The sequence below is a fragment of the Lactuca virosa genome, chromosome 2 (genome assembly GCF_052849685.1).
Source record: "Lactuca virosa cultivar CGN04683 chromosome 2, Lactuca_virosa_CGN04683_v6, whole genome shotgun sequence".
NCBI lineage: Eukaryota > Viridiplantae > Streptophyta > Magnoliopsida > Asterales > Asteraceae > Lactuca > Lactuca virosa.
In genome coordinates, this window is record NC_136427.1 from 112,935,245 (window position 1) to 113,079,423 (window position 144,179).

At 39.2% G+C, this 144,179-nt stretch overlaps 1 protein-coding gene across 1 annotated transcript; it reads left to right on the forward strand.

Annotated features, from left to right (window-relative positions):
• The first annotated feature begins 100,506 nt into the window (after positions 1-100,506).
• LOC145157684 (uncharacterized) lies at positions 100,507-100,978 on the forward strand. The gene is made up of 2 exons (XM_079076689.1): positions 100,507-100,615; positions 100,686-100,978. Exons 1-2 carry the CDS (start codon positions 100,507-100,509, stop codon positions 100,976-100,978), a joined length of 402 nt encoding a protein of 133 aa, XP_078932815.1.
• The last annotated feature ends 43,201 nt before the right edge of the window (positions 100,979-144,179 follow it).

A 144,179-nucleotide genomic window follows, 5' to 3' on the forward strand; every position in this document is an offset into this window, starting at 1 on the left:
CATTGAATCGGGTGGTGTAGGTTTCAAGGTCAGAGCCCGTCATCCTGAGGTTCCAAAGTTCTTGTTCCAGCTTTTGAATTTCACCTCTCGGGCAGTACTCCTTCATCATCAACGCTTTTAGTTCTGCCCAGGTTATGGAGCTAGCCACTTCGAGAGTAAGTGACTTAATCCGACAGTTCCACCAAGTAAGGGCCCGGCCGGTGAAGGTGAAGGCTGCGAACTTAACTTTGCTCGCTTCGGGGCAAGAGCACACCTGAAAGACTACTTCGGTCTTTTCAAACCATTGCATCAAAGCGATGACTCCCCCGCTTCCATTGAAGTTGTCGGGTTTGCCATTTGTGAAGTCTTTGTATGAACACTCTTTTGCACGCCACGTACTGTCTCCGTGGTTAGAGTGTGTAGCTCCCGATCCCGAACCACCAGCTCCGTTGGTCCCTATCTGCGACATTGCGGCCGCTACGGCTGCTGTTACTGCAGCCTGGAACATCGCGGGATCAAACTGTGGAGGCGGCGGCGGAGGAGGTGTTGCTGTGTTGCTGGAAGGTCTTGGTCTTCTCCTTGGCGGCATGATTCTGGCATAAGTCGTAAACCAATGTACTTTTAGTAAAAGTGTATTTATAGGGAGAGAAATCTTTTATACATAAAGTATATTATTACGTTGTTTTCCGGTATGTTTACGATACATACGATTTTATACTTTTTATTGACCCAATACATTGGGTTATGAGGTAAAATGAAAGTATAAAATATTTTTATTATAGTAACACAAAATACTCCTATAGTATTTGTAAATGTTTAGTTTTGAGTTCTTAAAGTATCCTTTGTAGTATGTTATTAGGTTTGTTAGATTTGTTGTCCATCCTGACCATCCCCCGGTATATGCAAGTCAATTCCCGGACAGATATAGTTGATCAGGCTATATCATTCCCAGACTTGATTTACATATACCAAGGCATACCCATAATGTACAACTCCTCTTCTTTTATTTTATGTTTTTGTAGTTATGACACTATGTGAGCATGTATGCATGTATTTATACTTTTAATAAAAAAAAAATCATTTATTTTCTAAAAGTATATTTATTTGAAAAATGCACAAATCAGAGACTATTAGTCCCAATTGTGTTTATAGTTTGTATATATCTTATGTGGTTTGATATACTTAATTCACTATAAACTGCGCTCTGATACCAATCTGTCACACCCCCAAACCAAGGATGGCGGAAACGTCCGGGGGTGGAGGACTTCATGTATAGTATCATAACAGCAATTGTAATAGTAATTCAAGCAAACACAACCAACATATATATAATTAAAAAAATTTACATCATTGTATGAATTACATGTTTACGAATCAATTACAATATGTTGATAAAATATGAAATAGTAGACGCCTTAGCGTCCCATCCTCAAAAGCACTTGATTACCTGTTTAATGATTTCCTGAGAATACAAGTTGTTTGAAAAAGTGTCAACACAAAGGTTGGTGAGTTCATAAGCTTTTGTTTGGTATTATTAAAAGCCTTTCATTTGTAAAAGTAGTATTTGTGTTAGAAAAATCCAATATTTTCCTTAATGTGTAAATGTAGTCTTAAAACCCAAAGACCGAAATGTACAAGTAATTTGTCATATTTATAGTAAAACAATGCAAGTTTAAATCGACATAAACTCGTTAAATTTTAATGAAGTTCCCGTAAATTCCAATGTTTGTTAATACTTTATGTGAGTTTATTATAACCATACTATGACCAAGGTTGCCTAAAACGACGTTCTTCAGGCGTCGGAAATGTTATGACATTTGTCACCCCAGACCTATCGGTCTAACTGTTGCATGCAGTTTAGGTGTGGGTTTGTCAAACCCAATATAGATCTATACACAAGTATCACGCTCTCCCTCAAGGAGACTCTGGTTACAATACAGGACTTAATGGTAATTTGAAGTAAATGTCTCACAAAGTCATTAACGGAATTACGTGTTATGAAAATTTGGTACCGTATGGCCGTACCTTTCTTAATGAAAATATCCTTTGTATAAATGTACCCTTTTTAAATGTATGTGTTATGTAATGTATCATAAACTATACCTATTATAGTTTATCAACCAAGGGTAGTACGTGGTAATGTATGCAAACTATATTCAAAATAGTTTATTTAATGTTTGAATGTATCTATTGTACTTTGATTATAATCACTTGTTATTCTTTGTATTTTATATGACCAAATCCATTTGTAAACTGATGTGTGTCTAAATATTAAGACAAAATGTCATATATTGCAGTAACATATAATCACATAAAGATATACACCTTGCTCAACATGTTACAAGGTGATATGAAATTAACAGCAACTTTTCGTTAAAAAACAGTTTCTGTTACCGTTCTTAGAAAATTTATAGAAAAATCATCAAAGCTCTAAATCCAAATCCGCAAATTTTGAGAGTTTGGAATATGAGTCTAGTTTGTTCGTAAATTTTATCATGATTTTTAGTGATCTCTAACAGAGGTGAAAATGTTCATAATCACAGACTGGTCCGGGTTTGCCTCTGAAATGACAGGCAGTTTTGTAAAAATCACCATAAATTGTAAAAAAATCATATGGAGATGTGCAAGTAGCCATTTTAAAGCTAAGAGTTTGAACTACTTGCACCTGAAACAGTTTTGAAAACTAAAATATTTAAGTTGACCAAAACAGTCCGTGATTAACGTCCATCTTTTCTGATGTAATCTGTTAGAAAAAGTTTAATTGTGTTCTTGATGATTTTACTTGTATTCCCCCCTTAAAACTTAAGAAAAACATGTAAGTGTACGGGTATGAACTCACCTTATGTGGTTTCAGTAGATGAAAGTGAGAGAGAGGAAGTGTTCAACTCAAGAACACTAAGAAGATGTCTTGATGATTCGAGAATCTAACACCGAATAAGATGGAACTTGTGTAAGATATCAATGATTTGAGTAGAATGGAGTTTAATAATTATGTGAATGATGAAGATACTTACTAATTGAAGAAAGAAATCCCTGAAGAAAGCCTTGAAGTTCTTGAAGTTAAGAGAAAAGATGAGAGAATTTTGGAGAGTGTTCTTGGTTGCTAAGTGTAGAATGAAAGAGTTTTATGGAGAATGAGGAGAGAGGATCAATCCTCCAGCTCTTAGAACGTGGGAAGAGCTGGAGATTGGCTGTAAATGTCCACTAAGGAGACAAGGGGTAGTGGGAAAGAGTGGCTAATCATAGAGTGAGGTGGTAGTGGTTTGCTTTTGCCATAAATTAAGGAAAAGCAAATATTCCCTCAATAATTAGTTCAATCACCAATTCTTTTAATATATTTTATAAAAACCCTGGAGATTTATATATTTTGGGGCCTTAGTTTATAAAATAAAGTTTTGGGTGAAAATCCCACGTTAAAATAATGAAAAACGGAGTTAAAACGAAGTCGTAGTCGAAAAACCGGTAAATCGCTTCGGACTTCGGACCCTCGGACCTTCGCTTCGGACCTTCGGACCCTCGCTTCGGACCTTCGGACCTTCGGACCTTCGGACCCTCGCTTCGGATCAGAGGCCTCGGATGCGAGGCTTCGGATGCGAGGCTTCGGTCCAGAAGCTTCGGTTTCGGATCCTTAAAGCTATTTTACTCGTTTTTACCCCGTTTCAAGCGATTTTTGACCCGGTCAAGGGTCGAGATGACCCAAATGATTACAAAAAGTTAAAGTAACTTTTGAGAGAGATTTGGGAGAGATTTGGGAGAGATTTCAAATAGAAAGAGATAGAGTGAAAACGATTTAGAGAGGTTTCGTTTGTGATTAATTTGAGTGTCCGGCTTCACAACGCAAGGTTCGTAAACCCCATTAAACCGTGTTTTAGTGTCTTACACAATCCCGATGATTGTGTAATAGTGTTTTATCGCTTTGGTTCGTTGTTTAGCACTTGTTAAGGCTAAGGAAAATCAAACACATGAACTTTCCAAATGATGATTTCTCATTAAAATAGCGAATTGTATAGTGATTACATAACGTAAACCCTAGCATACAAGGGTTATTGGAGTTGAGCGGTTTGACTTGTTGACTTTGAATTGACCGAAATTTGACGGTTGTCACAAAATTATGACAATTATCTTAGAAATTGGATTAGCATGAACATTACCACATCAAAAACAAGTTTATAAGTCCAAAAACATCTTAGGGTAATGTTCCTAGTCCAATTCCAGCCAAAACAATCGAATATATGCATCCAACTCGATTTTTCAGCTACTTTTGCAAGTATAACAAGAAAACAAGCCTAGGCTCTGATACCACTGTTGGGTTATGAGCATTCTAACACTCCTAAGTGTACATGCAACCCTAAATACCTTGGATCTATGTTTTCTCTATTATACATACAATTATGAAAATCCAAGGTATTATCCTAATCTAGCATACAAAATAATAAATATAACAAGATAGAATACATACCTCTTTGATGTAGAATGTCTTCATGAAGCTTGAGTGCCTAGTGCCCCAAGTGTGACACCTCAAATGGTTCACACAACACCAAATACACTTGGAATAACTTGAGAGAAACTTGAACACTCCTTAAAATCGTCTAGCCCTCACACTCACATATTAGTGCACGATTTCTTGAGCCATGGGATTCTTTTATATGGTGGCTATTAGGGTTACACCATGTAACTCATAACTTTACCCATTCCTTATGCTCCATGGATTTTAACCTCCATGGAGTATCCATGGGTCACCCCATGGACTTAGTCCAACATAAGGAATCTTGGATCACAAGCCCACATATATAAGAATGAATGATTTACACAATCAACCCATATATTTAATTAGTCTCCTTTTGATCACTTAATTAATTCCAAATTAATTCTTGATCAATACTAATTAAATAACGTTATTAATATATTAGAACTTATAATATATTAACCAACCTTAAGTGTTATTTCTCTCATTATAGTCTATCAAAATGCATGATGCCATGCAACCCACATGGACCATGCCGGGTCGGGTCAAGTCTTACCAATTATAGTTATGGACTTAGACATTAATCCAACAGTTACTACATGAGGTTTATTCGAGACTTCTCCAAAATTGTAGTTCCTCTTACCAGGTTGACTAGGAAGGATGTCACTTTCTGCTGGGGGTTTGAGCAGCAGGCGACTTTTGTGACCTTACGATAGAGGTTATGTGAGGCGTCGGTTCTGGCACTCCCTGGGGGAGTTGATGACTTTTTGGTATATTGTGATGTGTCGATTCTAGGCATGGGTGTCGTTTTGATGCAAAGAGGGTATGTGATAACTTACATTTCGAAGCAACTGAAGCCTCATTAGGCGAATTATCCTACTCACGGTCTTGAGTTGGGGGCAGTGGTTTTTGCCCTTAAGATTTGGTGCTATGGATCAGCTGAATCTAAATATGAGGCAGCGTGGGTGGCTTAATGTAGTTAAGGATTATGACTGTGAGATCTTATATCACCCGGGGAATGCCAATGTGGTGATCGATGCTTTGAGCCACAAGACGGATGGTATTCCTATTCGATACCTATGCTTGAGGATGACCGTCATTTCACCACTTTTGGATATGATCAAAGAGGCTCGGGATAAGGGAATCAATAACGAGAACTGGAAAAAGGAGAAGATCATGGGTCAGATTGCTAATTTTTTTGCTGATTGGCGTGGTCTGTTGACTCAGTGTGGAAGAGTTTAGGTTCCAGTTTCTGTTGTAATTTGCTAGAAAGTGTTGGAGGAAGCTCAAATGTCTAAGTTCTCGGTTCATCCTGACACGGAAAAAATGTATCAAGACTTGAGACTCAGTTATTGGTGGCCCTGCAAGAAGAGGGAGATAACATGGTACATCAAGAGGTGCCTGACATGTCGAAAGGTCAAGGGCAAGCATCAGAGACCACATGGTAAGTTGCAGCTTTTAGAGTTGCCCATATGGAAATGGGAGCATATCACCATTGATTTTATTACGAAGTTACCAAGGACGCCCAATGGGCTTGATGTTATTTGGGTTATTATGGATCATATGACCAAGAGTTCTCATTTCCTTGCAATTCAGGAGAGATACTTGGCCAAGAAATTGTCCGACATTTATATTCGAGAGGTTATGGCTCGTTAAGGGGTGCCTATTTCTATAGTATTGGATCGAGACGTTCGGTTTACTTCTAGGTTTTAGAAGAGGTTCCATGATAAGTTGGGTACCATGCTGCATTTCAGTACTGTACATCATCTGCAGACATATGGTCAGAGTGATCAGACTATTCAGACTCTTGAGGATATGTTGAGAGCTTGCATCATTGAATTCGGTGGGAGCTAACACTCCTACCTTCCTTTGGTTGAGTTTTCCTACAAAAACAACCATCACGCTAGCATTGGTATGCCTCCTAATGAGCTTCTCTATGGGAGAAAGTGTCGGACCCTGGTTTGCTATGGAGAAGTTGGGCAGAGAGTCATGGGGAGCATGGAGGTGGTGCTCAAGACGACAAACCTTATTCAGCAAGTCAAACAGAGATTGTTGACGACTTAGATGTCACACCCCCAAACCAGAACGGCGGAAACATTCGGGGGTGGAGGACTTCATGCATAGTATCACAACAATGCATATTAGTAATCAAAGTACAACAACAACCATTGTATTTACAAAGTTATAAGTTTTACTACTGTGATCAAAACATACTGAATATGAACTCAAAAGTACAAGTTTAAAAGACATGAGTTTATAGATCTCCGTCTTCTCAAAAGTTGTGGTTGTACCTATATTACTGTTTCCCTGAGAATACAAGTAGATTTTGAAAAGGTGTCAACAATTAAGTTGGTGAGTTCATAAGTATGTTTGCAACTGAAATCTATTTTCTTGTTCATTGATAAGGTAAACATGTTTTTCCCAGAAAATCCTATATTTTATGCTATGTTATTCTGTAAACAAAATGTGTGATACTTTCTGTACTATGAGTTTGTAAAATGTAGTTTAGTTCTCATAAAATCATGAAAAGTATGTTTTCTCTATATTGAAATAGTAATCTGTGTTTATACTAGTAAACAATGTTGTAAAACTCGCCGAGTTGGCCGATTACTCCTCCGAGTACTCGCTACTCGGCCCCTTACCGAGGCGAGTTACAGAATCCCGAGTACTCACTGATCAACCCCTTACTGAACTGAGTAGTGTTGTAAAACACAGTCAACTCGGTGATTAATATGTATAATATACTTAATGATTTATTATTTAACACACACATGTGATTATTACTACATATATATATCTTAAATTTTCAGTAATTATTCACGAAGTGAGACCATTATGTGTTTTTTAGCTTTTGTGTATTCAGATGTATCTAATTTTGTTATATATTTGAACCAGCTTATGATTTTAACTTATAATTTTGACATATATAATTTCCCTAAAAATATTTCTACTTGAATTACCGAATCCGAGTACTCCCCGAGTACTCCCGGGTACTCGCTACTCGGTAGTCGGCCGAACAGGTACCGAGTAACGAGTTCTACAACCTTGCTTGTAAAATACTGTATTATAGTTTTATAATTAAATTAAACTATGTGAAGTGTTACTTATTCATACACTAATCATTTTATTCAATAACAAATTGTTAGTTATTATAACCATACTAGACGACCTAGGATCGCCTGAACACGACGTTCTTCAGGCGTCGTAATAGGTAAGACATTTGTCACCCCAGGCATGCCTGCCTAATTGTAGCTAGCAGTTTAGGTGTGGGATTGTCAATCCCATATAGATCTATATACAAGTGTCGCGCTCTCCCTCCAGGAGACTCTGGTTATAGTTTCAGGACTTGGTTGGTACATAGAAAAGTACATGAAGTTAGTCTCACAAGTGCTATATTGATGATTACGCGTAGAACATTGAAAGGTTACTTTGTAATAAATACACTGTATAGAATATACTTCATAAGTTTGTTTTCAGTAAAGTAATCTATTTGTTTTCTAATAGTTATCCTCTGTTCGTTTTCCGTTATGTACTATGTTTGTTTTCCTGTTATGTACTTTGAAACTTGAAACTAATGAATGAGTCCTCTAAACTATACCTATTATAGTTTAGCTGTTTGTTTTACTGTAAGAATCTATAATACTGTTATTCCATGAAATTCTCTGTTTGTACCCATGTAGTATCAAACAGTTTGAAAACCATTTTATATTTATATAAATGTAATATTTATATAATTGTGATTAATTAGATCTTCGATTAAATAACTTTACCCCAAGCCCACAACCAAACAAGGAACAGGAAATGGGGTCAAATTACATATTCTAAATCTTCTGAATCCAAATTATATAATTTACACATATATAAATATGTAATTTTTAACAATTATAACAATTTAAAATATACTTAAAACATTTAAAAATCTTTTGATATATTAACACAATTTTATTGTGTTTCACTTGTATTCCCCCCTAAAATAGCTAAAAATCATAAAAATGTAGGGATATGAACTCACATTTTGTGAGTGATTCGATTGGAGACTCTATTTAGGATGTTATTTCCACGAGTTAGATTTCGAGTCCTATAAGTATTTAATATATATACATATTTTTAGTGAATATGATCACAAATATGATAAGAAACGGACTAATTTGTAAGCTTAACTTACAAATAAGAGTGTTAAAAGCAAAGTTTGAAAGCTAGAAGCTGTTCACGGCCAGAAGAGGGGTTCATGGCCCAAGAACACTTGGTGTTCTTGAGTTCACGGCCCAAACAGTGAGGATGTTCTTGGGTTTTCGGCTGATACTCTTGATGAATTGAAGAACACTTGAAGATTCAAGTGTTTTTGGCCCAAGTATATGAATATTGGAAGGTGATTGTTTGATAAAGATGAAGAATAACTGATGTTCTTGAGGAGAGAGGAGGATTTCGGCCCTTGCTACTTGAGAGAGAATGAGAGTGTTTGCGGTTGGAGTGTGTGGAATGAGAGAAAAATCAGTCACATTTATATTTATACCTAAGAGTCTTCGGCAGTAAACACATCCCGAGGAGATAAGATCTTCGGTTCACGGCCGAGAAGGGTTCACGGCTGCGAAGGGAGTTCACAGTTGTGAACCGTTTGCGGCCCGAAGTGTGTATGCGGTCCAAGGTGGTTTGCGGTCCGAAGGAAAGAAAAAAGAAAAAGATGCGAGGGTTCTCGGTTATAAAAGTTTTCCTTCTTAAACACACAACTCTTTTGAATTAAAGGTTTTTAAGCCAAATCTACTTAATATGAGATAGATTAAAATGAGAAGTTTGACTTTTTTTTGACTAATATTGACTTTTACTATAATGAAAATAACAGGATGTTACATTATTCCCCCGTTAGAAGGAATTTTGTCCCGAAATTTAAGATTATACAGATACATTAAGACTAGGGAAAGAGATGTGGATACTTCTGTTTTATTTGATCTTCTCGCTCCCAAGTGAATTCAGACCCTCGTTTTGCATTCCAACGAACCTTCACTATCGGGGTACGGTTTTGTTTAGTTCTCTTGACTTCCCTATCTAGGATTTCTACAGGTTGTTCTACGAAGTTGAGACTCTCATTTAATTCGATTTCGTCGAGTGGGATAATAAGAGTCTCGTCGGACAAGCACTTCTTGAGATTTGAGACATGAAATATGGGATGAATGTTACTGAGTTCATGCGGTAGATTGAGTTTGTAAGCAACATGACCAATTCTAGCAATAATCTGGAATGGTCCAATGTACCTTGGATTTATCTTGCCACATTTACCAAAACGTATCAATCCTTTCCAGGGTGAGACCTTCAATAGAACACGGTCTCCAACCTGAAATTCTAAGGGTTTTCGTCGTTTATCTGCATAACTCTTCTGTCTATCTTGAGAAATTTTCAACCGTTCCCAAATTTGGACTATCTTTTCTGTGGTTTCACGAATGATCTCGGGACCAGTTAGAGTACTATCAGGTATTTGGTTCTTTGCTAGTTGCGTATCACCCACTTTAGCCCAGCACAAAGGGGATATGCACTTACGGCCATAGAGAACTTCAAAGGGTGCAACTTTAATGCTAGTGTGATAGCTGTTGTTGTAGGAGAATTCAACAAGTGGTAAATGGGTGTCCCAAGCTTTACCGAAATAAATCACACAGGCCCTTAACATGTCTTACAGTGTTTGAATTGTTCTCTTACTTTGCCCATCGGTCTGAGGATGGTACGCTGTACTCATGTCAAGATTTGTTCCCAAGGATTTTCGCAATGATTGCCAAAACCGCTAGGTAAATCTACTATATCGGTCATAGATAATAGATATTGGCACACCATGCAACCGTACTATTTCTTTTATGTACGTCCTTGTTAACTTCTCCATTTTATCTGTATCTTTTATGTGCAGGAAGTGGACGGATTTGGTTAATCAATCGACAATAACCCAAATGGTATCATGACCACCCGTTGTTCTGGGTAACTTGGTTATGAAATCCATTGTAATTCGCTCCCACTTCCGCTCAGGTATTTCTGGTTGTTGAAGTAAACCTGAGGGCTTTTGTTTTTCTACTTTGACTTTAGCACAAGTTAGACACTTGCCCATAAAAGTAGCTATTTCAGCTTTCATGTTTGGCCACCAATAGAGTTTCTTTAGGTCCAGATACATCTTGTCTGAACCCGGGTGAACATAGTATCGAGTTTTATGGGCTTCATTCACGACAACATCTCTGTAGCCACCGAACTTCGGTGTCCAGATTCAATTCATGAAATAACGAACTCCATCACCCTTGATTTCCAAATTCTTTTCCATTCCCCTCAAAGCTTCACTTGTCATATTCTCAGGTTTCAAGGCTTCCAACTGAGCCTCCTTGATCTGTGCGGATAAGTGGGAATGGATAGTCATAGTCAGAGACTTTACTCTGCGGCCCGAGTACTCTTTCCGACTAAGGGCATCTGCTACCACATTAGCCTTGCCAAGATGATAACAAATCTCACATTCGTAATCATTTAGAGCTCTACCCATCGTCGTTGCCTCATGTTGAGTTCTTTCTGATCAAAGATGTGCTGAAGGCTTTTATGATCAGTAAAGACTGTGCACTTTGTACCATATAGATAATGTCCCCAGATCTTCAAGGCAAAAACCACTGCTCCCAGTTCGAGATCGTGCGTAGTATAATTGACTTCGTGGTTCTTAAGCTGTCTTGAGGCATATGATATAACCTTTCCTCGTTGCATAAGAACACAACCTAACCCTTGATTAGACGCGTCGCAGTAGACTACAAAATCTTCCGTCCCTTCTGGGAGGGACAAGATCGGTGCACTGCAGAGGGCTTGTTTTAAGGTCTGGAAAGCAGTTTCTTGTTTCTCCTCCCATTCAAATGACACACCTTTTTGAGTAAAGGTGGTGAGTGGTTTCGCAATCTTCGAAAAGTTCTGAATGAATCTCATGTAGTAGCCAGCGAGACCTAAAAATTGTCGAATTTCTGTTATGGTTCGTGGGCTCGCCCAACTTTTGATAGCCTTGATCTTGGAGGGATCAACATGTATTCCATCCTTGCTGACTACATGACCTAGGAACTCCACCTTTCGAATCTAAAATTCACATTTGGAGAACTTCGCATACAATTTCTCTGCCCTCAAAGTTTCCAAAACTTGTCTCAATTGTTGGCTGTGTTCTTCCTTACTCTGAGAATAGACTAGTATATCGTCAATGAAGACTATGACGAACTTGTCCAAGTAAGGTCGACACACTCGATTCATAAGGTCCATGAATACTGTAGGTGCATTTGTTAGACCAAAGGGCATCACTACGAATTTGTAGTGACCGTAGCGAGTTCTGAAAGCAGTCTTTGGAATCTCTGACTCCTGGACTCGCAGTTGGTGGTATCCTGATCTCAGGTCAATCTTGGAGAAGAAACTAGCTCCTTGGAGTTGATCAAAGAGGTCATCTATCAGTGGCAAAGGGTATCGATTTTTAATGGTAAGTTTGTTTAATTCCCGGTAGTCTATGCACATACGAAATGATCCGTCCTTCTTTTTCACGAACAAGACCGACGCTCCCCAGGGTGAGAAGCTTAGTATAATGAAGCCTTTGCTGAGTAGTTCGTTCAACTGGCTGGACATTTCTTGCATTTCTGAAGGTGCAAGACGATACATGGCTTTAGCTATAGGGGTAGCTCCGGGAATCAAGTCGATTCGGAATTCGACTTGGTGTTCAGGAGGGACTCCTGAGATATCTTCAGGGAACACATCAGGGAAGTCACAGACTTCAGGGATATCCTTGATGCTTTTCACTTCTTGTGTCTTATCAACAACGGGAGCTAAGAAGGCGCGGTAATCTTTACGAAGATACTTCTGAGCTTTGACGCAAGAAATGATTTGAAGATTTGCACTAGATTTGTCGCCATAGATAGCAAGAGATTCGTTACTTGGCAGATTAAGACGGATGGCTTTCTCGTAACACAGGATATCAGCACGGTGAAGACTTAACCAATCCATGCCGATTATGATGTCAAAACTTTTAATTGAGACCGACATAAGGTCAATTCGAAATGAATGGTTATTTAGAGTAAGTGTGCATCCTATGTAAATGTCATTGGTACTTTCGGTTTTTCCATTGGCCATCTCAACGGTGAATGTATCGTTTAGTGCTTTGGGATTTTGTTTTAGAAGATGTTTGAACTTATGGTTTACGAAACTTTTCTCTGCACCGGTATCAAAAAGAATGCATGCGTAAGAATCGTTGAGAAGGAGCGTACCGGTCACCACATTAGGATCCGCTACTGATTCTTCATAACCAATCGCCAAGACTATTCCAGTACCACCAGCGTTCTTTAACTTGGGACAATTTATCTTGAAATGCCCTGCTTCCCCACATTCATAGCATTCTAGGCTCACTCCTGTAGCAGGGACTTGAGAAATAGGCTACACTGGTGCCCTACAGAAACGGGAAGTATGCCCCTTTCTTTGCAGTGCATTTCTTTGCAAGCTCCAGTATGATGGAAGTTGCATTTATTGCACTCTGGCAAAGTTCTAGCGTATTTACTTGGGGTTGCTGGAGTGATAGACAAAGTGGTAGGAACAGGAGTTGGAACAGCAGCAGGAACAATAGCAGCGTGTGCTGCCACTGTTTGTTGCTTTTTCGAGGGCTCTTGAGACGATTTCCCTTTTCGCTTGTTCCACAATTTCTTCCTCTTACCACTCCCTTCCTTGAGTTTCTCCAGGATAGGTACCATAGAGCCATGATGAACTCCGTGGTCTACTAGTGTCTGTGCCAAACGCTTGGTGTTAGGCGTGTCAAACCCAACAAATAATAGGGGTACGATATACTCCAAAATAACACTACTATATTGCACTAACAGGTAGTACAAGGCAAGTAGGGTCGATCCACAGAGACACGGGAAAATTGGTCTATACCTCTTTGCACAAGGTACTATGGTCACCAATAGTAAAGAGAGGGGGGGGGGGGTTTAGAATGCAATGATTAAACAAACAATTAAAAACACAAGTAATCAACTAAAAGAGTGAATTAAATTCAGAGATGGTAAGGACTCCAACCTCATGTATGACAACTTAGCAATGTGATTCCAAGATAACATGATATTTGCTCAATTCTATCTAAGTTGTTACTTGAAAGTGTTAACAAGCTCTAACACTTCCCATTCACCACATTAATTAACCAAAACAAGCTCTTTGATTAACCCTAACCTTACTAACCTAATCTAAACACGCTCTTAGAATTAGATTGAAAGATTGCATTAAACTTTATGTGAATGTTCCCAACAACATTCAATACTCCTCACAAGCTCGGGAGCGTAAGAGTGTGTGAATAAGATTTACACTAAATTCATTCAATGGAAATCAGTTTAGTGCTTGTTACTTGTTCAATTTCACAAAACAATTATGGATTTTATAAAAGAGATAACTTGAATGACCTAACCCTAATTCAAATGGCCAATAAGAATCACAATTAGAATCAAACATTCAATTAAAGCTAAAGCAAATTCACTAGATAGAAATTAAGAACAAACATCAAGTCATATGATTGAAGTCACTACCAAAAAGTCAAAACATGAAATTGGAGAAACTAGGGTTCTAGCCACACATGGCTAGAACAAGATCACAAGAATAAAAGATGGAAATAATGTGCAATTACAACTTACAAATAAGAGAAATAATGTTTCCAAATGATAAATGATTAAATCCTTGCAAAAACCTTCGAAATCCCCTCTCAAAATGTGCTCTGATATGTTGTGTGTGTCTCAAAATGGCCCTTAACCCGTAATATGAAAGATAGGAAAAACTGCCAAAAGTTGGTTTTTGGGTCGAACACGGCCCGTGTTAAAATAGGCTAAACTGACACGGCCCGTGTTCAGCAGCCAACACGGCCCGTGTTGATTTGCACTAAACTGACACGGCCCGTGTTCAGCATGGTCAACAGCTCCCATTTTGGTCAACATGGCCCATGTTGATTTTACAGTGTAAATCCAACACGGCCCGTGTACCCCTCTGACTCCGAATGCAAACTTGATTTTCCAACTTTTTTGTTCTTCGCCCGATCATCCCGAAATCTTCACCAATGCTTCCCGGCACCTCCCAAAGCGCATTCCAAGCTCCGGTTTACCTGAAAAAGACATGAAAGTGTGCAAATAAGGTTGTTCTAGAGACTAACATGAATATGATGAAATGCAAGAAAAAGGAAGAACAATTATGCTAAATAGATGCATGAAATGAGACTAAAAGGTGTGCAAAAAGGTGCACAAAATGCACCTAACACTTGGCACTGTAAAAAATGAGAGGGTTAGCAGCTATAACATTTCCTTGTATCTGAGGAGAGAGTCCCCAGATATACCTCTCAACTTTCTTGCTCTCGGTCGGAACCATCCCTGGACACAGAATAGCCAGATCACTGAACCTGACAGTATATGCAATTATATCGGAGTCTTTCATCGTCAGACTCCAAAGTTCTTCCTCTAGCTTTTGAATTTTGACGTGCGGACAATATTCTGCTAGCATCAGGGTTTTTAGATCATCCCAGCCCATAGAATTGGCGACTGGAAGGGATAAGGATTTGATATAGCCATTCCACCAGGAAAGGGCTCTATCCAGGAAGGTGCATGCTGCAAACTTAACTTTGCTTGATTTGGGGCATGCACATATTTCAAACACTAATTCTATTTTCTCGAACCAGCGCGTCAGAGTAATGACACCTCCAGTGCCATCAAAAGTTATGGGCTTTGCATTAGTAAAGTCTTTATATGAACACTCACGAGGGTGTCCAAGTGTCACACCCCCGAACCAGACGGCGGAAACGTCCGGGGGCTTAGTGTGACTTTCAACATTTCAGTATCATCACAGAGTATATAATTGAAACATAACATCATCATCATCACACATGTAATATAACAACTGTTAGAACAAAGTTCTTTTAGGATCGTTAGATTCTATGCAAGCAAACAATTAAGAACATAATCAAGAACACAAGAATGGCTTTGAATATGTCGAATGATTAAAACTTCAACACCTCAGAAGAGCTCGATTAAGAACTTCGACTGTAGAGGTGTTTAGGGTTACAAAACAATAAACGTAATTATCAACTCTCTCTAACGCATACATGCATGCATATTTATAGTATAACCCTATTAGATAATCACGGATGGACAGGCCCAATCTGGATACAAAACATAAAGCCCATGACGCAACACAGTGAGATGTTTTGAATCTATTTGGCCCATCTTCATCTTATTCACATCTCCTGGTTTCGGTGTTGGCTTGATGGTCGGTTTCTTGTTCATTACTTTCGTTATCTCTTGATCCATAGCTGCAACCTCATGGATGTAAGAAGCCAACATCCTCTTCAAGTGCTCCAAAATCGGTTCATATTCCCTCGGATTTGTGAGCAGAATATTGAATAATAAAATCCAATCATGAGGATTTAGATTTGGAAGGTCTGCTAGGGAAATAATCGACACCGAGTTTGCAGAGCCTCGTGTGATTTTAAAATTGACATTTATAAACCTCCCAGCAGACGTAGGTTTCAGTACCTTGACAGTGATTATCTTCTGTGCGCTCCATGTCAAGTACTGCGGTTGTCCATACTTCAGATAGAAATCAATAAGCTCTCGATCAACCTTTGGATGAGGAAAAGGAACCTCAGCAGTCGAATCGAAACAGTGAAACATGAACGCCTTTCTTGTTATCGGCATATCGAACTGCGAGTCCTTAGAGTTATCACAGTCAAACGAAGCAACAGGTTCCAACCAATAAACACTTGGAAACTCTATAGCTTGATTGATAAGTGCCTCTTTAGTCCATAGGGGAAACAAGGCCTTCTTGCAGTTCAAGGCTTCTTCTTCTTCCTTGTTTCTCCTCTCCCTCTCCTCTGCTTCCCTTGCAATCTTCAAGGTTTCATCAAGCTCTTTATCTCTCTTCTTTCGCTTAAGAGCCTCAACAATAGTTTCACCATATTCGTTACTGCTATCATCATCAATCTCCTTTTGCTTTTCTTGTCGACCAGAACCTGAAGCTACATTATCCTTCAGTTCAGTTGTAACTTTGACCTTCGGTTGAGCAGTTTCGGTTTCAGTCTTAACCTTCGGTTGATGAGCACCCTCTCCCCCTTGTTTTGGAGCAACGAATTTCTCCGAAACACCCTTCATCTCGTGTAACAATGCAAGGGCAGGAAGAAGTTTTGTTGTAAGATGATTCCGAATGGTCAAAGAGAGCTGCGAAAAATAGCTCTCTCTGTCTTCAACAAACCAATTTCTTTATCAGCTTGAGCTAGCTGAACCTTCTGAACTTCGATCGTGGATGCTTGTCGAGCAAGTTCTTCCTTCAGAGCACTTTCTTTCGCCAAATCAGCGTGAAGAGTTTCAAGGCGAGAATTCACCAAACTGATAAGAGAAGTGTTGTCGGCTTGGATAGAGGAACGCACAGCCTCAAACTTAGTTTGTTCTTCTTGAAGAGACTTGGAGAAAGAATCCACAGAAGCATTCACCTTTGCTGCATTCGTATCAGCATGCCCTTTAAGTGACTCAAGAAAGATCTGAGTACTATGAACAATTTCATTAATATCAGTGGTGGCCTTTTGGCAAGAGGAGGTAGACTCATTAACAGCTTTGGTGGATTTTTCAATTGACTCCGTATATTGTTCAAGAGCAGTGTCCAAAAAGGCTTTAAGCACAACACCACTATAGGACTTGCTGTCTTCAATCAATTTATCTAACTTCTCATGAATGCTCTGCAAGTGTTGGCTGGTGATAGGAGCATCATCATCCTCATCAGTAGGAAGCCGATAGGGACTGAAGTATATAGAATCATACTCATCATTATCACCACCGAGAGTGGCACCGGAGTCGGTTGAAGGTGAGGGTGAAAGGGGTGTAGAAGTAACTGGGGGTTCTGTTTCAGTAGTCGCCCCCGTATCAGATACGTTGACTCCTACTGTCGGTTCAGGAATAGTGGTTGTAGTGGATTGGGAAAAATAGGAGTTGAGATGGGAGTTGTAGAAATAGGAATAGACGAAACTGGTGGTGGTGGTAAGGAAGTTGTTGTTGGAGATGTGGTAGGTGGGGGAATAGGAGGAACCGAAATTGGAACTGTCTGTTTCGGTGATGATGGTGGGATTGGAAGCTTGTTGTGAGGAGATTCGGTTGGAGTAGGAGATCGGGGAGGGGTATTACCTCTCGGTGATGCATGACGAATTTCCTCTTCTTCACCTTCCTCGTCATTTTCTGAGCTAGGAGGAATAGGACTCTTGGACCTTTTTGCCATCTTTTTAATCTTCTTCGGTTTAGAAGAATCCCCTGTATCAGACTTTCGCTTCTTAGACTTGGAAGTCTTAGACTTATCATCCTCTTTTGGCTCTTTCTTGGTAGAAATCCGTTTACCTCGGTTACTCGGCTTGTCAACAGCATCTAGGGCAGCCTGCTGTTCAGGAGATAGGACTCTCGGTTCCTTGGGAGGAAGTTTTCGATAATCAGCCATGAGTTTACTTTCGGCTATAACACATCTATACATTGTCTCAGGGATAGAGCCAATGTGAGGGAACTTCTTAGGATCAGAAGTTATGATTTTCTTCGTGTGAAACGTAGCAATAGACGCAAGGAGAGCATCCTTCATCACCGGAATGCCCAAAGAATTTATCGCCCTTCTGGTAATGAGAGTCCAGAATCGTGCACATGAGATTTTAGAATGCCTCGCTGTAGTGTTGAGGCTTTGCACCACTTGAGACCAGATGATCGTCCCATAATCAAGATTGAGACCATTGTAAAGGCCGTAGAGAAGGGTTAGGAAAGCCTTGCTGGTGCCATCAGATCCAACACTTCTCTCCGCCAAACTCTTGATAAGAAGAGTAAGCAGTCCATTCCATGGGGATGGTAGGCAGGACTTCTTAACCTTCGTTATTGTTGTAAGCACGTCAGTGTATCCCATTTCGTACATCATCGAGAAAAGCTGAGTAGTGGTGATGAAATCGGGTGAAATCACAGATGAATCCACAGCGAGGTGCAACAAGGAACAAAATCTCCCTTTTGAAATATAAGCCTTTTTAGAATGGATTAGAAAGTAGATTCTTTCCTTGCTCTTGTCATATGAGGCAGTAGAATAAACTTGTGATAGAAGGGACATCGGAATGGCTTGCACCTGTGTTAGGGCTAGAACTAGTGGAGAATACTTCAAACACTCAACCACCTGCAGCATATACGAGTCGTACAGAAACGGATCGAGTTCAATAATCATGTTCTGATTGGGATTGATCGAAAGCAATGTGGACGAAGCAGTCTGATCGTGAACGAATGAAGAAGTCGCCATTGTTGATCGAAGAAAGAAGATGAACAGTTTGAAACTTGCCTTGTAATTTTGAGAGAATTTGTTGCTGGTAAAAGACAAATAAAAGTAGAAACCCTTTATATACCGTTGCTAGGAGAGAGAAAAATCATCATGATAATGACGCAGTTACTAAAACGTCGCCTGAAAAAGCGCGATGTGACAGGTTGGTTACTCCCAAGTATACGTCAGCACGCATCGGTATTGAGACCGTTCAAATTCACGCGCCCAAATTCTTATCCTCAATCGTCGTTTGAAATTCAGTTTCGCTCCAAGATGTAGAATTACCCCTGTTTCGCCAAAAGATAAACACAAATCGAACCAACAACAACCAGAATGTTGGAAAATTAAAATTTTTGTGCAATAGAGTGACAAAAGATAAAGAAATAAAGCAAATGTGTATTGGATGTGAGTGATGTCTCATTATAAGACAGAAAGCAGGGGATTCCGGGCAAGAATCGCTTCCTTCAAAGTCAAGAGAGACTTGAAGTGCTTGTGTGGGTTCCCGTGAAATAACGATCAAATGTTTGTAGAGAAACATTGAAAGGCTTCTTTTTAAGTCATATGCTTAAGGTGGCTTATCTTCAATCGAACGTCGATGCTTAACATAAGACCGAACATTGGAAGAAGTACTTGTGAGACCGATGTGGTCTGTTGAACAAGTAGGTGGGATATATTTTATAGTGACTAAAGAAGATATAGAAATCTCAAAAACAAAAAGAAACTGGATATTTATGGGAAGAAAAAGCCTTGGTGTTAGACAAATTCATAAAAGATCACTCAAAAATAAAAATGAGATTTCATTCGGTAACCAGTAACATCTTGAATATGACAATTCACCGTCAATTCGTTGTTGGTGTTGGATTGTGGGTTTCACTCAGTACGTGGTATACATATCTAAGATCATAAACACAGATTTTGTGCAACCATAAACCTCAGTGGTAAAGACTGAGAGTCTCAAGGGTTACAGTGATGAACCGAAAGTTGATGGAGAAAGTAAGGAGGGTGGTTAAGGAACCGAAAGTACCTTCTGCTATAAAGACGTGACTAAGCAGAAAAACTCTTAACTCATATGAGAAGAGTAAGGTAGCTCTAGACTGAGTTGATCTGAACAGCCTGATTGGGAAGAAACGATAGGTAGAGATCGAATCATTAAGGCCTTACTCTAAGTCGTAGAGGCTTTGGTCAACATGCAGCAGCATGCTTCTAGGGACCCTTAACTAGTTCTTATGCAAATGATTATACCTGTCTTAGCTCCAAATTCTGTTGCACTGATACACGTGTGACCTAATGAAAGGAACAAACAAACAAACACACCACACAAAAAAAATATTTTTGAAGTTTTGAAATTTTCTGAAAAACAATAAAAATAGAAAAAGAAAATAATTTTGGATTTTTGAAGTTTTCTGAAAAATAATAAAAACAGAAAAAGAAAATATTTTTGGATTTTTGAAGTTTTCTGAAAAATAATAAAAACAGAAAAAGAAAATATTTTTGGATTTTTGAAGTTTTTTGAAAAATAATAAAAACAGAAAAAGAAAATAAAGTTGCATAAAACACTCTTTGAACAAAATGTACAACCGAAACCTTATCTTAAAGGAATGAAGCGAAATAGACCGAGCGGTCGGTTCATTTCGGTTCCTTAAAATTCTAGAGCCGAAATAGAGCGAGCGGTCGGTTCATTTCGGTTCTCGAAAATTATGGAGCCGAAATAGACCGAGCGGTCGGTTCATTTCGGTTCCTCAAAATTCCAGAGCCGAAATAGACCGAGCGGTCGGTTCATTTCGGTTCCCGAAAATTATGGAGCCGAAATAGACCGAGCGTTCGCTCCATTTCGCTTGTCTAATTTTTAGGTGTTGAATTAAGGATTCGGTACCGACTCTGCTTCCATCATTCCCAAGCCTTGCAGAATTTTATTGAAACTCGCTTCAGGTAAGGCTTTAGTGAATATGTCAGCCAATTGATCAGAGGATCGAACAAAATATACTTCCACGTTCCCATCATCTACGTGATCCTTGATGAAATGATATCTAAGTGCAATGTGCTTAGTCTTTGAGTGTTGTACTGGATTGTGACATATCCTTATTGCACTTTCTGAGTCACAATAGAGAGGAATCTTCTTCATACTTAGCCCGTAATCTCTTAGTTGACTTTGAATCCATATGACTTGAGAAGTACAAGATGCTGCAGCTATATACTCAGCTTCGGCTGTTGAAAGTGACACGCAGGTTTGCTTCTTGGACTGCCAGCTAACCAGTTTTCCGTCAAGAAATTGGCATCCACCTGTAGTGCTCTTTCGGTCCAGACCACATCCTCCAAGATCAGCATCAGAAAAGGCTTGAATGAAGAATCCAGATCTAGCAGGATACTAGAGACCGAGAGATGAGGTTCGCTTCAGGTAACGAAAAATATTTTTCACCGCCACCATGTGAGGTTCTCTTGGATTAGCTTGAAACCTAGCACAATAACAAATAGAAAACATAATATCCGGTCTACTAGCTGTTAGATACAGAAGGGACCCTATCATTTGTCGATATAGTGTTTTGTCAACAGCAGGTTTTTCCAGAGAAGGTGTTAACTTGGTGCCAAATGCCATAGGAACCTTCACTTTTGAGTCTCCTGTCATGCCAAATTTTGTTAGCAAGGTCTTTGTATACGCCTCCTGGTTAATAAAAATACCTTCTGGTCCCTGTCTAATATTCAAACCAAGGAAAAAATTAATCGGACCCATTGCGCTCATTTCAAATTTAGTCTCCATCAACTTCCTGAATTCAGCTGTTAAGCTAGGATTCGTGGAGCCGAAGATGATGTCATCGACATAAATTTGAACTATCATTAGATGTTTGCCTTCTTTCTTTCGGAAGAAGGTTGGGTCAACCGAACCTTGCTTAAATTTCGACATTTTCAGAAAGCGAGTTAAAGTTTCATACCAGGCTCTCGGTGCTTGCTTCAAACTATATACCGCTTTATCCAGCACATAGCAATGATCAGGGAATTTCTCATTCACGAACCCGGGAGGTTGCTCAACATACAGTGTTTCTTCTAGTTCCCCATTCAAGAAAGCGCATTTGACATCCATTTGGAAAACTTCGAAGTTTTTATGAGCAGCATATGCCAGGAAGATTCTAACTGACTCTAACCTAGCTACTGGAGCGAAGGTGTCCTCATAATCTATCCCTTCCTCTTGGAAATAACCTTTCACCACCAACCGAGCCTTGTTGCGAATGACATTCCCCTCTTTATCTAACTTATTTCTGAAGACCCATTTTAAGCCGACCACTGAAGCATCCTTTGGTGTAGGAATCAGCCTCCAAACTCAGTTGCGTTCAAACTCATGGAGCTCATCTTGCATTGCTTGAACCCAATCAGAATGATCAAGTGCAACATTAACTGTTTTCGGCTCGATCTTGGATATGAACGAATTAAACATACAAAATTCAACTTTAGAGAATAATGCAGTTTGTTTCGCTTTTAACTGTGAGCGAGTGAGTACTTTTTCAGATGATTCTCCAATAATTTTAGCTTTGGGATGGTCCTTGGTCCATTTGACTAACGGAGGATAATTTGGGTCATATGTTGGATCCAATTCAGCATTCACTTCCTCTTCAAGTTCTGATTGATCACCTTCGCCTTCGTCAGTTGCATTCTCTTTCTCCCCCTCGACTGGCGAAGTGTAACCTGTGGCAGCATCAGAATATGCATCCTTTGTGGGAGTTGGATTCTCTCCCTCGATTGGACTACTATTGGGTGGGTTTGGAGCAGTATGTTCACCCTCGCTTGGACCTTTAGGAGTTGGGGATAGAATAAGACTCCCCCCCTCAAAGACATTTCGGTTGTCTTTGGTGCTGAAGAACTCTCCCCCTTGAATATTGAGCCGTTGATGGGAGAGTCAGTTGAGGATTGAACACCTATAGTTTTAGGAGGTTCACTTTCCATTTCTTTGGCAGCTTCATCTATGATCTTTTTGAGATTATCAATTTTGTTATCTGCTGCTTTCGCCTCTGAGTGTGCCGCTTTCTCTGGTTCATCGAATAACCGAATGTACTCTTCAAACAAGTTGGATATTGGAACCGAGACCTGTCCAGATTCCGAAAATATTTCATCTAAGTCACTTTCACTCCTTTGCACTTTCTTCATGTAGTTATCGTCAAAGGTGACATAATATGTTTCTTCAATTCGTTTGGAGCGTTTGTTCAACGCTCTACAGGCTTTTGAAGTGAGTGAATAACCAAGAAAAATTCCTTCATCTGCTTTGACGTCAAACTTGTTTCGGTTCTCCTTTGAATTAAAGATGAAGCACCTTGAACCGAACACATGGCAAAATTTGACGTTGGGCTTTCGATTGTTTATGATCTCGTATGGAGTGATTGAGAATCTCTTGTTGAGCAAAGATCGGTTCTGAGTGTAGCACGCGGCTGCAACTGCATCAGCCCAGAAGTATAACAGAAGAGAAGCGAAACTGAGCATGGTTTTGGCTGCCTCACACAAAGAACGGTTTCATCTTTCAACAATCCCATTCTGTTGTGGTGTATAAGGGGCCGAAAAATTGTGAGTTATCCCCTTGTCAGCCAGAAAGTCCTCAAAATCGTTATTCTTGAATTCCAGACCGTTGTCACTTCTGATATTCCTCACCGTCTTTCTCAGCTGCACTTCCACTTGCTTGATAAAAGTCTTCAACTTGGGAGTTGCATCTGATTTCTGTTTAAGAAAGAAAACCCAGGTGAAGCGCGAAAAATCATCTACGATAACAAGGATGTACTTACTACCACCGATGCTCTCCATAGCTGAAGGTCCACATAAGTCAATGTGCAATAGTTCAAAAGCTTCAACAATCTTCGTATTGATTCGTGTAGGGTGGCTCTTTCTGCTTTGTTTGCCCGTCTCACACGCTGCACACAGATGTTCCTTGTCAAACTTGAGAAGAGGGAGGCCTCGAACGTGATCACCAAGCACCAACTTATTAATGTCTTTGAAGTTCAGGTGCGATGGACGTCGATGCCACAACCAACTTTCATCAGTGTTCGCCTTTGACAGCAGACATATTGCTGGTTTTCCTCGTATTGGGTTGAGATTTAAAGGATACATTTCTCCTTTGCGTTCAGACTTTAGCAGAACCTTTTTCGATTGCTTTTCTATTATTTCAGAGCCCTCATCATCAAATGATACTTTCAGACCTGTTCCCACAACTAATTGTGACACGCTGATGAGGTTATGCTGCAGTCCTTCCACATACGCCACTTTTCGAATTGAGAAATCTCCATTGGTTATCATACCATATCCCTTGATTGTTCCATAGGAGTTATTTCCATACTTTACAAACCCACCATCTTTTAGGGACCGAAACTCCCTCAGCTCTTCCTTCCTTCCTGTCATGTGACGCGAGCAGCCACTGTCTATATACCATTCATCATCGAACTGCTCGTCACTGATTACCTGCAAATTCAAGCAGATTTAGGAACCCAAAGTTTCTTGGGTCCTGGTGAGTTTTTCACAGAAAAAGGAAGTACATAAGAAATATCAACTAAATATGTTTTTTTTACTAGAGTGGTTTGATCTTTTCTTTTAATGGTATACACCTTGATTTTAGTTTTATCTTGTTTAATTTTTGGTGCATTAGTTGGTGTGTTGTTAGATGGTTTGGGACTTTTCTTTTGAATCCTAGGGTTAGCTGACTTTTTCTTATTATGGTACTCAGATTTTGATTCGAGCTTTCCCTTTCCTTTGATGTCCTTCATTGAATTTGTTTTGCTATGGGAGTTAGAAGGACCGAAACTTGACTTTCGGTTCTGAGAGCCAATGTGGGGACCGAAACTTGACTTTCGGTTCTGAGAGCCAATGTGGAGACCGAAACTTGACTTTCGGTTTGCTACGCTAGTTTGGGAACCGAAAGTAGATGTTCGGTTCTGACATTTGGAATAGTAGGAATTTGGGCTGAAATTTTCTTTTCCTTTTAGTTTTTCCTTTCCTCTATCCGTTGATTCTTTCTTAGGAGGAACGTAATTGGGATTTTGGGATTGCCAGTGACGTTTTCGCTCATTCAGATTCCTTGCGTATCTTTGATTTCTTAAGCGTTTCTGTTCAGCTAACTCCTTCTGTGATTTGTGGATATTGAAGCTAGCCTTTGGCTTCTCCTTTTTACTTTCGGTTGCATTTGTTGGAACAGTTGGTTCTGTCATCGGTTCTTCAGGGATTTCTTTAGTTCCACTTGTGCTTGGTTTGTCGAAACTTGAGGGTTTGTTGATGGGTTCAACAACATATCTTCCTTTAACCGTCCATGAAGTTTGCTCAGATAAGCCTACGGTTTCGTCTGCGTTGTCAATAGGGGCATACCAGAAATAATCGTCACATCCTTCAGCATTGTCTTTGTCGAACAAGATCTTTAATTCCGCCGTTTGTTTAGCAGTGACCCCTGTAACTGCATATACCTGATTCGGCACAGTTTGAACCTTTTGATAGACTATAGCTTTTTCCTTGAGTTTCTGTGGCTTTTCTTTCGACAAGCGAGCGAATTCAACCGAATTTTCAGAAATGAGGGGTTTCTCATTCTCGGTTTCACTCTTCATGAACTCAGAGCAATCAACTTCGTCTTCTACTGAGATTTCACTCATCTCACTTTCCTCATCAAATTCAGACGTATTATCTAAGTTCATTTTATTTTCTGAAGTTAATATGGCATTTGACGAGTCAAAGGATTGAATAGTTTCAGACTTAATTTTTAACCTATCATTTTCATCTAAAATATTTTTGAGCATACATTTGTGTTCCTTAGAATCAATGAAGGTTTCTATCTTGTCCAGTCCTATTTTGTAAGACATGGATGTCTCTTCTGATGATACTACTGATTCACATTCTGCTATGACCTCATCCTCCTTAAATTCAAGGAAGGGTAACATCATCTTATGAATCTTCTTTCCTATCTCACAACTTAAATGCAATTGAGCAATATTAAAGTATAAACGCTTAGCAATTAAACAAAAAACATTCCTTTGTTTTAAAAACTTTAAATTGTCTCTTTGCAAATAAATACTTTCATCCCTAGCCCTAATTAATTCCGCCTCCTTCAGCTCAATCCACATCCTTCTCTCGTCACTTTTTGAAGATACCCTGCTGAGTTGGTCAGTTAGGTTAGAATTCGCTAAGCGAGTTGGCATGAGACTACCACTTAAGTTAGAAAATTTAAATTTTAATTCATTTAATTCTTCTTCGTAATTTGTTATTGGAACTTTAAGTGATTCAAGGATGGATTGTACCTTTTTGCTCAACCGATCGCAGTCGTTGATCTTCTCACTCACAGGCTTGGCCGCAAAACACTTGTCCTCAGTCAGGTTCGGTTCCTCACTTGCACTTTCGGTTGATGAACCAGCTGTGACAATTAAACACCTTCCAGCCGAACCTACTTCCTTTGCCACATAAGCTTTTCCATGAGTGGGCTTTCTCACCTCTTCATCTTCAGAGTCGGTTGACCAAACTTCAACGCCACCGAACTCATCTTTATCTGCATTTTCCTGCACAATTAAGGCATTCATAGAACTATTAGTAGCCTTCTTTTTCTTGATCTCTTCCAACTTGCGGTACGCATCATCATCTTCACCATCTCTTTTCTCAGCCATTTTCCTTAGCATGCAGTCTTTGGCAAAGTGGTTCTTGCCGTGACAGTAGTTGCAGTCGAACCCAGAGTCTCCTGCAAGTTTGCTCTCCTTCTTGTCTTCATCCTTTTGAGAAGAGACCTTCGCTTCGTCCTTCACCTTCTCAGAACTGTAACTTCCCTGCCAGTTTCGGTTCTTGTTGACAGGAAATTTTCTTCGTGCAAACTTCTTTGGATTGGTGGCCATCATAGCATACTCTTCGCTTGTAAGATCACACTCAGACATATCAGACTCTTCTTCTTCTTCTGCAATGCTTTTTCCTTTGGAGACAAGCGCTAACGATCCCACACCCGAAACTACCTTCGCTTCTTTGGTGACTACACTCTCATGGGACTTAAGTATTCCCACAAGTTTCGCTAGTGAGTAAGATTTAAACTGTTCATGCGCTTTCACGGTTGAAACCACAGCCATCCATTCTGGTCTCAGACCGTTCATGAAGGTCACCTTCTGCTCGATCAACTTTCTTTCTATTCCATGCTTGATCATCTTACTTAGGAGATGATTGAACCGATCAAAAGTTTGTATGAGTTTTTCTTCTGGTTTCTGTTCGAAAACTCAAAATTCTAACAGCAGCAAGGTTTGAATGGAGTGTTCCAGATCTTCATCAGTTGAATAAAGTTCTTTCAACCTATCCCAGATTTCTTTGGCCGTCGTGCATGATCCAACCAATCGAAAAGTGTCAGATTGCAAGGCGAATCTAATCATTCTCATGGCCTTCACGTTACACATCAACTTGTCTTTCTCATCCTGTGGCATCTTCTCTACATCCGCCACCAGCTTGTTATATTCCTTTTGGGACTTAACTGTCGTGTTCGTTCCTAAATGAACAAACGGCCCAAGTGTGATAGCTTCCCAGATGAGATAGCCATTATCTTCAGATCCAACCACGTAGTCTTCAAAGTGATGCGCCCATACTTCATAGTCTTGAGTGTAGAGTATGGGTATCCTGGTTGTTGATCCAATGCTGTTTGAGATGTTGATGGGATTTGTTTGCGAATCTTCGTGAGACATGGTGAGCTGCTAGAATCAAACCTGTAAACTTGAGATTAGGGTTTTATCTGAAACAGAGTTGCCGTCGATACGAAGAAGACGGCTTCTATTTATACGATAAAAGCGGAAACCCTAAAGAATTCTGAATACAGAAGGAATGTGTATTGATCACACAGTCTCCTGCTCTGATACCAATTGTTAGAACAAAGTTCTTTTAGGATCGTTAGATTCTATGCAAGCAAACAATTAAGAACATAATCAAGAACACAAGAATGGCTTTGAATATGTCGAATGATTAAAACTTCAACACCTCAGAAGCGCTCGATTAAGAACTTCGACTGTAGAGGTGTTTAGGGTTACGAAACAATAAACATAATTATCAACTCTCTCTAACGCATACATGCATGCATATTTATAGTATAACCCTATTAGATAATCACGGATGGACAGGCCCAATCCGGATACAAAACATAAAGCCCATGACGCAACACAATTAAACTCAACAACAACATTCATTGTTTACGTCGAGTATTGTATTTGAATATTACATGCCAAATTAGTCAGGGTATGATAAAAAAAATATTACTAAGTATCCATTAGTTTGTTTCGCTCAATCTGCTTCAACGGTTTCCTGAGAATACAAGTTAATTTAAAAAGGTCAACACAAAAATGTTGGTGATTTCATAAGTATATGTAACACCCGATTCCTGGTACGCAGTTAATTCAAGCATTTCTTGTGTTTTTCTCTGGGACTTGACGAGTTGGAGGCCCAACTCGTCGAGTAGAGTCGAGATCCGCGGACAGTTTAAGTGACCTACTCGACGAGTCGGAAGACTGACTTGGCGAGTAGGTGCTGTTTGAGTAAAACCCTAAATGTGAGGGTTTGCACCCTATTTAAACGTCCTATCTCAGCCTCCATCGTCCCTATTATTCCCAGAAAGCTGTATATCGAAACCCTAGCCATTCTTATTGTGTTCTTGAGCCTTGTGGTGCTACTTTTTGTGTATGAAGCTTGGAAAGGAGAAGGAGACTTGTGAGACCAAGGGGAAACAAGAAGATCCAGAGTTTAGAGCTCATATTCAGCTTATTGGAGGTATGAAGCTGGACCTTTGTCTATAGATCTTGATTTTGGGCCTTTTCCTACATCTTTCTAAGCCCTAGAGAGGTTGTATTGGGGATTAAGTGTTGGAAGTCAGTGTATACTTTAGATCCAGGTCTATTGGGGGGTTTTATGGCACAAAGGTGCCCATTTTGCTGCCATGAACACCCCATGCACCTAGGAGGCCATCTTTTATGGCTTTATGGGCCAAAGACCCCTTGCATGTGCACCAAGTTGGAAACTTTACGTATGAAATGGACATTAGGAGGCCAGATCTATGATTTTGTGGTGTTAAGACCCATTTAAATCGACAATATATTGTTGGTCAAGGATGGACTCGACGAGTTGTTCTTGGGACTCGGCGAGTCGTGGTGTAATGACCACCAAATCCTTTCTGTGGATGGACCAGTTGTTAGGGAGGAAAGCCCCGTAGATGTTTAGACACGAAAAGGGACCGGGGAATCATGGGACTCGACGAGTGTATGAACAGACTCGGAGAGTCCAAGGCAATCTCCTAATCTTTGAAGATGGACTCGACGAGTTGTTTATACCACTCGGTGAGTCGTAGACCGGACACATTCTTATGAGGGAGATGAACTCGCCGAGTTCAAGGAAGAACTCGGCGAGTCGGATGAAGGTGGTCCCGATGGTTTGAATGAAGGAGAACCCGTCGAGTTCTTGCTAGACTCGACGAGTGGAGTCGGGGTTGGATCGGGTTAGTGGAGTATGGACTCGACGAGTTGGTAGACCAACTCGGCGAGTCAGGTCAACTGGGTGTTGACTTTGACCAATGTTGACTTTGCCTGGTTTTGGTATTGACCCTGGTTAGGGTTGTATGCTCTGTTTGATGACTTGAAGGTTGTCGAGTAGGGATTGAGGACTCGAGGAGAGCCGACCTTCACGCCGAGGACAGTTCAGACACTACACGACATCGAGGTGAGTTACCTTCCAGTAGAAGTGGGTCTAAGGCACCAAGGCCGACCCACTAGTAATTGTTAGTTGGGACGATTATCTTTGTGATAATTGTCTGGTATGTTATTGTTGGATATGTGAGTATGCTAGATTGCTAGATATGTGAGTATGCTAGATTGCTAGATATGTGAGTATGCTAGTTTGCTAGTTACTATGTTATGTAAGATAGTATCAGTTGAAGGGGACTAGTCCCCGATTCGGTAGCTAGGACCAATGGGTAGGTCGGACACCCCAGATATGTCTGACAGCATGATTACGATATGATTTTATGTGTTAGTAGTAGGGGTGAAATAGTCCCCGTGTTCGGTTGAGATAGACCGGAGGGTAGGTCGGCACCCCAGAATGGCTTGACATGGGTGGGCCAGCACCCCATAATGGCTTGACATGGGTAGTTCAGCACCCCATAATAGCTTTACATGCGTAGGTCAACACCCTAGAATGGCTTGACATGGGTAGGTCAGCACCCCAGAATGGCTTGACATGGGTAGGACGGGCGCCCCAGAATTGCCCGACAGTATGTATGCTATGTGATTGTATGGTATGTGGTATGATGGGGGAACTCACTAAGCTTTGTGCTTACAGTTTCAGTTTTGGTTTCAGGTACCTCTTCGTTCAAGGGGAAGGAGCCGACGGTGTAGCAGCGCATCACACATACACACATGATTTCCGCTTAGAGTTTTCTGGGATTGTACTCTGATATTTCGTTACTTCAGATGATTTGGGTTTGAGACATGATATTATGGTTTTAGGTATTGACATGATCTTGGCAATGTTTTGATAAATTGATTGATAAATAACTCAATTAAAAACGATATTTTTGGCCTCAAATTTTGGGATGTTACAAGTTGGTATCTGTTCCCTGGTTTTAGGGATTCGGACACACCCTCGGGGGTGTCTGGACTCAAACCGAGGGACTAAAAGATTTTTTTTCAAAAAGAGAACAGTTTTCTAAAATCGAAAATCAAGGAAATTTGAGAAAGAACAAGGTGTGTGATGTGTGCGACCGACCGAGCTCAAGTAAGTCTTCTCCAAGATACCCATACTTGTTATGTTACGTTACATGATATATGATTCTGAGAACTGCATGCTAGATTAGGGCTAAGGATCTAGGAGGATGCCTTTTATGCCTGAGATATGATTCTGAGAACTGCATGCTAGATTAGGGCTAAGGATCTAGGAGGATGCCTTTTATGCCTGATATATGATTCTGAGAACTGCATGCTAGATTAGGGCTAAGGATCTAGGAGGATGCCTTGAATGCCTGTTGTATGAGCTGCATGCTAGGACACTTTAGTTAGCAGTAGGATATCCTGATTAGGCTATGCTTGATATGGTTACTCAATGCACGAATGCTACTTGCTTTGTGCTATAGGGGTCCTGGCTATCTTTAACTAACTAGTGAGCGGATATGTAACAGTATTCGCAATCTAGTTAGGGAGAGGAAGTAGGGACTCCTAGTGCAGCTGATGGCAGAGAGTAGGTCATAAGGTGACCTAGGAAAGCCTAGGATGGGACTAGTGGAAAGCAGTACTAGTAAGGGACTTGGTGAAGTTGAAGTAATCCTTGAGGAAAGTACGGATAGATGTGGAAGGTAGTATGGGCCCGTACTACTGGAAGCAGAGGATCCGTACTCGAGTCAAGGAGGGCCGAGTTGGAACCAGGAAACTTGGAGGGTGTGTAAGACCTCTCGAGAGTAAGTATGATCCTAACATTTATGTGTTTATTTTCAGTATGGTGGTCACACGACATGGAGCAGGGGGGACCAGGATCTGGGTCAGGATCAGGATCGGGCTCGGGTGCAGGATCCGAGCAGGTTGACGATGGGCTACGCGAGTTCATCGCGTCTGAGATCACGAGAGGTATCCTTGAGTCGACGCCGGTTATTTTCGGGTCGATCAAGGAGGGGATTATCGAGCTGATGGAGGATTGCCTCCGATCATTCAGGAGTGATTTGGCGTCTGGCCAAGCGGGTACGCGCACACTGTCCTTCAAGGACTTTAGAGGGAGTGGTGCGCCGGACTTTCACGAGGCGAAGGACCCCATTGCTGCCAAGAGATGGATCGCAAACATTGAGTCTGCGTAGTTGACGAGCTTCTGCCCGGAAGGGTCGAAGGTACGCTTTGCTGCGGGATGTTTGAGGGATAGAGCTAGAGATTGGTGGGAGTCGGTTGGTGACTCGTTGGGAGCCCCAGCCGTCGAGGCTATGACTTGGTCAGATTTCGTGACCAGATTCAGGGCTGAGTTTGCGCCGGCTGTGGAGCTTCAGCAGCTGGCCAGGGAGTTTTTGGATATGCGGCAGACGACAGAGACAGTGGCGAAGATCACCACCAAGTTTAGGGAGAGGGCCTTGTTGGTACCTGAGTATGCAGGGGATGAGGAGATGCGGAAGACCCGCTACCATGGTATGTTGAGGGCTGATATCCGGTAGCATGTCAGCTATTCGGCCTGCCCGACCCTGGAGTCCATGATTTCCAGGGCGCGGGAGAGGAAGCTCGATTTGTAGCACGTCAGGAAGAGGAAAGCAGAGTCTGAGCAGGTGACAGGGGTTTTGGGGAAGAAACCCAAGGGATCCGACGTACGGTCGAAGGGCCAGCCGGGCCAGAGCCGCTGCAGGAAATGCGGCAGGCCGCATGAGGGAGCTTGTAGAGCGGGATCGTTCGGCTGCTACAAGTGCGGCAAGACGAGGCACTTTGGCAGGGATTGTACTGCCCGCCCCCACAGTGCAGATGTAAGACCTGATTTGTTTCCATTGCAATCAGAGGGGCCATAAGAAGGCCAACTGCCCTAGATTGACAACAGCGACAGCAGCAGCGCCAGCGGCGGCGCCGACTCCAGCGACAACGCGGGTTACGGATGGTCGGAAGGCTAAAGTAGAGGCTCCAGTGGTGCGGAGCCGAGCATTTCAGTTGACAGCCGAGGAGGCACACGCAGCACCCGATGTGGTGACGAGATCGTTCCATGTGAACGGTATCCCAGTTCAGGTATTGTTTGATTCGGGTGCTACCCGATCGTCTGTCTCTCTTGCGCTTAGCAAGAAGTTTCCTGAGTCTTCGGGCATGTTGGATTGCCCTCTAGAGGCCGATATTGCGGACGACCGGTCTGTGCGAACATCGGAGGTCTACTGAGATTGTGTTTTGAGGCTGTTCGAGGAGCGCTACCTAGTTGATCTGGTTCCCATACCTTTGCGGTGGAACAAGGTTATTATTGGTATGGATTTGCTAAGCCCCAATGGGGCAGTGATCAACTGCGCGCAACATTTGGTGTTGATCAGGACCCCAAGTTGGGGAGAGCTGGTGATTCAGGGCGAGAGGCCACAGCGAGGACCAGCCTTATGTTCAACAGCGAGAGCTAGGCGCTACCTTCAGTAGGGTTGCACAGGATTTGTCGCCTATGTTATGGATACCCGGGAGGCGGGTAAGGCGACGGTGGGCGATGTGCCAGTGGTACGAGAGTTTGCGGATGTATTTCCCGAGGAGTTTCCTGGGATACCTTCGGAGAGGCAGGTAGAGTTGAGGATCGACCTAGTCCCTGGTGCGGCTCCGATAGCCAAGGCACCGTATCGGTTGACTCCTCCTGAGATGCAGGAGTTGTCTACACACCCGCAGGAGCTGTTAGACAAGGGATTCATTAGACCGAGCAGTTCACCCTGGGGAGCCCCGATTTTGTTTGTGAAAAAGAAGGACGGGTCGCATCTGATGTGTATAGATTATCGGGAGCTGAATAAGGTAACGGTGAAGAATCGTTACCCACTTCCGAGGATCGATGACCTCTTTGACCAGCTACAGGGAGCATCTTGGTTCTCCAAGATTGATTTGCGTTCAGGGTATCATCAGATAAGGGTCAGAGAGGAGGATGTGCAGAAGAGTGCGTTTCGGACGCGTTATGGCCACTATAAGTTCGTGGTGATGCCTTTCGGGCTCACCAATGCTCATGTTGCGTTCATGGACCTCATGAACCGCGTGTGCAGACCGATGTTGGATCGGTCTGTGATAGTTTTCATCGATGACATCTTGGTTTATTCCAAGACACGAGAAGAACATGAGGAGCACTTGTGAGAGGTGTTGGATACTTTGAGGAGGGAGAGCTTGTATGCTAAATTCTCTAAGTGTGAGTTCTCATTGCGCGAGGTGCAGTTTCTTGGGCACCTTGTCAACCAGGAGGGGATTTCGGTTGATCCGGCCAAAGTGGAGGCCGTGATGAGATGGGAGGTTCCGAGGTCTCTATCCGAAATTCGGAGCTTTCTGGGGCTGGCAGGATACTATCGGAGATTTATTCAGGACTTCTCCAAGATAGTCGTGCCCCTGACCCGGTTGACAAGGAAAGTTGTGGTCTTTCGCTGGGGGCCTGAGCAGCAGGCCGCATTTGAGACGTTGAGACAGAGATTGTGCGAGGCGCCAATCTTAGCCCTGCCAGAGGGCATGGAGGACTTTGTGGTATATTGTGATGCGTCCATCTCAGGCTTGGGCGCGGTATTGATGCAGAGGGGGCATGTTATTGCTTACGCTTCGAGGCAGCTGAAGCCTCACGAGGAAAATTATCCGACGCATGATTTAGAGCTGGGGGCTGTTGTTTTCGCCCTCAAGATTTGGCGCCATTACCTCTATGGGGTTCGTCGTACCATTTACACGGACCACAAGAGCCTGAGGTATCTCATGGACCAGCCAAATCTGAATATGACGCAGCGTCGGTGGCTTGATGTGGTGAAGGATTATGATTGCGAGATCCTCTACCACCCGGGGAAGGCCAATGTCATGGTCGATGCGCTTAACCGCAAGGCAACGCCGATCAGGGACATCTGTCTGAGGATGACAGTTGTGACTCCGCTGTTGGAGCAGATTTGGGAGGCCCAGCAGGAGGCCATGAAGGAGGAACATCAGAAGAGCGAGCGAATTGTGGGTCAGGTTTCCTCCTTCGACTATGATAGCTGGGGATTGTTGACTCTTCACCGTAGGGTGTGGGTCCCTTATCATGCGGGTGTGCGCCATGTATTGATGGCAGAGGCACACAAATCCAGGTTCTCTATCCATCCCGGGGCGACGAAGATGTACAGGGATCTTTGTCTCGATTATTGGTGGCCTTGTATGAAGAGGGACATAGCTTGGTTTGTGGAAAGGTGCCTGACCTGCAGAAAGGTCAAGGATGAGCACCAGAGACCACACGGCAAGGTCCAGCCGTTGGATATCCTGTTGTGGAAGTGGGAGGATATTACTATGGACTTCATTACGAAGCTTCCCAGGACCGCGCGAGGAGTGGATTCGATTTGGGTCATCGTTGATCGATTGACCAAGAGCGCCCTTGGTCGTTCATGGGCGTGCGTTTTAGACTTCGGTGGTAGTTGGGATACTTACCTTCCATTGGCGGAGTTCTCCTGTAACAATAGCTATCATGCGAGTATCAACCGTCCTCCTTTCGAGATGTTGTATGGGAGGAAGTGCAGGACCCCGATATGCTGGGGAGAGGTTGGGCAGAGAGTCATGGGGAGTAGCGAAGTGGTACTCAAGACTACGGAGAGGATCCAACAGGTTCTGAGCAGGATTCAGACTGCTCAGAGTCGGCAGAAAAGTTATGCCGACAAGCATCGGTCAGGCCTGGAGTTCCAGGTCGGGGATATGGTGCTCCTGAAGGTGTCGCCATGGAAGGGCGTCATTCGATTCAGAAGCGGGGCAAGCTGGGCCCCAGGTATATTGGACCCTTCAGGGTTATGGCCCGGGTGGGCAAGGTGGCATATAGGTTGGATCTGTCAGCCGAACTCAGTCAGATTCATAGCACATTTCATGTCTCCCAATTGCGAAAATGCCTGGTAGACGATTAGGCGGTGGTGCCTTTGGAGGATATTCAGGTTGATGGCAGCCTGAACTACATCGAGCGGCCAGTGGCAATCCTTGACAGGAAGTCAAAGGATCTGAGGAACAAGAGAGTGGAGCTGGTAAAGGTGCAGTGACAACACCGAAAGGGCTCGGAATGGACCTGGCAGCCGGATGACGAGATGAGGGAGCATTACCCCGAGCTTTTTCAGGATCGAGCAGCAGACTTCGAGGACGAATTCTAAGATAAGTGATGGAGATTTGTAACACCCTATTCCTGGTACGTAGTTAATTTAAGCATTTCTTGTATTTTTCTCTGGGACTCGACGAGTTGGAGGCCCAACTCGTCGAGTAGAGTCGAGATCCGCGGACAATTTAAGTGACCTACTCGACGAGTCGGAAGAATGACTCGGCGAGTAGGTGCTGTTTGAGTAAAACCCTAAATTTGAGGGTTTGCACCCTATTTAAACGCCTTATCTCAGCCTCCATCGTCCCTATTACTCCCAGAAAGATGTATATCGAAACCCTAGCCGTTCTTATTGTGTTCTTGAGCCTTATGGTGCTACTTTTTGTGTATGAAGCTTGGAAAGGAGAAGGAGACTTGTGAGACCAAGGGGAAACAAGAAGATCCAGAGTTTGGAGCTCATTTTCAGCTTATTGGAGGTATGAAGCTGAACCTTTGTCTATAGATCTTGATTTTTGGCCTTTTCCTACATCTTTCTAAGCCCTAGAGAGGTTGTATTGGGGATTAAGTGTTGGAAGTCAGTGTATACTTTAGATCCAGGTCTATTGGGGGGTTTTATGGCACAAAGGTGCCCATTTTGCTGCCATGAACACCCCATGCACCTAGGAGGCCATCTTTTATGGCTTTATGGGCCAAAGACCCCTTGCATGTGCACCAAGTTGGAAACTTTACGTATGAAATGGACATTAGGAGGCCAGATCTATGATTTTGTGGTGTTAAGACCCATTTAAATCGACTGTATAGTGTTGCTCGAGGATGGACTCGACGAGTTGTTTTTGGGACTCGGCGAGTCGCGATGTAATGACCACCAAATCCTTTCTGTGGATGGACCAGTTGTTAGGAAGGAAAGCCTCGTAGATGTTTAGACACGAGAAGGGACCTGGGAATCATGGGACTCGACGAGTGTATGAACAGACTCGGCGAGTCCAAGGCAATCTCTTAATCTTTGAAGATGGACTCGACGAGTTGTTCATACCACTCGGCGAGTCGTAGACCGGACACATTCTTATGAGGGAGATGAACTCGCCGAGTTCAAGGAAGAACTCGGCGAGTCGGATGAAGATGGTCCCGATGGTTTGAATGAAGGAGAACCCGTCGAGTTCTTGCTAGACTCGATGAGTGGAGTTGGGGTTGGATCGGGTTAGTGGAGTATGGACTTGACGAGTTGGTAGACCAACTCGGCGAGTCAGGTCAACTGGGTGTTGACTTTGACCAATGTTGACTTTGCCTGGTTTTGGTATTGACCCTGGTTAGGGTTGTATGTTCTGTTTGATGACTTGAAGGTTGTCGTGTAGGGATTGAGGAGTCGAGGAGAGCCGACCTTCACGCCGAGGACAGTTCAGACACTACACGACATCGAGGTGAGTTACCTTCCAGTAGAAGTGGGTCTAAGGCTCCAAGGCTGACCCACTAGTAATTGTTAGTTGGGACGATTATCTTTGTGATAATTGTCTGGTATGTTATTGTTGGATATGTGAGTATGCTAGATTGCTAGATATGTGAGTATGCTAGGGTTGTATGTTCTGTTTGATGACTATGTTATGTGAGATAGTATCAGTAGAAGGGGACTAGTCCCCGATTCGGTCGCTAGGACCAATGGGTAGGTCGGACACCCCAGATATGTCTTACAACATGATTACGATATGATTTTATGTGTTAGTAGTAGGGGGTGAAATAGTCCCCGTGTTCGGTTGAGATAGACCGGAGGGTAGGTCGACACCCCAGAATGGCTTGACATGGGTAGGTCAGCACCCCAGAATGGCTTGACATGGGTAGGTCAGCACCCCAGAATAGCTTGACATGGGTAGGTCAGCACCCTAGAATGGCTTGACATGGGTAGGCCAGCACCACAGAATGGCTTGACATGGGTAGGACGGGCGCCCCAGAATTGACTGACAGTATGTATGCTATGTGATTGTATGGTATGTGGTATGATGGGGGAACTCACTAAGCTTTGTGCTTACAGTTTCAGTTTTGGTTTCAGGTACCTCTTCATTCAAGGGGAAGGAGTCGGCGGTGTAGCAGCGCATCACACATACACATGATTTCCGCTTAGAGTTTTCTGGGATTATACTCTTATATTTCGTTACTTCAGATGATTTCGTTTTGAGACATGATATTATGGTTTTATGTATTGACATGATCTTGGCAATATTTTGATAAACTGATTGATAAATCACTCAATTAAAAACGAAATTTTTGGCCTCAAATTTTGGGATGTTACAGTATATTTGAGATAATGATTTGTATAACTTTGTAATCACAAGAAAATCCTGTATTTTCTTAAAATAGGTTGGTATGTTTATGTCCGATCTTGTATTAATGCATGTGTGTTATTGTTTAATAGAATGCCAAAAGTGATTGAAGAGAATGTAAATAGAATGCCCCCAGACAACCCGATGTTGGCCGTAAAAGAAGAATAGAGAATGCTGCCGTACCAACGCCGAGGTTGAGTACCAGTGTGAGTAAGTTTCTGAGTAATCCAACATAAAAGAAAATAGTCTTCCACAAACTTCATAACGTTAATTCCTTTAAGTGAGCCGTCATAACCATACTAAATAATGACAATTTCGCCTGTCTTCGCGTTGGTGAACGCCGACGGAAAAATAGAATAAGGTTATAGTCACCCTAGTCCGATGTAGTCTAACTGTAGCGAACAGCTCAGGTGTGGGTTGTCATCCCCGTATAGATCTATACACAAAACCCCGCTCTCCCTCCAAGAGACTCTGATTATAACTACAGGCTACGATCGTACACTCAATAGGTGTCAACCGACAAATCTCACTAGATCCTTAACCGAATTTACGCAAAGAGAAACATATAAACTCATTCCCAGGCCCAATGAACCATGTAAGTGAACCACTAGGGCATCGCTAAACATGTAAGTCATTTCAAGGCCCGATAGGAATGAGATTATATAACATGGGCCCAAAATATATGTAAAAGGACAATTAAGGCCCATTTCACATGTAAGGTATTTATAGGCCCAAATAGCACGCAAATAGTATACAAGGTCCGTCACGCATGTTAATGGGTCAGTGAGGCCCAATAAACAAATACATAGTATTCAGGACCTATCAAACATATAAATGGACCACTAAGGCCCGATAACCTAAAAATGATCAAAATTAATCCGTTTGTTAGTTTATTGTTGGTTTTGGTTCAATTATTCACTAAAATAGCATAAAAGGCCCACTTTTTGTAAAAATGACGTTGTTGGCCCAATAAGCCAAAAATTTACAATTAAGGCTCAATTTTAGTACAAATAATACTCAAGTCCCAATTTTGTTCAAAACTTGTATTTATGGCTAGTTTTTGGTAAAAATAACATTTTAAACTCATTTTTGTCAAAAATATCATTTTTGGCTTGATTTTTGTGAAAATACACATTTTCCTGATTTTTGGCTTTTCTGACCCGGTTGTTGGAAAATTTGTAGAATAATCATCGTAAGTCGAAATTTGGATCCGTAAACTCTGGAAGTTTGGAAATTTTGTCTACTTTGTTCATAATGTTTCTCATAATTTTTAATGGTCTCTAACAAGTATGAAATTGCTCACCTTCACAGGCTGGTCCGAAATTATTTCAAATATGATAGGCAGTTTTGTAAAATTCGCCAAAAATTGTAGAAAAATCGTATGAAAACGTGAGAGTAGTCATTTTAAAGGTATAAACCTGAAATTTTTGCATTTAAAACAGTTTTGAAAAATATTATCATTAAGGTGGTCAAAACAGTTCGAGATTGGACCAAAACTTTTCTTTCAAGGGCTCATTTTTGAGTTTAGTTTATAAATCTTTGAACACAACACTCATTTTTGCTATTTTAAGTGTATAAATCCCAGATATACAAGTTTACATGTATTATATGTGATAGCAAATACTTTTCTCAAGGTTTTTATGAAGATCCAAATGATAAACTTCATGTTCAAGTAAAGATCTAAAAGTTAAACACATAAACATGCACATATACATAAATCTAACACAAAAGCACTTGTATCCTCCCCCAAAAACATTATAAAACCGAAAACAAGGGGGTATGAACTCACCTTGCTTTGTTGTTCTCGATTTGAAGAAGAAATGGAAGGAGGTGATGTGATTCTCGGCCCTAACAAGCTCCTTGAAGGAGTTTTCGAATTCTATGAAGTTTAAGAGTATAGATCATGAAATATTATGAGTTAAGAAGAGATTTTTGAAGTAATCAAGAAACTAAACCATAGATCCAAGTATGAACTTACCAAAATGATGATCTTAGTAAAAAACTTCTTGGAAATGCCCACAATCTCGAAAATTTTTAGAGGAGGATGAAGGGTTCTTGAGAGAGTTTGAAAGAAAGAAATGGAGGTGGTGTTGTGGGGTGTTTTGGCCGAAGATAGAAGAAAGGGAGGGGAAAGGCTTTGGCTTGATATATAGGAGGTAATCTTGCATGCCTAGATACATGGAAGACAATGCATGGATGTATTCCATGTAGTTATAAGGTGTCACTTATTCCTTAATCCTTCATAATATATATATATATATATATATATATATATATATATATATATATATATATATATATATATATATATATATATATATATATATATATATATATATATATATATATATATATATATATATATATATATATATATATATATATATATATATATATATATAGGGCCGAGAATTGGGCTAAAGAGAATGAAGAGGAAATGGTTTGGGCTTCCTTGGCTTAGTTCGAATTTATGAAGCCCAATTAAAAGAGCTTACGGCCCATTAGGGCAAAAAGAAATCATTTATGGCCCAACAAGGCCTATTAAAGATAAAATGAATTTATTTTAGGCCCACATGGCCCAAAATGCTAAAGTTTTAAGAATGTGGTCCATTTAGAGCCCAATTAGGGTTCCTAGGCCCAAAGTGATCAAGTTGAAAGTTTATTGGTCCATTAGGCCCAATAAGAGAATCCTAGTTCATAATGAACTTGAACCGGGATTTCTAGGGTTTTCAACCCATAGTTGAACATGTGAGGTGTATTGTACTAGGTCTTGAACCTCTTGAGTGAGTTTTTTTTTTAATTTCAAATGTATGATTTTGATTGAGCATAGAGTATGACATACACTTAGAGTACAAGTTTTACAATAGATGATGTATACATGAGAGTAGAATTTCCTAGCAAAAATGCTAGTTGTGACACCAAGACCTTCGCCATGACCGGAAACTGGAGCACCACTGCCTACCCTACTATTACCACTGGAGTTGATTTGTACCATGGCAGCAGCCACAGTAGCAGCCACTGCTGCCTGAAAGACAGCAACGTCAAATTGTAGAGGAGGTGGTGGCGGTGTCGGTGTCGGTGCTTCATTGACATTGACATGTCTCAGATTCTTTCTGGGAGGCATCTTTTGCTTCAAGATATAAAAATGGAAAGGTAGTAAGACATCAGTAGTGATAATAAAATCAAATGTCTTTGAACTAATTACATTAGTTCTACAGGTATTCAGAAAAAGTTTACATAGTAGTCCAATACAAGGAACAACTTGTAAAATGACAATCTGAAATTGGATAGTGATTTTTCAAAGGAAATAATATGTCTGTCATATATTGGTATATTAGATACATAGAATTCGGAAAATTTGACCTTGTAGTAGGTCTACAATATACCAACTTAACTGAAAACTTGACAGCATACTGACCAATCGAAAATGAAATTTCGAGGTCATACTATGTACATGAAAACATCACTAGTGTATATACACGGATTTAGACTACATCCCAAAAGAGTGAGTAGAGTATGCTCTACTCGCGAGGAGTACGGTTCGTATTCCTACTAGATTCAGCCCTGAACCTAGCCAACTGGCATTCTGTGGCATACATATGCCTTTCTAGTATGGCTTGACGTTCTCGAAGTTCTCTAACTTCAGTTCAGCTTGCCGCTAGTTCCCTTCGTAGGGTTTCGGTAATATTCCTTGTTGTCTCATGGTTTCTAATCAGGTGGTGAAGACGGATTGTGTTAACTCTTGTGGTAGCACTAACTTGTACGACTCCGTCGATAGTAGATCTTCCTTGTTCATTGTTACACGCAACCTGACGAACTAATACGAGAAGAGCTCCTTCTGCCGAGCCTCCTTCGTCAAGATTGTAAAAGCTTCGGTCTCCATTATAAGGACGGTCCTGACCCTGCTCATGACTCCACCTATCTAAATTCACTGCCCACTAAGGTGTCGGACCATGAAAATTTTGTCGAGGATTGGGATTTTGGGCAACTTGAGGTGGGTTATAGGCTCCTGATTCCGAATCAGAATCTTCAGGAAAATCCTCTTCTATTGGGTCTGCAGGATCATCCTCTGGTTCAGCATTGAGCCATCTCCCATTCCCTTGATTGGGAAAGTATGGATCTCCAAGTAGATGAAATCCAACCATGCTATCTATGCGAGAATAGGGAGGTAAGAGACATCTAATAGATTTGATAAGTCCAAATAAACAATTTCAAGTTTCCATATAAGAAACTTATAGTTAACAGTTATTGTATTATGTATGGCATGACTCGTACTAGGTACTTCTATAACTTCAAAGTGTACACTAATTATATATAACTTGGGTAGAATAGACCTTCGAATAAATGATCCTGCTCTAAGTCCACAACCAAACAAGGAACATGAAATAAAGCTAGATCACAGATTCTATGTCTATAAAACCTTAATTCTTTATAACTGAAATATATACTTAATATTTATAGCTCTACCAAAATGATTCTTTGTTTTCACATGTTTGTTTCTGGTAAGGATGACTCTCTTGTATGTTGTTGTTTTTACGTTATAATGTCATAAAATACTCCTATAGTATTTTACCTTTTATGTTTGATTCTAGAGTTCTTCTGGTACTTAGGTAAGTTTTAGACTTGTTGCAACACCACTATCACTCCCAAACACATGTTGGTCATATCTCAAATAAATATAGTTGATCAGGGTATATTGATCCCAGATATGATTACATAACTGTCCAGGTTTAACTGTAGTGTCCAACATCCAAATACTTTTGTATTGTTCTTACTGTGAAATAGTTTCCTGAATATATGCATGTTAGTATACTTCTTATAAAATACTTAAATTTTAAAAGTATATACTTGTAGACAGAGCGCTTCAGCCCCATAGCATTTATTGTTTGTATATCTTTTATGGTTTGATATACTAAGTTCACTATAAACAATGCTCTGATACCAATCTGTCACACCCCCAAACCAGAACGGAAGAAACATTCAGGGGTGGAGGACTTCATGTTTGGTATCACAACAATGCATATTAGTAATCAAAGTACAACAACAACCATTGTATTTACAAAGTTATAAGTTTTACAATTGTGATAAAAACATAGTGTATATGAACTCAAAAGTACAAGTTTAAAAGACATGAGTTTATAGATCTCTGTCTTCTAAAAAGTTGTGGATGTACCTGTATTACTGTTTCCCTGAGAATACAAGTAGATTTTGAAAAGGTGTCAACAATTTAGTTGGTGAGTTCATAAGTATGTTTGCAACTGAAATCTGTTTTCTTGTTCATTGATAAAGTAAACATGTTTTTCCCAGAAAATCCTATATTTTCTGCTATGTTATTCTGTAAACAAAATGTGTGATACTTTCTGTACTACGAGTTTGTAAAATGTAGTTTAGTTCTCATAAAACCATGAAAAGTATGTTTTCTCTGTATTGAAATAGTAATCTGTTTTTACACTTGTAAAATACTGTATTATAGTTTTAGAATTAAATAAAACTATGTGAAGTGTTACTTATTCATACACTAATCATTTTATTCAATACCAAATTGTGAGTTATTATAACCATACTAGATGACCTCGGATCGCTTGAACACGACGTTCTTCAGGCGTCGTAATATGTAAGACATTTATCACCCCAGGCATGCCTGCCTAATTGTAGCTAGCAGTTTAGGTGTGTGATTGTCAGTCCCATATAGATCTATATACAAGTGTCGCGATCTCCCTCCAGGAGACTCTGGTTATAATTTCAGGACTTGGTTGGTACTTAGAAAAGTACATGAAGGTAGTCTCACAAATGCTATATTGATGATTATGTGTAGAACATTGAAAGGTTACTTTGTAATAAATACACGGTATAGAATATAGTTCATAAGTTTGTTTTCAGTAAAGTAATCTGTTTGTTTTCTAATAGTTATCCTCTGTTTGTTTTTCGTTATGTACTATGTTTGTTTTCTTGTTATGTACTTTGAAACTTGAAACTAATGAATGAGTCCTCTAAACTATACCTATTATAGTTTAGCTGTTTGTTTTACTGTAAGAATCTATAATACTGTTATTCCATGAAATTCTCTGTTTGTACCCATGTAGTATCAAACAGTTTGAAAACCATTTTATATTTATATAAATGTAATATTTATATAATTGTGATTAATTAGATCTTCGATTAAATAACTTTACCCCAAGCCCACAACCAAACAAGGAACAGGAAATGGGGTCAAATTACATATTCTAAATCTTCTAAATCCAAATTATATAATTTACACATATATAAATATGTAATTTTTAACAATTATAACAATTTAAAATATACTAAAACATTTAAAAATCTTTTGAGATATTAACACAATTTTATTTTGTTTCACTTGTATCCCCCCTTAAAATAGCTAAAAATCATAAAAATGTAGGGATATGAACTCACCTTTTGTGAGTGATTCGATTGGAGACTTGATTTAGGATGTTATTTCCACGAGTTAGATTTCGAGTCCTATAAGTATTTCATGTAATATATATACATATTTTTAGTGAATATGATCACAAATATGATAAGAAATGGACTAATTTATAAGCTTAACTTACAAATAAGAGTGTTAAAAGCAAAGTTTGAAAGCTAGAAGCTGTTCACGGCCAGAAGAGGGGTTCACGGCCCAAGAACACTTGGTGTTCTTGAGTTCACGGCCCAAACAGTGAGGATGTTCTTGGGTTTTCGGCTGATACACTTGATGAATTGAAGAACACTTGAAGATTCAAGTGTTTTTGGCCCAAGTATATGAAGATTGGAAGGTGATTGTTTGATAAAGATGAAGAATACTTGATGTTCTTGAGGAGAGAGGAGGTTTTTGGCCCTTTCTACTTGAGAGAGAATGAGAGTGTTTGTGGTTGGAGTGTGTGGAATGAGAGAAAAATCAATCACATTTGTATTTATACCTAAGAGTCTTCGGCAGTAAATACATCCCGAGGAGATAAGATCTTCGGGTTCACGACATGCGAAGGGTTCACGGCTTGCGAGGGTTCACGGCCTGCGAAGGGTTCACGACTGCGAAGGGAGTTCACGGTCGTGAACTGTTTGCGGCCCAAAGTGTGTATGTGGTCCGAGGTGGTTTGCGGTCCGAAGGAAAGAAAGAAGAAAAAGATGCGAGGGTTCTCGGTTCTAAAAGTTTTCCTTCTTAAACACACAACTCTTTTGAATTAAAGGTTTTTAAGCCAAATCTACTTAATATAAGATAGATTAAAATGAGAAGTTTGACTTTTGTTGACTAATATTGACTTTTACTATAATGAAAATAACGAGATGTTACAACAGAGCCGACAGAAGAGTTATATGGATCGACACCGTCCGGAGTTGGACTTTCAGTTTAGGGATATGATACTTTTAAAGGTATCCCCTGGAAGGGTGTCATTCGTTTCAGGAAGCGGGGTAAGCTAGGCCCCAGATTTATCAGTCCATTCCGAGTTATGGCCAGGGTAGGCAAGCTAGCCTATCGATTGGAGTTACCTAAGGAGCTCAATCAGATTCATGACACTTTCCATCTTTCTCAGTTGTAGAAGTGTGTAACTGATGAGATAACTATAGTTCCATTGGATGATATTCTGGTCGATGAGTGTTTGAATTATGTCGAGCGACTAGTGACTATTCTTGACAGGAACACAAAGGCCTTCCGCAACAAGGTGGTGGGCTTGGTTAAGGTGCAATGGCAGCACCGGAAGGGTTCTGAATGGACTTGGGAACCTGAGGAGGAGAGGATGAAGCACTACCCCAAGTTGTTCATGGCAGCGTATTTCGAGAACAAAATCCGATTCAAGTAGGGGAGAGTTGTAACATCTGTTTTCCAGGTAATGCTTTTTCTGAGTTTAATTTATTTTAATATAACTTTTAGGATTTCGTATGAGCCACGACGTGGTGGCCGAGGCCCCATGATGTGGCATTATCTGATTGAGGAACGCAGAGCCACGAAGTGCCACGACTTGGCATGGCCTTGGCCATGACGTGACAACTATTTTGGTGCAAAATCCTAAATCTTCAGGTTTGTGCCCTATTTAAAGGCACTAACTCCTATGGTTGCCTCAATTGGTAGCCTCCACCCTCTGAGATCATACCTCATCCAAACCCTAGCATCCATATGTGTGTTTTGAGTTTGTGAAGCCACTTTTGTGAAGATTGAATGAAGAAGAAGTCCATTTTGTTGCTTGTGTTATTCGTTCCAGCTTATATCTTGCATCTTCACCATATTTTTGGTTTTTTGGAGGTACAAAGTATTCACCTTGCTCACTAGTTATCTAGATGTAGTTCTAGGTCATTTCATGAACTTTTTGGTTAAAATCTTCTTGTTCTTGGAGTTTGAGTGAACTCCAGAACCTTTGTGTGCCTTATTCGACTTCTAGACCATGATGGCGGGTTAGAAAAGGGGGCTTTCATGACTTAGTTTAGTGTCCATGCAATGGATGCAATCATTAAGAGCTTAGGATTTGAGATCTTGGCTTATTGGGATGTCTTAATGGATAAAGTTGGAAAGTTTATCCATCAAGTCCTTGGGAAGGTTCAAATATGAGATTTATAGCTTATGGGGTTAAGGGTTAAGAGCTTAATACATTAAGCTGTGAGAAACCAGTTCCCACGACGTGGCAGTGTGCTTTCCACGAGATGGTGACCGGTGTCACCACGATTGTTTTGATGTGTAGTTGCCAAGACGTGGCCTATGGTTGGCCACAACTTGGAGGTCAGCTGGGGCTGACTTTGACCGTTGACTTTGACAAAGTTTACTTTTGGTTAACTTGAGGGTTTTAGGTTGTAGGATGAGATATTAGTTCTATATTGATGATTAGGCGATTCATAGTACAGTCTTCACTGTCAGAGAGTTGTTGTGTTAGTCTGCTATTTGCAAGGTGAGTCTTCTCACTCTATTACCTATGTCATAGTGGTGTGCATGCTAGACTAGTTGAGTCTTATTTGTTGATTGTTGTTATGTGTATTGTTACTGATAACTCCAGGACTGTTGATAGTCCGTAGAGTTGTTGATAACCCACAAGACTACTGATAGTCCTAAAGACTACTGATAGTCCCAAGGTTGCTGATAACTCATAGTTGTTTATTATGTTGTGTAGTATGTGATATTTTGGGGAACTCACTAAGCTTTGTGCTTATAGTTGTTGATTTAAATGTGTTTCAAGTACTTCTGATGATCGTGGGAAGGAAAAGGCTTGAATGTACACACTTGTCGATAGCTTTTGTGATTCCACATTATTATGATACTCTGATTTTGGGATGACTATATTTTGATACTTATGGTTTTCTTGACTTGGTTATATGGAAACAATGTTTTTACCTAAATTAAAAATGAAAATTTTTGTTGTAAAAATGGGATGTTGCAATCATTTTTCATGAACATGAAAGATTAAATACACAACCATATGAGATAAAAAGAAATAACAACCATTTTAGACTTTGGTTCCTCTTGGGAGGTTGACAAATGATGAAGATGGCAAGAACACAAGGAGAGTTCCTCTAGAGGCATCCAACAACAAGTTACAAAATATTTTTTTGCTAGTACTTCCTTGCAGCAAAAAGCTCTTAAGCCTTTTAGAACAAAATCCAATATGTGTCTTAAAGGAGAGTGTTAAAGTATGAAACTCCTTTATCAAAGTCTTAACAATTTAAGAGTGAAAGAAAAGAGAGAAATTCAAGTCACGGTTTGCATAAAGGGGGGGGGGGGGAAGGAAGCAAATGAAAGCCTTTAAGCACTTTACAAACTAGTCTTTACCCTTTGAGTCTTAACACTTTAAGACCCATGCTTAATGATTATAAGTAGACATGCTTTTGAAGCATGAATGACTTAATGGTAGTGGTATACGGGAACCATTGCTGCCAATTGTGGTGAGAAGATGGAATGAAATTAAGGTTTAAATAAAACAAGTACGAGTTGAGTAGTTGAAGAAAAGGAATGAAAGAATTCTAGAGGTTAATGAGTATTTATAGGAGATAAAATGTAGAAACTCGCTTACCACCTATTAATATTCAGTTACCACCTACCATCTTCAATTTTCCACCCACACCTTACTTGAGTACTATATAAACTGTTGTAATCATATTAAACTTGTATTTACTTTAAAACGAGTTCTTTTATCATTTTGATTTAACTAACGAAAATGATAAGTACTATCATTCATGAAAAACATAACAAGTTACATATTACTCTTTAATATAACATCATTGTCTTTATACGTAATACATACCTACTTAAGACACATTATGTTGTCTTTATACATAATACATACATATACTTTGGACTTGCCTCAGGTGCAACCAAGCAATGTCTTTGTGAAATTTAAATAAATGTATGTAACATTTAATTCATTATCGAGCAATTCAACTCGCTCCTCAAGTGTTTGCACTCGCCCCACGTGCTTCTTGGATTCTTACCATCATGTTTGGGAAACTGTTGTGTAGGAGACATATTGTAATGAAGAACATTCTAATATTATAAAGAACTAACTTTCTATGCTCCTCGACTTCTAAAGGAGGTAATGGGATCCCCAATTGTAACAATTGCTCTTGTACAAATCAAAAATTTACAAATCAATTAAAACATAGTCCATCAACAAGACTCTATTGTCTACCCTCAAAACATATCATTTCATATTCTATTTACAAAGATGACACAACAATGAATATTGAAGACTAAGATAAAAACACATACACTATAATGAGTCATATTTCTCATACCAAATTTGATATTTCCACAGAAGACTTCTACAAAAATATAATATTCATTTGAGAAAACCACATCTTCCTAAATTAGATATGACATTTTTGAAAATGCCATATGTGAAAATAAATCTTCCTAAATTAGATATGACATTTTTGAAAAAGGAAAATGACTTAAAAGGGTAATAAAATTTCTAAAATGTTCAAAAAAATATCATTGTTGTTTTTTAGTATACAAAATATCACTGAAGTATACCATTTGTACACAAAATAACAATGAAGTTCAAAATTTTCAAATAAAACCTTGTGGTAACCGGTTACATCGGGTAAATGGGAAAATGATTTAAAAAGTAACAAAGTTTCCAAAATGTTCAAAAAATATCATGTTGTTTTTTTTGTACAAATACCAATAAAGTATACCATTTGTACACATAATACCAGCAAAGCACACTTAATATAAAAAATACCATTGAAGTTACCAAAATGTTCAACAAATACCATTGTTGTTTTTCCATATCACCTTTTATTAATTTCGTTGTTGTTGGATAATGTAGAACATAGTCATCGGAGTTCATGCACCTTCGTATCAGTTCACAACAGTTGTGCACTCTCTTTCACCCCCTCAATCATTCTTGCGATAACATGAGAAGCAAATACGTAATAATCTTAGTTAAACGTTCTTGCTTCCTGATTGCATTATATTCCTCAAACCTAAAATGTCTATATGTTATATAGATGCACATATTATACATCAGGCTTAATCGTTCATTAGTGTTGCAACACAAGAGAGACACAAAGAAAAAATAGACATAAGAGTGGTTGCTGATTTTATGGAACTACAAAGGTTGTCGGATGATGATGCTTCAAATGATTAGTATTGTGCATATATGTATGATTTCTGTCAGTCCATGCATCTCCAACATGTATATTGGTTAAAGAGAGAAGTGAATGTGACGTTATGTCATTAGAATTCCTAAATGTGGATGCAAAGAGTATAAGTTGCGTTTAATTCTTTGGGACTAGTGAGGGATGAATGGTCAGGAGCACTCATCATCATGCGACTAAGTTTATATCGATTTGTAATCAAAGTAGAGAGGAGAAACATATGTATTGGAGCACTTGAATGACTTGCATCCTAACTGATGGATTCTTTGTAACATCCCCCTCTGGCACGTATCACAATATTGTCCGCTTTGGGCTCTTGCCGCGTAAACTTCCCAGGGGACCACCCATCCCTAGATTGCTCTCGTCCGAGCACGCTTAATTGCAGAGTTCTTATGGGATCTGCTGCCCTCACGGATTTAAAATGCGTTGTGAAAAGGAAGGTCTCCACAACCCTTATAAGCAAATGTTTCGTTCTCCTTCCAAGCCGATGTGGGATTAGGTGGAACCCACCTTCACCCCCAATTATAGGGTTCGACGTCCCCGTCGAGCCCATCGACCCGTGCCCCCAGCTCTGCTACCATTTGTAACATCTCCCTCTGGCACGTATCACAATACTGTCCGCTTTTGGCTCCCAACACAAAAACTTCCCAAGGGGCCACCCATCCCTAGATTGCTCTCGCCCGGGCACGCTTAATTGTAGAGTTCTTATGGGATCTGTTGCCCTCACGGCTTTAAAACGCGTTGTGACAAGGTAGGTCTCCACAACCCTTATAAGGAAATGTTTCGTTCTCCTTCCAAGCCGATGTGGGATTAGGTGGAACTCGATATGACAACTATCAATTATGGGTCAAACAAAGTCAACAAGCCAAACACATCAACTCGGTTAGAATTAGGGTTTTAGGATAAGCGCAACGTTTCCTAATATTTCTAATGTACAACTTACAAGTGTTAAGACAAAGTACGTTATTTTCATCAATTAGTGAATAAAAATCCTATTTAGGATTTACAACGCAGAATTCGATAATTCAAGAATATATTATTATGGAAAAAAAAATATTCATAACACGATATACTAATTACTTTGATGATTATGAGGTTCTTATGATAATTTGAATTTTTATGATTCAAATTAAGTAATTATACATTATTATACCACACGTTTTATAAAATATCACTTTTTTTATAAAAATTACCAGACTTTTATAAACTACCAATATTTTTATAAAATTAAAGAAGAGTTGACATTAGGGGACAAGATGGTTTCATCTTTCCCAATAAATCTATTACACAACAAATAACCAAGCCTTTATTCAACATGTAACCATGCATGTCATCTCACCCCACCCCACCCCCAACCCACCCCACCACCCTCCTTCCCCCTCCTCCCTTAAAATGACGTCCACCCCTCCCCCACCTCATCATCCTCATCTTCATCTTTTCCTTCATCTTCTTCATTTCACCTCTCAAGAACAAGCTCCAAACTTTCAAGGATAAAGCTTCATAAGTTGGTTCTTAGATTTTTGGTAAGCATTTCCTTGTTAATCTAGTGTTTTTACACACATTCATACTAGTTTCGTTACATTTCATACTAGTTTCGTTACATTTACACACATTTATATGTGTTATTATCCATAGGGTAATACCATCTTCAAGTGTTCTAAGCTTGAGGATCTTCATCTTCATTTCTTTATCCACTAAGAAATCCACTCAAAGTGAGTTCATAACCCATCATTTTCGAGTTTTCCAAGTTTTTAGGGGGGGGGATACAAGTAAACAAATCTTATTTGGATGATCTAAAGGCTTTGCAAACTAAAAATACATGTTACAATACCAAAACATAATCTAATATTTTGCAAAACTTTTCTAACTGTTTTGACCATCTTAAAATTAATATTTTTCAAAACTGTTCAATATGCAAATAGTTCAGGTTTATACCTTTCTAAAGACTACTCGCATGTGTTCATCCGATTTTTCTAGAATTTATGGCGATTTTTTACAAAACTGTCTATCATTTTAGAAATGATTTCGGACCAGTCTGTGAAGATGAACATTTTCACACTGGTTTGCGACCACTAAAAATCATAATAATAATTATGAACAAATTAGACTCATTTTCTTAACTCTCAGAGTTTACGGATCCAATTTTCGACTTACGATGATTTTTCTATAATTTTTCTAAAAACATGGACAGAAAAGTCAAAAACTAGAAATTGTCTTTATCGTACCAAATGTTTTTATACTTGTGTTAGATTTAAGTGCTAATGACATATTCATGTAAAAACATCTAAGATATTTACTATGTATTTAAATAAATGATTATATGAGTATTTTCAATAAAAAAAACAAGATAAACTATAGTAGGTATAGTTTGGGGAACATTCACGTTATTTTACTCTTTTAGGTCAAAGGAATAATTATATAAAAATATGATTATTTTATACATTGTGAATACTATAAAAGGATAATACAAACGATAACTAGGAAAGGATAACTTCAACACACTTTACGTAACTAGTTAATACATGATTGTGAGCCACTCCTTCGTTGTACCAAACATGGTACCCGTTAAAATCCTGAATTATAACCAGAGTCTCCTGGAGGGAGAGCATGAGTTTGTGTATAGATCTATACGGGATTGACAACCCCGCACCTTAACTGTTCGCTACAGTTAGACCCGTAAGTCTAGGGCGACGAACATCATAACTTTCCGACGTCTGAAGAACGTCGTCCGGGCCATTAGTCATATTAGCATGCTTATAATGAACACTCACAATAAGCATTAACCAAATATTTACGTAATGATATATTTTCAAACAGTCTTAAAGGGGTATTCACCTTGTGGCTACTTAGTGCATACGTCAAGGTTATATAAAAATTTATGTCTAGTAGACAGTGGAATGTGTGATTTCCGCCTTAAATCTTGTTCCTTGTTTGGTTCTGGGATTAGCGTAAATTCACCCATTCGACTGCCTGTTCGACCTCGATTATATATAACTCGTATGTACAAAGTGACCATCGGAGGGTATCAACATCACATCTGGTTACAGTGCAAACACGTTTTCAACTAGATTTACTTATGAATAAAAGTACGTATCATTAAACTAAGTATGGCAATTATATTTATACTTTTCGGTCTTGGAACGTTTTCGACTACAATTCGGTTTTATGGAAAATATAGGATTTTCCAGGAATAAACATCATTATTTTACTAGTAAACAGTTTACAATTCAACTTTCTGGAAACAAATACGATTACTTACTCTTAGGTTAGGAACCATAGTAGGAACCAATATGGGTCACATTTCTTTTAAGAAGTCAAAGAGTTACATTATATTCTTTAAGCATAAGAAACATATATATTTTTGGTCTTAAGGCCCAAGACTACATTCCTTTTTATTGAGAAAGTATAGGATTTTCTGAAGGAACACACAAAAAATTTCAAGGAACAAAAACTTATTTTCTAAAACAAAATGCTTATGAACTCACCAACATTCAATGTTGATGTTTTTCAAAATCACTTGTATTCTCAGGAAACTAGTAGACAGGTACACGTACAGGTTTCGTGAAGACGGAGCATAGTAGCTTCAAGTCTTTGTTTCGTTTTTTTTTTTTGCTTTTGGAGTCAAACATTATGTAAATCGAGTACAATGTAAACCCTATATTAGTAATACAATGGTTGTTGTTGCTTTGATTACTACTCTACAATTGTTGTGATACTGTATATGACGTCCTCCGTCCCTGAACGTTTCCGCCGTTCCGGTTTTGGGTTGTGACAGATTGGTATCAGAGCATTATTTATAGTGAATTAAGTATATCAACCCATAAAAGGTATACAACTATAAACACAATAGGACTATAACACTCTGACCAAGAGTTATACTTTTATAATATATTAATACTTTTATAAAAGTATACATACCTGCATATATACATACTAGAATAAGTATCACAAGAAGAACAATACAAAGTATTTAGATGTTGGACACTACAGTCAAACCTAGACAGTTATGTAATCATATTCGGGATAAATATAGCCTGATCAACTATATTTATATGAGGTACGACCAACATGTGTTTGGGAGTGAGGGTAGTGTTGCAACAAGTCTAAAGATTACCAACATTATATACAAGGGAACACTAGAACCAAACATAAAGTTTAAAATACTATAGGAGTATTTTATGATACTATACAATAACAATAAATCTAAAAACTTATCATACTAAGGAGCTCTAGAATCAAACATATAATTAAAATACTATAGGAGTATTTTAGGCACTATAACTAACTTATGTAAAACTTAAAAGGACCCTTACCGGTAGGCCTATAATTACGAAGTGTATACTCCCAGGGTTGTGTATAATGGAGATTTTATAGACTTAGAATTTGTGATCTTCGCTCTACTTCCTATTCCTTGTTTGGTTGTGGTTTTAGAGTAGGATTACTTATTCGAAGGTCTATTTGATCTTGGTTATATATAATCCGTATACACTACGTGATTATAGGAGTACCCGATACGGATCACCCCCATAAAAATAAGAATGTTTTATTTATCTCATAGATTCTTTAGACACACTCATTCTCGCACAAACGACACACCTATACATCGCAAACAACCAACAGAGGAGTCGAGGCAGAACCAGAAGGAGTACGGGGGGAGGATTTCGAGAGGGAATCAGATGGAGAGAAGCGCTCGCAAGACATGCGAGAAGGCTGAGCACCATATGCGTCACAATAATAACTAATAAACTAATATAACCTAGTGAGTCAGTGATTACACTACTCACACTATGTGTTAGATTTATAACATCTTTTGTCAGAACTAATAACTACAAATCAAGTCACGGGAATTCAGTGAGGATGGTCACTATTGAATATTCATAGGTTTATTTTCACATAGGCTTCTGTTATGAATGATTTACAAAACACTTTCGAAGCATGATACACACAAAACTATAATAACCTAGTTCTTATGACATTCAATTTATAACCACTGCGAATGCGTTACCAACGTTTCATCTTTAAAACTCTATGAGAGAAAGATGCCGCCTCGTAGATATATCACGCGTAACAACAACACGACAACAAATCCACCGCTGCCACCTCCTCAATATGACCCCACTATGTTCCAGGCTGCGGTGACTGCCGCCGTAGCAGCCGCCATGACTCAGATCAACGCAAGTAGTGCCAGCGGAGCGAGAAGCGGTACCAACAACTTTAACCATGGAAATAGCCACGGACACCCTAGAGAGTGTACATATAAAGACTTAATGAATTGCAAACCCAAATCCTTTAGTGGAAGCGGGGGATTCATTGCTCTAATGCAATGGTTCAAGAAAAAGGAGTCGATTTTTGAAATATGTGCGTGCCCAGAAGGGAGCAAAGTGAAGTTTGCAGCCTGCACCTTCTCTGACAGGGCCCTTACATGGTCGAATGGCCATGTCAAGTCACTGACTCTTGTCGTAGCTAACTCAATGGACTGGGAGAACTTAAAAGTCGTAATGATGGAAGAGTACTGCTCGAGAGGCAAAGTACAAAAACTAGAACAAGAGCTCTGGAATCTGACGATGAAAGACTCTGACATTGCTGCTTACACAACCAGATTCAGAGACCTAGCTATTCTGTGTCCCAGAATGGTCACTTTGGAAAGTAATAAAGTGGAGAGATACATCTGGGGACTAACTCCCCTAATCCAAGGGAACGTTATATCTGCCAACCCACTTACTTTTGACAGTGCCAAGCGTCTGGCACAGACAATTGTGGACCATGGAGTCTGCCAAGGTGTAATGGACTCCATTCCTGAGCCAACAAAAGGAGGCGACCATAAGCAAAAGTCCGGGAGTAAGAAAAAGGGACAGCCAACTCAAGAGCCCTCGAAGAAACAACAGATTGTTGATGTTCATACTGCCACAACACCTGCCACCCCAACACCAGTGAGACAATATTATGGGATTCGCCTAAAATGCAACAAGTGCAGTTTTCATCACTATGGAGTCTGCCGAGAGTAACACTGCAAGAATTGCAACAGGAAGGGGCACACTGCCGGTTTCTGCAGGGCACCGGCACAACCGATCTCCCAGGTCCCCGACATTGGAATAAGCAAGACCTGTTACGGGTGTGGCGAACCTAGACACTTCAGGAGGGATTGTCCAATAACAAGGAACTCTGGTGGGGATGGAAGAGTGCTGATGATCACCGCAGGAGAGACCCTCCCGGAATCACCTGTGAACAGCGGTACGTTTCCCCAATAAAGATATTTAAAGCTTTAGTAAATAATTATAAATTACTCTCTCGTCCGAACGAAACATATCATTCATATAAAAACTAAGGGTCCTTGCAGGTGAGCTATGATGTCTTAGTGTATACATTAGGGTCATATATAATTGAGATTTTAAAGGCTTAGAGTGCGTGATTTCGCCTTATTTCCTGTTCCTTGTCTGGTTGTGGATTTAGGACAGAGTTACTCAGTCGACAGTCTTATCAATCTTAATTATACATGACCTGTATACACCAAGCGATTATAGAGGGACCTAGTAAGGATCATATTATGAAATTTCATCACTAATAATCGGAGCACTCGTACTGCTAGTACTCGCTAAACACGGTACAAAATGTTCGCAGTAGTAATAATAAGTATAAAACCAAAGGCACTGAAAAAACATACACGTTGAAGGTGAAGGATTTTGAGCATCCTAACAACCTTAAGGTGCACATACAACCCTAAATGCTTTGGATCTATGTTTTCTCTAATTATACATGCAATTTGATTTTCCAAAGCATTACCCTAACTAGCATACAAAACATGGTACTTGTTTAACAAAAACTAGTTCGATAACATACCTTTTCTTGTAGCTTGATTACTTGGGCCTTTAAGATCCTAGCACCCCAAATTTGATGCCTCAAATGCTTCACACAACACCACCAAAAATGGAGCACTTGAGAGAGGATGACTTGCACTCAAAATCGGCTATAGCTCTTCCAAAGACTACTTAGGTGCCGATTTTAGGAGCCAAGAGGGTTCTTATATAGTGTGGCAAAACTAGGGCTACACCATGTAAACCCTAATGTGCATGACCTTCCATATTCCTTAGGCTCCATGGGTTTAAACCTCCATGGATCATCCATGGGTTGTCACATTGGTTTAGCCCAACCTAAAGAATCATGGATCATTAGCCCACACCATAAGAATGAATGATTTACCAAATCAACCCCTTATATTTAATTAGTCTATTTGATCACAAAATTAATTCCAAATTAATTCTTGATCAATACTAATTAGATAATATGATTTCATATTAATATATTAGAACTTATAATATATTAATAAATCATAAATATCCTCTTCTCAAAAGTCCATCCTTAAAAATTGTTGCGGTTCCATGCAACCCAAATGGACCATGCTACTCTCGAGTCAAGTACATACCAATTATAGTTATGGGCTTAGACACTAAATCCAACAGAAGGCACTATCCCTCTAAACACTTTTTCCTAATCGGCTTAACACATATTACTATCAGAAGTTCCGACGTCGTCATCCGAAATGGATTGGCTTGATCATCGCCATACCAATTTCATGTGCTACGAAGAGATCCTTCGCCTTACCCGACCGATTAACGAAACTCATTCAATCTATAATGACAAACCTCTGAATCATCTCTTACAATTGGACTCATAAGTACCTATGAAAAAGGGTACCACGCTCTTTTCTAGCCACAATAGAAATAGGAAACAAGAAGCAAAAAGACCTCAAAGGAATCTCAGATGTTTATAACCTCCCTGAGATGTTCCGAAACCCTTTCGGAAATATCACCCATGTGCCAACTTGAGTTCGGAATCGACTCGACTCTTGGAGCCATTCCCATAACCAAATCCCCAATGCCATTCCCATAGCCAAATCCCCAATGCCACCGACTAGCAATCGTAGCTCTTAAATGCCTCTGTCGAACTGTGAGACTCCATTTTAGATAAGTGATCATATAATCATCCGTTCTTCAAGATATCAGCTGGACAAATACATTGAACAACGTCATACTTATTGTCCAGCAACTTGTTTCCCGATTTTCGATTTGTTTGACATAGAACTTAATCGAACACATCAATTTAGTTCTGACCGGGCCTGACACATAAGTCAAAACAAAATCATCGAGGGGCCTAATATATCGCTTTTAATCCTCCAAGGACTAAAAGGAACAGATAAACTTGGACTCATATGCTTGTACTAACTACTCGTTGAATTGCACACAACAACACGTTTTATAGCATCAAGTTACTGATGCGGTTTCGTACTATCAATGTACAACCAACTCATAGTCAACAACTCATATCTCTTGGTTTGAAGACTTATATGATATTATCGTCTCACGATCACTCGAGATAAATTCCATGAAGTGATTGTTGAGAGAAAAACTTGAGACACACTTGAACAAACGTTAGAACAAGTATAGTTGCGGAATAGTTTATCTCGAAGGATCTAAAAGCTCAACAATAATATTAATAAGTTAAAGAGTTAGATAGTTAGAGAGTTAGTTGCGGAAATGTAAGGAAATATAAATGACAGCAGGTGTTATATCAAGTATACACATAAGTTGATTCATAACAAGGAATGCATTCAGACCAAGTTAGTAAGTGAGATCAAACTTAGTGATTAAGTCACGAATGACTTGCTCCGAAGAAAAGTAATATTCAGTTATGTTCAAGTGAACTTTGAGAGTAAGAAGGAGTGAGTATAAGATTAAATTTGCGTAATCAGATAGAGGTAAGAGATGTAATTGATAGCATAGAAGTTGTATTGAATAAGAAAGATTGAGCTCTATATATAGAGACTCAAGAATTACATTGGATCAAATCTCTAAGAGTAGCCATGCAAGGCATACTGGACAATAGAGAGTACTACAACAAAAGCATATAAAGAGTTAAACTAAGTAAAATAGTAAGTAATGTTGCGGTTGATGATGACTTCGGATGAGGTTGCTGATGAAGGTTGACTGCGGATCCTTGAGAGCTGCGGTAGCTCTAGTTCAAGAGGGTCACTTTTATGATTCAACAATTTCCCCCTAAGTGACCTCTTTAACTTCTCTTCAGTTATCAAGTTTTAGGAACTTGATAAGAATCCACCAAAACCTTCTGATATTTTCCAACCAGGTGATCCTTCTTAAAATTTCAAACTTGACTTCGGCAGTCGTGTGTTTTGATCTTTCAAATGCGGTTCGACAAATTTCAAGTTGCTTCCTTGTGAGGTGATTCATGGCAGTCATGGGAATGAAGTATTTGGTTTTATCAACCTTTCTTTTGAAAATGACTCCAAGTTCTGGGAAGTTTGTTGCACCTAGGGAGCTCTCTTGATAACCTTCGGTAGGCATCGGTGCAGGGTCAAGTGGTGGTAAATCGAACTTTTTGGCAATTGTAGGGTAAATGTCTGCATCAATCTTTGCGAAGTCACAGAAGGTTTCCCTCAGAAATGTGCTTGCCCTTTCAAGTGCTATCTTCATCTTTGGATACTTCTCGCTTTTGTTTTGGAACACCTTAGCTATCAGGAAGACTTCTTCTGGATTCATACATGGGAAGTTAGCTTGGGTGCGGACGTAGTCCTAATTCCTTCTTGTAAGAGTATACTAAATGAAGTCAGCTTTCATGAATTTCCGGGGCTTAAAGTTCTTGACTGCGGATGGTCTATCATTAGACCAGATTTTCTCTATGGAAGAAGCATGTTTGGCATAGAATCGATTGAGTCTTTCGAATTCCATGGGCAGTCTCTTGTGATCAGGTAGGCTACGGTCAAACTGCTCAAATACAGTGAAGTACTTAGCATTTGGGGAGATTGGAACATCCCAGTAACCGTCAGAAGGGGGTTCAGCATAAGTAAGATAGGGTTTGTAGTCATCATCCAGCAGTCTTCGGTGGGGATTGATCCAGGAATTGACTAAGGATTCATCCATGGTGATGTCGAATTCGTTTTCTCTCCAGATGAGTTCAGCAAATTTGGCTGCTTTCCAATCTGCTTTCTTCTGTTTCGTTGTAGAAGAGTCGTTGGAGTGTTCGGATGACATGTTGGATGCTAGATTCTTGAAGTGGGGAGGAGTCTCCGGTCGCTCAGGAGAAGTTTCTTGAGTGATTTTCTGTTGCGGTGGAGACTGATGCGGTGGTGTCTGATGAGGAGATGGTTGCGGTGAGGGAACTTTTTCAGTTATGATGGGGGGGGCTCCTATGATGAGAGACGATGTTTGAATGATGGTCTTCATCAATTCCCCCTCTTGAGGAATGCAAAACCGGAGCATGCTCAAGCCATTGCTTAAGACCATCGACTTTGGCACACACCTCCTGGAATTGAGCTTTAAGAGTATCAGCCAGTTGCTGATTGTCTGGGATGGCGGTGTTGAAGAGTAGTTGATGAATCTCCTTTGTAAGTTGAAGAATCTCAGGACCATGAAAATTTGAAGACAAGGAGCGTTGAAGTCTGTTGATGGTAGATTGAAGAACCGAGATGGTGGACTCATAGGCAGTATGAGTCTCAGCTATAAGCTTCTGTGAGTGAGTTGACTGGTCCGCAATGGCTGTTTGTAAATCTGCCTTGATTGCGGATACCTCAGAGATGAGGCACTCCGCAGCAGCCATGAATTGCTTATGATCAGCCTGGCGACTTGTATCCAGGGATCGAATCCCCATTTCAAATTTCAGAGAAATTCGCTCAGCAGCCAGTCGTTCACGAGTTTCCAGTCTTTCGATTCTTTCAATTAAGGACTGTGGTCCTGGAATGTCTTCAGGTTGTGGTTGAGTGGGCTTAACCGCAGCAAGAATCTGATCTACTTTGGCTTGTAGACTCAGAAATTCTTTTCTGGACACAACGATCTTCTTTTTCTTCTTTTTCTCTTTCGGCTTGGAGGTTGAGTGTTGAGAGCCACTCGATTCTTCTTCCTCATCAAACATCATTAAATCATCATCAGAAGGGTTAGGCTGATTTACCTCATTGAGATCAAAGTCATCGAATCTGAAGGTAGGAGCGGAGCTAACTTCGATTGCGGTTCCCTCGTCTTGAGAATCTCTAACAGTTGGAGTTGGAGCTGGAGGGAGTTTAGATGTACCTTCACCACCATGAGTGGACTGAGCCTTGAGGATTGTCTCATCCATTGTGGACATCCACTCTTGTACTTTCAGGATGGTGGCTACGGTATTGGCGTTATTGATGGCGTCCGCCCAATACTTGGCTACGGATTGAATCTCCTGTTGTTTCTGTCGAAATTGCTTGATTTGCTGATCCTTCCTTGCTTGAAATGACCTAGAGAAAGCGACATATTTCTTGATATCGGATTCAGAGACCAGATTGTAATGTAACCACGAATCATTTGATTCGTCGCCGTCAAATCCTTGGAATCGCACCGAGGTGTCCCTCGGGTCCACGGATCCTTGCATATTGGTGCTCACCGTGCCTAAACCACCTGTAAAAGATGGAAGTGGAGTAGGATTTCCTGAGCTTCCTCGGTCTCCTTGGCCCGTGGTCAAGTCTGGCCTCAGCTCAGTTCTGGCAAGGGCTGAAGAGTTGCCCTGCGGTTGGGAAGGTGTTTGCAGTGTTTGGGTTACAGACAAAAGGATGGAGTTCAACTCCTCAGGGGAAAAGAAATGTAGACGGGAAGCCCTGGAGACCTTAGGGCGAGAACCAGTTCCATCCCCTTGGGAGTGAGCTGGGGGTGAGTCTCCACGTTCAGTTGAAACAGACACACTTTCTATGTCTGAGTGGAATTCGATGGTGGTATTGAATGGGTCTGCGGCCACCCCAAGGACTACCGGAGCCTTTTGAGAGGCTGCGGCATCAGTCCGATCACACATTTGGTCTGTGGGATTGGTCTTTCTTTTATTGAGTATAGAGATGGGTTGTGCATCCTCATCAGAATCACTCATAGAGGGAGAGTGAGATCGATTTTCGGTTGATTCGTCATCTGAGGGCACAGTTTGTTTGAGTTTTCGTTTCTTTGATGGTTCAGTTTGTTTGGGAGCATCTTTCTTCTTTGGAGTTTCATGTTTCTTGGTGATGTTTCGGGGGCCTTGATGGACTGAGGCTAACTGGTTGCGTCTTTTTGATAAAGACAGGTTGGAGAGAGTGGTGGAGGATGGGACTGCGGTACTACCAGGGATGGTGAGTGCAGATGTGGCTTGTAGAGGCGGGGTAGGAAGGTATGGGTCAATACCTTCCGTAGCCTCTATATGGTTTGTAACATTAGTGGTTTCAAGACCAAGGGTAGATAGAATGTGGACTGGTAGCCGTCTAATGGGTCCAAAAACAGATTGATCGGTAGAGGGATTGTACCTTTTAAGATCTTTGGTGATGAAGAGGTTGATATCGTTGCCCATGCTAAGTCCTGCATCCGCATGAAGATCTGAGATGCATAGAGACCAGAACCTAGCAAATGTGAGTTCGGTAGGGTTTTCTCTTGGACTCTCTTTGGGAATGTACTGCAAGAAGTCATCCCACAAGATCTGACCGTAGTTGACATCGTGGCCAGTGAAAATACTCCACACTAACTCCAGGAGTTTGAGACCCATGTTATCAGTGCCTCCGGTTCTGCCTGACAGGCTGCGGATCACAAAGTGGCAAAACGAACCGCCACACCGCAGGCAACTGATTTTTCTTGAATTCGCCTATGCCTTTGATCTTCTTCTGGTAACCCATTTGGTAGAGTGCAGAAAGAATGTCTGCCATGCTTGGAGTGAAGACCTTGGTTGAAGGATGAACTAACAGATTGATGGCATTGAGGAATTTTTCCTTGGTCAGAATAACCAAAGAATCGTTCACCAGATTCAGATGCACCTCTTGAAGATTTTCGAGGGGTCGATATGCAGAGAAGGCACATTTGAAGAGGGTTGAAAGAGGAACCACATCTGTGAATGAATCGAAGGGACCAAACAGTGGGTGATTGGTCAGGAACTTGACCATCAACTTGATCGGAGCATTATAGGAGGAATGCTCTTCGAACACAGCCCTAAAATTGCTTGAAGCAATCGTTGGCATTTGGTTCCTTGAAGCAGAGTCTGAACCAGTTGGGTTTGCTGAGGCAGATGCCTTGGAATGTTTCTTTGAGATACCAGATTTCACCATTTTTTAGAGTTGAAGAAACTTGCAGGAAAACAAAGTGCAAGAAGATGAAGGAGAAGAAGTTCGATGTTCAGAAAGCGTAAAAACTTTCTTGGGGAAGAAGAAGGGAGTTTTATAGTGGCGGATTTGAAACGGTTATTGATTTTACCCTAAGTGAAATTAGATAAGGTAAAAACGTTTGGGTGTTTTCTTTGATTAGGAGAGGAAATCTCAGCCACAGATAAGAAAAGGTTTAATTTATTTTTTGAGATTTACCAAAAGGGGTTAGCATTTAATGAAGTGTCAGTCTAAAACATCACGTCTGAAGAACGTGTGGTGAGGGTGGGTTTAATCCGTTGTGTAAAAAGGGGAAGATGTAACGGATTTGACGTTTTGGGGTAATAGGAAGAGACGGTTTAAAAAGGATTTTTTTTATGGAAAATCGTTCTTTTTGTCATCATACCCAAAATAGGTCTGACAAAAGGTTTATTCAAAAAGGGGAAATGGTACAGTGATATGTTACACAAGGAATATTTTTTTTAATGTTTTTCTTATTTAATGAAGGATCATTAAATAGCACACCATGATTCAAGAATTAATGAAACAGTTGAGAAATCAATCAATGTGATTGCGGATTGAGACTTCATTGCGGATGGATCATTTGTCATTGCGGATGGATTTTTTTTCATTGCGGATGGACGGTTGGATGACTGCAGTAGAAGAACTTTCAGGATGTGGTCTTTGATGAAGTGATACCGTAGTGCAATATGCCTTGTCTTAGAGTGCTGGATTGGATTATGAGAAATCGCTATAGCACTTTCAGAGTCACAATAAATTGGTATCCGCAGCATTCTGTATCCGTAGTCCATAAGTTGTGTTTTCATCCATAAGACTTGTGAACAACAGCTGGCTGCGGCCACATATTCAGCTTCTGCAGTAGACAGTGATACACAATTTTGTTTTCTTGATGACCAGCTGACGAGTCTTCCACCCAAAAATTGACATCCACCGGAGGTGCTTTTTCGATCTAGTCTGCATCCGGCATGATCCGAATCAGTGAATGCTTGTAGGCTGAAGTCATTCCCTGCGGGGTACCATAAGCCAAGAGTCTTGCTACCCTTTAAGTATCTTAGAATCTGCTTGGCTGCGGTCATGTGTGACATTTTTGGGTCAGCCTGGTACCTTGCGCATATACACCTGTTGCAAAGACAATGTCTGGTCGGCTTGCGGTGAGGTACATCAATGAGCCAATTATACCTCTATAAGTCTTGTGATCCACTGATTCGCCTGAGGGATCAGCAGATATCTTATATCCGAAGGCCATGGGAACCTTAGCCGAAGAACAGTTGTCCATTGAATATTTCTTTAACAGTTCAGTGGTGTATTTCTCCTGATGAATGAATATCCCTTGAGGGACTTGTTTCACTTGAAGTCCTAGAAAGAAGTTAATCTCTCTATTCATGCTCATTTGGAACTTGTTGGTCATGAGCTTAGCAAATTTATCCACCATTTTTTGATCAGTTGATCCGAAGAAGATATCATCCACATATATTTGTACAAGCACAAGGTGATTATCATTTGCTTTTCTAAATAAAGTGGGATCAATCACTCCTCTTTTGTATCCGGACGAGACAAGAAATTCAGAGAGAGTCTCGTACCACGCTCTTGGGGCTTGCTTTAGACCGTAGACTGCTTTTTCAAGCTTGTAGCAGTGGTCTGGGAATTCAAGACTTTCAAAGCCCGGAGGTTGCTGAAGATAAACCTCCTCTTTTAACTCACCGTTGAGAAAATCACTTTTCACATCCATTTGATGTACCTTGATGTTCTTGTGAGCTGCGTATGCTAAGAAGATTCGGATGGCTTCCATTCGTGCTACCGGAGCATACGTTTCATCATAGTCAATACCTTCAAGTTGACTATATCCCTTGGCAACTACCCTTGCCTTGTTTCTGACGACCGCACCAGATTCATCCAACTTATTCTTGTACACCCATCTATTACCAACAATGGTGTGACCTTGCGGCTTCGGAACGAGCTGCCATACTTTGTTTCTTTTGAATTCTTCTAGCTCTTCTTTCATTGCGGATATCCGGTCTGGTTCTAGTAATGCTTCTTTGATCGTTCGGGGCTCGACCGAGGACATAAACGCTACGTAGTGACAGTGATCAGATAAATCCTTGGAAGATCGAGTTTGGATACCTGCGGATGGGTTGCCGATGATTTGACCTGGTGGGTGATCCTTCGTCCATACGTGTAGACGGGGTTGCAGATGATCAGCAGCTGCGGTAGAGGGAATGTCTTCAATATCGGAAGACTTTGCGGTTGGAGATGGCAGTTCCCCCTGGACTTGAGAACATCCTGCTGAATTGTCTTGAACTGGAAAGGTGGGATCAGAGTTTTCTTGGGCAGATGGGGAAGGTTCCCCCTGGATTGCAGATGGGAGTTCCCTTTGAACCTGAGAAGGTTCCCTCTGGATTGCGGATGGGAGTGTGATAATCCTCGAGTCTGTTCTTGTGTCAATGTTCTCTATGTTTTCATCATGCGAGTCCGAAGAAACGTTTGATGGTTGAAAAATTCTGTGGATAGGGATTGGAGCTGCATCTTCTAGTACTGGAACCTCGATGGTTGTTGTATGGTCCGGAGTTGAGTTTTCCCCCTCAACCGGCGAGGTGGAAGTATTCAGTGATGCCTCATCGGACGGTGTAGGACCAGATACGTCAGCATGCTGTTGTAGAGCTTCCAGGGACACAAGAACTTCGGATAACTTGGCTGTTTCTACAGGGTCGAAGAGATCGTCATAGTTTACTTCAACTAGGTTTAGTGGACCCGAAGAAGCAGGAATATCACTTTCTAGAATTGTTGTGGTTTCGGTTGATGGAGCGGTGTTGCGGATGTGATAGTCATCAAATTTCACATCGAAGCTTTCAATTATCAGCCTTGTGCGTCTAATGAGAACCCTATAAGCAACTTTGTTAGTGGAGTAGCCAAGGAAGATGCCTTCATCAGACTTCGGTGCGAATTTGTTAAGGTGGTCTCTGTTGTTGATTACGAAACATCTACACCCAAATATATGGAAGAATCGGACATTTGGCTTGCGGTTGTTAAGGCCCTCATATGGTGTTTTGCTGAGACGTTTGCACACAATGATTCGGTTCTGTACAAAGCAAGTTGTGGCCACTGCTTCGGCCCAGAAGTAGAGAGGAAGGTGTGCGAAGTTGAGCATAGATCTGGTTGCTTCTACTAGAGTGCGGTTCCTTCGCTCTACTACCCCATTTTGTTACGGTGTGTAGGGAGCTGAGAAGTTGTGAGTGATGCTCTTTGAAACCAAGAAACTATTTAGGAGATGGTTAGTAAACTCGGTTCCATTATCACTTCGGATGCGTTGTACTGGTAACTTGATCTGAAGTTCAATTTCCTTGATGAAATTGATCAATATCTGCGGAGTTTCTGATTTGAGTCTTATGAAAGAAACCCAGGTGAACCGTGTGAAGTCATCAACTATAACCAGTATGTATTTCTTGTGATGAAGACTGGCTACGGTAGATGGACCGCATAGATCAATGTGCAAGAGTTCCAGTGGTTCAGAAATTGAGGAATCAATCACCATGGGGTGACTTGCTTTGGATTGCTTTCCACATTCACATGCAGGACAGAGAGTATCATTGCTGAACTTGAGGATTGGAAGACCTCTGACTAGTTCTCCGGTGACCAAATTGTTGATGTATCTGAAGTTGAGATGAGCTAGCTTGTGGTGCCATAGCCAGCTGACTTCGGATACTGCTTTGGATAGGAAGCATAACTGCGGTTTGCCTATGATCAGAGACACGTCTAGAGGATACATAGTACCTTAGGATAGGGACTTGATCAGACAAGTGCTCCTATTGCTTGTCATTACATAGCAAAATTGGTCATCAAATTCAACTCGATGGCCTGCCTTACATAGTTGACCAACACTGATGAGATTGTGTTTAAGGCTTTCTACATAAGCAACCTTTTGAATAGAGAAGTTTCCCGTAGTGAGAACACCATAACCTCGGATTATCCCATTCGCATTGTTGCTGAATGTGACATTTCCACCGTTGCAAATTGGCCTGAAATCCCAAAGGTATTCTAACCTTCCGGTCATGTGCAAGGAGCAGGCACTGTCGATTAACCATTCTTCTTCTTGTTCCTCCTTGCACAAGGCCTGAGAATTACACGGTTAGTTTAGGCATCCAAACTAGTTTGGAGCCTGGGACAAAAGATGAGTTTCTGAATGATGCATGAACCGAGGTTGCAGGGACTGCTTTCGTGTCAACTTTTAATCCTAGTATTGGGTGTTTGTGAGTTTTTGGAGTGTTGCGTTTTTTAGAAAAGTTACGAGGTTTCTGAAAAGGATCAGATTTGACATGAGATAAACCATTTTGACAATTACATTGACATTGACATGCTGAAATTTTGTCTTTTGCTCTGACACTTTGTTTGGTCAGCTGTCTAAATGATGAGGTAGGCTTGTGACCGGTTCGAGGTTGGTAATATCTGACATTGGTGTTGTTGGAATTTGAAAAAGTTTGTTTCGAAAAAGATTTAGCACGTGTAGATTTTCTGGACCTTTTTGTTGGGTTTGGTAAAATTCCCTTCCACTTGTTAAAATTTTGATGTGATTTTAAAAGTGTTGGAGTGGGTAAGATACCCTTCCATTTTGGATCATCTGAGGAATAGATTTGAAAACCATTGCTTCTAAAAGACCTTACACTCTTTTGGGTTGTGTCAGATGAGTTAGGAATGACTGTTGAAACTGTACATTCCTTTTTGCATGTTTTCTTGATTGGAGAGTTTTTTGAAAAATAGTGCGAGAAAACAAACTTTTCTGGACTCTTAGATTTTGGAAATCTGATATGTCTTTTGTTTTTAGAAAAGATTTGTCGATTTGTGCCTCGGGATCGAATTTCCTCTTTGAAAGCCTTTTTTGCTAAGGTTTTTGGAGAACCGCAGTCATTAGTGTTCAGATGCGGTTTCCTGGAAGCCTTTGAAAATTTTTGAAAACGAGGGCTTGATTCATCCGAACTTGAAGATTCAGGGTTTTGAGAGCATTGACCCACTTCAAAGTTTTCTATGGGTAATTCATGATGAATTGGCTGAAGAGTCACAGAACTTTTTATTGAGGACTGCGGTAAGGATGATTTGACTACCGCAGAGTAAGACTGAGTTGGCACTTCAGTGGGACTTTTGTGGGACTTCTGCGGCTCATGACTACAGGGAGAGACACTGCGGTCGGAGGGCAGAGATGGGAAGTCCTGTGAGAGTTCGGGACTCTCTATGACAATTTCTTCATCAACAACTGATGAGGTCTGAGAATTTGAATAGATTATGCCACAGATAGGAGTTTGATCACTTGAGTGACCCGAAACCTCAGGCACAATTTCCTCAATGACACAATTATTACTTAGATTATGAAGTCTACCGAAGTGTGTTCTGATATCTTCAGGAAAGGTCTTGTCATTGACTGGGAAATGAAATTCTTGGTCCGGAGGGACATACAGTCGATCTTTGTTAAACCAGGGTGAGGAATCCTTTGCGGTAGGATATCCATTGGACCAACCCCAATTGTATGTATTGTCCACAGTTCCATTATTCACCAAATTTTCAATAGCTTCACTTTCATTGAACAGTTTTTCTATTAATAGATTTAAGCGTACAATCTCACTCTGAGCTAAATCTCTTTGGTTCAAAGCTATCTCTAGTTGTGTTGCACTCAACATTCTTGCATCTTTTTCTAACTCTAAGTCATTTTCTAACATAGCCATTTTGAGTCTTTTGTTGTCCAGTTGTCCTCTTACATGAAACATCTCTTGGGACGCTATGTTCTTCTCATCTAAAGCTTTGTTATAGTCTGTAAGGACGGCATCACATGTGTCATTAAGATTGTCTATGAAGGGTTGACAGTCATGCATGCTATAGTTTAGAGGTTGAATCATGAGTTTTACCTGTTCAACGATGTTTAGAGTTCCATCCTTTGCCATGTAGCAGTAGTTCTTTTCCAGCTTTGTAGACCCATCATCATCCGCAGTTGCCAGCATGCAGATTTTGCCCTTTCCTATGACATTGCTGATGACTTCTTCTTCATCTCCGGATGACCAAACTTGATGGCCTCTTTTGATATGGGCTACGTATGCCCTAGCCTTTTCCTTTTCTTCCAATTCTTGAGCCATTCTCAAGTAGAATGCTCTGTCTTTCACTACATTTGCCTTTCAATATTTTGCAAAATGATTCTCTTTTTTGCACTTGTGACAAATCACAACATCACTTTTGTCTTCTGAGGGAGTACCGGAGTCAGTGGTTTGGATGGACTGCGATGCCTCCTTTGGTTGAGTATTTTGAGATTGCGGTGGTGGATGAGAACTTTTGGGATATCGAGAGTGGTTATTCTACAGGTTGAAGTTACGGTTGAATGGAGGTTTGTTGAACTGCTGATTCTTACGAAAAGAAGGAGGTGGTAGCCGGTTGAACTGTTGACTAACAAGAGCAATAGCCTTCTGAAATTCTTCTTCATCATCATACTTTGAGTCAGCTTCGTATGACTGCGGTGTAGTGTCATACGAGGGAGAGTAGGATTGATTATGTGGAGCTTGTGCTATAAGAGCAAGTGGTCCTCCGAAGTCAGCACAGTCTTTGACTACGGTGGATTCTTGTGCTTGCAGTTCCCCGTAGAGCTTGTAGAGAGACAAAGAATGAATCTTTCTATCCCCTTGAACTATCATCTTAGCAGTAGTCCAATGTCTTCCCAAACCATTGAGAAACTGAAGGTTTGTTTCATGGTTACTGCGGATGGTGCCAGCATTCGATAACTTGGTGACTATCAGGTTGAACCTTTTAAAGGAGTCATCTAAACTTTCGCCAGTATGAGCTTTGAAATTGTTGAACTCATTGAGTGCAGTTGTGAGCTTCTTATCTTGAGCTTGTTCTGAGCCTTCGTACAAATTCTTGAGAACTTCCCAGATCTCTTTTGCTGATTTGCAGTTTATGATAATGTCGAAATTGTCAGGAGCAACTCCACAAGAGATTTCATAAAAAGCAACAGCATCATTTTCCATTTTGTCGAGATCATCTTTAGTGGGACGGTTCATGACTGGTTGACCTCCTCCTAGTCTGGCTGTGGCGCCATCGGTTTGAACTGGTGTAAGAACAGGGACATGTGGTCCTTCTTCTACGGACCGCCATACATCTCTACCAAGTCTCCTTAAGTATCTTTCCATTCTCTGAGACCAGTGATGATATTCATTTGCCACCAATATTGGGGCTCGATTTGAACCACCAACACTGTTGGAAACATTCAGAGATAATGCTTGTGCCATTTTTTCCTTGTTGTTTTTTTTTGAAGTTTTTTTTTAAGAAATGAGCTTCAGTGGTATAGAAGGCCCTTTGAAAATCAGAGTTTTGTTTTTCAAAAGGCAACCACTATGGCTCTGATACCAATTGTTGAGAGAAAAACTTGAGACACACTTGAACAAACGTTAGAACAAGTATAGTTGCGGAATAGTTTATCTCGAAGGATTTAAAAGCTCAACAATAATATTAATAAGTTAAAGAGTTAGATAGTTAGAGAGTTAGTTGCGGAAAGGTAAGGAAGTATAAATGACAGCAAGTATACACATAAGTTGATTCATAACAAGGAATGCATTCAGACCAAGTTAGTAAGTGAGATCAAACTTAGTGATTAAGTCACAAATGACTTGCTCCGAAGAGAAGTAATATTCAGTTATGTTCAAGTGAACTTTGAGAGTAAGAAGGAGTGAGTATAAGATTAAATATGCGTAATCAGATAGAGGTAAGAGATGTAATTGATAGCATAGAAGTTGTATTTAATAAGAAAGATTGAGCTCTATATATAGAGACTCAAGAATTACATTGGATCGAATCTCTAAGAGTAGCCATGCAAGGCATACTGGACAATAGAGAGTACTACAACAAAAGCAGATAAAGAGTTAAACTAAGTAAAATAGTAAGTAATGCTGCGGTTGATGATGACTTCGGATGAGGTTGTTGATGAAGGTTGACTGCGGATCCTTGAGAGCTGCGGTAGCTCTAGTTCAAGAGGGTCACTTTTATGATTCAACAGTGATACAAGTGAGTGTGGGTTTAATCCAATACTCAGACCTCATGAGCACTCATGAATGCTATATCAATCCTTTGCTATGTCTAATATAATTCAGACAATCTACAAGCCAAATTCATGACAGTCTTGCTTCAATACCTACTTCGAAAGTATGATCGACTGTGGATGGTTTGAATAATATAATTATTCTGGAAGTCAAAACATGCAAAGTGAAACAATAGTAAATGATTGACACAAGATAGTAACATTACTTATAAATAAAAAGCACCTTTTATTTAATAATTAAATGTCAATTACATTTCAACTATTACAAGTTTCAAAACTATCTAATCATTAAAACTAATATCGTCCTTCAGCCCGATGTGCCTCGCAAGCTGTAAGTGTTTAACCCTACTCAGTCCCTTCGTGAGGGGATCTGCTTGGTTCTCCTCAGACGATACCCTCTTTGCTACGAGGATTCCTTCTTCTATTCGATGTCTTATGAAGTGATATTTTCTGTCGATGTGCTTGGATCTGCCATGATCTGTTGGTTCCTTGGCTAAGGCAACTGCACTCTCGTTGTCACAGAAAATCTCCATAGGCTCCTTTATAGCTGGCACAACTCCAAGGTCTCCGATGAAGTTCTTCAGCCATATTGCCTCCTTTGCCACCTCGCTTGCTGCTATGTACTCTGATTCGCAAGTTGAATCAACTACTGTATCCTGCTTGGAACTTTTCCAAGTTATTTCTCCTCCACTTAGGGTAAAGATCCAGCCTGGTTGAGAGCAGAAATTATCTCTGTCGGCCTGAAAGCTTGCGTCACTATATCCCACCACTCTCAAGTCATCACTCCCACCGAGGGTAAGGACCCAGTCCTTAGTCCTCCGCAGGTACTTGAGAATGTTCTTTACTGCAGTCCAGTGAGCCTTGCCCGGATTCCCTTCATATCTGCTGACCATGCTCAAAGAAAAGGCCACATCAGGGCGAGTACAAGTCATAGCACACATGATCGAGCTAACTATATAAGCATATGGTATTCGACTCATCTCAGCTATCTCAGCCTCTGTACTCGGACTCTGAGTTTTACTCAGTTTGGCATTGATCTGGATTGGTAAGTCACCTTTCTTGGAATCCATCATGCTGAATCTTTTCAACACCTTTTCCAAGTAGGTACTTTGACTAAGTCCAATTAGTCTCTTACTCCTGTCTCTCAATATCCTTATCCCAAGAATATAGGCAGCTTCTCTGAGGTCCTTCATAGAGAAACAATTCCCAAGCCAGGACTTAAACCTCCTGCAAGGTTGGGATGTCATTTCCCATGAGTAGTATGTCATCAACATACAACACCATGAAGCTAACTGTACTCCCACTAACTTTGACATATACACGGGACTCATCCTCACTTCTCGAAAAACCAAACTCTCTGACTTTCTCATCGAAACAAAGATTTCATCTGCGAGATGGTTGTTTTAATCCATAAATGGATTTATCAAGCTTAAACACTGTATTAGGGTACTTTGCATTGACAAAACCCTATGGCTGACTCATGTAAACATTCTTAGCTAACTTTCCATTAAGGAAAGCGGTTTTGACATCCATTTTCCATATTTCATAATCATGAAATGCAGCTATGGCTAGCATAACCCTAATAGACTTAATCTTCGCTACTGGCGAGAAGGTCTCATCATAATCAACTCCCGGAGTTTGAGTAAAGCCCTTCGCAACCAGTCGCGCCTTATATGTGTGTACTTTCCCATCCATGTCGGTCTTCTTTTTGAAGATCCATTTGCACCCGACTGTCTTGCGATCTGGTACATTATCAACGAAGTTCCAAACTTGATTGTCATACATGGGCTGAATCTCTCTGTCCATAGCCTCTTTCCATTTTGCAGAATCGTGGCCTGCCATGTCTTCCTTGTAGTTGTTAGGTTCATCCAAATTTACCAGTGTGCTATCACTGATAAATGTATCACCTTCTACAGTAATATGGAAACCATAAAATTCAGGTGGAACTCTAACTCTACTGGAACGCCTCAGAGGTACAGACTCGTCAATCGGCTCAACATGAGTTTCCTCCTCAGGTTGATCGCTAGTGTTTGAGGTTCCTTCACCGCTTGACTCTTGAAGTTCTTTAAGGTCAATTTTCCTCCTACTGTTTCCTTGGCCTATGAGCTCTCTCTCGCGAAAGACTCCTCTCCTCGCAACGAAGACAACATTGTCACTCGGTCTGTAGAAGAGATAACCAAAGGATTTATGTGGGTAGTCGATGAAAAATACAGCGCTCACTACGAGGTTCGAGCTTGTCGTGAGTCTCGCGTCTCACAAAAGCCTCGCAAACCCAAACCTTGATGTGTGCTAACGAGGAACCTTCCATGTCCACATCTCGTGAGGTGTTTTGGCAACCTTCTTAGTTGGGACTAGATTAAGGATATGTGCGATAGTCTCTAAGGCATACCCCCATAATGAGATAGGTAACGAAGCTCGACTCATCATGGAACGAACCATCTCCAATAAGGTTCAATTGCACCTTTCAGCCGCACCATTAATTTGTGGTGTCCTGGGTGGCGTCAACTGTGAAACAATTCCACATTCCTTAAGATAGTCAAGGAACTCGATACTAAGATACTCACCAGCCCGATCGGATCGGAGCATCTTTATCTTCCTGCCCAGCTGATTCTCCACTTCTTGTTTAAACTCTTTGAATCTTTCAAAGGTTTCTGACTTATGCTTGATTAAGTAGACATAGCCATATCTACTGTAATCATCAGCAAAAGTCACATAGAAGCGGTTAGCATCCCTTGTGGCAGTTCTGAAGAGCCCACACACATCAGTGTGTATGAGATCCAACAAACCTTCACCCCTTTCACAAGTACCATTGAAGGAAGACTTGGTCATCTTTCCAAGTAAGCAAGATTCGCAAGTGTCATCCGACCTTAAGTCGAATGACTCCAAAACTCCAGCCTTTTGGAGTTCGCCTATGCGCTTCTTGCTGACATGTCCAAGACGACAATGCCACAAGCATGCGTTATCCAATTCATTGGAAGAATCAATGTGCAACACATTATTTCCTAAGTTGTCTACAACCATCACAGTTTCATATACACCATTACAAGGTAATGCTTTAAAATAAAAAACACCGTTATAAAAAGCATTAATAGCACCAATTTCATTATCAAATGAAAAACTAAAACCTTGTTTTTACAAACCATGAAAGAAAATAATATTTTTCGCCATTTCAGACGAGTAGCAACAATTATTCAATCCTAACTCTAACCCACTACTAAGCAATAAAGAGTAAACCTCAATCTTGGTGACAGGTGAAACCTTCCTATTCCCCATGATCAAGTTTATCTTCCCGTGCTCCACATCCTTACTTCTTTTTAGGCCCTGCACATCAGAACAAATGTGAAATCCAGAACCTGTATCAAGGACCCAAGAACAAGAATGTGATGAGTTATTAGACAGAATAGTATAAATACCTGCATGGGTGGCCTTAACCTTCCCATCTTTAACATCCTGCAAGTATTTGGGGAAGCTTCGCTTCCAGTTCCCTTTCTCATGACAATCAAAACACTCTGCTTCCTTAGGAATGGTAGAGGGAGCAGCAGAACCAGCCTTGGTCCCACATGAAGAGGATCCATCAAGAGACTTTCCCTTGCGGCTCTTTGAGGGAGCCTTCCTCTTCTTCCCCTTCCCTTGTCCAATTGCCAGAACAGGGGCGGTGGTAGGAGTAGTAACAACCGATTTACCTTTGAGACTACTTTCAGCAGTCCTCAAAAGCCCTTGAAGATTGCTAAGTGTGACCTCCTCCTTGTTCATATGATAGGTCATGCGGATCTGATCATAACATGGAGGTAATGAGTGTAGAATGATACCTATAGCCAGCTCCTCATCAAAGTTCACATTCAATTTCAGCAAACGGTCCACAAACCTTTGCATTTTCTGCAAGTGGGCCGTGATGGGTTCACCATCCTTCATCTTAGTTGTTATCATGGAAGAGATGATTTCATACCTCTGTTGACGAGCACTCTGTAGGTATATTTCCATCAGGTCCTGGTGCATCTCAAAAGGGTAGAAGTCCTCATAGGACTTTTGGAATTCAGCTGTCATGGTGGCCAACATGATACAAGACACCTTGGTGGCATCCTTCTCATGAGTCCTAAACTCAGCGACCTCCTCAGGAGTAGCAGAAGACTCGTCGATTTCCTTAAGCTCCTTGTCTAGGACATATTCCTTGTCCTTATAACGAGTGACCATCGTGATGTTCCTAATCCAATCATTGAAGTTGGAACCATCAAAGATGACTCTCCCACACAAGTTCATGAGAGAGAAGGAGCTAGTAGGGTTTGAGCCAGAAGCAGTGTTGGAAGACATCTGAAAAGAAAGAAAAACAAAATTTAGATTAGATAAAAGTCCTTAATATAACACCCAAATGAAATATTAAGGCTAGGACCCAACACAATATTTTACAAATTGGAAGAGGGATGTCGTAATCCAACTTGCAAAATATTTGAAGGTAGGTAAATGACGATTTACCAATTTCCACCATGAAAAACGAAATAGATTATTAAGTTTTAATTGGATTGAAATTCCTAGATTCATTTGAGATTCATTGAACTATTCAATGGCATGTTTAAATCTTGATTATGCCCTTCAGGTTTGTGACTGGGATACCGAGGATCACAAACAAGGTGTGAATAACCATGCAAATTAACTTGGTACACCAGATGTCATTTATCACCTAATCGATGTGCCGGTTAACCACACACGGTCCACCGATCTATGACAAACATCAAGCTACCCTTTGCCACCCTTACTAGCCCAAGTTAATGTGTTGGTTAACCACACACGCTCCATTAACGACTTGGCAAGGTGCAAAGTGCAATTTCATGGATTAGCATCAATTTCACATTTTCCTAAAGTAACTAAGATTGGGAAATTAATAAAACATTTAGTTACTTTATAATTTTCATTATACTTTTAACGAGAATTAATGTCCTATCCTACCCGTTCAGATAATTACCCTACACCAGTCATGGAAGCGGTGGGTGAGAGTGGACACCCATTAAACTGCCATTTTATAGGCAGTAACCTTATACCCCCTTATAGACCGGCTTCGTGAATGAGGCCTACTAACGGTAAGACTGACTTGTCTTTTACATATATATATATATATATATATATATATATATATATATATATATATATATATATATAATATTATAATAGTATAAGGTTTGAATTTTAAACTTTTAAAATTCTAAGGTTTGGAATTAAAGTGTTTATAAATGTGACTTTACAAATTCCAAAACTTGAGGACAAGTTTTGACACTATTCAAAACTTTTGATTTTCTTAATTTATGAGTTTAATGACTTTTAAAGAAAAAACTTTTGGTTTTCCGTAACTTAAGGACAAGGTATGGAGTCCATTAAAACCATTTAGACCACTAATTTAATTAACACAATAATCAAATAAAACATGCATGATCTAAATAAACTCATAAGCATAAGGTAATTCATATCATCAATCTTCAAGAAATTAGCCTAATCATATAAACTAATAAAAATATTGAAATTATGAAAATTACCTTTTAATTGGACAAGCATGATCATTACCTTATGAAAAAAAACAGATATCATGGTTTAAAAAACAGTTTGGGGTAATGATCCTAATCTAATTTCTGGCCAAAACTCGAAAATATGCACTTTGGACCACCAACTCGGTTAGTACATGAACTGGACTCGTCGAGTTGGTCATTTTCTGAAGGGACTCGGCGAGTCACCCAGTGGACTCGGCGAGTTCACTGGGCAGAATGCAGTAATTTGATTTTTCCAACTTTGAAAACCAATAAAACATCAAGTATAATAGAAAACAATCATAGGCTCTGATACCACTGAAGTATTTTGAGCATCCTAACAACCTTAAGGTGCATATACAACCCTAAATGCTTTGGATCTATGTTTTCTCTAATTATACATGCAATTTGATTTTCCAAATCATTATCCTAACTAGCATACAAAACATGGTACTTGTTTAACAAAAACTAGTTAGATAACATACCTTTTCATATAGCTTGATTCCTTGGACCTTTAAGAGCCTATAACCCCAAATGTGATGCCTCAAATGCTTCACACAACACCACCAACAATGGAGAACTTAAGAGAGGATGAATTGCACTCAAAATCGGCTATAGCTCTTCCAAAGACTACTTAGGTGCCGATTTTAGGAGCCAAGGGGGTTCTTATATAGTGTAGCAAAACTAGGGTTACACCATGTAAACCCTAATGTGCATGACCTTCCATATTCCTTAGGCTCCATGGGTTTAAACATCCATGGATCATCCATGGGTTATCACATTGGTTTAGCCCAACCTAAAGAATCATGGATCATTGGGCCACACCATAAGAATGAATGATTTACCAAATCAACTCCTTATATTTAATTAGTCTCTTTTGATCACAAAATTAATTCCAAATTAATTCTTGATCAATACTAATTAGATAATATGATTTCATATTAATATATTAGAACTTATAATATATTAATAAATCATAAATATCCTCTTCTCAAAAGTCCATCCTTACAAATTATTCAGGTACATACCAATTATAGTTATGGGCTTAGACACTAAATCCAACAGAAGGCACTATCGCTCTAAACACTTTTTCCTAATCGGCTTAACACCTATTACTATAAGAAGTTCCAACGTCGTCATCCGAAATGGATTGGCTTGATCCTCGCCATACCAATTTCATGTGCTACGAAGAGATCCTTCGCCTTACCCGACCGATTAACGAAACTCATTCAATCTATAACGACAAACCTCCAAATCATCTCTTACAATTGGACTCATAAGTACCTATGAAAAAGGATACCACGCTATTTTCTAGCCACAATAGAAATAGGAAACAAGAAGCAAAAATACCTCAAACGAATCTCAGAGGTTTATAACCTCCCCGATATGTTCCGAAACCCTTTCGGAAATATCACCCATGTGCCAAGTTGAGTTCGGAATCGACTCGACTCTTGGATCCATTCCCATAGCCAAATCCCCAATACCACTTAGAGGGCGTTTGTTTTTTCTCTGCAGATCTGCGTGGGCTCTTTTGTCTGCGCGGCGCAGACCACGCGTAGACTTAAAGGTTTGAAGTGTGTTTGTTTTTCTGAAGTGCGCAGACATAAAAACATCTGCGCGAGGTCTTCACCACACAAACTTGGGCCAACCTCTTCTAAAGTCTGCTAGTGTTTTAAACCTAAAAAAAAACGTGTCCGTTCTTTTGTATCCACCTCCTTCGTCAAACTTCCCACATCGTCCATATTTCTCCACCCGTCAGAACCCTTCTCATCTTCAATCCGTCGACCATCACCTCCGATCAGCACCCCCGTCGCCGCCCTCCTCTTCGATCGAAGGCGTCCAGCGACCAGGCGGCATCTCGACCAGCCGACATACGCGATCCAGGCCACCAGCGAACAGGTTTCGACAGAACCCTTACGTTTTTTTTTCTTCAGTCCCAACATGAAATTGAGGATTAATCTTAATAGGAAAACTCTTTAATGCACTAAAAATCTTGTTTCTTGCTTCGAGTTCTTGTTAACTGTTATTGCAATACATGCGTATCTTGTTTCTTGATCAGATTAGGTTTTTGCATACAAAAAGAATGGAACTACAGTCATGTATCATGTATGTTTGATTGATATTCTGGAAAATAATATAAATATTGTAACACCCATTTATTTATTAAATAAATAAATGAAATAATGAACGAATAGTAGCCCTAAAATAAATAATTATATATCAAAGGATGGTCTCGAGGGGCTAATTGTCATAAATTTAGAAGTTGTGGGCTGAAGGGTAAATTCTGGAGCTTAATTGAAAAGAATGTGTCAAGCAAGGGGTGGTTTTGTAAATTCTGGATTAGTTTTGTAAAGAATTTGTAGAGGAGGAGGTGTTTTAGTAAAAACCGGACCTGAATTGTAAAGGATTTAATGCTGAGGGTTTATATGGTAAATATAGGATCTATTTCGAGATAAATGGGAGCTGGGGGGACCATTTTCGTCATCATGGCAAACTCGTATAAGGAGCCGGTATATAAAGGTTATGAAACCCTAACCCTAGAAACCCATTGCAGCCGCCAACCCTCTACCACCTTATACCTCCCTCATCTCCAGCGGTCGTTCCCTCCTCCGTCGATATTGTTAACCACCGATTGAGTGACTCCGACGACAAGCGTGAAGGCCGAGACCGTGGCTGTTGTTGCTATTTCCCGAACGCTGATCTCTCTCTCCCTCTCTTTCTTCCGATTCGATCCCCGTTGGTCTGCGCCGCCGCCACTAAACACCACCTGTGGCGTCGTCGCTGTTGCTGCTGCCATCGTGGCTCGAGTCGCTGCTCTAGCCATCGCAAAATGCCGCCATGAGCGCCGCTGTCGCCGCTGTTTGGCATGTTTCGTTGCTCTGGTCACTGTTTGCCACCCCGAAGTGTGTTGTGTTCGTGTGTGTGGGCTCTCCGTCGAGTAGGGTCGTGAAGAACCACCATGGCAGGCGGCCATGGTGGCTACAACCGTCCACACCACCATTAACTGTTGCATCATGCTGATCGTTGCGTGTGTTTGGAGTGTTCGGTTGTCGGAAATGCTTTTCTGCCGCCACTAGCCACCGTGAAAGGTGGATGTGTGCGTACTACAATGTATGTGCTCATGTGTCGCGATGGTATAAGGCTGCTGGAAGCAATTCTTGGCTGGAAATTCAAAGGAACACCCCGCCGCCACCACTCGCCACCGCCGGCCACCACAAGGTGGTTATGTGTTTGTGTGTGTTTAGCCTAGTGTGTGTGTGCGGTTTGATTATTTTGTTGTAATTTTGTATTAATTGGAATAGTGAAGAAAATCTGTTACCACCACCGTTAGGTGGTGGCTGCCGCCTCCTGCCGCCACCGGCCGCCGTGTCGGGTGGTGGTGTGCTCGCCTCGTTGAGTTTGATTCGTTTGGGGTGCTCGAAACCCTAATGGGCCTTGTAAGACCTAATGGATCCTAATTGACCCAATAAAACACTAATGGGCTTAATGATATTCTAGTGGGCCTAATAGGTCCAATAAAGCCCTAATTGATCTAAAAGCCCAACAAATTGATAAATGGGTAGTATTTGGATTGGAAACCCTAATTAGGGTTTGGAAAACCTTAATGCAATGAAACCCTAATTTGGGGAGTTAACCGGGACACACGTGAATTATTTAATAACTTGAGATATTAAATAATCATTGGCAAAGATTAATCTAAGCAATATTGGATTTAAAGGATTAAGTCCTTAGTGGATTAAGTCCTTAATGGGTTAAGTAGGAAACTTAACCCTAATCATCATTTTATGTGAAACCCTAATTTCACTGGGTTTATTGTTGGGCCTCTTTATTGGGCCTTGATGATTGGGTTACTCATGGACCATCCAAAGTCAAGCGATTGGACTCGAATAATTTAATGGGCCTAGAGTAAGGCCCATGTAAAGGGTTTGGGCCCAATTTGGAAAATTGGGCCATAGATGGGCCATAGTTTGGGCCTTAATGATTATATGATGTTGGGCCTTAGAATAAGACCATGTATAGGCTTGGGCCCAGTTTGGAAAATTGGGTCATATGTTGGGCTTCGATTCCTAGTTGAATTTGGGCCTAAGGATTGGGTCTTGGGCTTGAATAAGCAAAGCTTGGGGTAATGTAGTAATTATCCAAAGTATACCCAATTATTAATTGGGTGTTATTTTGGTGTTGACAATTCGGGAATCTGTCATCCAACAGCTGGGGTTGAGTCTGCGGGACTTCAGCAGTGTGGGGTTGTGTCTACGGGACTTCAGCAGTGTGAGGTGAGTTACCTTCCAGTAGCGGTGGGTCTACGGCCCCAATTCCGGCCCACCCAGTAGGAGTTGTATGTTAGATGATTGTCTTTGTGATATTCATCTAGGTTTGGTACTACCTGATATGTTATATGCTGGCATGATATGTTATATGTGATAGTGGTAGTAGGGGGAGAATAGTCCCCAAGTTCGGTTGTTAGGACCGAAGGATAGGTCGGACACCCCAGATATGCCTGACAGTATGTTATGATATGTTTATATGCTGGCATGATATGTTATATGTGATAGTGGTAGTAGGAGGGGAATAGTCCCCAAGTTCGGTTGTTAGGACCGAAGGGTAGTTCGGACACCCCAGATATGTCTGATAGTATGTTTATGTTATGATATATGTGATAGTAGTTGTAGGGGGTGGAATAGTCCCCGAGGTTCGGTTGTTAGGACCGATGGGTAGGTCAGCACCCCAGAACGGCTTGACACGGGTAGGTCGGTACCCCAAAACGGCTTGACACTGGTAGGTTGGCACCCCAGAATGGTCGTACCGGGTAGGTCGGGCACCCCAGAATTGCTCGGCAGTATGTAGGCTATGTGATTGTATGGTATGTGGTATGATGGGGGAACTCACTAAGCTTTGTGCTTACGATTTACAGTTTTGGTTTCAGGTACTCGTTTTCAACGGAAAGGAGCCGGCTTGATCGCAGCGCATCGCACTATGTTTTCCGCACATGAGATCTTTGGGATTACACTTTGATATTATTTTATCATAATATGTTTTGATTATTGATACTTTGGTTTGACACGAGATATTATTATGAATGTTTTTATACTGATGGTTTTATATGATTACTTAATTAAAACGAAATTTTTGGCCTTGAATTTTGGGATGTTACAAGTTGGTATCAGAGCCTTGGTTTGAGGGATTCGGACACACTCTCGGGTGTGTTTGAACTCAAACTAAGGATTGATATGAAAATTTTCAAAAGTAAAATCATTTTATGAAAAGAAGTTTGAAAAGAATTTGAAGGAAAAAAGAACTTTGAAAAGAACAAAGTGTGTGATGCGTGCAATCAGCCGAGCTCAAGTAAGTTTTCCCCAAGATACCCATACATGTTATGATCTGTTATGTTATGATATGATTATGAGAACTGCATGTTAGATTAGGGTTGAAGATCTAGGAGGATGCCTTATATGCCTATTGTATGTGCCTGTAGACTTGCATGCTATTACTGATCAGTCAGTGATAGGATATCCTCTTTAGGTTATGCCTGATTGTATGAGCCTTTGAATTGCATGTACAGATTCCTGATTAGAGGATAGAATGATTTGATTGGAATATGATAGTTAGATTTTCCATTGTCTGAATGTTGTTTGCTTTGCGCTTTGTAGGACTCTTAGTAATGTGAGCTAACTATTAAGTGAATATGCTAAGTCACATGGAACACAGGCCGGATAATCTCAGAGTGATAGACTTGACCCTATTATGGAGCTCTTGTCTGAGTCCAACCGTTCTAGGGATGGGTCTTTTACTCGAAGGATTATCTGGTCTCTTTTGCATGTGAGTATATTCACGAGGTAGCTAGTTGACATTAGTGGGAAGTCTTTTAGCAGCTGAGGACTGGGTGAGTACGAGAACCTAAGAAAGCCTGGGATATGTTTCAGTGGGTTAGTAGTGAGGCTCAGTGAGACTTGGGTGTACCAGTTTGAGGAAGTGACTTGGAGGATTCTGGAGGATTGCTGAGGAAAGTATGGATAGGTGTGGAAGGTAGTATTGGGCCCGTACTACTGAAAGCACAGGATCCATACTCGAATCGGTGAGAGTCTTGGAGAATCTGAGAAGTTTCAGGGAAGAGTTTGTGACCCAGTTTGGGAACAGAGGATGTTCCAGTTGTTGCAGCTTAGCAATTGGAAAGTGAGTTAGTGAGCGTGGCAGGGTGTCAGACCCTGAATGATATGATTTCCAAGAAGTTGCAGATGCGAGATCGATTTGGTGCACCCTGGAAAGAGAGGGTTGTGCTAGGTGGGTATAGTAGAGGGTCCCGGGAAGAGACCCATGACTTCTGATCATCGGGTGAAGGGCCAGCAGGGCCAGAGTCTGTGCAACGCGTACAGGAAAATGCACAAGGGAGTTTGTCGCTCCAAGGGTTTAGGCTACTACAGGGTAGCGGGGTTGGTCATGTCAGCAGAAGGTGGTTAGTATTCCTCCAGATGTTGCGGGTATGTGATCTTCTATTGCTACTAGATGGATGTTGGGGATACGTATCGCGTTGGAGTTATGAGTGAGTTTGGATAGGTCGGATCTCGGGTTGGTTTTCTTCTAGTGTTTGGTTATCAAGGAACGTATATGCTATCCTGCATGTCGAAAGGTCCTTGATGAACCCACAGAGGGACGTATCTTGCGGAATGGGTTCCGCATGAACCGTTATCATTCCGGATCTTTGTCGGGATCTATGCAGGAGTATTATTTAGAGGATACTTGGTCAGGGTTGGAGTGATAGTTCTCCAGTGAAGTCAGCATTCAGTGGTTCCATCATTGTTGGGTAGGGTCGTTAGCTGTCTATGGAAGAACTTTGGAGTTCAAGGCACCATCGTTGCTAGGGAAGGATTAGTGGCATGAAGATTGTGAAGGCATTTGCGAGTGTTAGACACATGGGTGTTCGGTCATTGGATGTCCAAGAGAATTACGTTTCTCGCATGGGCTGTGTTCGGTCAGAGTTCAGTGGTATTGCAAGATTGGAAGTGGGAACGAGGATTCGTCAGCTAGAGTGAAGATTAAGGTCTTCAGTGGATAGCATGGGAGATGGTCTGAGGTGTCAGACTGGACCATATCTCAAGGGTACTCGTCAGGATTTCAGAGAATGGGTGATCTTAAAGTCTGACTAGTAATTGATCGTTAGCATTGGGTAAGCTCAGGTTGTCACCAGTGGGATACTAGAAAGTGAGAAGGATTGGGAATCCTTCAATTCTCGCGTGTCGCGAAGACTTAGTCGGATCTAAGTGGGGGGAGAGACTTTTATTAAGTTTTCCAAATGTGAGTTCTGGTTGCGCGAGGTGCAATCTCTTGGGCACCTTGTCAACCAGAAGGGTATTCCGGTCGATCCGGCCAAGATAGAGGTCGTAATGCAGTGGGGGATTCCGAGGTCTCCAGCTGAGATTTGGAGTTTCCTGCGTCTAGCGGGTTATTACCAGAGATTTATACGGGACGTCTCCGAGATTGCAGTTCCTTTGACCCGACTGACAAAGAAGTCGGTGGCCTTTTCGTTGAGGGCCTGAGCAGCAGGCAACCTTCGAGACTCTCAGACATCAGATTTCGGGAACCAAGGTAGAGCTCCGGTTAGGACTCAAGTTCAGTGGTGTGTTAGTTCGGGTGCGTGTTCGACCCGGTTGGGAAAGTGTTGTAAGACTACGGGGGTAGCCGTAGCATTCACTAGCAGTCAGATAATATGGAAAGTGTTGTAAGACTACAAGGGTAGCCGTAGCATTCACTAGCAGTCAGATTGTATGGAAAGTGTTGTAAGACTACGGGGGTAGCCATAGCATTCACTAATAGTCAGATAGTATGGAAAGTGTTGTAAGACTACGGGGATAGTCGTAGCATTCACTAATAGTCAGTTAGTATGGAAAGTGTTGTAAGACTACGGGGGTAGCCGTAGCATTCACCAACGGTCAGTTAGCATGGAAAGTGTTGTAAGACTGCGGGGGTAGCCGTAGCATTCACTAGTGACCAAATAGTGTTAGCGTGTTATAAGTCTGCGGGTGTAGCCGTAGCATTCACAAGGTTAGCGGATAGTGCTTGAGTGATGTAAGTCTGTGAGTTTAGCCGCAGTCTTCACTTGGATGGCAGATAGCATGAGCGCGTTGTTAGGACGCGGAATGAACAGTAGTATGCACAAGTTCGGATGCAACATTGAGGATATGGAAATCAACGGATTGGATTTCGGATTTAACCAAAAGGATTAGATCAGATTGAGCGAGTGATACGATTGTAGGAGTGCCACTACAGTTATGGGATCAGGGAAGCAATGGACTGTATAAGATTGCTTGTGATATAAGGCTACCATCGGTTAGGTGGCAATCACTTTTAGCCTTGGATTTAATGATGACAGGATTCGACGCATGGACCCGATCGGTTAGATCAGAAAGTTGTTAGAGTCGCAGTGGCAGGGTAACTAGTGGCAACTAGCTTCAGAGAAGGATTTCGTTCAGAAGTCATGTGAGGCGACTAAGTGGGAGTCCTTTGACTCCGCAGCCGGGCCGAAACCCGATATTTCAGATGATTGGTGAAAGAATAGAGACCAGGGAGGTCTCGTTAGATTTTGGAAGTAGCCAAGTGGTAACATACTGCCTCAGGCAGTTTAGTGTTCGAGCAATTTCTGCGTTTGGGCAGTGTTAGTATTCGTGTTTACGTTGCAAGTACACACAGATAGCTGGTTTATTGGGGAGTGACAAGTCACTCACGGCGGGATTAGCCGCGCCTTGGCCAAGTATAAGTGATTTGTAGGGATAATTAGGTCTGTGAACCTGTTTTATAGTGGGAACCTCAAGCTATTAGAAGCTGAGTAGTCGGCTAAGGGATAACGGACTAGTTTCAATGACATGATTCAGTATGAGTGGTCTGTCAGGGAAGCAGACCATCTCTAGACAACAGATTTCAGACGGAGTAGATGTGATCTGGTTGCAAGGAATTCGTTTACCTACGGATTTTAGGGCTTACGAAGATTGGTCACGGCTACCTTGAGAAGGCTAGGGTGTGCCCAAATGGTGACCATATTACTTGAGTGGTTTGGTGCATAAGAAATGGTAAGAAATGATTTCGAGGACGAAATCTAATTTAAGTGGGGGAGAGTTGTAACACCCGTTTATTTATTAAATAAATAAATGAAATAATGAACGAATAGTAGCCCTAAAATAAATAATTATATATCAAAGGATGGTCTCGAGGGGCTAATTGTCATAAATTTAGAAGTTGAGGGCTGAAGGGTAAATTCTGGAGCTTAATTGAAAATAATGTGTCAAGCAAGGGGCGGTTTTGTAAATTCTGGATTAGTTTTGTAAAGAATTTGTAGAGGAGGGGCTGTTTTAGTAAAAACTGGACCTGAATTGTAAAGGATTTAATGCGGAGGGTTTATATGGTAAATATAGGATCTATTTCGAGATAAATGGGAGCTGGAGGGACCATTTTGGTCATCATGGCAAACTCGTATAAGGAGCCGGTATATAAAGGTTATGAAACCCTAACCCTAGAAACCCATTGCAGCCGCCAACCCTCGACCACCTTATACCTCCCTCATCTCCATCGATCGAGTGACTCCGACGACAAGCATGAAGGCCGAGACAGTGGCTGCTGTTGCTATTTACCGAACCCTGCTCTCTCTCCCTCTCTTTCTTCCGATTCGATCCCCTTTGGGTTGCGCCGCCGCCACTAAACACCACCTGTGGCGTCGTCGCTGTTGCTGCTGCTATCGTGGCTCGAGTCGCTGCTCTAGCCATCGCAAAATGTCGTCGTGAGCGCCGCTGTCGCCGCCGTTTGGCACGTTTCGTTGCTCTGGTCACTGTTTGCCACCCCGAAGTGTGTTGTGTTCGTGTGTGTGGGCTCTTCGTTGAGTAGGGTCGTGAAGAACCACCATGGCAGGCGGACATGGTGGCTACAACCGTCCACACCACCGTTAACTGCTGCATCATGTCGATCGTTGCGTGTGTTTGGAGTGTTCGGTTGCCGGAAATGCTTTTCTGCCGCCACTAGCCACCGTGAAAGGTGGTTGTGAGCGTATTACAATGTATGTGCTCATGTGTCGCAATGGTATAAGGCTGCTGGAAGCGATTCTTGGCTGGAAATTCAAAGGAACACCCCACCGCCACCACTCGCCACCGCCGGCCACCACAAGGTGGTTATGTGTTTGTGTGTGTTTAGCCTAGTGTGTGTCTGTGTGTGTGCGGTTTGATTATTTCGTTGTAATTTTGTATTAATTGGAATAGTGAAGAAAATCCGTTACCACCACCGTTAGGTGATGGCTGCCGCCACCGGCCGCCGTGTCGGGTAGCGGTGTGCTCGCCTCGTTGAGTTTGATTCGTCTGGGGTGCTCCAAACCCTAATGGGCCTTGTAAGCCCTAATGGACCCTAATTGACCCAATAAAACCCTAATGGGCTTAATGATATTCTAGTGGGCCTAATAGGCCCAATAAAGCCCTAATTGATCTAAAATCCCAACAAATTGATAAATGGGTAGTATTTGGATTGGAAACCCTCATTAGGGTTTGGAAAACCTTAATGCAATGAAACCCTAATTTGGGGAGTTAACCGGGACACACGAGAATTATTTAATAACTTGAGATATTAAATAATAATCATTGGCAAAGATTAATCTAAGCAATATTGGACTTAATGGATTAAGTCCTTAGTGGATTAAGTCCTTAATGGGTTAAGTAGGAAACTTAACCCTAATCATCATTTTATGTGAAACCCTAATTTCACTGGGCTTATTGTTGGGCCTCTTTATTGGGCCTTGATGATTGGGTTACTCATGGACCATCCAAAGTCAAGCGATTGGACTCGAATAATTTAATGGGCCTAGAGTAAGGCCCATGTAAAGGGTTTGGGCCCAATTTGGAAAATTGGGCCATAGATGGGCCATAGGGCCTTAATGATTATATGATGTTGGGCCTTAGAATAAGACCATGTATAGGCTTGGGCCCAGTTTGAAAAATTGGGCCATATGTTGGGCTTCGATTCCCTCCTCCGTCGATATTGTTAACCACCGATTAAGTGACTCCGACGACAAGCGTGAAGGCCGAGACCGTGGCTGCTGTTGCTATTTCCCGAACGCTGATCTCTCTCTCCCTCTCTTTCTTCCGATTCGATCCCCGTTGGTCTGTGCCGCCGCCACTAAACACCACCTGTGGCGTCGTCGCTGTTGCTGCTGCCATCGTGGCTCGAGTCGCTGCTCTAGCCATCGCAAAATGCCGCCATGAGCGCCGCTGTCGCTGCTGTTTGGCATGTTTCGTTGCTCTGGTTACTGTTTGCCACCCCGAAGTGTGTTGTGTTCGTGTGTGTGGGCTCTCCGTCGAGTAGGGTCGTGAAGAACCACCATGGTAGGCGGCCATGGTGGCTACAACCGTCCACACCACCATTAACTGCTGCATCATGCTGATCGTAGCGTGTGTTTGGAGTGTTCGGTTACCGGAAATGCTTTTCTGCCGCCACTAGCCACCGTGAAAGGTGGATGTGTGCGTACTACAATGTATGTGCTCATGTGTCGCGATGGTATAAGGCTGCTGGAAGCAATTCTTGACTGGAAATTCAAAGGAACACCCCACCGCCACCACCGTGAGGTTGTGGCTGCCGCCACTCGCCATCGCCGGCCACCACAAGGTGGTTATGTGTTTGTGTGTGTTTAGCCTAGTGTGTGTGTGCGGTTTGATTATTTTGTTGTAATTTTGTATTAATTGGAATAGTGAAGAAAATCCGTTACCACCACCGTTAGGTGGTGGCTGCCGCCTCCTGCCGCCACCGGCCGCCGTGTTGGGTGGTGGTGTGCTCGCCTCGTTGAGTTTGATTCGTTTGGGGTGCTCGAAACCCTAATGGGCATTGTAAGACCTAATGGATCCTAATTGACCCAATAAAACCCTAATGGGCTTAATGATATTCTAGTGGGCCTAATAGGCCCAATAAAGCCCTAATTGATCTAAAAGCCCAACAAATTGATAAATGGGTAGTATTTGGATTGGAAACCCTAATTAGGGTTTGGAAAACCTTAATGCAATGAAACCCTAATTTGGGGAGTTAACCAGGACACACGTGAATTATTTAATAACTTGAGATATTAAATAATCATTGGCAAAGATTAATCTAAGTAATATTGGACTTAAAGGATTAAGTCCTTAGTGGATTAAGTCCTTAATGGGTTAAGTAGGAAACTTAACCCTAATCATCATTTTATGTGAAACCCTAATTTCACTGGGTTTATTGTTGGGCCTCTTTATTGGGCCTTGATGATTGGGTTACTCATGGACCATCCAAAGTCAAGCGATTGGACTCGAATAATTTAATGGGCCTAGAGTAAGGCCCATGTAAAGGGTTTGGGCCCAATTTGGAAAATTGCGCCATAGATGGGCCATAGTCTGGGCCTTAATGATTATATGATGTTGGGCCTTAGAATAAGACCATGTATAGGCTTGGGCCCAGTTTGGAAAATTGGGCCATATGTTGGGCTTCGATTCCCAGTTGACTTTGGGACTAAGGATTGGGCCTTGGGCTTGAATAAGCCAAGCTTGGGGTAATGTAGTAATTATCCAAAGTATGTACATATGATTATGTGGTGGAACCTAATTAGTAATTGGGTGTTATTTTGGTGTTCACAGTTCGGGAATCTGTCATCCAGCAGCTGGGGTTGAGTCTGCGGGACTTCAGCAGTGTGGGGTTGTGTCTACGGGACTTCAGCAGTGTGAGGTGAGTTACCTTCCAATAGCGGTGGGTCTACGGCCACAATGCCGACCCACCAGTAGGAATTGTATGTTAGATGATTGTCTTTGTGATATTCATCTAGGTTTGCTACTACCTGATATGTTATATGTTGTCATGATATGTTATATGTGATAGTGGTAGTAGGGGGAGAATAGTCCCCAAGTTCGGTTGTTAGGACCGAAGGGTAGGTCGGACACCCCAGATATGCCTGACAGTATGTTATGATATGTTTATATGCTGGCATGATAAGTTATATGTGATAGTGGTAGTAGGAGGGGAATAGTCCCCAAGTTCGGTTGTTAGGACCGAAGGGTAGTTCGGACACCCCAGATATGTCTGATAGTATGTTTATGTTATGATATATGTGATAGTAGCAGTAGGGGGTGGAATAGTCCCCGAGGTTCGGTTGTTAGGACCGATGGGTAGGTCAGCACCCCAGAACGGCTTGACACGGGTAGGTCAGCACCCCAGAATGGCTTGACACGGGTAGGTCGGCACCCCATAATGGTCGTACCGGGTAGGTCGGCACCCCAGAATTGCCCGACAGTATGTAGGCTATGTGATTATATGGTATGTGGTATGATGGGGGAACTCACTAAGCTTTGTGCTTACGGTTTACAGTTTTGGTTTCAGGTACTCGTTTTCAAAGGAAATGAGCCGGCTTGATCGCAGCGCATCACACTATGTTTTCCGCACATGAGATCTTTGGGATTACACTCTGATATTATTTTATGATAATATGTTTTGATTACTGATACTTGTTGTATTTGTGTCTAAGTCCATAACTATTTTGGTATGTACTTGACCCGATTATGAGCATGGTCGTTTTTGGGTTGCCTTCACCATAGCAATATGTTGGATGAATTAAGGAGAGAAAGGTTTAAATATGATTTGTTAATATATTATAAGAATAATATATTAAAGGAGAAATCATATAGTTTAATTAATATTAGTCAAGAATTAATTAAGAATTAATTTTGTGGCAAAAAGAGATTAATTGAATTTAGGGGACTGGATTTGTAATTATAAGATAATTACGATTGGGCTATGGATCACCTAATAATATATAGGTTGGACGAATTCTATGGGAAGCCCATTAGAAATCGTCCAAGGGATATGTTAAAGGAGTCCATGGGCTGCTTAGGGCCTAAGCAGTCAGATTAGGGTTTCCTAGTTGCAAACCCTAATAGCCTACATGTATATATAGGACCTCTATGCCCCAAAAACATGGCTAAGAGTTCCTTTAGGGTTTGCAGCCGTTTTTGGTGCCTCCTCTCTCCTCCCTCTTCATCCAAGTTGATTAGTGGTGTTTGTGACTCCATTAGAGGTGCAACACTTGAGGCACTAAGCTTTCTGAAGCTAATGAAAGCAAGGATTGATTGTTATTGCTATATAACAATCAAAGGTAATTACTAAACCCTTATTTCAGTTCTTATTTGATAGATCTAGGGATTGTAAGTCTTGGATTCATTGCATGTACAATAGAGAAACCTAGATCCAAGCATTAGGGTTTGTATGAGCACATAGGATTGTTCTTATGCTTAAAACCCATCAGTGGTATCAGAGCCTTGATTGGTTTCTGTTGTATGTGATGCAATTGTCGTTTTTCTGCTGAAAATCAATTTTTTTTGCCTCTGCCCGACTCAACTCGGCGAGTCAGTATCTGGACTCGGCGAGTTGGCCCTACTCGGCGAGTTCAGGACTGACTCGACGAGTCCGGGAGTCTGACAGAGTATATTTCAGGATTTACTTGCTGTTTTGTTGTAGGATTGATGCCAAAATCGTTTTTTGATAATAAAATCCGAATTTTATTGTATGTAAATGATTATCCTTACCAAAACAAAAGATAATTTCAAATCTTTTGAATAATAGTTTCTTTATATGATAAATATAGATTATTCAAATTATTTGGTAATTATCTTGTGACTAAAATTGGATTAGGTCAAATATAGATAATCACTAAATTAATTGTTTGATTTATATTATTTGTTATTTGATCCCTAGTAAGTTTGAATAGTTTCAAATTACTCCCTTTTGGTTTTATAGTTTAAATTTGAACTTAAAAGTTTTGTTTTTGAAATTTAAATAGTTAAACCCTAATGTTTTGAAAAGTTTCAAAACTTGCCCTCAAGTTTTGGAATTTAAAATTTTGATTAAAAGTTTAATGTTGAAATATTTAAATTCTAAAACCTAATGTTTTGAAATGTTTCAAAACTTGCCCTCAAGTTTTGGAATTTAAAATTTTGATAAATAGTTTAATTATGTAATATTTAAATTCTAAAACTCTATTATTTTGAAAAGTTCAAATTACACCTTCATGGTTTTGTTAAGTTAATTAAAAGTTTAATTAAAAGAGTAAGTCTAATATCTATGTAACATTAAAAGTCTAATATTATATATATGAGTAAAGAGTAAGTCTTACCGTTAGTAGGCCTCATTCACGAAGCTGGTCTATAAGGGGTGTTTAAGGAATTTGCCTATAAAATGGCGATTGAATGGGTATGCACTCTTACCCACCACACTCTTGACTAGTGGAGGGTCGTTAGCCGAACGGGTAGGATAGGACGAAACCTTCCATTATAAGTATAATGAAGTACAAAGTAACTAAATGCTTTTACAAATTCCCAATCTTAGTTACTTTAGGGCAAAATGTGAATTTGTATGCTAATCCATGGAATTACACTTCGTACCCTTGTCAAACGTTAGTGGAGCGTGTGTGGCTAACCGGCACACTAATTTGGGATTGACATTGGTGGTGAAGGGTGGCTCGATGTTTATCATAGATCAATGGAGCGTGTGTGGCTAACCGGCACATTGATTAGGTGATAGTAGCAATTGGGTGCACCACGTGATTCGTATGGTTATTCACACCTTGTTTGTGATCCTCGGCATCCCAGTCACAAATAGAAGGGCATAATCGAGATTAAACATGCCATTGAAAAGTTCAATGAATCTCAAAAGATCTAGGAGTTTCAATTCATTTAAAACTTCAATTTCTTTTTTCGTTTTTCATGGTAGGAATTGGTAATCGTCATTTACCTACCTTCAAATATTCTGCAACTAGATTACGACATCCCTCTTCTAGGTTGTAGAATGTTGTGTTGGATCCTAGCCTTGATGTTTCATTTGGGTGTTACATCAAGGATTCTTATCAACTAACTTGAATTTTCTCTCGTTTTGTAGATGTCTAAATCTTACAATGGTCTTCCCAAGTCCCTTGGAACAAGCCTTCCAAATGAAGATGACGTTCCACGATACGATCAAGGAAATGAGAGTCATGCTTCACTTCCTCCACCTCCTCCAATTATTCTCCCTAACCTACAAGTTCAAAGGCTTGAAAATTTCAAGCTCACTCAAGCCCTATTGGCAAGTAAACACGAAGATGGGAAACCTGTGTGTGCACACATCTTAGAGATGAAGTCACACATTGATAGGTTAAGGATGATGGGTGTCGATATCTCAGAAATGTTGGCTGTTGACTGGGTTCTTCAGTTACTTCCTTAATCATATAGTGAGTTCGTTAGAGAGTACTATATGATGGACCATGACGTGACCCTCATTGATTTGACCTATTTGCTTATAGCTGCTGAATCAGAAATGATTTGGCGTGCTGATCGAGCAAATTTATCTGGCAAATCAAACTCCCGAACTTCAATGGACATTGAAAATGGTGACATTGGAAATCCAGAAAAAGGTAAATTCTGAGATAGTTCCTTGTGCCATTCCAAAAGAGTCAATATGCTTCTACTGCCAAGAGAAGGGGCATTGGAGACGAAGCTGCCATGTTTACCTGAGAGATCTAAGAGATGGGAGAGTCAAGACGTATGGCTCTACTTCAGGTAAAATCCAATAACTAACTCTATAAGTTCCTATTCTTTGATTTTCAATACATGATGTGATAAGATTACATTTTGATGTTTTGTAGGATCGAAGAAAAGAGAGGAAGCTTAAGGGAAGAAGCAAGCTGAATCTGATCGTGAAGAAATGGATTTCGATCGCATTGCTTGAAGATCGGATTTTTGAGCTACTACTTTAGAGTTAGAATAGATTGCTTAGAAATTGAAATAGCATAGTTTTCATTTGAATTGCATTGTAAGGACAAGTTTTTCCGCAATAAAATGAATTTTGATTTCGTCCTATTTATTTATCCTTGCAATGGCATATGTGAAAATGGATGTTTATGTATTTCTAATTTTAGCAATGTTGAATTGGATGTGATTCTTGATTATGTTGTTTGTGAAATGTTGAGGATTTGCCAAATAAAGGAAGATTCTTATCGCCCAAGTTTCAATTGGACAGAAACTTGGAATCATACAACTTGGTTGCGTGATGAATGAGAAACTTCATATTTTGGAAATTAGACTAATTCTTTGGCAAAGTGTCAAGAGAAGGACCAGGAGATCGAGTACACTAGGTTGTGCGTTGATCAAGTCCACCACAAGAGTGATAAAGATATTCGTCATGATTTACTAAAGTTTAGTAAATATGATTATACTTATAAGATTAAGTATAATTCTGAGTTGATTGAAAGAGTTTCAATAAATAGCAGAACGAATAAGAAGAATCAAGTAGACAGAAAGATAAAAGTTTCTCTATTCTAAGAAGAAGGGAGAGTACCTTTTATTGTGTTTTATGATAAGTCTTAATGATTAAGAACCATATCTCAATTGATCCTCTAAGTGAGTATTAGTGCAATTGCATATCTAAGAAGAGGAATCGAGAATTATGGAAATGGTTAAATCAAGAAGTCAATCATACTTCGTTCCAATCTCAAGTCTTAGAGTCAAGATTCTGACATGAGTGACAAGTCTTAGGTAGGTTTATAACACTCGACAAATGTGGAATTTGGAAAAGTTTTCTTATTCTTGCACATTTGAAATTGGTAAGTTGTGATGTCTTGGATAAGACAAAGACCAACCAGGACCAATTGTGTGAAGTGTTAAACTTGACAAAAGGCTACACTAACTCTTGAATATTTGTTTGTCAAGAAATGTTTCTTGACAAGAGAATCTTATATGTCAAGGAGTCAGTGGGAGTCTTAATGGTCTTGAAAAGTTTCAAGAACAAATCAAGAGTAAACCTAGTTGATCATCACTAGCACACGACTTGAGGTTTAAAGCCTATCGTGGATGACATACTCTTTTTCTGTGCCATTCCAATTGAGTTAATTATGTGTGTGAGTTCTATGAGTTCTCATTTGAATGCATAAAGACAAAGCACCTTGATCAATGGAAAGTACATTGATATGAAAGGGTGAGTTGCTTGGAAGACATGGTCGGCATTCATGTTACCATGAGGCAAGAAATCAAGATTGAACAAGTTCAGTCCATATGGTTTTGAATTTGTCGCAAACTTTCGTATTGACAAATTCACATGGATAGGAACACATACATCATAAAATCTAAGTGTCATAAGGTTTCCTCCTTCATGAAAATGATTGTGAGAAAATGCTTTCACTAAGAGAGATTTTAAGAAGATTGCAATTGTGAAAATTGTATTCTCAAATTCGATTATGATTACGACATCCCTTTTCATAATTCGAATTGTGAGATTTGGCAATTAGTTTGAACAATCGAAACTTATTGCTATAAGTTCTGGAATTGTTTAGACACACATGTGAGCTATCTAAGGCAAAGGTGTATGAGCTTAAAAAGCTTAGATAAAGGCTTATCAAAGCATTAGGTATTAGAAATGTGAACTTAAGGAATTCAATAAGCATTGTTTTCTAGAAGTTCAATTGGTTTCTGAATACATGTCAAAGCTAGTGGGAGCATAAGTGTTATGCTGGTAAGAAAATAATCATCATTTTAGTGGGAGCATGATTATTATGGTAAGTATTGCAAGTTAGCAATATTAATTATAGAAAACAAAGATTCACTTTGCAAAGTTGCAAGGGTTGAAAAGTTGTTTTGCTATAATTAAGGGAGAGAATATTATACTTCGTTTCAAAACTCTAAAGCTTAGATCGAGAAATGTTAATAAATTTAGTCAAGGATACATAGTGCATTCTCAAAATTCGATTATGATTACGGCATCCCTCTTCATAGTTCGAATTGCGGGAACATGGCACATAAAATATTATGGCAGAAGGATGATAGTATCACGTCCTTATGTGAGACATTATGCATCGTGTCCAATACGCTTCGGGTATGGGATCGATTGCATATGCTATAATATTTGACCATTCTATAATTTTCCAAATGCCTAGGGCATTAAGAGGGAAAAAGGAACTAGAATCGATTTTGACTAAAATAATTAAACAACTATCAAAGGACGATCTGAGGTTCACTGAGGATTTGTCGCTTGTGAGTAGTTGGAAGTATAGTATTGGATGGACTATATTGACATTATTATGAATAGATAAGATTCTATTAAGAATGAGTTGTCATATGGCAGATATGGAAATGTTTCCATGAATGGGAGTTGGAAATTAAGAATCTATGTAGATTAGAAACTTTTATGCAAAAGGATGTTCAAAGGAATGTACTTTGAGTGAGAAACATCACATCTATAGAATTGTTTTGTAACAATTTGTGATAGAGAACTTAGTAATTTCATTAGCCACGTCCTGGTAACTTTTGTGCTATGACTTTCCGAAAGGGTCGTTGCATAAAATGTTAGAATCTAAAATATTCTAATAGTAGCAAGAACCTTGTATTCTTACACTAATGATAAGGATTAGGGATTGTGGAATGAGTTTCATTGGAAAAGTTTTTCAATTGATCTATTTAACAAAGTATGGACCATAGGAAACCAAAGTGTGCATGCTTGGAGCATGGGGCAATTGTGGTTATAATTCGAATAATAAGTTGAGTTTCTGAAACAGTAAGCAATGAATAATGAGTAATCAATATGGTGTTTAAATAAAAGTGTTTTTTTTTATTTACGCTCAAAAGTTTTGGGACCATATAGGATTAATATTATTATTGCGTTTCATTTTGCATGTTTTGACTTCCAGAATAACTAGGTTATTCGAACCTCCACAGTCGGTCATACGTTGGAAGTAGGTATGAAGGAAGACTGTCATGAATCAGTTTGTAGATTGTCTAAAGTGTTTAGACATATCATAAGTTTGTTTCAGAGTTCATGAGTGCTTTGATAAGATTAAAGTATTTGATTAAACCCACGCTCACTTGAATCACTTCATGGTTTTATCACGAGTGATTGGTGAGACGATAACATTGTATATTCTTCAAACCGAGACGTGTGACTTGTTATTTGCTGGTCGGTTGCACATTGATGATAAGTAAACGCACCAGTAACTTGGGGTTATAAAACTTATTGTTGTGTGTGATTCGATTAGTAGGTGCAAGCAAGCATTTGAGTCAAAGTTTATCCATTCCTTTTACCCAAGGTGGGATAAAAGCGATATCTGTGGGCCCCTCGATGATTTAGTGATGACAAAGGAAAGTGCTCGGTCGGGTCAGGACTGATTTGATTTGTTCAATTAGTCAGTCGTCATAAATTCGAAATCGGGAAATGACACATAGACTGAGAGAATGATTTCAATCCATGTCTCATGTCTATACGATATCTTGTAGAATGGAGGAATATATATAATCCCTTATCTAAAGGAGACGCGTATCTGATAAGATCAGAGTTGACAGCGGCTTTTGGAAGCTACGATTGCTGATCAGGTTCTGAAGTCATACGCAGAATAGTTATTAGACTTATCCAAGTGGGAGACTGTTGGATTAGTGTCTAAGTCCATAACTATTTTGGTATGTACTTGACCCGATTATGAGCATGGTCCTTTTTGGGTTGCCTTCACCATAGCAATATGTAGGATGAATTAAGGAGAGAAAGGTTTAAATATGATTTATTAATATATTATAAGAATAATATATTAAAGGAGAAATCATATAGTTTAATTAATATTAGTCAAGAATTAATTAAGAATTAATTTTGTGGCTAAAAGAGATTAATTGAATTTAGGGGACTGGATTTGTAATTATAAGATAATTACGATTGGGCTATGGATCACCTAATAATATATAGGTTGGACGAATTCTATGGGAAGCCCATTAGAAATCGTCCAAGGGATATGTTAAAGGAGTCCATGGGCTGCTTAGGGCCTAAGCAGTCAGATTAGGGTTTCCTAGTTGCAAACCCTAATAGCCTACATGTATATATAGGACCCCTATGCCCCAAAAACGTGGCTAAGAGTTCCTCTAGGGTTTCCAACCGTTTTTGGTGCCTCCTCTCCTCCCTCTTCATCCAAGTTGCTTAGTGGTGTTTGTGACTCCATTAGAGGTGCAACACTTGAGGCACTAAGCTTTCTGAAGCTAATCAAAGCAAGGATTGATTGTTATTGCTATATAACAATCAAAGGTAATTACTAAACCCTTATTTCAATTTTTATTTGATAGATCTAGGGTTTGTAAGTCTTGGATTCATTGCATGTACAATAGAGAAACCTAGATCCAAGCATTAGGGTTTGTATGAGCACATAGGATTGTTCTTATGCTTAAAACCCATCAATACTTTGGTTTGACACAAGATATTATTATGAATGTTTTTATACTGATGGTTTTATATGATTACTTAATTAAAACGAAATTTTTGGCCTTGGATTTTGGGATGTTACAAATATATAGCCTATTTTGCTTTCGCTAAAGATCAATAATTATGAAAATTAAGATTAAACCAATGGAAAGAAAGTCTTGCCTTTTCTTTTCATGTTTATGTTCAGGTCATCAAAATATTCACAAGGTTTACACAAAGCCATATACATCACGCCATTTACTCAAATAATTTTAATTTAGAAATGACCCTACAAAGGAATATAATATTGTATACATTGTTGTGAATGCCGTGAATATATTTACACTGCTGCCTTCTTTATAGACAAACACCCTCTAAGTTTTTAATTGATCTTATTTTATTTTATTTTTAGATGTGATTGATTATGTTTTGGCTATTCATTTAATACTTTTTAAAGGTTAGTTTTCAATTTCAGAATTAATTCAAAAGATTTTAAAGAATTAATTGATTCACGATATGGTTTTATTAATCCCACGAATGAATGGGTTTTTCACTTTTTCATTTGCAAGTGTGTCGTTTAGCTTTTTATTTCGAACTAGGTTATCGGACATCATGGATTAGAAATTTAAAAATATTTTTAATTAAATTATAATGATATAATGAATATCATTAATATGTAAAGTGGTTTGAATTTGATGGACGATTTGTATTTATGGATATTTAATAAAATCTTGATTATGTAGAATGCAATATAAATTTCAATATAGTGAAAAAAAAACACAATTAATCATAAAAATAAATGTGTTTTAGATTGAAATATACTTAATGTAATGTAAAAACATAGATGAAAATACCATAAAAAAATATAAATTACATGTAAAAAAAATGATGGAATCATATTATTTGTATATTTAAATTAAATAATGGGTTATTCATTTGCTAACGACAAAAAAATCAAAAAATAACAACAATATTATAAATAATGATGTGAATGTTTTGATTTTGCTGAAAATACTCTTTATTATCTCAAATTGTTGTTGAATGTTACTTGTTGATTGTTTATTGTTATTTGGTTTTGAAAATACTCTTTATTGTTTCAAATCCTTATATTTTTTGTTGGAATGTGTATGATATGCAATACCTTATGAAATCATATTTCTCAATTTGTGAATGCTACAATACCTTATAAAATTATTATTGTCTATGATATATTGCTTATTAGAAATGGGAGAAAAACAACAATGGACAAATGAGCATTTAAAATGCTTATTGGATACTTGTATTGAAGAAGTAGAGAGTGTCGGTAGAAAAGGATTGAGTTTGCAGAAAGACTCATGGATAAGGTTTGGAAGAGTTCTTAAGGAGAAATTTGGTTTGAGTTGAGTCAAAAACAAATGAAAAACGCATATGACAGTCTGAAAGCCAAATATACAAGATGGGTGTATTTAAAAAACAAAACTGGTAATATATACAACTCTCAAACAAACACTTTTACCTTAACAGCCGAGGAATGGAATGATTTTAAAAAGGTATATATACATTTATATACATTTACATATATATATATATATATATATATATATATATATATATATATATATATATATATATATATATATATATATATATATATATATATATATTAAACATTTACGTTTGAAGTTGCCAAATATTCTTATACTATTTTTTGTTACATTTGGGTTTAGGGGCATCCGAAGGCTGCTTCATTGAGAACAATCCCATTGCCTTTTCCAGATCTTTGTGCACGTCTTTTTGATGGAAATAGTTCAACTGGTAATTTTAGGAGTTACTCAACCCAATCATCATCGGTAGCTGGAGCATCCTCTTGTCGTGTTCCACCACTTCAAATTACCGCCATCCCTTTTCATGGAATAGATGATGATGGTGATGACACTTCCCACCATGAGCCACCACCTTCTGCAGCTTCACCTTCTGCTGCTTCACCTTCTGCTGCTTCACCATATACTGCTTCACCATCTGGTAACCCCAACAAAAGGGCTAAACCCTCAACTCCTATACCTCCTAGTACCTCATCGTCTGCTTCTTCACCTAATGGAACTTCTATTACTGGTGACGATTTAGCATTAGAAATGAAAAAAGCTCTACAAAGTTTGACTAAAGGGTATACAATCCCTCAATGTTTAGAGAAGTTAGAGGTGCTTCAGTTAGGCCCTACAGATCCTTTACGCTTAGTTGCATATCATATTTTTGGAGGGACCATGAACATGAGAGAGATGAGGATGCATTTGCCCGATGTTCCCGAGATATTACGAGGATGGCTTGAGATGACGGGTACAAGTTTAGGAGTTTTGAAGGATGGAAAGATTGTTCGATGATTTTTCTAGTGATGAAACTATTTGTTAGGTCTTTTTGCCTTTGTTGGAGCTATTTTGTTAGGTCTTTTTGCTTTTGTTGGAACTATGTTTTGTTATTTTGCTACTTGGAATATGGTTTATGTAATGTTTTTTTGGTACTTGAAATATGATTAATGTAATGTTAATTTGCTACTTGAAATATGGTTTATGTAATGTTAATTTGCTACTTGAAATATGGTTTATGTAATGTTTTTTTCTACTTGAAATATGATTAATGTAATGTTTTTTAAAGTTCTACTTTGTTGATTTTAGGTTCATAATGGATCACGATCAAAAGTTACTTCTCGTAATTCTTATGTACCTGTACATCCGTTATTTTTGGAAGAGGGGTGTGAAACGATTGCTGGATAATGATTCGGAAATGACGGGACATGAATACACATTGGAGTTGTTACATCGTAATCGTTTACAATGTGTTGAAGTACTACGCATGTCCCGTGACTCTTTTGTGAGACTATGTGCTCATTTTAGAGCAAATTACTCATTAAAGGACAGCAAACATGTATCGGTTGAGGAAAAGATGGACATGTTTTTGATGATGATCGGCCATAATCAACGTTACGTGATTATTAAGCGGAGATTTCAACCCTCGAAGCAAAGAATTCATAAATTTTTTTATGAAGTGTTGGAAAAAATGATGCGTTTCGCACAAGATGTTATAGTACTAACTTCTTTTAATCTGAATCCAAATATTCCAGGACATAATAGGAGGCTACGACGAGTTTTCAAAGGGGCGGTTGGTGCACTTGATGGCACTTTGATACATGCTGTTGTCCCTGCTAAGAAACAAGACTTATATAGAAGTAGGGAAAGGGAGATTGCTACCAAAACGTATTGGCAATTTGTGACTTCAATATGATTTTTACATTTGTTGTGGCCGGGTGGGAAGGGGTAGCGCACGACTCTAGAATATTATCAGAAGCAATAACCGATCCAAAAGCATCATTCCCGTTTCCATCACCCGGTAAGTTTTTGTTTTTTTAAATACTCTTATCTTAGTTTGAAAATTGATTAGTGTTTTTCATTTTTTACAGACAAGTATTATCTTTGTGATGCCGTGTATGCACACACTCGAGGATTTATGGCCCCTTATCGTAATGTGAGGTATTGGCTTGGAGATTTTCGTCAAAGACGTGCATTGACCAATAAGGAACAATTTAACCATGGACATGAAAAACTTCGGAATGTCATTGAGTGTGCTATTGGTGTTTTGAAAGCACGCTTCGCTATATTGAAGAGGATGGCACCATTCCCGTTTGTGACACAAAGAAACATTGCCATGGCATGTTTCAAGCTTCATAATTTTATAAGGAGAAGGACTGAGTGATGAGTATTTCGCACGATACGATGAACCCAATGTCTTGTTTCGAAATAACAATATGGCCGTTGATGATGATGAAGACGGGATTCCAACACATGGTACTGCAGCAGACCGTGAATATATGACTCAGTTACGGGATGAAATTGCTGATCAGTTGATGCACAATATAGATTGAATTGTTTTAAATGAAATTGTTATTGTAAAACCAACTTTTTTTATTGTATGACTAATTTAGTTGCATGAATTTTTTTTCAATGCTATAAGACTATTATTATTAAAATTTTGGTGTTGAAAAATCATTTTAAGTTTGTAAAATCATTTTATTTAAAATTCAGTTTATTTCAGCAGCTTACAGACGTTAAAAAACAAACATTCTTCTTATTGTAGACTGCAGACGTTTGGTCCACCTCTTCTGCTGCAGAGGCTTGCAGATGTGGTCCGCAGACTGCAGACATTTTGGCTTCAGAAAAACAAACAGCCCCTTAGTACCAACGTGAACATAGGAATTTTCCGGTCGATGGAACGACCTATTAAGTAAGGAAATTTTCAGACCGAGCCCCTAACCTCAGAGAGCACCCATCCGACTCGTAAGGAGGAATGGCAAATTGTTCGTATGACCATTGACTACCAAGAGCCAAACAAACGTATCAACAAGGACCAATATCCTCCATTCCGAACCAACGATCCGTTCATCCAACCTCAAGAAAACAAGCAAAGTCGACATACCACTAGCTCAAAATTCCTAAGAAGAAACCTCCCAAGATAGCCTGAGATTCATAGGTCCAGCTGCACCACACGCAACCTTAACCTTAGAGACTGTAGTGTTCATCTCAAGATCTAGAGACACTACCTCTAGGGCGTCAAATACGCGATTTTCATTAGGCCATTCGAGGACCTCGCCAGGATAGGTCCAGTAACCCATGGGCTTCGGCTACCACAAGAACTTAACATCATACATCCCACATTCCATGTGTCCAACCCTAATAAGTATCTAATCGCCGAAGCTCTTGTAATCCCACTCGACGAAATCCAAGTAAACAAGAACCTACACCCCAAATAAGAACATGTGAGAATCATGGACAGGGAAACCAAAAGAGCAAGGTCAAATACCAATAGCGAAGGTCCGCTGGAACACCAAGCAATGACCTAAATTCTCCTAGGAACGAAGAGACTAGACAAAACCGAGATACCCACATATTTTCCCAAGTTCTTGAGAGCTGCTTCAGGACGAATTTCGGGACGAAATTCCTTCTAACGGGGGGATGATGTGACAACTGTCAATTCAGGGTCAAACAAAGTCAACAACCCAAACAAGTCAACTCGGCTAGAATTAGGGTTTTAGGATAAGCGCAACGTTTCCTAATATTTCTAATGTACAACTTACAAGTGTTAAGACAAAGTACGTTATTTTCATCAATTAGTGAATAAAAGTCCTATTTAGGATTTACAACGCAGAATTCGATAATTCAAGTATATATTATTTTGGCAAAAATAATATTCATAACACGATATATTAATTACTTTGATGATTATGAGGTTCTTATAATAATTTGAATTTTTATGATTCAAATTAAGTAACTATACATTATTATACCACACTTTTTATAAAATATCACTTTTTTTATAAAAATTAACAGAATTTTATAAACTACCAAGATTTTTATAAAATTAAAGAGGAGTTGACATTAGGGGACAAGATGGTTTCATATTTCCAAATAAATCTATTACACAACAAATAATCAAGCCTTTATTCAACATGTAACCATGCATGTCATCTTACCCCACCCCACCCCTGCCCACCTCACCACCCTCCTTCCCCCTCCACCCTGAAAAAGATGTCCACCCCTCCCCCCACCTCATCATCCTCATCTTCATCTTTTCCTTCATCTTCTTCATTTCACCTCTCAAGAACAAGCTCCGAACTTTCAAGGATAAAGCTTCATAAGTTGGTTCTTAGATTTTTGGTAAGCATTTCCTTGTTAATCTAGTGTTTTTACACACATTCATACTAGTTTTGTTACATTTACACACATTTTAATATATGTGTTATTATCCATAGGGTAATACCATCTTCAAGTGTTCTTCAACCATCTTCAAGTGTTCTAAGTTTGAGGATCTTCATCTTCATCTCTTTATCCACTAAGAAATCCACTCAAAGTGAGTTCATACCCCCTTCATTTTCGAGTTTTCCAAGCTTTTAGGGGGGGGGGGGATACAAGTAAACAAATCATATTTGGATGATCTAAAGGCTTTTCAAACTAAAACTACAAGTTACAACACCAAAACATAATCTAAACTTAAACATCAGCTTTCAACAGAAAAGTTATGGTCTATTCACAGACTGTTTTGACCATCTTAAACTTAATATTTTTCAAAACTGTTCAATATGCAAATATTTCAGGTTTATACCTTTCTAAATACTACTCGCATGTGTTCATACGATTTTTCTACAATTTACGACGATTTTTACAAAACTGTCTATCATTTCAGAAATGATTTCGGACCAGTCTATGAAGATGAACATTTTCACACCGGTTTGAGAGCACTAAAAATCATAATAAAAATTATGAACAAATTAGACTCATTTTCTTAACTCTCAGAGTTTACGGATCCAATTTTCTACTTACGATGATTTTTCTATAATTTTTCTAGAAACATGGACAGAAAAGTCAAAAACTAGAAATTGTCTTTATCGTACCAAATGTTTTTATACTTGTGTTAGATGTAAGTGTTAATGACATATTCATGTAAAAAAATCTATGATATTTACTATGTATTTATATAAATGATTATATGAGTATTTTCAATAAACAAACAAGATAAACTATAGTAGGTATAGTTTGGGGAACATTCACGTTATTTTACTCTTTTGGGTCAAAGGAATAATCATATAAAATATGATTATTTTATACATTATGAATACTATAAAAGGATAATACAAACGATAACAAGGAAAGGATAACTTCAACACACTTTATGTAACTAGTTAATACAGGATTATGAGCCACTCCTTCGTTGTACCAAACATGGTACCCGTTAAAATCCCGAATTATAACCAGAGTCTCCTGGAGGGAGAGCGTGAGTTTGTGTATAGATCTATACGGGATTGACAACCCCGCACCTTAACTGTTCGCTACAGTTAGACCCGCAAGTCTAGGGCGACGAACATCATAACTTTCCGACGTCTGAAGAACGTCGTCCGGGCCATTAGTCATATTAGCATGCTTATAATGAACACTGACAATAAGCATTAACCAAATATTTACGTAATGATATATTTTCAAACAGTCTTAAACGTGTATTCACCTTGTGGCTACTTAGTGCATACGTCAGGGTTATATAAAAATTTATGTCCGGTAGACAGTGGAATGTGTGATTTCCGCCATAAATCTTGTTCCTTGTTTGGTTGTGGGCTTAGGGCAGATTCACCCATTAGACTGCCTGTTCGACCTCGATTATATATAACTCGTATGTACAAAGTGACCATAGGAGGGTATCAACATCACATCTGGTTACAGTGCAAACACGTTTTCAGTTAGCTTTACTTATGAATAAAAGTACGTATGATTATACTAAGTATGGCAATTGTATTTATACTTTTCGATCTTGGAACGTTTACGACTACAATTCGGTTTTATGGAAAATATAAGATTTTCCAGGAATAAACATCATTATTTTACTAGTAAACAGTTTACATTTCAACTTTCTGGAAACAAATATGATTACTTACTATTAGGTTAGGAACCATAGTAGGAACCAATATGGGTCACATTTCTTTTATGAATTCAAAGTGTTACGTTATATTCTTTAAGCATAAGAAACATATATATTTTTGGTCTTAAGGCCCAAGACTACATTCCATTTTATTGAGAAAGTATAGGATTTTCTGAAGAAAACACAAATATTTTCAAGGAACAAAAACTTATTTTCTAAAACAAAACGCTTATGAACTCATCAACATTCAATGTTGACGTTTTTTCAAAATCACTTGTATTCTCAAAAAACTAGTAGACAGGTACACACAGGTTTCGAGAAGACGGAGCATAGTAGCTTCAAGTCTTTGTTTCATTTTTCTTTTTTTTTTTTGCTTTTGGAGTCAAACATTATGTAAATCGAGTACAATTTAGACCCTATATTAGTAATACAATGGTTGTTGTTGCTTTGATTACTATTATACAATTGTTGTGATACTGTACATGACGTCCTCCGCCCCCGAACGTTTCCGCCGTTTCGGTTTGGGGGTGTGACATTCTTAGTTATGTATGTGATTGTATTTTGCTACAAACTGATCGAGTCATGGAATGAAGGAGAGTGCACAATTGGTGTAAACTGATATGACGGTGCATGATCTCAAGTGACTATGTTGTACATAATCCGGAAACAATGAAGTTAACAAAAGGTGCTCTGAAAAAACAACAATGATATTTTTTGAACATTTTGAAACTTCAATGGTATTTTTTGTACTAAATGTGTACTTCGTTAATATTATATGTGCAAATGGTATACTTCAATTGTATTTTTATACAAAAAAACAATGATATTTTTTTAAACATTTGGAAACTTCATTCCCCTTTTAAGTCATTTTTCCATTTACCAGAGATAACTGATTACCAAGGTTTTATTTGAACGCATCTATACTACGTTTGTATTCTATGCACAAATAGTATACCTTAATGGTTATTTTTTTGTATTGAAAAACAACAATGATATTTTTTGAACATTTTTAAAACTTTGTTATTCCTTTAACTCATTTATCATTTTGAAAATGCCATATGCAATAATGTCTTGTTTGATTTGAGAAAACATGGGTTTCACATATAATTTTACCAAATAATAATTTTTTTAGACAAATTTAATATTTTAAAAGTTTATAAAAAATAATATTTAAAATTATTATGACAAATATTATATTTTAATATTTAAAGAGGTATCTACTAAAATATATATTTATAAGAGAAAATGACAAATATAGCAAAATCCCTTAATGACTTCTCACTTTTTAGCCAAAAATTAGGACATAGCCCATAATAACCACTAAAATTGTAGGTATTATAAATCGCCCAATCTTTCACCCGAAACCTATGGTTTTGGAACTTCGTATTTAATTTTTTTTTTCAAATTCCATTACGAAACTGTAGGGTTTTTTTTAAAATGTAAGGTATGCTCACACTAACCTACGGTTTCCCAAAGAGTAGGTTTCGAGAAACCTACGGTTTTAGCCAAAAACCTATTGGGTGACAACAAAACAAGTTAAGCACTTCAGAAAAATATCAAAACAAACTTCAGTGAACATAATATTTAACGTGGTTCGGTCAAGGTAACCTACATCCACGGGCGAACGAGAGAGAGATAGGATTTTATTAACTTCCAAGAACAATTACAATCACACAACGGTTACACCTAACTTGAGCTCTTAAAACAAAATATCTCTTGCTTACTAGCTACACCAAAGGGGTGCTCTCAGCCTCACAATGATTACTCTCTTGAAATTTCTGCACAATCATAATGACGGAGATATGAGTCTATTTATACGTGAGAGATCATACCTAAAACCCTAATGGGCCAAGCCCATAGGCCCATGAAATGTGACAACCAATCATATCTCGCCATGCAACATCTTCTAGAACATTCTTCCATGCCATACAACCCATGTGCATCAGCAGCAGACATGATGGACCGCCTTGACCATAGTGGAGCATCATGATGCACAGGTGGTGCATCATGAACACTAATGGTCCAACATTCATCATGGTGTCATAACATGATGTAATCATCGAGAAATACCAACTTCTGATCATCCTTGAACGATCTTGAGAATCATAGAGGACTTCATTGCATAGTTGGCTAATTAGGGATACCATGGATCATCAAGGAACCAAAATGGTCGATCTTGCACCATGATGGCGCAACATGTGCAAGGATGGCGCAACAGGCATCAAGTATGGCGCAAGAACTTCTAGTTCGGAGCAACATCACCATATTGGCACAACAACAACATGCTTGGCGCAACAATATACTCCATGGCGCAAGAGGAAACCCCATGGCGCAAGAAGGATACCTCATGGCCCAAGAGGGATACCTCATGGTGCAAGAGGGAGCAAGATGGAGCAAGAAGGAATGTCCTTGGCACAACAACATCCTTCTTAGCCTAACCCTTCAACAGATGGAGCAAAAAGGTTCCCTTGTTACTCCATATCACTCCCGAGTGCTCCAAACCTCTTCCAGATGCTCCAAAACCCCTTCTGTATGATACGTTCCTTTGGCACTTGATACGTTCCTTTGTCAGATGATCCATTCCCTTTTCAGATGATTCCTTCCTTTGTCACATGCTCCATGAACCTCAAGTGCTCCATTAAGTTCCAAGTGCTCCAAATGCTCCTTGAACATGATCCAAATGCTCCATGTTGGACAAGACTTCATACCTCAACAATCTCCCACTTGAAGGTTTGAACAACTTCATCTGCCATTCAAACTCTTCATCATTCTCTTAATCTCTCTCCCTCTCTTCGCCAACCCCGACCTCAAAATCTTGGAAGGGTAGCTGAAACCATGCATGGCTTCAAATTTTCAGTGGTAAACACCTTAGTAGATTCATCTGTTGAGTTCTCCATACTAAGGACTTTCTTCAGCTTAGTAACCCCTTGGTTTATTATCTTGAACTCTCTGGCCAGCCGTATCTTAAGCTCATTGATCTTCTGCGTGTTGGAACCAATAATCAACATGACATCAACATTTAATACGAGGATGATGTAGGATGAGCTTAACTTCTTCAAGTAGCAACCGTGATCTACTTCATGTCTTCCGAACCCACTCCTCCTCATGAAGTTATCAAACTTTAAGTACCACTGCTTAGAAGTTTGGTTCATGCCATACATGTTTTCTTTCTTCTTGAACACCAACTTTTTCTTTCCAGTTGTAAGAACACTTTCTGGTTGTGCCTTCAAGATGCCTCCTTCCAAGTTAACATAAAGGAGATTAGTTGTATTCACATCTAGGTGATCTAGATGGATATTTTTAGAGGCCACTGCATTCAACATAGAAGTAATTGTAGTCATCTTCGCAACTAGAGAATCGTCCTCTCTCTTCTGTTGTATTCCCTTGACTGCTAATTTTCCTTTGCAAGTTTTACCGTCATCTATCTCATACTTTACTTGAAACATCTTACTATTCTGCAGTCCGCTCAACTTTTCATCCATAGCCTTTCCCCATTGTATGGAGTTCATCCTCAAGGCCTCTGGTTTTGACCCATTCTCACACATCAATATGTCATTGGTTGATGGAGAATACCTCACCGGAGTACTTTGCTTCATGGTCCTCTGGATAATATGTGGTTTGATCTTTGAAACACCTACAACTCCACCCTTATAACCATTATCACCAGAGCTCCCACTATTTCCAAATTTATCAGAGCTCCCACTGCTTCTTGAACATTTGTCTATCCTTTGACCAGAGATAGGTTTTGCATGATTCTGGGATCCTCCCAATGAAGAATATGAAGTTGGACTGTAAACATTAGAATGAACTGAACCTGACTTCCTAAACATAGGTAGATTTCCTATCTTCACAAAACTAACTTTCTTCTTTCTGCTAATAAAACATGTCTTAGAAGCATCTGTCACATTCTTCGAATATGGCATCCTCCTACTTGATACAGGCTTCCTCATTCCCTCCTTACTTATATAAGCAATTCTTTTGTGGCATGGAGTGGATGTTCAAACTCCTTCAACAATGCTTGCTTCCTCTTCAGAAACCTCCACCATATATAGTGTACCATGTTTCTGACCCTTAGCAATGATCAAATTTCCCTTCTTCACTTTCCACTTGTGATCACCAAATGTAACATGATGACCATTATTATCAAGTTGTCCAACTGATATCAACATCCTCTTTAGATCTGGAATAAACCTGACATACTTTAAAGTCCATTATGTACCCAGAGTCGTCTTGAGAAACGCATCTCCGACGCCCATGATATTTAGACACTTGTTATATGTTAGCCAGACCTTGCCTTGGTAATGCCTGAAGTTCTGCATTACATCTTTGGAATGACTAACGTGAAATGACGCACCATAATCCAACACCAAGGATTATATTGAGTTTTCAACAGAAAAAATAAACGTGTCACCTTCAAAATCTTCTTCCATATTCATCTCCTTTTGGCATTTATCTGCCATGAGCATTGGGCAATGAATTTTTACATGACCACTCTCTTTCTAGTTCCTACAGGTCACGTCCCTCTTGTTGTTCTGTCCACCTCTCCTTCTCGGCTTTGATCTTCCACTACCCTCACATCCTCTATTAGACCCCCTTCCTCTATCTTCAGTACTTAGAAGACTACTGGAAGATTCTCCAGCACTCCGTCTGCGTACATCCTCACCAACGATTAAATCACGAATGCCTTCGAATGTCAGCTTAGCATCCTCAGTTGAGATGCTAACTGATGTCACTGTATCATACCAACTACTAGGCAAAGATGATAATAGTAGCAATGCCATCACTTCCTCTTCAAATTTAATATCAACCGACATCAACCTTGATAGGACTGAATTAAATTCATTAACATGATTAGTCACTGAGCCACCCTCCTTTATCTTTAAATTTACCAATTGTCGAATCAAGTGAACCTTGTTCGCTGCTGAAGGTTTTTCATACATGTTAGATAGTTCCTTGATCAACTCATGAGTAGTCTTCACATTGACAATGTTGTATGCTACATTCTTTTCCAATGATAATCTCACAACACTAAGTGCCTTCCAATCTAACAATTCCCAACCCCCTGCTTCATTTCTTTATGTTTACTTTAGGACAATGGTTCATGTAAGTTTTTCTGGTAGAGGTAGTCTTCGATTTGCATTTTCCAGAAACCGAAATCGTGCCCATTGACTTTTTCAATCTTAACTTTCCCATATTCAGCCATAGCTCTAAAAACAGTTTGTTGGGTGACAAAAAAACAAGTTAAGCACTTCAAACAAATACCAAAACAAACTTTGGTGAACTTGCGGAAATAAAACTTCTGAAAATGTAAATAAAGTGAACATAATATTTAATATGGTTCGGTCAAAGTGACCTACATCCACAGACGAACGAGAGAGAGAGGATTTTATTAACTTCCAAGAATAACTACAATCATACAAAGGTTACACCTCACTTGAGCTCTCAAAACAAAAGAATCTCTCTTGCTTACAAACCGCTCCGAAGGAGTGCTTTCAACCTCACAATGATTACTCTGTTGAAATTTCTACACACTCATAATGATGGAGATATAAGTCTATTTTATACTCGAGGGATCATACCTAAAACCCTAATGGGCCAAGCCTATTGGCCCATAGACCCACGAAATGTGACAACTAATCATATCCCGCCATGCAGCATCTTCTGGAACATTCTTCCATGTCATACAACCCATGAGCATCAACAACACACATGATGGACCACCTTGACCATAGTGGAGCATCATGAATAGGTGGCGCATCATGAACACTAATGGTCCAACATCCATCATGGTGGTACAACATGGTGTAGTCTTCGAGCAATACCAACTTCTGAGCATCCTTGAATGATCTTGAGCATCATAGAGGACTTCATAGCATACTTGGCTCATCATGGGTAGCATGGCTCATCAAGGAACCAAAATGGCCCATCTTGCACCATGATGGCGCAACATGTGCAAGGATGGCACAACAGGCATCAAGTATGGTGCAAGAACTTTTAGGCTGGATCAACATCACCATCTTGGCACAACAACAACATGCTTGGGCAACAATATACTCCATGGCGCAAGAGGAAGCCCCATGGCTCAAGAAGGATATGTCATGTCCCAAGAGGGATACCTCATGGTACAAGAGGGAGTAGGATGGCGCAAAAAGGAATGCCCTTGGCGCAACAACATCCTTCTTGGTCCAACCCTTCAACAGATGGCGCAACAAGGTTCCTTTGTTGCTCCATATTACTCCCAAGTGCTCCAAACCTCTTCTAGATGCTCTAAACCCCCTTCCATATGATATGTTCCTTTGGAACTTGATTCGTTCCTTTGTCAGATGATCCATTCCCTTCTCAGACGATCCATTCCCTTCTCAGATGATCCATTCCTTTGTCACATGCTCCATGAACCTCAAGTGCTCCATTGAGTTCCACGTGCTCCAAATCTGTAACGACTCAAAAATCACAATAAATTTAAATTTTTTAAAACAACCCATAGTCATAAAAGGTTTACAAAATTGTTGTTTCCAAATTGTTTATCAATATCAGAGTATCTCAAAATCATAAAGCCATAAAACAGAGGATGTGTACAGTCACACCTTTGCCTTCCCGTGATCATCAGAAGTACTTGAAACAACAAACTAAAACCATAAGCCAAAGCTGAGTGAGTTCCCCCAAAGTACCAACACACAAACATATAACATATACAACGACATGTCGGGTCCAATCAACCATCGGGTTGGAATAACCTAGAACCAGTCAACCTCCAGGTCCAGTCATCCTTGGGATGGAATACCCCAGGTTGGAATGCCAATATACAATGGGTCCAGTCATCCTCGGGATGCAATACCCTCGGGCCCAAATCAAGCATCGTGTTGGAATGCCCTCGGTCTGTTAGATGACGCACAAAGCAGTAAAGCCTCAACCACGACTCAAAATATGTCAATATATACATAACAGATAAACATATAATCAACCAACAAACAAACAGGCAGATCTATAGATCACTACCGCATAGCAACACCCTATAAACTAGGATACATATTTAACAGATCACTATAGCATAGCAACAATGGCATACCAGGATATCAATCAAATGGGTCGGCCTTGGTGCCTTGGACCCGTAAGTACAGTGAGGAAGACTCATCTCACAGTCTGAACAATAGTTGATGAGGTCTCGAGTTTGAATCTCTGCTCTAACCGTCACCTATCCAACCAAATGACAAATTCTCAACAACAATCCAAAATACCCTTAAGTCAAACCGCGTCAACCTTGGTCAAAGTCAAAGTCAAACTAGTCAAAATAAACAAGTCAACTGAGTCACCACTGCCGAGTCAACTCAGCCAAGTCGACATAGGACGCGTACGCGGGGCGTACTCAAATCTTGACCGTAGAAGGGAGAGTTGACCATGTACGTGCTGCGTAGTCAGGTTATACAGGGCATACACCCAGACTTCTCGAAACTTCATTAAGAGCTTAATACCTTAAGCCCTTACGCCCAACTTTTAGATCCAAGGCCAAATCATCCTCAAGAGTCATAAAGTTTCCAACTTTATGACTTTGCATGCCCATTAAGTGCCCAATACCTCAAAGTACAACATCTTAATGGATAAAGACCTTCTAAAGAAAGCATGGAGCAAAACTAACCATTCAAGTCACATTTTTATTACTCAAGACCCTTCCTAAGGTCTGAAAGGACGACTTAATGGGTCGAGAACATGCTATGCCCAAGAATCACCATTTTGGGACCAAAAAGTGTCTTAAAAGAACAAAAGTCTAAATCTACAAGATGGATTGATCAAGATGAAAGCTTTTTACCTTCTAGAGCTTGCTAACAAGAAAGAAACCTCAAATCCAAAGTGCTTCCCCAACTCCAAACTCTCCACACCACTCTCTTCTTCTTCTTCAAGGACACTTCTAATCACTCCAAGGGCTCTAAATTCTCTCTATCACTTAGGGTTTGCTTGGGGTCGATTTCATAGAGGGAGGTTAAATAAGAATGATATGTAGGCCGATAATGAGGTTTAGATATGAAAAAAAAACCCTAAAAATTAGTGTTTGCGTGGTCCTCATGTACGCCATGCGTACAAGGTGTACGTCCAGCGTACTAAGGCGCGCCCTAGTATGCTCAGCGTACACACGTACACTTAGCGTACTCCCCAAAGTCTGAAATTACCAAAATGCCACAATGGGACCTTTTGTACTCTTTCTCTTACTTAGGGACCAAAATGCAATTTTAATCATACAAAGGGTCGAAATTGAAAATACATTAGCATCAGTATGTTACAATTCTCCCCCACTTGAATCAGACTTCGTCCTTGAAGTCGACCGTAGCAAACAACTCAGGATAATGCTCCCGCGTCTTAGCCTCCGCCTCCTAAGTCCACTCAGAGCCCTTCCGTTGTTGCCACTGAACCTTTACCAAAGGTATTTCCTTGTTGCGCAGGACCATCATCTTCCTCTCCAAAATCGACACTGGCCTCTCAACATAATTCAAGCGCTCATTGTTAGGGGCGAGATCCTCAATCCTCTAAGGATCCCGGATCTCAAAGAGCACTCAAGATCCTAAGCCACTTCAGGATCCCGACTATTATTATTATCATTATTTACTAACACCTATAACAATTATAATCTCATTTCTTATTGACACGTGTGCAGAATTAGTCAATGAAAGACTTATTCTCAACATAGAATAGTCTCAACTAAGCTTAAGACCCGTAATACCAAGTCAAACAACATTCCTATGCTGATCTCAAAGGATCCCATGAATATCACACTTCTTGTTGCTTAGTTTAGACTATAATCAACACTTGTATTACACACACTAGACACACAATTAGCTCATCTCCGATACTTATACTAGAATTTAGACATTCATCTCTAATACCAAGTCAAACAACGTTCCTATACTGATCTCAAAGGATCCCATGAATATCACACTTCTTGTTGCTTAGTTAAGACTATAATCAACACTTGTATTACACACACTAGACACACAATTAGCTCATCTACGATACTTATACTGGAATTTAGACATTTATCTCTGTAACTAACATTTTACATCAATAAAATCATTATCACATCCCAAGGTTTTGTGTCGGAGATCCTAGCAAGGATCAAGGGCTTTCCTTGTAAACAATTGTGTCACCTTGTCTACCATTTCATACTTGTTTTACCTCGAACATCACATCCTCTCATATAATTTGGTTGATTATTAATTGTTCATTTTTTGACCCAAAAATTTGGCGCACACCGTGGGGCCGTGGTGTTCATAACCTTCAGAAAATCATGTCTACTCAACCAACCATATCCTCATCCTCCATTCCTACTATTCTAACCAAAAACCTACCACCTCCTCCGAGCGGACCCCCTAGTCAGAGAAAAGCACCCGAAACTTCTAAGAAAAACACCTCTCCGGTCGTCAGCCAATGAAGTTTGGGATCTGGAGGACTCCAGGATCCTCCTGCTATGGTCTCCAATACTGAGCTCCTCTCCATGTTGAGGAAAATGACAATAGATGTCCCAACAACAGGAGGATAATATGACTCTACTTAAGGAAATGGAAAGGATGAAATCCGAGATAAAAAGATCCCAGGAGACAGTACCCACGGTCATGCAGCCGAAGATCCTGAACTTTGATACCTCAGGATCCTCAAGGAAGCAACACGGGAATATGATTTCTACAACTTCCGCATATCCATGGGGGGACAACTCCAAACAATCGAGCATCTATGATCCATGATATCGATGAACCTTTCACTACTCCTAGAAATCCCGATACTAGTAACTTCATAAATAACAATACTTTTAATACTAAATCTATGAACCTTGATGCAGGAATGAGTCTAATTATGGCCAAGGAACTTCAGTAATTAAGGCAAATGATCTCAAGTGTGTCCGGGGTAGTTCAACCTATAGTGGAAGAATCTCCCACAAGCCATAGGATCTCGATATTTACTCCTGCAATAGATGACACCGAAGTTCCAAAGCGCTTCCAAACTCCCAACATGAAGCCTTATGATGGAACTACGGATCCTGAGGAGCATGTGACATAGTATCGAGAAAGGATAGAGATCATTCCCATCCCCACACACTTGAAGGAAGCTTGCCTATGCAAGGGCTTTGGTTCAACTCTCACAGGATCAACTCTTAAATGGCTGTTGAATGTTCCTCCTTATTCTATTACATCATTTTCACATTTAGTTAACATATTTAATAATCAATTTTCTTGTAGCAGAACATTCGAGAAGATCACCAGTGATCTCTATCGGGTGGTTCATGATCCTAAAGAACGACTTAGAGACTTTGTTAACAGGTTTGGCAAGGAAGCGCTAAGTATCCCCAACATTGACATGGCGACTGCAGTTGAATCCTTTAAAAGCTTAAAGAAGGACTCTCCTTTTTATGAATACCTCGTAATGACTCCATGCAAAACGATGGACGAAGTTAGGAGCAGAGCACTAAGGTTCATAAGGCTCGAAGAAGACAAGGAGATCCAAAAGAGGAGAAACCCACCAAGCTTATATGAGAATCCCAACAGGAAGGCCGACTCTTCGGCCCAAAGATCCTACAAATCAAAGCCTTAATCCAAACCTGATCATCACAGGGTTAATGCCTTGAAGATGAAGGAAAGGAAGAATAGCTTCCTAAGATCACTGACCATTGTTTTTTTGTGGATGTTTCATGTCTGATATATGCCATGCATGATCTTGGAGATAATTGTTGGATTAGTGTCTAAGTCCATAACTATTTTGGTATGTACTTGACAGGATGACAGTTGAGGAGAGAGGTTGATTAGGGCATAAATATGATTTATTTATTATATTATATGAATAATATATTAATTTGGAATCATATTATTAATTAGTATTTAATCAGAAATTAATTAGGAATTAATTTTGGGATTAAAGGAATTAATTAAAAGTATAGGGGCTGTTTTGTAATTATTTGATAGTTGAGACTTTGGGCTATTGGATCACCTTTATTAAGGCTTGAACGAAAATCCTAGAAGGATCTAGGAGTTTTCGTCCAAGGGCTTAAGGAAAGGAGTCCATGGACTTGCTTAGGCCCTAAGCTAAGGGATTAGGGTTTCCACCTTGAAACCCTAGCTAGCCTCAAGTATAAATAGCACCCTAAGGCACTAGAATTCGACCACTCCTTGGAAAAACCCTAAAAGGGACGAATTTTAGAGCAAGATACCCTTCTCTCCTCTCTCCCATATTCATCCTTTCACCTAGTGTGTTTGTGAGCCATTAGAGGTACTACACTTGTGGTACTTGCTTTCAAGAGCTAAGGAAATTCAAGGAACTAGTTGTTATTGCTATATAACAACAAAAGGTATGTATTCTATTCTCCTATGTAGATTTCGAAAATTAGAGGAGAATTCCAGGTTTCTTTTTGTGTTCATAAAGTTGTATGTCTAATAGTGAAAACATAGATCCAATTAGGGTTGCATGCACACATAGGATTGTTTGTATAAAACCTATCAGTGGTATCAGAGCATTGGTTTTTGTTTTCAATTAGATTCTATACAAAAGTATGAATTTGACATATTAGGGTTTATAGCCAATAAACCCTAAAGGCATGATTTTCGAAATTAGGGTTCATAAACCCTAAATTTCGAAATTTGGTTAGGGTTTCCCAAAATCCTTTCCTTAGCCTCCAAGATTTCGAATTCTAGGGTTATCCAACCCTAGGATTTCGAAATTGGCCTCCTCCCCAAGATTAGATCCTAATTTTTAGGGATTTGGATAATGCCATATCTTGTAATTATCTTTTAAGTGTTTAAATTTGGTAATTAAAGATTTTGAATTATCCCATCCCATAATTTCGATTTTTAGGGGATTTAAGGGATTAGGCTAAATTAATTGTTTAATTTAATAGATATCCTCCAAGATTTAATAATTCAAATTAATTGGTTAATTTTGGATAATTATTAAATCAAATTTTAATATTTAAGATTAAAAGGTTTTAATTTTTCTAAAATTTTTTAAACCTAATTGTTTTGAAAAGTTCAAAACTTGCCCTCAAGTTTTGGAATTTAAAAGTTGATTAAAAGTTTAATTTTGAAATGTTAAATTCTAAAACCCTCGTATTTTGAAAAAGTTCAAATTACACCCTTATGGTTTTGTTAAGTTAATTAAAAGTTTAATTAAAAGAGAAAATTAATAAAACCACCTAGTATTTTAAAAGTGTAAAATACACCCTATACTATATATATAACATTAAAAGTCTAATATTATATATGTATAAGTAAACAGTCAGTCTTACCGTTAGTAGGCCTCATTCATGAAGCTGGTCTATAAGGGGTGTTTAAGGAAATTGCCTATAAAATGGCGATTGAATGGGTATCCACTCTTACCCACCGCACTCTTGACTAGTGGAGGGTCGTTAGCCGAACGGGTAGGATAGGACGAAACCTTCCATTATAAGTATAATGAAGTACAAAGTAACTACATGCTTTTACAAATTCCCAAATTCTAGTTACTTTAGGGCAAAATGTGAATTTGTATGCTAATCCATGGAATTACACTTCGTACCCTTGTCAAACGTTAGTGGAGCGTGTGTGGTTAACCGGCACACTAATTTAGGATTGACATTGGTGGCGATGGGTGGCTCGATGTTTATCATAGATCAATGGAGCGTGTGTGGCTAACCGGCACATTGATTAGGTGATAGTAGCAATTGGGTGCACCACGTGATTCGTATGGTTATTCACACCTTGTTTGTGATCCTCGGCATCCCAGTCACAAATAGAAGGGCATAATCGAGATTAAACATGCCATTGAAAAGTTCAATGAATCTCAAAAGATCTAGGAGTTTCAATTCATTTAAAACTTAAATTTCTTTTTCGTTTTTCATGGTGGGAATTGGTAAATCGTCATTTACCTACCTTCAAATATTCTGCAACTAGATTACGGCATCCCTCTTCTAGGTTGTAGAATGTTGTGTTGGATCCTAGCCTTGATGTTTCATTTGGGTGTTACATCAAGGATTCTTATCAACTAACTTGAATTTTCTCCCGTTTTGTAGATGTCTAAATCTTACAATGGTCTTCCCAAGTCCCTTGGAACAAGCTTTCCAAATGAAGATGACGTTCCACGATACGATCAAGGAAATGAGAGTCATGCTTCACTTCCTCCACCTCCTCCAATTATTCTCCCTGACCCACAAGTTCGAAGGCTTGAAAAGTTCAAGCTCACTCAAGCCCTTTTAGCAAGTAAACACGAAGATGGGAAACCTGTGTGTGCACACGTCTTAGAGATGAAGTCACACATGGATAGGTTAAGGATGTTGGGTGTCGAGATTTCAGGTGAGTTGGCTGTTGACTGGGTTTTTCAGTCGCTTCCTGAATCATATAGTGAGTTCGTTAGAGAGTACTATATGATGAACCATGACGTGACCCTCATTGATTTGACCTATTTGCTTATAGCTGCTGAATCAGCAATGATTTGGCGTGCTGATCAAGCAAAGTTGTCTGGTGAATCAAACTCCCAAACTTCAACGAACATTGAAAGTGGTGACATTGGAAATCCAGAAAAGGCAAATTCTGAGATAGTTCCTTGTGCCATTCCAAAAGAGTCCATTTGCTTCTATTGCCAAGAGAAGGGGCATTGGAGACGAAGCTGCCCTATTTACCTGAGAGATCTGAGAGATGGGAGAGTCAAGACGTATGGCTCTACTTCAGGTAAAATCTATTAACTAACTCTATAAGTTCCTATTCTTTGATTCTTAATACATGATGTGACAAGATTACATTTTGATGTTTTTGCAGGATCGAAGAAAAGAGAGGAAGCTTAAGGAAGAAGTGTGCTGAATCTGATCATGAAGAAATGGATTTCGATCGCATGGACTCGAGGATCAGATTTTTGAGCTGCTACTCTAGAGTTAGGATAGATTGATTAGAAATATGTAATAGCATAGTTTTTCAGTTGAATTGCATTGTAAGGACAAATTTTTCCGCAATAAAATAAATTTTGATTTTGTCTTATTTATTTATCCTTGCAATGGTGTGTATGAAAAATTGATGTTTGATTGTTTCTATCGTTAGCAATAATGGATTTGATTCTTAATTATGTTATTTGTGGAAATGTCGAGAATTTGCCAAATAAGGGAAGATTCTCATCGCCCAAGTTTCAGTTGGTCAGAAACTTGGAGTCATGCAACTTGGTTGCGTGATGAATGAGAAACTTCATATTTGGAAATTAGACTAATTCTTTGACAAAGTGTCAAGAGAAGGACTAGGAGATCGAGTACACTAGGTTGTGCATTGATCAAGTCCACCACAAGAGTGATAAAGATATTCGTCATGATTTACTAAAGTTTAGTAAATATGGTTATACTTATAAGATTAAGTATAATTCTGAGTTGATTGAAAGAGTTTCAATCAATAGCAGAACGAATAAGAAGAATCAAGTAGGCAGAAAGATAAAAGTTTCTCTATTCTACGAAGAAAGGAGAGTACCTTTTATTGTGTTTTATGATAAGTCTTAATGATTAAGAACCATATCTCAATTGATCCTCCAAGTGAGTCTTAGTGTATTTGTATGTCTAAGAAGAGGAATCGAGAATTGTAGAAATGGTTAAAATCAAGAAGTCAATCATACTTCGTTCCAATATCAAGTCTTAGAGTTATATTTCAAGATTGTGAATTGAGTGACAAGTCTTAAGTAGGTTTATAACACTCATCAAATGTGGAGTTTGGAAAAGGTTTTCTTATTCTTGCACATTTGAAATTGGTAAGTTGTGCTGTCTTGGATAAGACAAAGACCAACTAGGACCAATTATGTGAAGTGTTTTGTCTTGATAAGAACTACACTAACTCTTGAATATTTGTTTTGTCTAGGAAAGGTTCCTGACAAGAGAATCATATATGTCAAGAGGTCAGTGGGAGTCTCAATTGCCTTGAAAAGTTTCAAGAACAAATCAAGAATAAACCGATAGTTAATCACTAGCACACGACTTGAGGTTGGCGACCTATCGTGTTGATATAATTTTGTTTCTGCGCCATTCCAGATGAAGTCAACTATGCAATATGAGTTCTATGAATTGATTTCATAAAGGCAAGGCACCCTAATCAATGGAAAGTACATTGATAGGAAAGGGTGAACTACTCAACGACCTGGAAGCAATGGTGGGCATTCATGCTACCATGAGGCAGGAAATCGAGATTGAACAAGTTCAGTCCATATGAGTTAGATTTGTCACGAACACTGTCTTACGATTATTGTTATGACAAATTTAAATGGATAGGAACACATACACTTTAAAATCTAAGTGTCATAAGGTCTCCCTCCTTCATGAAAATGATTTTGAGGAAATGCTTTCACTAAGAGAGATTTTAAAGAAGATAACAATTGTGATAATTGTATTCTTAAATTCGATTATGATTACGGAATCCCTCTTCATAGTTCGAATTGTGAGATTTGGCAATTAGTCTGAACATCTAGGACTTAGTAACATAAATTCTAAATTGTTTAGACACACATGCGAGCTATCTAAGGAAAGGTGTATGAGCTTAAAAAGCTTAGATAAAGGCTTATCAAAGCATTAGATATTAGAAATATGAACTTAAGGAATTCAATAAGCATTGTTTTCTAGAAGTTCAAGTGTTTTCTGAATACATGTCAAAGCTAGTGGGAGCATAAGTGTTATGCTTGTATGGAAATAATCATTGTGTTAGTGGGAGCATGATTATTATTTCAAGTATTGCGAGTTAGCAATATTAATTATATAAAACAAGATTAACTTTGCAAAGTTGTAGGGGTTGAAAAGTTGTTTTGCTATAATTAAGGGAGAGAATATTATACTTCGTTTCAAAATCTAAAAGCTTAGATCAAGAAATGTTAATAAAATTTAGTCAAGGATACATAACACGTTCTCAAAATTCGATTATGATTACGGCATCCCTCTTCATAGTTCGAATTGTGAGAACATGGCTAACAAAATATTATGGCAAAAGACTGATACAGTATCATGTCTTTATGTGAGACATTATGCATCGTGTCCAATACGCTTTGGGTATAGGATCGATTGCATATGCTGTAATATTTGACCATTCTAAAATTTTCCAAATGCATAGGGCATTAAGAGGGAAAAAGGACTAGAATCAGTTTTGACTAAAATAATTAAACAACTATCAAAGGACGATCTGAGGTTCACTGAGGATTTGTCGCTTGTGAGTAGTTGGAAGTATAGTACTGGATGGACTATATTGACATTATTATGAATAGATAAGATTCTATTAAGAATGAGTTGTCATATGGCAAAGGAAATGTTTCCATTAATGGGAGTTGGAAATTAAGAATTTATGTCTAGATTAGAAAATTTTGTGCGAGAAGGATGTTCAAAGGAATGTACTTTGAATGTGAGACTTCACGTCTATGGAATTGTCTTGTAACAATTTCCGATAGAATACCTTGTAATTTCATTAACCGAGTCTTGGTGACTTTTGTGCTATGACATTACGAAAGAATCATTGCATAAAATGTTAGAATCTGACATATTCTAAAAGTGGCAAGAATTTGGTATTCTTATACTAATAATAAGGATTGGGGATTGTGAAATGAGTTTCATTGTAAAAGTTTTTCAATTGATCTATTTCACAAAGTATGGACCATAGGAAACCAAAGTGTGCATGCTTGGAGCATGGGACAGTTGTGGTTATAATTCGAGTAATAAGTTGATTTTCTGAAACAGTAAGCAATGAATAATGAGTAATCAATATGGTGTTTAAATAAAAGTGTTTTTATTTACGCTCAAAAGTTTTGGGGACATATAGGATTAATATTATTATTGCGTTTCACTTTGCATGTTTTGACTTCCAGAATAACTGGGTTATTCGAACCTCCACAGTCGGTCATACGTTGGAAGTAGGTATGAAGGAAGACTGTCATGAATCTGTCTGCAGATTGTCTAAAGTGTTTAGACATAGCACAAGTTTGCTGCAGAGTTCATGAGTGCTTTGGTAAGATTAAAGTATTGGATTAAACCCACGCTCACTTGAATCACTTCATGGATTTATCACGGGTGATTAGTGAGATGATAACATTGTATATTCTTGAAACCGAGACGTGTGAGTTGTTATTTGCTGGTCCGTTGCACATTGATGATAAGTAAACACACCAGTAACTTGGTGTTATAAAACTTATTGTTGTGTGTGATTCGATTAGTAGGTGCAAGCAAGCATTTGAGTCAAAGTTTATCCATTCCTTTTACCCAAAGTGGGATAAAAGCGATATATGTGGGCCCCTCGATGATTTAGTGATGACAAAGGAAAGTGCTCGGCCGGGCCAGGACTGATTTGATTTGTTCAATTAGTCAGTCGTCATAAATCGGAAATCGGGAAACGACACATAGACTGAGAGAATGATTTCAATCCATGTCTCATGTCTATACGATATCTCATAGAATGGAGGAATATATGATCCCTTATCTAAAGGACACGCGTATCTGATAAGATCAGAGTTTACAGCGGCTTTTGGAAGCTACGATTGCTGATCAGGTTCTGAATTCATACGCGGAATAGTTATTAGACTTATCCAAGTGGGAGACTGTTGGATTAGTGTCTAAGTCCATAACTATTTTGGTATGTACTTGACCCGATTGTGAGCATGGTCCTTTTGGGTTGCCTTCACACTGGTGACTAGACAGGATGACAGTTGAGGAGAGAGGTTGATTAGGGCATAAATATGATTTATTTATTATATTATATGAATAATATATTAATTTGGAATCATATTATTAATTAGTATTTAATCAGAAATTAATTAGGAATTAATTTTGGGATTAAAGGAATTAATTAAAAGTACAGGGGCTGTTTTGTAATTATTTGATAGTTGAGACTTTGGGCTATTGGATCACCTTTATTAAGGCTTGAACGAAAATCCTAGAAGGATCTAGGAGTTTTCGTCTAAGGGCTTAAGGAAAGGAGTCCATGGACTTGCTTAGGCCCTAAGCTAAGGGATTAGGGTTTCCACCTTGAAACCCTAGCTAGCCTCAAGTATAAATAGCACCCTAAGGCACTAGAATTCGACCACTCCTTGGAAAAACCCTAAAAGGGACTAATTTTAGAGCAAGATACCCTTCTCTCCTCTCTCCCATATTCATCCTTTCACCTAGTGTGTTTGTGAGCCATTAGAGGTACTACACTTGTGGTACTTGCTTTCAAGAGCTAAGGAAATTCAAGGAACTAGTTGTTATTGCTATATAACAACAAAAGGTATGTATTCTATTCTCCTATGTAGATTTCGAAAATTAGAGGAGAATTCCAGGTTTCTTTTTGTGTTCATAAAGTTGTATGTCTAATAGTGAAAACATAGATCCAATTAGGGTTGCATGCACACATAGGATTGTTTGTATAAAACCTATCAGTGGTATCAGAGCATTGGTTTTTGTTTTCAATTAGATTCTATACAAAAGTATGAATTTGACATATTAGGGTTTATAGCCAATAAACCCTAAAGGCATGATTTTCGAAATTAGGGTTCATAAACCCTAAATTTCGAAATTTGGTTAGGGTTTCCCAAAATCCTTTCCTTAGCCTCCAAGATTTCGAATTCTAGGGTTATCCAACCCTAGGATTTCTAAATTGGCCTCCTCCCCAAGATTAGATCCTAATTTTTAGGGATTTGGATAATGCCATATCTTGTAATTATCTTTTAAGTGTTTAAATTTGGTAATTAAAGATTTTGAATTATCCCATCCCATAATTTCGATTTTTAGGGGATTTAAGGGATTAGGCTAAATTAATTGTTTAATTTAATAGATATCCTCCAAGATTTAATAATTCAAATTAATTGGTTAATTTTGGATAATTATTAAATCAAATTTTAATATTTAAGATTAAAAGGTTTTAATTTTTCTAAAATTTTTTAAACCTAATTGTTTTGAAAAGTTCAAAACTTGCCCTCAAGTTTTGGAATTTAAAAGTTGATTAAAAGTTTAATTTTGAAATGTTAAATTCTAAAACCCTCGTATTTTGAAAAAGTTCAAATTACACCCTTATGGTTTTGTTAAGTTAATTAAAAGTTTAATTAAAAGAGAAAATTAATAAAACCACCTAGTATTTTAAAAGTGTAAAATACACCCTATACTATATATATAACATTAAAAGTCTAATATTATATATGTATAAGTAAACAGTCAGTCTTACCGTTAGTAGGCCTCATTCATGAAGCTGGTCTATAAGGGGTGTTTAAGGAAATTGCCTATAAAATGGCGATTGAATGGGTATCCACTCTTACCCACCGCACTCTTGACTAGTGGAGGGTCGTTAGCCGAACGGGTAGGATAGGACGAAACCTTCCATTATAAGTATAATGAAGTACAAAGTAACTACATGCTTTTACAAATTCCCAAATTCTAGTTACTTTAGGGCAAAATGTGAATTTGTATGCTAATCCATGGAATTACACTTCGTACCCTTGTCAAACGTTAGTGGAGCGTGTGTGGTTAACCGACACACTAATTTAGGATTGACATTGGTGGCGATGGGTGGCTCGATGTTTATCATAGATCAATGGAGCGTGTGTGGCTAACCGGCACATTGATTAGGTGATAGTAGCAATTGGGTGCACCACGTGATTCGTATGGTTATTCACACCTTGTTTGTGATCCTCGGCATCCCAGTCACAAATAGAAGGGCATAATCGAGATTAAACATGCCATTGAAAAGTTCAATGAATCTCAAAAGATCTAGGAGTTTCAATTCATTTAAAACTTAAATTTCTTTTTCGTTTTTCATGGTGGGAATTGGTAAATCGTCATTTACCTACCTTCAAATATTCTGCAACTAGATTACGGCATCCCTCTTCTAGGTTGTAGAATGTTATGTTGGATCCTAGCCTTGATGTTTCATTTGGGTGTTACATCAAGGATTCTTATCAACTAACTTGAATTTTCTCCCGTTTTGTAGATGTCTAAATCTTACAATGGTCTTCCCAAGTCCCTTGGAACAAGCTTTCCAAATGAAGATGACGTTCCACGATACGATCAAGGAAATGAGAGTCATGCTTCACTTCCTCCACCTCCTCCAATTATTCTCCCTGACCCACAAGTTCGAAGGCTTGAAAAGTTCAAGCTCACTCAAGCCCTTTTGGCAAGTAAACACGAAGATGGGAAACCTGTGTGTGCACACGTCTTAGAGATGAAGTCACACATGGATAGGTTAAGGATGTTGGGTGTCGAGATTTCAGGTGAGTTGGCTGTTGACTGGGTTTTTCAGTCGCTTCCTGAATCATATAGTGAGTTCGTTAGAGAGTACTATATGATGAACCATGACGTGACCCTCATTGATTTGACCTATTTGCTTATAGCTGCTGAATCAGCAATGATTTGGCGTGCTGATCAAGCAAATTTGTCTGGTGAATCAAACTCCCAAACTTCAACGAACATTGAAAGTGGTGACATTGGAAATCCAAAAAAGGCAAATTCTGAGATAGTTCCTTGTGCCATTCCAAAAGAGTCCATTTGCTTCTATTGCCAAGAGAAGGGGCATTGGAGACGAAGCTGCCCTATTTACCTGAGAGATCTGAGAGATGGGAGAGTCAAGACGTATGGCTCTACTTCAGGTAAAATCTATTAACTAACTCTATAAGTTCCTATTCTTTGATTCTTAATACATGATGTGACAAGATTACATTTTGATGTTTTTGCAGGATCGAAGAAAAGAGAGGAAGCTTAAGGAAGAAGTGTGCTGAATCTGATCATGAAGAAATGGATTTCGATCGCATGGACTCGAGGATCAGATTTTTGAGCTGCTACTCTAGAGTTAGGATAGATTGATTAGAAATATGTAATAGCATAGTTTTTCAGTTGAATTGCATTGTAAGGACAAATTTTTCCGCAATAAAATAAATTTTGATTTTGTCTTATTTATTTATCCTTGCAATGGTGTGTATGAAAAATTGATGTTTGATTGTTTCTATCGTTAGCAATAATGGATTTGATTCTTAATTATGTTATTTGTGGAAATGTCGAGAATTTGCCAAATAAGGGAAGATTCTCATCGCCCAAGTTTCAGTTGGTCAGAAACTTGGAGTCATGCAACTTGGTTGCGTGATGAATGAGAAACTTCATATTTGGAAATTAGACTAATTCTTTGACAAAGTGTCAAGATAAGGACTAGGAGATCGAGTACACTAGGTTGTGCATTGATCAAGTCCACCACAAAAGTGATAAAGATATTCGTCATGATTTACTAAAGTTTAGTAAATATGGTTATACTTATAAGATTAAGTATAATTCTGAGTTGATTGAAAGAGTTTCAATCAATAGCAGAACGAATAAGAAGAATCAAGTAGGCAGAAAGATAAAAGTTTCTCTATTCTACGAAGAAAGGAGAGTACCTTTTATTGTGTTTTATGATAAGTCTTAATGATTAAGAACCATATCTCAATTGATCCTCCAAGTGAGTCTTAGTGTATTTGTATGTCTAAGAAGAGGAATCGAGAATTGTAGAAATGGTTAAAATCAAGAAGTCAATCATACTTCGTTCCAATATCAAGTCTTAGAGTTATATTTCAAGATTGTGAATTGAGTGACAAGTCTTAAGTAGGTTTATAACACTCATCAAATGTGGAGTTTGGAAAAGGTTTTCTTATTCTTGCACATTTGAAATTGGTAAGTTGTGCTGTCTTGGATAAGACAAAGACCAACTAGGACCAATTATGTGAAGTGTTTTGTCTTGATAAGAACTACACTAACTCTTGAATATTTGTTTTGTCTAGGAAAGGTTCCTGACAAGAGAATCATATATGTCAAGAGGTCAGTGGGAGTCTCAATTGCCTTGAAAAGTTTCAAGAACAAATCAAGAATAAACCGATAGTTAATCACTAGCACACGACTTGAGGTTGGCGACCTATCGTGTTGATATAATTTTGTTTCTGCGCCATTCCAGATGAAGTCAACTATGCAATATGAGTTCTATGAATTGATTTCATAAAGGCAAGGCACCCTAATCAATGGAAAGTACATTGATAGGAAAGGGTGAACTACTCAACGACCTGGAAGCAATGGTGGGCATTCATGCTACCATGAGGCAGGAAATCGAGATTGAACAAGTTCAGTCCATATGAGTTAGATTTGTCACGAACATTGTCTTACGATTATTGTTATGACAAATTTAAATGGATAGGAACACATACACTTTAAAATCTAAGTGTCATAAGGTCTCCCTCCTTCATGAAAATGATTTTGAGGAAATGCTTTCACTAAGAGAGATTTTAAAGAAGATAACAATTGTGATAATTGTATTCTTAAATTCGATTATGATTACGGAATCCCTCTTCATAGTTCGAATTGTGAGATTTGGCAATTAGTCTGAACATCTAGGACTTAGTAACATAAATTCTAAATTGTTTAGACACACATGCGAGCTATCTAAGGAAAGGTGTATGAGCTTAAAAAGCTTAGATAAAGGCTTATCAAAGCATTAGATATTAGAAATATGAACTTAAGGAATTCAATAAGCATTGTTTTCTAGAAGTTCAAGTGTTTTCTGAATACATGTCAAAGCTAGTGGGAGCATAAGTGTTATGCTTGTATGGAAATAATCATTGTGTTAGTGGGAGCATGATTATTATTTCAAGTATTGCGAGTTAGCAATATTAATTATATAAAACAAGATTAACTTTGCAAAGTTGTAGGGGTTGAAAAGTTGTTTTGCTATAATTAAGGGAGAGAATATTATACTTCGTTTCAAAATCTAAAAGCTTAGATCAAGAAATGTTAATAAAATTTAGTCAAGGATACATAACACGTTCTCAAAATTCGATTATGATTACGGCATCCCTCTTCATAGTTCGAATTGTGAGAACATGGCTAACAAAATATTATGGCAAAAGACTGATACAGTATCATGTCTTTATGTGAGACATTATGCATCGTGTCCAATACGCTTTGGGTATAGGATCGATTGCATATGCTGTAATATTTGACCATTCTAAAATTTTCCAAATGCATAGGGCATTAAGAGGGAAAAAGGACTAGAATCAGTTTTGACTAAAATAATTAAACAACTATCAAAGGACGATCTGAGGTTCACTGAGGATTTGTCGCTTGTGAGTAGTTGGAAGTATAGTACTGGATGGACTATATTGACATTATTATGAATAGATAAGATTCTATTAAGAATGAGTTGTCATATGGCAAAGGAAATGTTTCCATTAATGGGAGTTGGAAATTAAGAATTTATGTCTAGATTAGAAAATTTTGTGCGAGAAGGATGTTCAAAGGAATGTACTTTGAATGTGAGACTTCACGTCTATGGAATTGTCTTGTAACAATTTCCGATAGAATACCTTGTAATTTCATTAACCGAGTCTTGGTGACTTTTGTGCTATGACATTACGAAAGAATCATTGCATAAAATGTTAGAATCTGACATATTCTAAAAGTGGCAAGAATTTGGTATTCTTATACTAATAATAAGGATTGGGGATTGTGAAATGAGTTTCATTGTAAAAGTTTTTCAATTGATCTATTTCACAAAGTATGAACCATAGGAAACCAAAGTGTGCATGCTTGGAGCATGGGACAATTGTGGTTATAATTCGAGTAATAAGTTGATTTTCTGAAACAGTAAGCAATGAATAATGAGTAATCAATATGGTGTTTAAATAAAAGTGTTTTTATTTACGCTCAAAAGTTTTGGGGACATATAGGATTAATATTATTATTGCGTTTCACTTTGCATGTTTTGACTTCCAGAATAACTGGGTTATTCGAACCTCCACAGTCGGTCATACGTTGGAAGTAGGTATGAAGGAAGACTGTCATGAATCTGTCTGCAGATTGTCTAAAGTGTTTAGACATAGCACAAGTTTGCTGCAGAGTTCATGAGTGCTTTGGTAAGATTAAAGTATTGGATTAAACCCACGCTCACTTGAATCACTTCATGGATTTATCACGGGTGATTAGTGAGATGATAACATTGTATATTCTTGAAACCGAGACGTGTGAGTTGTTATTTGCTGGTCCGTTGCACATTGATGATAAGTAAACACACCAGTAACTTGGTGTTATAAAACTTATTGTTGTGTGTGATTCGATTAGTAGGTGCAAGCAAGCATTTGAGTCAAAGTTTATCCATTCCTTTTACCCAAAGTGGGATAAAAGCGATATATGTGGGCCCCTCGATGATTTAGTGATGACAAAGGAAAGTGCTCGGCCGGGCCAGGACTGATTTGATTTGTTCAATTAGTCAGTCGTCATAAATCGGAAATCGGGAAACGACACATAGACTGAGAGAATGATTTCAATCCATGTCTCATGTCTATACGATATCTCATAGAATGGAGGAATATATGATCCCTTATCTAAAGGACACGCGTATCTGATAAGATCAGAGTTTACAGCGGCTTTTGGAAGCTACGATTGCTGATCAGGTTCTGAATTCATACGCGGAATAGTTATTAGACTTATCCAAGTGGGAGACTGTTGGATTAGTGTCTAAGTCCATAACTATTTTGGTATGTACTTGACCCGATTGTGAGCATGGTCCTTTTGGGTTGCCTTCACACTGGTGACTAGACAGGATGACAGTTGAGGAGAGAGGTTGATTAGGGCATAAATATGATTTATTTATTATATTATATGAATAATATATTAATTTGGAATCATATTATTAATTAGTATTTAATCAGAAATTAATTAGGAATTAATTTTGGGATTAAAGGAATTAATTAAAAGTACAGGGGCTGTTTTGTAATTATTTGATAGTTGAGACTTTGGGCTATTGGATCACCTTTATTAAGGCTTGAACGAAAATCCTAGAAGGATCTAGGAGTTTTCGTCCAAGGGCTTAAGGAAAGGAGTCCATGGACTTGCTTAGGCCCTAAGCTAAGGGATTAGGGTTTCCACCTTGAAACCCTAGCTAGCCTCAAGTATAAATAGCACCCTAAGGCACTAGAATTCGACCACTCCTTGGAAAAACCCTAAAAGGGACTAATTTTAGAGCAAGATACCCTTCTCTCCTCTCTCCCATATTCATCCTTTCACCTAGTGTGTTTGTGAGCCATTAGAGGTACTACACTTGTGGTACTTGCTTTCAAGAGCTAAGGAAATTCAAGGAACTAGTTGTTATTGCTATATAACAACAAAAGGTATGTATTCTATTCTCCTATGTAGATTTCGAAAATTAGAGGAGAATTCCAGGTTTCTTTTTGTGTTCATAAAGTTGTATGTCTAATAGTGAAAACATAGATCCAATTAGGGTTGCATGCACACATAGGATTGTTTGTATAAAACCTATCAGTGGTATCAGAGCATTGGTTTTTGTTTTCAATTAGATTCTATACAAAAGTATGAATTTGACATATTAGGGTTTATAGCCAATAAACCCTAAAGGCATGATTTTCGAAATTAGGGTTCATAAACCCTAAATTTCGAAATTTGGTTAGGGTTTCCCAAAATCCTTTCCTTAGCCTCCAAGATTTCGAATTCTAGGGTTATCCAACCCTAGGATTTCTAAATTGGCCTCCTCCCCAAGATTAGATCCTAATTTTTAGGGATTTGGATAATGCCATATCTTGTAATTATCTTTTAAGTGTTTAAATTTGGTAATTAAAGATTTTGAATTATCCCATCCCATAATTTCGATTTTTAGGGGATTTAAGGGATTAGGCTAAATTAATTGTTTAATTTAATAGATATCCTCCAAGATTTAATAATTCAAATTAATTGGTTAATTTTGGATAATTATTAAATCAAATTTTAATATTTAAGATTAAAAGGTTTTAATTTTTCTAAAATTTTTTAAACCTAATTGTTTTGAAAAGTTCAAAACTTGCCCTCAAGTTTTGGAATTTAAAAGTTGATTAAAAGTTTAATTTTGAAATGTTAAATTCTAAAACCCTCGTATTTTGAAAAAGTTCAAATTACACCCTTATGGTTTTGTTAAGTTAATTAAAAGTTTAATTAAAAGAGAAAATTAATAAAACCACCTAGTATTTTAAAAGTGTAAAATACACCCTATACTATATATATAACATTAAAAGTCTAATATTATATATGTATAAGTAAACAGTCAGTCTTACCGTTAGTAGGCCTCATTCATGAAGCTGGTCTATAAGGGGTGTTTAAGGAAATTGCCTATAAAATGGCGATTGAATGGGTATCCACTCTTACCCACCGCACTCTTGACTAGTGGAGGGTCGTTAGCCGAACGGGTAGGATAGGACGAAACCTTCCATTATAAGTATAATGAAGTACAAAGTAACTACATGCTTTTACAAATTCCCAAATTCTAGTTACTTTAGGGCAAAATGTGAATTTGTATGCTAATCCATGGAATTACACTTCGTACCCTTGTCAAACGTTAGTGGAGCGTGTGTGGTTAACCGGCACACTAATTTAGGATTGACATTGGTGGCGATGGGTGGCTCGATGTTTATCATAGATCAATGGAGCGTGTGTGGCTAACCGGCACATTGATTAGGTGATAGTAGCAATTGGGTGCACCACGTGATTCGTATGGTTATTCACACCTTGTTTGTGATCCTCGGCATCCCAGTCACAAATAGAAGGGCATAATCGAGATTAAACATGCCATTGAAAAGTTCAATGAATCTCAAAAGATCTAGGAGTTTCAATTCATTTAAAACTTAAATTTCTTTTTCGTTTTTCATGGTGGGAATTGGTAAATCGTCATTTACCTACCTTCAAATATTCTGCAACTAGATTACGGCATCCCTCTTCTAGGTTGTAGAATGTTATGTTGGATCCTAGCCTTGATGTTTCATTTGGGTGTTACATCAAGGATTCTTATCAACTAACTTGAATTTTCTCCCGTTTTGTAGATGTCTAAATCTTACAATGGTCTTCCCAAGTCCCTTGGAACAAGCTTTCCAAATGAAGATGACGTTCCACGATACGATCAAGGAAATGAGAGTCATGCTTCACTTCCTCCACCTCCTCCAATTATTCTCCCTGACCCACAAGTTCGAAGGCTTGAAAAGTTCAAGCTCACTCAAGCCCTTTTGGCAAGTAAACACGAAGATGGGAAACCTGTGTGTGCACACGTCTTAGAGATGAAGTCACACATGGATAGGTTAAGGATGTTGGGTGTCGAGATTTCAGGTGAGTTGGCTGTTGACTGGGTTTTTCAGTCGCTTCCTGAATCATATAGTGAGTTCGTTAGAGAGTACTATATGATGAACCATGACGTGACCCTCATTGATTTGACCTATTTGCTTATAGCTGCTGAATCAGCAATGATTTGGCGTGCTGATCAAGCAAATTTGTCTGGTGAATCAAACTCCCAAACTTCAACGAACATTGAAAGTGGTGACATTGGAAATCCAGAAAAGGCAAATTCTGAGATAGTTCCTTGTGCCATTCCAAAAGAGTCCATTTGCTTCTATTGCCAAGAGAAGGGGCATTGGAGACGAAGCTGCCCTATTTACCTGAGAGATCTGAGAGATGCGAGAGTCAAGACGTATGGCTCTACTTCAGGTAAAATCTATTAACTAACTCTATAAGTTCCTATTCTTTGATTCTTAATACATGATGTGACAAGATTACATTTTGATGTTTTTGCAGGATCGAAGAAAAGAGAGGAAGCTTAAGGAAGAAGTGTGCTGAATCTGATCATGAAGAAATGGATTTCGATCGCATGGACTCGAGGATCAGATTTTTGAGCTGCTACTCTAGAGTTAGGATAGATTGATTAGAAATATGTAATAGCATAGTTTTTCAGTTGAATTGCATTGTAAGGACAAATTTTTCCGCAATAAAATAAATTTTGATTTTGTCTTATTTATTTATCCTTGCAATGGTGTGTATGAAAAATTGATGTTTGATTGTTTCTATCGTTAGCAATAATGGATTTGATTCTTAATTATGTTATTTGTGGAAATGTCGAGAATTTGCCAAATAAGGGAAGATTCTCATCGCCCAAGTTTCAGTTGGTCAGAAACTTGGAGTCATGCAACTTGGTTGCGTGATGAATGAGAAACTTCATATTTGGAAATTAGACTAATTCTTTGACAAAGTGTCAAGAGAAGGACTAGGAGATCGAGTACACTAGGTTGTGCATTGATCAAGTCCACCACAAGAGTGATAAAGATATTCGTCATGATTTACTAAAGTTTAGTAAATATGGTTATACTTATAAGATTAAGTATAATTCTGAGTTGATTGAAAGAGTTTCAATCAATAGCAGAACGAATAAGAAGAATCAAGTAGGCAGAAAGATAAAAGTTTCTCTATTCTACGAAGAAAGGAGAGTACCTTTTATTGTGTTTTATGATAAGTCTTAATGATTAAGAACCATATCTCAATTGATCCTCCAAGTGAGTCTTAGTGTATTTGTATGTCTAAGAAGAGGAATCGAGAATTGTAGAAATGGTTAAAATCAAGAAGTCAATCATACTTCGTTCCAATATCAAGTCTTAGAGTTATATTTCAAGATTGTGAATTGAGTGACAAGTCTTAAGTAGGTTTATAACACTCATCAAATGTGGAGTTTGGAAAAGGTTTTCTTATTCTTGCACATTTGAAATTGGTAAGTTGTGCTGTCTTGGATAAGACAAAGACCAACTAGGACCAATTATGTGAAGTGTTTTGTCTTGATAAGAACTACACTAACTCTTGAATATTTGTTTTGTCTAGGAAAGGTTCCTGACAAGAGAATCATATATGTCAAGAGGTCAGTGGGAGTCTCAATTGCCTTGAAAAGTTTCAAGAACAAATCAAGAATAAACCGATAGTTAATCACTAGCACACGACTTGAGGTTGGCGACCTATCGTGTTGATATAATTTTGTTTCTGCGCCATTCCAGATGAAGTCAACTATGCAATATGAGTTCTATGAATTGATTTCATAAAGGCAAGGCACCCTAATCAATGGAAAGTACATTGATAGGAAAGGGTGAACTACTCAACGACCTGGAAGCAATGGTGGGCATTCATGCTACCATGAGGCAGGAAATCGAGATTGAACAAGTTCAGTCCATATGAGTTAGATTTGTCACGAACATTGTCTTACGATTATTGTTATGACAAATTTAAATGGATAGGAACACATACACTTTAAAATCTAAGTGTCATAAGGTCTCCCTCCTTCATGAAAATGATTTTGAGGAAATGCTTTCACTAAGAGAGATTTTAAAGAAGATAACAATTGTGATAATTGTATTCTTAAATTCGATTATGATTACGGAATCCCTCTTCATAGTTCGAATTGTGAGATTTGGCAATTAGTCTGAACATCTAGGACTTAGTAACATAAATTCTAAATTGTTTAGACACACATGCGAGCTATCTAAGGAAAGGTGTATGAGCTTAAAAAGCTTAGATAAAGGCTTATCAAAGCATTAGATATTAGAAATATGAACTTAAGGAATTCAATAAGCATTGTTTTCTAGAAGTTCAAGTGTTTTCTGAATACATGTCAAAGCTAGTGGGAGCATAAGTGTTATGCTTGTATGGAAATAATCATTGTGTTAGTGGGAGCATGATTATTATTTCAAGTATTGCGAGTTAGCAATATTAATTATATAAAACAAGATTAACTTTGCAAAGTTGTAGGGGTTGAAAAGTTGTTTTGCTATAATTAAGGGAGAGAATATTATACTTCGTTTCAAAATCTAAAAGCTTAGATCAAGAAATGTTAATAAAATTTAGTCAAGGATACATAACACGTTCTCAAAATTCGATTATGATTACGGCATCCCTCTTCATAGTTCGAATTGTGAGAACATGGCTAACAAAATATTATGGCAAAAGACTGATACAGTATCATGTCTTTATGTGAGACATTATGCATCGTGTCCAATACGCTTTGGGTATAGGATCGATTGCATATGCTGTAATATTTGACCATTCTAAAATTTTCCAAATGCATAGGGCATTAAGAGGGAAAAAGGACTAGAATCAGTTTTGACTAAAATAATTAAACAACTATCAAAGGACGATCTGAGGTTCACTGAGGATTTGTCGCTTGTGAGTAGTTGGAAGTATAGTACTGGATGGACTATATTGACATTATTATGAATAGATAAGATTCTATTAAGAATGAGTTGTCATATGGCAAAGGAAATGTTTCCATTAATGGGAGTTGGAAATTAAGAATTTATGTCTAGATTAGAAAATTTTGTGCGAGAAGGATGTTCAAAGGAATGTACTTTGAATGTGAGACTTCACGTCTATGGAATTGTCTTGTAACAATTTCCGATAGAATACCTTGTAATTTCATTAACCGAGTCTTGGTGACTTTTGTGCTATGACATTACGAAAGAATCATTGCATAAAATGTTAGAATCTGACATATTCTAAAAGTGGCAAGAATTTGGTATTCTTATACTAATAATAAGGATTGGGGATTGTGAAATGAGTTTCATTGTAAAAGTTTTTCAATTGATCTATTTCACAAAGTATGGACCATAGGAAACCAAAGTGTGCATGCTTGGAGCATGGGACAATTGTGGTTATAATTCGAGTAATAAGTTGATTTTCTGAAACAGTAAGCAATGAATAATGAGTAATCAATATGGTGTTTAAATAAAAGTGTTTTTATTTACGCTCAAAAGTTTTGGGGACATATAGGATTAATATTATTATTGCGTTTCACTTTGCATGTTTTGACTTCCAGAATAACTGGGTTATTCGAACCTCCACAGTCGGTCATACGTTGGAAGTAGGTATGAAGGAAGACTGTCATGAATCTGTCTGCAGATTGTCTAAAGTGTTTAGACATAGCACAAGTTTGCTGCAGAGTTCATGAGTGCTTTGGTAAGATTAAAGTATTGGATTAAACCCACGCTCACTTGAATCACTTCATGGATTTATCACGGGTGATTAGTGAGATGATAACATTGTATATTCTTGAAACCGAGACGTGTGAGTTGTTATTTGCTGGTCCGTTGCACATTGATGATAAGTAAACACACCAGTAACTTGGTGTTATAAAACTTATTGTTGTGTGTGATTCGATTAGTAGGTGCAAGCAAGCATTTGAGTCAAAGTTTATCCATTCCTTTTACCCAAAGTGGGATAAAAGCGATATATGTGGGCCCCTCGATGATTTAGTGATGACAAAGGAAAGTGCTCGGCCGGGCCAGGACTGATTTGATTTGTTCAATTAGTCAGTCGTCATAAATCGGAAATCGGGAAACGACACATAGACTGAGAGAATGATTTCAATCCATGTCTCATGTCTATACGATATCTCATAGAATGGAGGAATATATGATCCCTTATCTAAAGGACACGCGTATCTGATAAGATCAGAGTTTACAGCGGCTTTTGGAAGCTACGATTGCTGATCAGGTTCTGAATTCATACGCGGAATAGTTATTAGACTTATCCAAGTGGGAGACTGTTGGATTAGTGTCTAAGTCCATAACTATTTTGGTATGTACTTGACCCGATTGTGAGCATGGTCCTTTTGGGTTGCCTTCACACTGGTGACTAGACAGGATGACAGTTGAGGAGAGAGGTTGATTAGGGCATAAATATGATTTATTTATTATATTATATGAATAATATATTAATTTGGAATCATATTATTAATTAGTATTTAATCAGAAATTAATTAGGAATTAATTTTGGGATTAAAGGAATTAATTAAAAGTACAGGGGCTGTTTTGTAATTATTTGATAGTTGAGACTTTGGGCTATTGGATCACCTTTATTAAGGCTTGAACGAAAATCCTAGAAGGATCTAGGAGTTTTCGTCCAAGGGCTTAAGGAAAGGAGTCCATGGACTTGCTTAGGCCCTAAGCTAAGGGATTAGGGTTTCCACCTTGAAACCCTAGCTAGCCTCAAGTATAAATAGCACCCTAAGGCACTAGAATTCGACCACTCCTTGGAAAAACCCTAAAAGGGACGAATTTTAGAGCAAGATACCCTTTTCTCCTCTCTCCCATATTCATCCTTTCACCTAGTGTGTTTGTGAGCCATTAGAGGTACTACACTTGTGGTACTTGCTTTCAAGAGCTAAGGAAATTCAAGGAACTAGTTGTTATTGCTATATAACAACAAAAGGTATGTATTCTATTCTCCTATGTAGATTTCGAAAATTAGAGGAGAATTCCAGGTTTCTTTTTGTGTTCATAAAGTTGTATGTCTAATAGTGAAAACATAGATCCAATTAGGGTTGCATGCACACATAGGATTGTTTGTATAAAACCTATCAATAATGAAAGATGGCTGAAGAAGGGAGACAAATCCACCAACTGGAAGGACAAGTCTAAGTGGTGTGTATATCACGAAGACTCCGGTCATATGACAGAAGATTGCATAGCTCTAAGAAAGGAAATCAGTTACCTACTAAGCAAAGGACACTTCAGAGAGATCCTCGGAAGAAAGAAAGAAAAATCCAAGGAGAACAGTCAAGATGGTCACAAGATCCCGGAAAAACTATGATCCCCTCCCGTAGACACCAAGATAATCAATGTCATCTCAAGAGGTTCTACCATTTGTGGTACCTCTTATTCTCAAGCTAAAAGGCACACTGAGTTGTTGAAAGCAGAAAAGGAAGAAAGACCACGAAAGAATATCTCAATCACAAACGAGAAGGAGATCACCTTTGATGAAGCGGACAGGGAAGAGAACCAGGATCCCCACCATGATGGACTAGTAATCACACTCTACATCGCCAACCACTTTGTCAGAAGGATCCTTGTTGATGAAGGATCCTCAGACTATCATACTCTTGGATGCACTGAAAAGGATGAACATCCCAGAGTCTGAAATAATCAAAAGATCCTTAGTCCTCATAGGATTCAATGGTGAGACGAAACATATGACTGGGGAGATAAAGCTACCTATATACATAGAGGGGGTAAACTCTATGTAAAACTTTTGCGTAATTGACACATTATCCTCTTATAATGTTATACTAGGTAGACCATGGATCCACGAAATGAGACGGTTCCATCAACATACCACCAATGTGTGAAGATTCCCACTCCATGGGGAACATTGAAGATCATAGGAGATCAAAAGAATCAAAAGAATGCTGCTACAAGACCTCGATGAAGTCTACGGCAAAACTAAAACAAGCATAGCAATTAAGGCAGGGGCACGAGACGTACTGGAAACAAGAAAGAAAAACATAAAGGAAGTGCCCCTGAACATTGAGGATCCTGAAGCCAAAGTCCTCATAGGATCATGACAGGTCTAGATAAAAGCATTATAACTCACAAACTTAACATTGATCCTTCTTTCAGACCAATACACCAAAAAGAGAAGGAATTTCGCACCTGGAAGAAATCAAATCATCCAAGAGGAAGTGGAGAAACTCCTCAAAATAGGGATGATCAAGGAAGTAAAATTCTCAAGGTGGCTAGCCAAAGTGGTCGTAGTACAGAAAAAGAACGGAAAATGGCGAGTGTGTGTAGATTACACAGATCTTAACAAGGCTTGTCCTAAGGATCCTTTACCTCTATCACATATTGACTCCATGATAGATGCTACAGTTGGCCACAAGTTGTTAACATTTATGGATGCTTCAGAAGGATTCCAATAGATACAGATGGAACCATCCGACAAAGAAGATACAGCATTCATAACTCCGAATGGTATATATTGTTATACCATAATGCCATTTGGTCTTAAAAATGCAAGTGCAATGTACCAAAGGTTAGTCAACCGAATGTTTAAAGAGAAACTGGGGGACACCATGGAAGTCTACATCGACGACATGGTGATCAAGTTTATGAAAGCCAAAGATCGTCTCAAGGATCTTAAAGAAGCCTTCGACATATTGGACGAATAGAACATGAAGTTGAATTCGTCCAAGTGTCATTTCGGAATGAGATCAGGCAAGTTCCTCGGATATACGGTAACCAAAAGAGGGATAGAAGCAAGTACGAAGCAGATCAAAGCAATCATCGAACTAAAATCCCCATCTTCAACAAAGGACATTCAAAGGCTAACTGGAAGAATAGCAGCCCTCGACAGATTCTTCTCAAGATCCTCAGAAAGATGCAAACCTTTCTACGATATCTTGAAGAAGAATAATAAAAGATTCGAATGGACCCAGGAGCACGAAGAAGCCTTCCAAGAAATTAAAAGATATTTAAGTTCAGCACCACTATTGGTGAAACCTCTAGATGGGGAACCACTCCTCCTCTACCTCTTAGTATCCTCAAACGCAGTGAGTGTTGTACTCGCTAAGGATCTCAACAGAGACCAACATCCCGTCTACTATATAAGTAAAAGTATCCAAGATCCTGAGACCAAGTATTCCCATCTCGAAAAGTTAATACTTGCATTGGTAACTGCTTCCACTAAATTAAGATATTACTTTGAAACACATACCATACGTATAAAGACTAACTATCCCATTAAGAATATGATGAGAAAACCAGAGATGTCAGGAAGAATGGTAAAGTGGTCCGTTACGCTGAGCACATTCGACGTAAAGTATGAGCCAAGATCCGCTATAAAATCTCAAGCATTAGCGGACTTTGTGGCTGACTTCAGCGATGATGTACAAAATGAAGTAGAAGTAGAAGCTAAGCAGCTCTTAGAAGAAGAAAACATGGCAAAACTGACACTATTCACGGATGGAGCATCAAACCAAAGAGGAAATGGACTAGGGATCACACTAAAGTCACCACAGGGGGACATCCTACCCCATACAGTAAGTTATGAATTCAATGCAACCAACAATGTGGCAGAATCCAAAGCACTCATCATGGGATTGCAATTGGCTAAGGATCTCTAAATCAAGGATCTTCAGGTATTCGTTGATTCGTTATTATTGACTAATCACTTTAACGGATCCTATGTAGTAAAAGGCGAAAGCTTTGCACTATATCTCGAGATCCTCAAAAAACTAGCCTCCAAATTTGAAAACTTTAGCTTAGATCTAGTTCCCAAAGAAGAAAACACTGAAGCAGACGCATTGGCTAACTTAGGATCTTCTCTAAGGATCCCACCAGAAATAAGGATCCCTATAACCCACATACTAACTCCAGTAATAGAAGATCCCTTTGAGAAACCAAACAACCCTGACCGAACAATGAATATAGCAGCTATCGGAGATCCTGACCCATAGACCCTTCCTCAAAGGGATCATAACGATTAAGATCCTCAAAGAAATCCAAAATCATGGATCCAACCTATTATGGAATACCTCCATAATGGAACGAGCCCAAAAGAGGAAAAAAGTGTTAGAGCATTCAGAACAAGGGTCTCAAGGTTTGTAATAATCCAAGGTAAACTATATAAAAAATCCATGGCATGTCCATACCTTAGATGCTTAGAATATCACGAATCTGCAGAAGTTCTAAAGGATATACATGAAGGAGACTGTGACAATCACACTAGGGGCATATCCTTATGCTCCAAAGTGTTGAGAACATGATACTGTTGGCCAACCATGAAGAAATATTCCTTCCTAAATGCTCAAAAATGTGATGCTTGTCAAAGACAGAGCAACATCCTACATCAACTAGCAAAACATCTACATCCGATCATCTCCCCTTGGCCATTCATGAAATGGGGGATGGATATAGTAGGCAAATTGTTGGTAGCTCCTGGAGGAAAAGTCTTCATGCTAGTGATGACCGATTACTTCTCGAAGTGGATAGAAGTCGAAGCTTTGATTTAGGTAAGAGACAAAGAGGTAGTCTTATTTATTAAATGCAATATCTTGACCAGATTTGGGATCCCTGTCGAAATCCTATGCGACAACGGATCCTAGTTCATAATCAAAAGGACAAGAGAATTTTGCACGATTTGGGGAATCAAAATGATAATGTCCACTCCTGTTCACCCTCAAACCAACGGTCAAGCAGAATCTAGCAACAAAATCATAGTCAATAACTTGAATAAAAGGTTAGATAAAAAGAAAGGAAAATGGGTAGAAGAACTTTCTTCCATCCTATTGGCAGATAGGACCACTTCCAAAATAGCCACATGCCAAACCCCATATTCCTTGGTGTACAGAGCAGAAGCAATGATCTCTACTGAAGTAGTGATACCAACAGTAAGATACCTACTTCAAAGTTAAGAAAACAACGACATAATCCTGGCCCGGGATCTTGATACTATTGATGAACTCATGGATCTAGCAAAGATCCACATCGCCACTCATCAATAGAGAATCACCAATGCATACAACACGAATATACAAGTTAGAAGATTCCAGATATGACACTTGGTATCAAGGAAAACATTCCAAAACACCAAGGATCCTAGTGCAGGTAAACTGGCACCTAAGTGGGAAGGACCATATCTCATAGATGGTGAAGCAGGAAAGGGGAATACGAGTTAGCTACTCTCGATGGGAGTATCTTGCCAAGATCTTTGAATGCTATACATCTTAAAGCATATCATATGTAAGTAAGATTAGCCACTCTTCAACAAACTCAAGGTGCACGTATTCTTTACCTTAACTATTATTATTATTTACTCTTCTTGAATGCATTACTAACTTGAGCATCGGTGGGGCGTTAGCTTGACTAACACCCACCCCTAGCTAATGTGTTTTGTGCACAGGGACTCAAGGATCCTGAAACACAAGGATCTTGACACATGAAGATCCAAGGATCTTGACACACAAGGATCTTGACACATGAAGATCCAATGATCCTGGCTTACAAGGATCTTGACATTTGAGGACCCTGGAACTTAAGAGTCCCATAGCTACAACGTTCTATGATTCTTAATGATTGTAATAAGAAAGTATCCTCGTAACTAAGAATAGAGACTGATCATCTCTCCTACGAATATGGGTGCTTAATCCCCTCTAAGGTTTAAAGAGTGAACTGCCTCTTTCATACGAGTTAAGGTTTTTACGCCTCACTTGGACGCACGTTATCTAACTATGGGATGTGAATAAGGGGATCATTTCACGTGTTAGTGACCTGGCAACCCTCTTATTTCTGAACATAAGTTAAGATCCTAAAGTTAAAATCTAAGGTTTATAAAATTGACATGTTATCTCAATTTAGGATCTTCCCTAGATGATACCAAAGGTTTATAACATTGACATGTTATCTCAAGTTGGGATCTTCCCTAGGAAATACCTAAGGTTTAAAACATTTTCATGTTATCACACAATTGGGATTTTCCCCAGTAATTTACCAAGTCATGTAACACAAAACATGTTAACTTAAATTGGGATCATCCCCAGATAGTGCACAAGGCATACAAAATTATCATTATTATCAGGTACTTTCCGAGTCAGAATCATTTCTAAGTAAAAATGTAACATCCCAAGACCAGGTACACCTTATAAACCCTTGTCCTTTTGGTAATTGTCATGTTTGGCCCTTATTTGAGAAAGGGTGGTAAATAAGTACGCGGGGCATACGCGTGTGTACGCTCAGCGTACTCATGTGCGTATTTTTGACGCGGAAGCCACCTAGTACGCTGGACGTACCAGAGGGTACACTGGGCATACTAGGCCCAGAGTGAAAACCCTAATTAAGGGTATGTCCCTATTTAAAGGACATGATGGCCTCATTTCTGGCCACCATTCCCAGACATCAACCCTCTCAAACCCTAATTTCTCGTCCCTTGAGCTTGTGTGTCCATTTGTGAGCTATTAAGTGTTCTTGTGGTTTCTTTGGAGTGAAGAAGGAGCTTTGAAGAGGAAGGAGTGGGAGTCCAGGCTTTGGATCTGAGCTTATCTGTGGTTGGAGCTTTAGTTAGAGGTATAAAGCTCAAAGCTTTCTCACCCTTTTGATTTGTGCGTCATTTTAGTTCATTTTAGGGTTTTAGTCCCAAAGTTGGATGCTTTATGAGATATTGAGCTCCAGAGTTTATTATCAGCTCCTTTGAGTGTTTTTAGTGGTGTAGAGTCATAAAAATCGAGACTTGGACGTTTAAACCAACCCATGCATTAGATATGAGCATTCTTGAGAATAGAGAGTGAGACTTTTGGTGTTTGTGACTTTATCAGCCATGCAAAGGCTTAAAGTCACAGACTTTATGGAGTATGAGCCTTTAGGGAGTCCAGATCTGAGATTTAAGCTAAGGTCTTAACGGATTAAGACCAAATGAGTAGGAAGAGCAAAATTGGGACGTACGTTGAGCGTAATCCCAGTACGTGCAACGTAGGGTCGAGAATCCCCGATGCATGCATGGCAATGGAGTACGCCCAACGTAAAGGGCTGGTACGCGCGACGTACGTACTACCGTTGACTTTTAGTTGACTTTTAGGGTTTGGTCAATTTGTGGACTATTAAGGCCATGGAAGGGTAAAATGGTCTTTTATCCTTCTGTGAGTTTGTAGAAAGGTTAGTCTAGCTTCTTTGAGAACCGTTATTAATTAGAAATAATTATCGTATGTGTTAGGCGGAGGCTAGACCAGTGAATTGAGTTCGAGGTTATCCGATTTCTTACGAGGTGAGTCTTCTCACTATACTTACCTTAAGTGGTAATTTTGTGTGACCGGAGGGTCTTGTGTGCTTATATTGAGTATTGTTGTATCCTGCATTATGTCTTGTGATTTATACTGTGTGTTATTCTGAGCTTGCTGAGTTAGGACCAGAGGGTCCACCCGAATTGCGGGACCGGAGGGTCCCACTGAGACACATTGGCCGGAGGGTCTTATTTAGCATGGCCATGAGAGGCTAATGTGATGTGTGTGGTATTTTAGGGAACTCACTAAGCTTCGGGCAAGTGCAGAAAGAGTCATGAGGGATCTTTCCGGGCGGGGATTTGCTACAAATATGGCAAAAAGGGTCACATGGCGAAGGATTACCCCAAGGGGTTTTGTTGGCTTTGAGAATTTGCGTCATTGGGCCTTTACTTCGGTCCATATTAGTCACGGTTTGGGCCTGCCCAGTCGTGTTTAGTTTATTAGGATTTAGTATAAAAGGTGCATGCATGCATCGTTCTTAATACGCTTCTAATTAATTATTTTCTTGATTGTACTATAACCCTAGCACACCTCTACAGTAGAAGTTCTTTATCGAGCTCTTCTGAGGTGTTGTATATTAATCATTCAACACTTGTTTGGTCTATCGTGAGTTTGTGTTTTTATTTGCTTTCTTGATTTGCTTGTTAAGAATCTATTCGATCTTAAAAGAGTTTTCAACTCATCAATTGGTATCAGAGCAGGAGACTGTGTAATCCATACACATCTCTTCTTTTGAAGAAGGTTTTAGGGTTTCCTCTATTATTGTATCTGTTAGAGTTGTCATCTGTTTATTGACGCTACTCTTAGATTTCGATCTTACCCTAACACTGTTTACTAGTCTGATTCTTGACAGGTTATCAAAACAAATCATCATGTCACATGACAACTCTTATTCCAACTCCATTAACATCTCCAACAGTATTGGATCTACCACGAGAATCCCAATTTTATATACTCAAGATTATGAAGTCTGGACGGATCACTTTGAAGACTATGTTCTTGGCTCAGAAGAAAATGGGTATCTAATCTGGGAGGCTATTACCTTGGGTCCGTTTGTTCATTCTGGAACAAATAAAACCATCAAGACGCAAAAGGAATATAATCAGCTTATGATTGACGTGGAGAAAGTTCCTCAAGACGAGAAGGACAAACTGATGAGCAACATTAAAGCCATGAGAATGATT

What these genes read in the sequence shown, in the direction of transcription:
- LOC145157684 (XM_079076689.1), top strand. Translation starts at nt 100,507, where the DNA reads ATGATTTTTACATTTGTTGTGGCCGGGTGGGAAGGGGTAGCGCACGAC. An exon ending in ATTCCCGTTTCCATCACCCG is followed by an intron (nt 100,616 to 100,685) that starts GTAAGTTTTTGT and finishes CATTTTTTACAG; the next exon opens with ACAAGTATTATCTTTGTGAT.